Consider the following 129,587-nt stretch of genomic DNA (forward strand, 5'->3'; position numbering starts at 1 on the left):
AAAAGCAAATTTGACAGCCTGGTGCTGAAATGTTTTTGAGACCTAGTCTCAATGTACTGGTTAGAGCACTGCACTGAATTTTTTTCAGGCTTTCTTTTCCCACCTGCATTAAGTTAATGTGTCGGGGGGGATGGTCTTCTTTGAATTTTCTAAATCATATAGCCTTTCTTTGATATTTGTGGTAATAACCTACATAATTAATTTGGCACGCCATGACTAGCCTTTTGGCTAACTGCGTGCCGGGAAATTGTAATTAACTAATATTACCGTAATAAATTATCTTGTCTTATCTTTCAAACCCACCTTCAAATTATCTTTCAAGTGGATGTGAAACAGCATACCACCTGGAAGCTCCCATCTCATTTGCAATCCATAGGGGGTCTTAAGTTTCATACATGCCTCAATCTTAACTTTCAATGTCTTTGGAATCAACGAAATCAACTGCAGGACGTAGTTGTTCAAAACCTCCCCTTTGGTTGCCCCATCAAAGAATATATGAGACTCAATTTGACGCTTTGACTTTTCCCGTGCACAGTCAATATCGTGCAGGGAGTGGAGAAGTTGTTCCATCTCTTCTTCAATTTCGTGGTACATTGTAGTGCAGATGTAGATGCAGGAGTTATCAACAAGTTCCCTCTGATTGATCTGATAATCATCTGTGTTTTTATTACGTCGATTTAGAAGAAGGTACTGCTCTAAAAACACACCTGCAAACACATTTTTTTTAAAAAATACAGTCACATTTTTACCAGGGCTAGATAAACCGAACCCATTCTCACCAAGAGGGGTAGGGAGACACAAATGGGGCAAATTGTTATTACCCCCAAGACCTTTACAGGTAAAGCCATCTGATCCATAAGAAGTCCAGCAGTCCAAAACACTCCTACTCATTTTTAAATAGTATGTAGGCAAATTGAAAAACTTTGATGTGAGCATTCCAAACTATCCTTTGAATTTTTTTGTGGTTGTTTAGATTTTTATAAGTATTTTAGACTTATAAGTCATTAACAAGATATGCATTTACCTACCATTATACGTTGGCATCCAAAACAAACTTGATTCTTTGCCCATTATGAAGCCTGGCTCCTTAAACACATAATAACCAACAGAGAGCAGCTGTGCCAGCCAAAATAAAAAACCAATGCCAGCAACATATACAATGGTGGTATTTGAATCATTGCTGTCAAAGGGAAGAATATTCTGCACTGTATTATGAATCTCAGCCAAGACTAAAGAGATGGGTGTGGCAATAAACATAGGAAGGGCGAATGCTAGTCGTTGCATGCACATAGCACAGGCCAATATTCCCAACAGGTGTCCAATTAAGCTTGTGAATATCTGTGCCATGAAATGAGGAAATGCAGGATTACGAGTTGTGAAATCCTCAAATCCTTGTGATAACTTATTTAAATTAGCCGTCTCATAAAGATAAGCAAACAGTGCACACATGAATGGAATCAAAGTAAGTTTCCATAAACTGTTGATGATAGCAGCTTTTCCACGTGCAGATTTCACATTAACAGCTGCATCAAGTATCGTGCTCCCTGCAGGAAGAGGCACAGGCACCCCACCCAATTCCACCGTGGTGGATGTACTTGCACTGTTCTCAAGGCCAGGAGCTGGTTGGTCTGTAGCTGGTTCCATGACATACTTGAACACCTTTGGGCACCAGGCAATTGAAACAAATACAAGAGCTACTGGAACGACCCAAACAACTCTTTGTTCTGAAATACCTTCATGTACCTTCAAATTGAAAAAAAAAAACACATGCACACAAAAACAAATAAACAAGATGTTGTACCCAAAATATATTGGTGCCACGTATCACCTTTATCTCACAATAATGGCTACCTGTCGCTCTTTACAGTGGCTTTTTACCTCTCTTCAGAATGTGACCATTGTGGAGATGTTCGACTGTATAATGCTATCACTAAGAAATTTTGATATATTTTTGGGTATTAGTGATGGCGATAATTTTTGCACTCCCTTTTATTTCACTCTGCTTGTTGATCTTTGCAGATCACAATTAATTTGCATTGGCAGTTTTGCCTATAATTTGTCACTGTTAATACTTCAGGCCCAAGTTATTATTGCAGATTGCTTTTCCCTCTTCTCCCACTCAGCTGTTAAGTATGGGGTTACCGGCAGGTATTGAATTCCACTGATTTTTCAGAGTGATTGTATCAGGTGGTTGCGACCCTTACAGTTGGTTGCCATGAATACCTTGCTATTACTGCTGCAAACTGTGCATTTACCATCTTCCAAGGCACCTTATCATTTACTGATGAGCTTGATACGTGGTTACCTTGAAGTTACACTGTGGTATTTAGCATTATATGCATTATACTACTACATGAGAAATTTCTGCAATTTGATTAGCTTAGAGCAGTGGTATTTCAGCTTAATTTTACAGTCAAACCAGGTGAAACGTTCCCGTTGCTAACGAACTAATAAATTCATTAACGGAAAAACGATTTCGTTTATTGATTTAATAATCCATTCATTCATTCATAATATGAACAATCCAATATTCATATTTAGCCTCGATTCCATAATCGAATGTTGATTCGATTACTGTTTTTTGAAAAACTACACTTTTTTTCTTCTTTTTTTCTAAGAGTCAAGTTCGGGCGAGTTCTGAAGTTCAAACCCAAACAAACTGTTACATGTACGTCATTTTGCTTCCAGTAATCACTGCCACGGACCTGACCTCTTAGAAAACACGATAGTGAAACTAAGGTCAAGAGTGTATGTGCTGTGATTGGTGGATTTCGATCCCCGGCCTTCGTCAGTTTCTTTGCGTTTGCGGTCTGTCTTTTCTAGCTGTTATTTTGATTAAAGGCAATTACAAACGCAATCGTAAACGGCAGAAAAAGGGAAGCAAATACGATTGAACTCAACAGACAAGAATAAAGAAAAGGTAGATTTTGTTCATAAACCAAATCAACATTTAATTATTGAATGGAGGTCCAATTGGACTGTTGGATTATTCCATTTTATGAATGGATTATTAAATCAACAAACGAAATCATTTTTCCATTAATGAATTCATTAGTTTGCTAGTGACGGGAACGCTTGACCTGGTTTGACTGTAAATACGTACCTACATGTGAAAATTACAAGCCTTTCATGGGTAGCAGTATAAACAAATAATAGCATGATTTGTATGTGATATTTGGAATAAATACCACTTGTGATGTTTCAAAATTGTCTCAAATTTCACCCGCCTTACGTATAACAATTTCGAAATATCACTCATGGTATTTATGCCAAGTATCACTACAAATCATGCTATTACCTATACTAATAAAACAACTGCAACTTGCATTAACTGGCTGGAATAAATTTAAATGGATAAGACAAAAAAACAAAAAACAAAACTAACATTCAATTCATTCAAGTGCATAAAATTATATTCTTACCTGATACATAAGGACGCAAACCCCTGCTATTTCTAAAACAAGGGCAACAACAGATGTGATCAGCCGCTTGCGGGAGGACTGTTCTAGCCCTGGCCTATTTTTGCAAACTTGCCACAGCACTGGAAAAATAAACACTCCATTCATCATGAGAATGCGTAAGCCAGGTGAAAAGTGTGGGTGAAATAGGATGACAACAGCAAAGTAGCAAAGGCCAAACACTTCCAGCACACCAACTAGTAAGCCCTGTATAAAGAAAGCAATGAAACAAAGAATAACCCTAGCTAAGAGACTATAATTATCAGTAAATAAAAAAGTACTTTACAACCTTTAGGAATAACAAAAAATTGAAATCAGGCTCTACAAGTATTTTGCTCAGGTGGAGATGTATAACAGGAACAAGGAGGTGCAAAGTCATTTTGGGTTAAAATTTGAGATGCTGAGAACTTCTTTAATTGGCTTAGATCGTGTCACTTTTGAGTAAAAGACTTTTGTGCACAATTTTTTCTAGGGTTGGGCACAAAATGCATTATCCAAGGATCCCATTTTGACATAAAAAAAGATCAGCTTCTCTGGGGTCACGTTCTGAAACATTGCATGTTTTTTTGGACGAATTAAATTGCCCTAAATTACAATCAGTAAGATTTCTCAATCTTGACATCATCTCTTCAAGTGAGACTTTAATGGGCAGAGTGGTCTCATTTGAATGGCTTATAAAAGTTCAGGCATCCATCATAAAGACTGTATAACCACAAAGGAAAACAGCTTGAGCTTCTCCTTTGTAAGCAGTATTTTGCAGTGTCCACTCAAGTATGTTCCCACAAAATATTATGGCTCGTATGTTAGCCCATATTGGTTGGGTACAATGTATATGGTGGTTGATTATGTTGCTAACTACAAATAATTAACAATTATTGGACGAAGTTAAGCAAAATATCGTGATTTGTCTGTGGCAAGCAGATCAATTATTTGCCGAAGCCAACAGCTGAGGCAAATAATTGATCTGTGAGACACTGACAAATCACGATATTTTGCCATAACCGAGTTCAATAATTCTTTTATCATTCGATCACCGAGTTTGTTTTTTTAATGAATATCCTGGGGAAGCGAAGCGATCTGCCATTTTCACGCAAGAGCGATCACAAGAAGGAGAGAAGCACGGTTTCCTTTATGCATGTGCGGAATATTATTTCCAGCCAAACACAGTTGGACGGCATTGCGCATGAGCAGACCATTATTTGAAGGCAGCTATTTGCAGGTCACGTGGTGGGCTCTCGGCCAATGAAAAGAAAGAAAAATTTGCTTTGAATGATAATCTGTCTTAGTGACACTTAAGGAAAGGGACTCCAAAACAGGTACTCAATCCAGAGGTCCAAACTATAGTTTTGAATTGAATGGAATTTTCCCCAGTTTTTCCAGTTTTTCAAAGCTCCAACTAAACCAAATGTGTGGCACCAAAAATTATCCATATCTCCCCCATGGAAGGGATTTTTCCTTGCCCCCACCCCCCACCACCACACTGGAAATTCCAGTCATGCTTCATACATTTACTTAAATTTATGGGCCTTTGAGACCCCCCACCCCCCAGGAATTTCCAATCCCTTCTGTGGGGGGAATATGGGTATTTTCTGGAACTATACAATAATCATTACAAAAAAACCTGTCAAACACCCCCAAACATCACACTTCTCTCAACAGGAACAGTTTTCCTGGACCCAAACAGGAACTACAGTATTAGGGGCAAGATAAGGTACTAATGTAGTGGTCAAATTAAATCTTCGATATCTCCCCCCCACCCCCCCCCCCACCCCCCGCAAACCCTGCGCATTTGACACTGGGTCCAACATGGAAAGTTTAGATAATTTAAAAGGGAATTGGAGGATCAGCTGAGAGGCAAAGGATTACACAAGCTTTACCCTGTCTGCAGACTCAGCTTCAAGAGTATTAGGCCCTGATAATAACCAATATTTCATACATTCCTTGCAAGACTTGGCAAACCATTACATGACAAAGAAAAAGTTCGCTCAGCTCGAAGGGTGACCCCCCCCCCCTTTAGCCAGGTCACCTTTTTGGGATGGTAAGGTAACCATTCCTAGCTGGGCCACATTGGTTGTCTTTACACTAGGCTGCTGCTAAGTTTTACTTAACCAAAAAATACGTGTGAAGGCCTAAGTAAAATCTCAAGTAACTTTACTTTGCATCTCATTAAAGTCGGAAAGTTGAAACAATTCAAGAAAGTTTCAAGTGACTTGAAATACCATCCTTAAAACCGACTTAGTGAACTTGCGGTTTCTAAGCTTTGAGAAAGGCGAAGCGTATCAATCAATCTTAATTATGTTGTGTGGGAAAATAGGCTTAAGTAAACCTGAAGTAAAAAAGATAGGTTGTGTGTGAAGCTTTCTTTACTTGAAGAATATAAAATTTACTTGTCTTGAAATATTTCTTAGCTTACTTAGGCTCTAGTGTAAAGACTACCATTTTCTCCAAATGAATTCTTCGGCTTGCCCAGCCAGGTCAACTTGGTTTAATAAGGTGAGACATTATTATCAGAGTGCCATTTCAGACTATGCAGAGCAGATAAACTCTTGCTTAAGTTGAATTGGCTGGGAGGGTGACCCTTCTTCTCAGGAGAGGTTTTCTCCATATCCCCTGAAAGCCACAATAATAGTTAGTATGCCCCCTTTTTAATTTCCTAGGGGTGGGGGCATTTGATCACTCAAAATGCCCGGGTTGTTGCCCTGGGAGGGGGTGTTGAAGATGGAATTGGACCGATACATAATGCCTCGTCTAGAACCCAAATTCTACATATCTAACGTTAGTCTGACTACGGCCCTATCAAAGAGAAGAAACTTCAAAAAATTCGTACCACACAACAAAAACAAGATATGGAACAAATAGGTGCTTACCACCAAGATAGCTCTTGTCCGAGGCCATTTGTGACCTGAGCGAAAAAGACTCGTCCAACAAGCTTTAAAGAATGAAACAGCCTCGGGGATCATCAAGGTCAATACAATCATAATAAAAGAAGTTTCTCGATTCTCTTTCCTGTAATACGCGATCGACAACAAAGACACTTTGCTGGCGACGAGGCAGGTTAGCACGGCAAAAAAGAGGAAAATCCCGACCAACCATTTCACAACTGACAAAAATATCGGTGGCCTTCGATCCTTCTCCTTTTCACGATGGACCTTTGCAGTTTGTCGGACTGTGTATTCAATCTTGTGAGAGGTGCCTGCATTCTGTATTCTTTCCGCAGAGCTCATTGCGTCGTTACTTTGAGGAATTGACGTTGCAGATTGCAAAATCCGAGCTCTTCTTTGCAGGGAAATTTCTCTTGTTTCTCCGAAATGTAGGAAGTGAGCCCGCAGACGTCTAAATGACAGACGTGAAATTTGATGCGCTTCCGTATTCCGCAATGCGACGAGTTTATGCACGTCGTCTTCTGCGAAATTTTGCGCACAGGCAACCCAGACTCCGTACCTACTGTTGGGGAGGGGGCAAGAAATAACAAATACCAAGAGCTATTTGACATTCAAGGTTGTGGGTCCAGCGTGTCAAAACATTGCAGGAAACCATCACGTTGGCTGACAAAAGAAAATCGCTTTTAGTTATTCAGATCCAGGAGGCACTTTGGAGAAAATTAAACAACCTAAAACCATTATTTAGCTTCAACAAAGAGCGATAAGTTTGCATCAGGGGGCCAATCCTGGCGACCAGAAACAAAACCCACAGAAAATCAATACGCGTGTCATGACCTCTCAGTGTGAAACAAGCGGCAAAAATCACATTTGTTAAATCAAAACTTAGTACCCTCCAGAGCATATACCCGCCAGAAGGAAAAAAACTTTCATTTTTAAGCATTTTAGTAAATTCTTTGACTTTCGTCTGAAGTCTTCTTCTCCCGGCTTTCTCACGAAGAAACAGAATTTGAGTCTTCTTTGGACAAATCATCGCTTATCCGACGCTTACGAGTAGGAACGCTAACTTCAATTTCTTGAACTGAAATGCGCTCATCAGGCTCATCTAAAATATTGATGCCGAAATCTAGACGCCTGTTAAACTCACTCGAAAAGGTCATGTTCAATATTCAACAGTTGATTAGACTGCAAAACAGTCCGTATTTTTGCGTATCCAAGTAAGCGCGAGCAGTCAAACAAAAGGTCTGGAACGAGGCTGAAAAGGGAGACTGAGACTGGGGAGAGACGCTTTTTTTTCCTCTCGACGCCACGCTTTATCGATTTCTTTACTGATTTTGAGAAAAAAACCGACTGTTTTGCAGTCTAACAGTTGATCGCCATTATAATATTCTGTATTGTTTGCTTTGAGGCAGTAGCGCGTGGACTTGATGACGTTTCAAACCAGAGGAGGATCGAATAGTATCCCATGATGCATTTTTCCAGAAGCATCACGCAATATCGCAGTCATAGCAGATTCCATCTTGAAATAAGGTCGTTTTCTCGTCGGCTTTTTTCTCACTCGATTTCCAGTAAAAGTAAAAAATTACATTATTTCGTTATTTGACATGATTTCTCCGATTTGCAATGGCTTAAGAGCGAAGTTTCCACTTAGAAACATTTATTTTCACGGTTTCAATTAGTCTTCCCATCACAAAGTGTCCAGTGACCCACAACCAGGTCATGAATATTCAAGATTTTTGGAATATAAGTTGAAATCTTCCAAATGTGGACCTCACGCCAGCAAAATGAAGTCCTGAATATTGTACAGGCCAAGAAGTACCCAGAAGTACCCACATTTTGAAGACTCTTTTGTCGACCAAAGATGGCTGAAATTTCGAATCTTTTATCACATTTCAACGCCATGTGTCATAATATATGTTTAAAGCCTGATGAAGGCTACAATCTGTTGGGCGCTTTTGAGAGCGCTTTATGCCGAAGCAATCACTTTGTATTTTCAAAGAGGTTATTTTTAAAAGGAATTTGACTATAATTATTTTAATTCGAAGAAGGAGCGGTGTATAATGGTGCGCTTCAGTGTGAAAAGAACCCAAAGGAAGGTACCACGCAGCATGCAAGCCGGCACAACGTAAACTGAAGCCTGCTCAGAATTTGAAAAAAAAAATCAGAAACTTTATTTATTCAAAAGAACAGATCAGTATTCTGGCCAGGAAATTTCCTTGAAGATTACTTGAGTCAGTACCGGGTAGACTGTGCTTTAGAGAATTGTTTGTCGCATCGATAGGTTAAATTTTATTTGTAACTGCCATTGTAAACTTCAGCTCCTTTGAGCGCGATGCTGTAATAAATTCTCCTTTGGTAATTAGCTTCACAGCGTAGCGGATGTTTTGTTGGAACCACTTTATAGGTCAGTCATAGTTTTGGTTCTCCTCTGGCCTGGGTTCTCCTAGTGAACCTAGCGAAGCTTATCAATTGCGAGTCTTATAATTTGTGTTTACAGTGCGACCGAGCGCGGCACAAGTAGTTCTCGACAGATCAGTGAAATATATGTAAAACCCTTCTCAGTCAAAGCAACGCTGAAATTCTCCTTTAAAGCACAGTGAATATAATCCAACTCGATAATCTCAAAAGCAGAAGCTGCTGAACCGAAACATGTTTGGAAACCATCCACATCGAGCACTGCGATAGATGTTCACTTCGCGCGTGCTGAAGATTACTGATCATGATGTGTCACGTACGCAGTGATAATATAACATGAATCGAGGTGCATCATGGGATACTATTCGATCGTCGTCTGGTTTCAAACGATCAGTTAAAATGTGCGGACGTCCCAGGAATTAGACATCCGTTTAATTACAACCTCTAAAAATAACTTTAGTGAAATTCACCAGGAGCCCAGAATTCACATATTCCGGCCAACGCCCCAAGATTCCCTCTCTGTCCCATTATAGCTAGCTCTTGCATATATCTACCTATTACTCATACAATAGTTAACACGGTAGACACCTGACAAATAATAGCATTTACTCTTAAACCGGTTTTCCTTCCCTTTTTCTTCTCTTTTTCTTTTTCTTTTTTTTTTCAAGAAGCAATTAAACATCCACCTTGCTCAGCAAAGTTATGGATTTCAGCCTCTCCGTTGGGGGGATTTATTTATAGCAGGAGCTTAATAGCCATAAATATTTCGTTAAGTGACACTGGACACTCTCATACAAAGAACGCTTAAATCGCAAACTTTAATGCCCTCTTTTCATATTTGCTTCGGTAACAGTGGCGAAAATAAAACCCCGCGAAATATTGTCTTGCCAAAATTGCGAAATTAAGGGACCGCGGACGATATTTGTCCTCCATTTGTACAACTGTCTTTACAAATTGGACAGATCCTTTCTCCAGGTTTCCAGGAATACAGTAAATAAAACCCCCTGTGTAAGAACTTACATTTTTTGAAGTCTGGAATAGACCTTTCCCACATTACACTCCAGTGAGCAAACATAAAGAAATGAGGACGAGGCCCGGCAAATCGCGAGCATAAACAGGCCCTTTAAACGGTCTCAATTATTTACTCATGAATTTAAGAGAGCATATAAAGAAGGCACAGAATGAAAAATGGATTATTATAAAAAAAATAGAAAACAAAAAGTAAGAACTATGTAGCTCAAAAAAAAAAGACCCGACTTTCGACTAAGAAAGAAGGGATTTTTTAAATATTTTGCCAATCAAACCGATATACTTTCGCGCGCTGTTTTGAGTTTCACGACTAGGGTGAGTTGCAAAACTTTATAGTCTTTGGGACCGAATTGACAATTTTCGAATATCAGCTCGACAAGCAATAAAATGAAAAAAGATTGGAATTTCTTGTATTATGCGAAAGTATTCGGCTTGCAAGAGTAAACATATCACGAAAATAATTAGAAAGTTAACCTCTTTTAAAAAGATACATTTACCTATTTGGTATAAATGTCAGAGAATTTTAAAATCTCCTGTTATCCAGAAAAAAAAATCATCATGAGAATCTAACGACACTTGGGATATTATTCTGATTATCTTCTTTTGCAGGATAATGATACGTCTTAGTCGTCTTAGATGACATGTCGATCCCCACACTGAAGCACATAAAAGGGTAAAATAGACTGTTTAAGAGGAAGGCAAAAACTTGACTTGCAAAGATCTGTAAATAATGCATATAGATTTAGATATTTTTCTAGAAACGCTAAGAATGTGAGGCTTCCATGACAAATGTTTATCGAGGATAACACCTAAAATACTGTTTCTTGTAAACATTCAATATTATTGTTGTCAATTTTCATAGATAGATCTAGTGTTTGCCTCCTTTGGAGTGGTCTGGAAACCATATAATTCGCTTTTGTTAAGTTAATCATGGATAATATTATCCATGAGTTAATGGACAGTTTAATACCTCGACATCACTGTGCCAATTTTAACATTTCAGAATTTAAGGTTTCAGAAAGTAAATTAGAATCTTTGTGTGAATAATATGTTTGTGTCATCAACAAAAAGAATTAAGTCAACGACCTTTGACACATTGCAGAGATTTTATATAGAGAGCAGAAAGAGCAGGGAGCCTAGTATAGAACCCTGAGGCACCCTCACTTTGCTAAAGTCCACTATAAAGGGTGCAAGACTCCGAACGAATACTATTATTGTTGTCTAATGCTTAGATAGCTTTCGAACCATCTAAGTGCAGTACCTCGAACACCATAATGTTCTAATTTTGAAATTAAAAAAGAATGGTCGACGAGTGTCAAAGGCTTTAGACAAGTCTATAGAAATACCAACTGTATAGGCGAATCTTCATCGTTTACATTTTTCCTTATTAGTACGCCTTAACTCATAGAAGCTGTGGAAAAATATGCGATCTGAGTTCAAAAGTTGAAAGAGCAATTTTTGCGGTCTTCAGCTCTTTGCAAGCAATATTAAAGGAAATATCAGCCATCAAAAACTGCGAAATTGCTGGGTGGCAAAAAAAAGTTAGAGTCATACATTCTTTGTAAAATTTCGAATTATTAAAAGAGAATTTCTCCGAAACCCTTTGGTATATCGGGCTCAAATTTTCAGACATAACTGACATTGATATATTCTTTCAATATTCATAGATTCTATTTTATTAGCTCCATCAGATAATGATAAGCATATGTTAATGAGGGCAAAAATGTAAACAGACTCTACTATATTCCTTATTTTCAATAACAGAAGAGATCTTGTCATGTATGCCTGAAACATGCTAGAGGACAAGCAGTGGAGTGATGTTTACAAGACAACACTATATATATGCTATACAATACATTATAATCATTTAGAGACCTTTAAAGACGATTGCACATTACTCTCCCTAGAATTGTGGAGAATGCTAGTAAAACAGACATAAGTCTGTAATTTGAAAATATATCCTGCTCGACAGATTTAAATAAAGGAACAAATCGAGCAATTTTTAATTATTTTGGTGGTAGAATACCAGAATTGATGGATAAGTTCATTATACATGTAAGAGGAAAAATCATTATATCTTCGTTTTCATATTAGCGCGTTGTAGAGTGGTGGCTATCTTCTGGAGTAATCGCCTTCAGTCCTATCTTCAGCTGTTCCTATCTGGAATTTTTTCTCCCCGCCAATGTCTTCGCATACTTTCCCTTACTAACAACACCCTTCCTTCGGCCTTCGCGCCATGCAGGTTTTCTCAATCGGTCGTCACTCGTGGGACAGAAACCTCACCATCCAACTCCACTTCGATCTCCCAAATCTTTATTAATTAAACAGCGACACGTTAGCTTAGGCAACAGCAAAAGCCTTGTCGGATAGCCTTCCTGGTATTCTCGTAGCAATTCAACGCGGTGGCGAAGTTGCACCTTTGCAGGAGATGGTGACTCCCAGTGTAAGTTCGGCGGACAACTCTTTGCCGTTAACACAACCTTCTGTGAGTCGGGCCTCTTGTTTAGGTTAAATCAGCATTCCCTCTTCCATGTCTACCTTTTGTACCCTTTCCAATCCATCTTTTGATCTTCCGTCTCTGTCATTGCCCACGATTCCCCAGTCATTTCGAGCCGGCAGTACCGTTGTTTCTTCAACTCCCTTTATTCCCATCGCATCAGGTTATTCACCCATTTCCCTTAGGCTGGTTAGCAAGATAACAAGCGGTCAATTCGTGGAAATTGCAGATCTTCCCCATGATAATCTGAAGATCAATGAACATGAAACTCAAACATCTTTTGGAGGGAAATTTAGTGGTCGCCCCGCGTGAAAGCAAACGGTTAAAATTCAGCCATTTTAACTTGGGTCCAAGCTTTCACTATATAGTCCATCGTCTTATGTGCATGTTCCAGCCGACAAGATGGGGGAATCTGGGTCACTACAAGTCCCAAACAAACTGCAAAAAAAAAAAAAGAGAAGAGCTTGGTAGAATTAACACCGTTTTCGCAAGGACGTAGCCGCCACAGGTCTCAGCTATAGGTCGAAAATGAACCCCGACTTGTATAACTTCCACGCTCTGGTTCCTGCCTCCTCTTTACCAACATGTGGTTCATCTCAGTAATTCAAGGCCGTGACACCCGAACCGTTCCAGAGTGGATTTTGTTGTCACGGATCATCGTCAGGCTTATCGTGCCAAGGCTTTAACTCGTTGTCCGTTACACTTTTCTCGCAGAATGTCCTAGGTAACTGTTAGCAATACTGTAGCCTACAATTATTGACACATATTTAATAATTTAGTTGAAGAGAGGTAACATAGCAGGCCTCTTTTCATCTCCACCTCTCCCAAACCTCACATCAGTCGCTTCGGCCTAATTCCAATGAAAGATTTACCAGGCAAACGGCGCTTGATCTTTGATCTGTCAAGCACGAAAAAGGGCCGGTGTCAAAGACGGCTTTAACAGGGAACTCTGCTCAGTTCAGTACATGTCGGTGGACGACGACGTCATTGAATGAATAATGGCTCGTAAGACGGTGCCGTATTGTTCCAGTAAAGCCCGACGATCACTATCTCCTGTATATGCAGTGGCAAGACAAGTTTACGTTGATTTAGCCCCTCACTTTCGGGCTACAGTTGGCGCCTTTCACATATACAGCCTTTGCAGATTTGGTTGAGTAGATCCCAGTAAACAACTATAGCACTGACGTTCTTCGTTATTACTTGGATGACTTCCATACCCTACGAACTCCACCGCACTTTCGTGGCTTCAGAAGGGAAGACCGCCCGATTCGTCTTAACAAAGTCTTTCGTTAATAAAGATGATAATCTGACCTGATGGCGAGAGTTCCTCCGCTCGCGGGACGGTTATAGCTTGTTCCTCTCTCGTTAGTGGGCACCGTTGTCTGATTTTCAAGAATCATTTGGTACGAAAGGCACTCTCGGCTACGGTGCTACCCACGTGGCAGGAAGGTTAAACCCCATAGCTGACGCCCTCGACCTTTTTCATTTTCAGAGGTTTCATCTTTTGGCGCCACATGCAGCTCCTACAGCACGACCCATCCCCCGATCTCTCGGACCGGCTTCCACTTCTATCATTCAGAAATGCCTGTTTTATCTAGTGTATGTGCTGGCATCTTTAACCAGGCGTGTCTACAGTTTTGCACAAAAACAATTCATTGAATTCTTTCTGCAGGAGATACTTTGAATCAGAAAAGCTACATTGTCTCGGCCTACATTGTCTCCGTGTCTAATCCGTCTTGCCTTAAATAGAAGTCCACATTTAAGCCTCTAAAACATACCCTTTTAGGTAGGCTGTTTTTTCTATCTAGGTCGTGAAACCACTTCCAACGGTCTGATAACCTGCATCAGCGCATACCTTCATCTGCGTGTCTCAGCCCCGTGTCCCCTCTTCACATTTGTCAACGATCAGCCACTGACACGAGCAGAGCTGTCAAACATTATACAGTCTAACCTGTCGGCGGCTGAAGTAACAGGATCCTTTTCAGGCCACAGTTTCCGGATAAGGGCAGCGACCACATCTTCCCAGCAAGGACTGCCAGACCATTTGATTACAATAATGGGCTGCTGGTCCAGCGATGCCTAGCAGGTATACACCATGACAACGTGCAATCTGTCCTTGATGTATCCGGGCGATTACTTAAGTTGGTATGGCTCTTAAATATAGCGACAGTGCCTCGGGATTTGACGTTTTCGTTTTCAGGCTCTCTGTCCACCAGCCATGATGCCCTTTAACTCCGGGTGTCTTTTGCCCACCTGGAGGTCCCTCGGCTTGGTGTGAAGCTCATGGCTTAGTTGCAGGGATTGCCAGCCATTAGAGCGGTTCCTCTGTCTAGGGGCCGGCTGATGACCGTGGAGGCCCTCAGACAATTCAACCCAGGCACCCATCCTTCAGTTGATAAATTCAATTTAACTGAGTTGACATCAAAGGGGAGCCAACGTGCTCATGGCAGTCAGCGGTAGCAGAGATCGGCGAATGCTCCAAGGACTCTCGGTCATAGCGTGAAAGCACATTTCAGCGTGCTAAAGCGTAACGTCTTTTTTCTGTGGAGTGCTTTCTTCGTCTTCATTTTTTTTTTCACCTTCCTTCCCAACCCATATTTTCCACTGTGCCCAAACGATTCGGTGCGTGGTGGGGACTCATGGCAGGGTTGCGGGGATTACCAGCCTAGGGAACAGTTCTCTGTCTAGGGACCGGCTGGCCACAGTAGAGGCCCCCCCAGGTCGTCCATACATTGCGTTGCAGTTGTCAAGGTACAGTATGTGATCCTATGTGCATGGTTTGTAAGAAGTTCGCAGCGATGGTGAAAAAGATTAGAAGGGAAAACGTTTAATGAACAAAACACTTAAGTGTCTTTTTTTTTTAATAAAGGCACAGGTATAGCCCAAGCTCACTATGAGAGCCCTGAACAACATCATCCTACTTAGCTAATTAATTATTCATACAGCAAGAAAATTATAAGACGTTGTATGGAGAAATGTTCTTTGCTCACTAAATTACCAAAATGTACATTGAATATCGCTTTGAAGCTTACCTTTAGCGTCTTCTTGTTTTCCTTTGTATTCTGACTGCATTTCAGACCTCCTAGGCACTGTTTAAGGTCTTTTTTTGGAGCGACAGTTTTTCACCCAGATGACAGTAGAGAGAAGAGAAGAGAAGGTTGGCAAACCTCTCTTGACCGGCTCCGCTCTCGGCGGCGATAAATTCCGTGACATTTGCGACATGGAGACAATTCCACCAGAAACAGATGTCCTGATAAATAACGCACATTTTCCATCATTCACATCGCCAAAATTCCCATTTCGAAGGTCCTAAATCGCCAACGAAGTGGGCAATACACGGCTGAGGTGAGGCGTGTCGAGAGCAGACCCGCAACGGACTCCAACCGTCACGTCGACAATTCAAACCGACGCAGGCTGGCAGGGTCAAATTGTTCAACTGTCCAAGGACAATTGGAGCATTTAGCCTACTGGGCACAGTAACTGATTTTTCACTTCTCACATTGCACTTCGGGGTCGCGGAAGTCAAGCATCGCGTGTGATAGTGACATGTAATATCAAAACATGTCGCGTTGTTAATGTTTTGATCCGACAGTTTTGCCGGCTAGTCTAGTTCAAATCAACTAAAAGAGTGAAACGGTTTCAACGGCTTCACTTACTGCAAAGAGCTACGAATACGATTATTCTTTATGATGCTTTCCAAGCTAAAGCGCTTAAATGAAAATTCGGTGGACGATTGTTTTGTGTCTAAAAAGAAATGTGGCCTTGGCTATTCTCTTGATGCAAAGTTCTGGTAAGAAAAAATAATACCCTGGATTCGCCTTGATTTATCTTCAATTCTTAAAGTTGACTACGTAATACTTTTCTTGTTAGGGTCTGTCGTAATTTTGAAATTCACGAGGGCAGCTTCACTTCTAGTGATGAAATAATAGAGAAGTGGAAAAGCGATATAGAAAAGGAAAATTTTTCTGAGGCCGGTTTGTCACGCACTTCCATAGGGCGAATTGTCCATGACCTGTGGGGAGGAAAAAGTGTTCGTTTTAAAAGAGTTGGCAAACGGGGGGAGAAACCTACGTAGGGTTATATAAATATGAGGAAATCAGTGGGCACCACTTCTACTACCGGATCCATAAATGCGGATGGGAAAAAGTATTCTATCGACTCTATACAAGCAGAAGTTGTTTTAGAAAACTGGAGGAAATCAGTGGGCACCACTTCTACTAACTAGCCGGCAAAACTGTCGGATCAAAACATTAACAACGCGACATGTTTTGATATTACATGTCACTATCACACGCGATGCTTGACTTCCGCGACCCCGAAGTGCAATGTGAGAAGTGAAAAATCAGTTACTGTGCCCAGTAGGCTAAATGCTCCAATTGTCCTTTGACGGTTGAACAATTTGACCCTGCCAGCCCGCGTCGGTTTGAATTGTCGACGTGACGGTTGGAGTCCGTTGCGGGTCTGCTCTCGACACGCCTCACCTCAGCCGTGTATTGCCCACTTCGTTGGCGATTTAGGACCTTCGAAATGGGAATTTTGGCGATGTGAATGATGGAAAATGTGCGTTATTTATCAGGACATCTGTTTCTGGCGGAATTGTCTCCATGTCGCAAATGTCACGGAATTTATCGCCGCCGAGAGCGGAGCAAACCTTCTCTTCTCTTCTCTCTACTGTCATCTGGGTGAAAAACTGTCGCTCCAAAAAAGACCTTTAACAGTGCCTAGGAGGTCTGAAATGCAGTCAGAATACAAAGGAAAACAAGAAGACGCTAAAGGTAAGCTTCAAAGCGATATTCAATGTACATTTTGGTAATTTAGTGAGCAAAGAACATTTCTCCATACAACGTCTTATAATGTTCTTGCTGTATGAATAATTACTTAGCTAAGTAAGATAATGTCGTTCAGGGCACTCATAGTGAGCTTGGGATACCTGTGATAAAGGGTGACGACCGACAGTCCTCACGAGAACCTTGATATGATGTGGGCAAAGGATCGTGACAGCTGTCGATCATCATTTAACACCGACACAAAAATAATTATGATCTAGAGATTTCTGTGCATCATGTATGAACCCTTCAACCTTTATTTGCATAACTATAATTACACTATTGCAAAGGATAGTTAAAGTGAAAACGAAAAGCCGGACTTGTACAAGAGTCAAGTCAGTTTGTCACGCATTCTTGCTATAAGTAAGGGTGCTTTTGTATAACTCCTATCAAAGTTGAATGATAAGCATCTTAGATAGTTAAGTGATACACACAGTAGAGACCGGTTACTCCGTTTTTTCAGGATTCCTATGACAACAAGAATAAACCAATGAAGACTTCTTAGGTTTTAGTCAACCAATCAAAAACCAAGACATGTATCCACCTAAAAGTAACTAAACAAACTGTCAAACCGGTTAAACCACCTAAAAATAGTACACGACCTTATGTTAATGAGATTTCACCGCATTTGATTCAGGAGATAAAGACAAAAGGTTATGACGCCATCGGTGTTTATGTTCTCCACTTCAAACTAATGAAATTCAACTTAAAAAAGGAGTAACCGGTCCCCACTATACTACTTCAGTGTCTAGTATCGTGGGATATGCTAATCATCTCTTGCATTTTGACACGCCTTAAGGACTCGCCAAAATACAGTTGGACTGACACGATATCCCACGACAAGGATAACACTCTGGCACGATTTGACGTTAGCTCAAGCATAGCATGGCGTGAAAAACGTCATTATTTAAATATCCATCTCGGTTCTACTGGCTGCGCATAATAATCTGATACAAACAAGGTTCCTCTGCAAACTGCTACAATGGCTGACAGATGATCGTCGTTGACTTTGTCGCTGTACTCTAGTAGGACTTGCCGTAACGATGGGGCGTAAGACATGGATCGATGCGGTAACTGGTCCCCCAGGGATTTCGCTGTTTCCTAGGGAAAGAAAATGGTAATCAATTAACTAATACTACAAAGAGTGCTATGTTAAAGGAAGGAAAGTGCTCTTAGGAGAAAGAAGGGAGTCTTTTGGGATTTTCAATGGCTTGGTGCGTATATTATTAAACAGGCTTTGAGTTTTTGTCTTTCTAATTGCCGCAAAAAAAATTGGCAAAAGAGTACGATTGTACTGGAGGGGACATCCCTGATTCCAGGACTTTTTTCACACATTTGAAAATATATCATAGGTGGGCTTTGAACAGATGCTCCATGCACTTAATCAATCCTACTTTATAGTTGTTTTCACCAACAGTACCTGTCTACCATGCAGAATTGACTGGCCTGTTCCAAACTCGAAGATAGGCTACATGCAGCGATTGCGCCCATCTTGTCCAGTTCGTTTGACCTTATTTACCGTGGGGGCACTGCGTCCCTATCTAGGAGCCTTGAACAGGCTGAAATTTGACCGCCTTCGGACCCAAACTTCTAACCATATAGTTACAAATATAGTTACAAAAGCGGTCCCAAATCTTGAACGAAGTTTGCTAGATTACCGTAACTTGAAAACTGGGGTGGGGCGAGAGAGGGATGAAACTGTTGGCAGTGGCTTCTCTTGAGGTTCATCCTGGGCTTAAAAACGACTGAGCAAGGACATCGATAACTACAGTATGAGCTTACCGTGTCGCAGAATTTTAGAGCCAGTTTTCCTTCGCTAACATTCCTCAGAGGTCGTCTATTGGATCTACAAAGTTCTTCGAGCAGAAACCACTGCCCTAAATCTCCTATAATAGCCAAAAACGGTTGGGAAGTGATTCGCTTTAAACCACATAACACAGCCTTGTTCAGCTTTGTGCAGCATTGTAAAAGAGCAATGACACCTACGTCCGACAGACTGGAATTCCAGCTTACATCTATTTCCTTAAGCAATGGCATGTTTTCAGCCATGCTACCAAGCGCAACATCTGTTAACCCATCAATTCCAGCAATATTTAGATACGACATGTGACGACTATTAGCTGCCAGCGCATCCAGAGTGAAAGTTGAAGCCGAGCATTGACGCAGACTAAGATGCTGGAGGAAGGGACAGCCATTTGCTATGATCGACATTCCACTATCTGTGAGGTCTTCGCACCATGATAAATCTAAAACTTTTAACTGGGTAGAAAAGGATAGAGAAACTTGCTGAAGGCTGGTTTTCACTAGCGATGGAGTCGAAGTCAGCATTGTTAGCGGAGTCGTACAGCATGTAAGAGCGCTTATGACCTTCTGAAAATCAAAAATCAGAGTTCCAAGCAAAGTCATAAGGGCAACGGAATCGGAGTCGGAAGAAACAGAACGCTTCCACTTTCTTCCAACGCCGCCACGACTCCGTCTTTTAGGATCTATGTGAAAACCAGATTGTCGGAGTCGGAAGTAGAAGCGGAAGGGTAAACCAATCACATACAATGCACGTTCCCACGCTTTGTGATTGGTTTAGTTATTCTGCTTCTGCTTACGACTTCGACAACACAGTTTTCACTAGATCGTTAACGACGGAGACGTAAGCGGAATCAGAACGCCCCTTTCACTAGATCCTTAAGTCCTACACTTCTGATTACGACTCCGGATCTGACTCTGTCGCTAGCAAAAACATTGTTTTTTCACTTGACATGTTACTGCTTTGGCTTGATCACATTCACAACAATACAATTTCACTTTTAAAAATCTTGCATTATGGTGGTCACTAATTATATTAGACATGCTTTAGAAAGAAAGTCGTTGACTGCATAAGTTAATTCTGCCACATCGAATAAATCATTAAAAGGACGAACAGGCATAGGCCCGTTTCTAGCGCGACTTAATTGTGGGACGTAAAGGAGCACCAGGAACTAAATAGCCCGTGTAGCAGGTGCTTTTTTAAGAGGAAGGGGAGAAATTTGAAGGAAGCTCATGCGTTACAAAAAATAACCAAATATAATAACTGGATACACAGACTAGAGACAAAAAACAATCTTTGGCAATGGCCACTCCTGGGCTCCACTCCTCATCAGTAGTCAACTAATGGCATTAGGAAGGGAGGGGAGGGGACCCTGAATAGAACCACCTATGAGTCCTAATAATGCCCATTCCTATAGGGCAAGACTGCGCCCAGTAAGGATAATAAATCTACATCAAATGGTCGCATAGTACCTTTTCTCCACAACCTTTAGCAATACTCTGTAATGTTGAATCAGTGATAGTAGCTTCAGCCAAACTAAGTGTCTCTAGATTTTTTGTTCTTGTTAATGGCATGACTCCATGATCAGTCACATAACACATTCCCTTGAGGTCAAAACTGGTGAGCTTAGGGCAATGAACAGGAATAGTACTCACTGAGATGCTGCTGAGGTTTTCACAGTCAACCTAAAATCAAGTACATGACAAGTTGCAGTAAAATTGGTCTTTCGCAGCTAGTAATTAACGTGGTACAAAACCGCCAAGATGGAGAGCAAGAGAGAGACAAGCCAAACAAAGAGCTCATATCAATTAACCAACTGCCTTGGTTAAGTGGAAGGTGGGAGCCTGGGATACCCAGGGGCTTCCACTGTGGCCAGCCAGCCCCTAGATAGAACACTGCCCCCATAGCTGGCAAATTCCCACAACCCAGCCATGAGCCCCCATTCCAGGCACCCGTCACACTGACGAAACAGTGGAAGGAAGAAAAATAAGGGATGGGAGGTGGGGGGAAGACTCTAAAGCAACCACTCCACAGAGCACTGCAAAAGAACTCAGAGATCATGGCAGCGTACAAAGCAACCACGTACCATGTGAGCCTGCACTTAGGGGATTGAGTGCTGGATGCCCGCTAAGTACGTGAATTGCTTGACCGCTAAGCTTGTGAGCTGCTTGACTGTTAAGCTCATGAACTGCTTGACAACTAAGCTCGTGGACCACTTGACCGCTAAGCTCGTGGTGGTTAACTTACTTAAATTACATTTAACCAATTAATTAAAATGGTATTTTTTTTGTGTTTGTCTTCTCACAGGGCATCTCTTGCTCTCTAGCATGGGGGTTTTGTACCCATGAATATCTAGCTGCAAAGGGCCTATTTACCGGGCATTGTCTGGCCATTAATGTAACAGGGATAAAAATTTCTACAGGAAGTAATTTGAAAAAGATTTTTGTAAGAGTAGGTATTGAAAAGGCATAGATCAGGAGACTGCCAATAGTCTTCAGAGTAATGGAGTGGAGATGTAGACATAACAAATGAATCACACCAGCAGGTAAGCACATGGCCATTTTCTCCCATGCATTTCACTCATAAGCTCATAAGAAATATACACAACTAGTTTTCTTGGAAAAAAGCTGAAAATCACATATCATTTCCAAACGTTTTCAGGATCTTTAAATTGAGGGGGTAGGAGTTTGGTCCATAGAACAGAACAGAAGTACAGAAAGAGGAGGGCATATAACCCTGTGGAAAATTTTGCCTTGTGCTGTGTAATTGTCTTAAGATTGTAAATCATACCAAGCATAATGTTTCCAGTTCCTTCTCATTCTTTAAAAGATAGGTCAGCATCTCATCATCTAGTCCAGTCCATGAAACTGCAAAATTCTTCAAACGATTGCAGGCTCCAGAGAAAACCTTCAAACACACGACACCTAAGGGTTTGTTCTGATAGCATATACCACTGATGTCCAGACTTGTGATTTGCGGCTGATAGATCTGGGCTTGGAGCAAATCGCTAACTTGAAGGACTTTCCTATGGGATGGCAAAAAGTTGGAACTTCTAAAGTTACTTTGTTCCATCTCAGAACGTGGCCTGTGTAATTTGTTTTCTGTTACATTCTCACATGGAACAACTGGTGTTAAAAATCCTGTGTCTTCCCAACAAGGTTTGATGGCATGCCCTAAACCACTGTTCTTCTCATCAACCCATAGCTTTGAAGAGCTAGACAAATTTTGGCACAACTCATGAACAAGGTGTCTAGATCCATTATCTGTTTTGTTCACATCAAGCTTGAGAGGACAATCTGATTCTGCTCCTTGTAATATGTGTAATTTTCCACAAAAATTGCACCCAACTCTGTCGTCCACTACATGTAATTCCTTCATGTCTTTATGATCCATTTCTGTGCAAGGCATGATGCAAAAATCTGATTTCACATCTGTTATTTTCTCAAGTACAGTTTGGCATTGAAGATCAGTGGAATCTGCCCTTTCAGTGCTGTTGCAAGATTCAACACATTTCACCTCCTCTTGTTTTGATTTCTCACAAAATGTCACACCAGGTTTGTCTTCATTTACAGCAGTCATACAAGAAAGTTTTGCATCACTAAAACAGGTATTACAATAACTCCTCCCTAAACTGCTTTTTTCAACTACAGATTGATGGAAGCATGCATCATATTTCTTGCCCGCTTTCTCTTTGGAAGAATTTGAGATATAACTCTCCTCACCGAAGCAATCTTCAAAAATTTCTTCATCACCTCCACCTTCATGAAAATGTTTGCAAGAAAGATCTGCAGGATCTCTTGCCTCAACATCTTTGATGCTCCCTTGACAGCCCTGGGAACAACACAGCACAGTATCAGAGTTGGATACATGAGCCTCTTTACAGGAAGATTCATTGAATTCCAACAAGTTAGATGTTGAAGAATTTCCAGCTGGAGTATTCCAAAAAGATTCGCAATCCCTGGTTTCCACTGACAATGCACCATCAGCACCATTTTCATGCTCAGTGCAACATCTACTTTCAGCTTCTAGAGTTTCCTTACAACGAAAATTAATTTCTCCTGGAGGTGGAGGAAAACAGGTTATGAGATCAAACTCTTCAGAAGCTGTTTTGTAACTGTCATCACTCTCTCCATCAGATTCTGTTACACTGAAGTTCTCTAGACGTTTCTCTGATGCTGTACAAATTGAACACTTGGGACTACTTGGAATAGCATCCTTCAATGTTGACAGCTCAATTTCATTCAACAAAGTTTCATCACAGCCATGACAATCCATGACAGTTTCTGAAATAATGCTATCATTTGAAGTTGCACCTTGAAGGTCTTCTGACAGGATACTTGTAGGTTCATGATGCATTGTAAGTTCATTCTCTTTACTAAAAGCCATCTGTTCTACATTTTGCAGGTGTGTTAAATGTAGGTCGTTGCCTTTTGTACTTTGCTTATGCATGACAGAGGATCCACCATCAGTTGTTGATGTCAACAGTTGACCACTGCAGTTATCAGAAGAAATATAACTTCCCACTGCAGTGGAATTGACCAATGAATGATCAGCATCATGCAAAATTCTTCCTACCTCCTCCATATTTAATCCTGCAAGGTACAGCAATGCTGTGCAATTAACTCCTGTGCAGGCAAGATTAATGCTTCTCAGGTTAGCACCACACATGCTTGCAAGATATTTCACAGCTGTAGTTGACAGAGACTGGCACCCTGATATATCCACACTTGTTAGCTTACTTCCAGGAAGAATTACATTTTTGGATGCTAGTGAATTTGTAGTTAAGGTTGAGTTTGACTCACTCTTCATTTCAGGCCTGGACAACTCAAATGCAGCATCAGTTATGTGTCTGCAGCTGGAAAGATTGAGGTGTTTTAACTGAGGACAGCAGATCAATGCCACCTATGAAAATATTCATAATAAATTAACAAAAATAACTTGTAATAAGTATTGTGGTTTACTTATGTGTTTAATTAAGTTTTTTACAGTTGAAACTCTATAAAGAGGCCACACTTGGGTATTGGCAAGTGGCTGCTCAATGGAGATTGGCCGCTCAATAAAGGTTCATCATAAGTTAGAATAATCTTTAGCAAAAACATCACGTAAATTTTTTTTTGGAAAAAAAAAACACAACAGGAGTAGCATTACTACTTCGTTATCGGTTGTCACCTTCCATCTATGACTGTATCATCCTTCATTATAAAGCCAAACTAAGAGTATCAAGAGCTTAATGGTCGCTTAATAGAGATGAGAACAGTCAAAATGGTAGAACTCTTGTTGGGACAGCCAAAAAGTGGCCCTAGCCACTTAACAGAGGTTTAATTTCCCATTCTTTTCTACAGTTTATTTGGGGACTTTGATACCTGCCTTTTAAAGGGGCTGTGTCAGTCCAGTTCATTTTGTTTAATTTTGCCAATTACTCACCCTCAATCACTATGGAACTTAAAGTAAGCAAAGAAATTACATGTAAATGACAAAATCAGAGATCCAAGACAAACAAATATGTCTCCTGAGCATTATTTTTGAAGTTGCAAGCAACAGGGATCAAGTTTTCAAAAATCCTAATTTCAATCCATTTCAGTCTTTTTCAGTTTTGACCAACCGTGGCATCTGTTGTTTCTGTTATGTTATTTTAACGTTCCTTTAAAATTTTAAGTGGTTATTTTTATGTTTCTCTTAATTTAATAGGCATTTTGTAATTTCCTAATTTGGCTGAATTTCATGATATAGAAGGTGGCGACTTAATAAGGGTTCATTTGTAATTTCAAACCAGTTTTATTTTTCACTTCTTTTGTCTGAGTCTGAGACTTAATATCCATTAATTTAAACCATCTAGAACATTGTAACAGAAACTAAAATTCCACCAACCCTAAGTTTCAGGCTAAAAAAGGACAAGTAAACCACACAATCAGGACAGGTGAGCAAGCCAAAAAACTACACCAAATGGGCTTTTTCCATGTAACACAATAACATGCCAGAAATATTTCTGGTGTGCATGGTGTTCTGGTTTAACATAACAAAAATAATAATAATACCTCAAAATAGATATTAAGTACAACTAAGAAATGCTTGGAAAAAATCCAAGCCCTCAGCGGGAAGCGAACCCACGATCTTCCAGATATCGGTAGGAATCATAGTGAGTTGCCCATAGCTCAGTGGTTAGAGCGTCCCACCAGAATCTGGAAGGTCATGGGTTTGATTCCCACTGGGGGCTCAGATTCTTTTCTGGCAGTTTTTAGTTGTACTTAATATCTATTTCTAATTTCACTACACTTGGGTGGTTAATATTTTGACTAGTTGCACAAATTGTTTTTTATAAATAATTTATCCGCACTGGAAACTATTTACACTGTCTTGTACTCTTAACAAGCCATCACATCTGTCAAAACATCGCTTGGCTTAGTGACAACTGAACAGTTGCTTAACAAGAAAAGCACAGAAAATTGACATTTTTCAAAATAAACAGCTTTTTGCTAGTGTGGACAAGCACTAACTTGCTCTAAAAAGACTATGTCATTTTAGTTGGTCTCTTCTGACCAGGGATGTAGCTTAAGATTAGAGCTACAGGTAGGCAGGCTTTTTTTTTCTGAGCTGCACCTTCAAAATTATCCCATGTCTTTGATTTCCAGAGCAATTTGAGCTGATGGTGAGCTCTTTTTCAGCTGCTGAAATTGAAGAGTCGTGGATGAGAGGACAACAGACCTGCCCTCTTACGATACATTTTAACATGTGAACAGTAAGCTCGGACGTCAGCATACAAAGGGGCCACTGGCAGCTGCTCTCAGTCCATTTGTGAGCTTACTGTACCCACCCAACCCATGATGTGAATGATGTGGTGAGTGACGGTTGACCACAACACTGGGGTCTACGTCCCCTACTCTTTTCAAACAGTAGTGTGGGTTCTTTTACGTCCCACAAGAACCAGATAAGTGTAAGTGCTGTGAGAAGGGACCTACGGTTTTTCATCCTTATCCCAGAAGACTAGAAAGTCTAGCCGTTTGCAGATGTCACTGCAAAAGTTATTTAAAGACCCCGAGTGTTGATCCAGCCGGGGTTTGAACCTGTGACCTCCCGCTCAGCAGACCGGCGCTCTCCCAACTGAGCTAACCAGGTGGCGGTTAGCCTGTAACATCCCTGCTCTTCATTCTGGGGGTGAGAAGTTGTACACATGGTCTATATGGGCATTTAATTGCCACTTACAGTAGCTGGGTATGCTTTTTTCCCAGTTCTGAAAACAAAATTGCCTGAAATTCATTTTGGTCCTCTTTGGAACAGGTCCAGTGTCTGGTAAACCAGTGGTGCCAAGCCAAAGAAAATTTAGGCCAGTACACCCAAGTTTCCTACCTGAACAATGTCATCAGAAACAACTTCTGAGTTTTCCAAAGACAAGGACACCAGGTTTACTGCCTTGTCCTTGAGACAACAGAAAACAGTTGGGTGAAGGAGGTGAATGCATTCACTGAAGTCAAGTGCTTGAAGCTGATGACATCTGTAAGAAACATTCCAATGATCATGAAATGAGACTAGCACTTACGCAAAAATAACGCATTATTTTGATTAAATTCTGCGGCATTTATTAAATTTTTAGCAATTTCAATGCAGCGTTTATTGCTAATTTTGCTTCCATCTGCGGTGTTTATTCGAGGGCAGCATTTAATTGAGTAAATACGGTATACCAGTCACCCCCGGCATGCCTTGGGAACATTAAAGATGCCACAAAGTCAGATCATTATTTTGTCCTGATTAAGTCTTATTTATGGCGTATTTAGAGCATTTGAAGGAAGCTTACTGTTTACTAAACCATAACTCAAGTCTGCCTCTCTCCACTCTACCAGTATTTGTATTTGATTGGTCACTAGAGACCTTTAGATTCAAGGACAAGGACGACTACAAGTTCGAGATTTGACTTAAAATTTTTTTCAGGTATTCTCAAATTAAAGACACCCCACAAAGCTTCATTTTTCCATTTCTCACTAGAAAAGTTAGCACTGCTACCTTTAGTGAAGGAGGTTACATCCTTTCCTGATCGCAAAATGATAAAACTTCTAACATTTGATAACTTGTTTTTGCTACTTCGATATTTTCGCTAAAAGTTGTGGTAAAATGATGACGGCTACTACCTTTTCCCACTAAAATGACGCTGGTTCACATGCAAGTACTACTTAGTATTGAGAAAATCTCCTATTCATTGTCGTACTCGTCTTAGAATCTAAAGGTCTCTACTGTGGAAACGTGAGGAATAATAAACAATTATTCCTCGAGCCCGAATGAGCTCTGAGTCAGTTGCCCATGAGGCCGCAGGCCGAATGAGCTATTGACTCGGAGGCCATGAAGGCAAGAGGAATAATTGTTTTAGTAAAATCCAACTCGTTAGTCAAACATATCAAGACAAAACAACTTTAGCTAGCAAAACGCAATTCAGTCGCCATTGTTTTGGTTTTCAAAGCCGGCACTTTTCGCTACTAGTAGGCTATAACATATAGCCTAGTAGTAGCTCAGCCAATCAGAACGCAGCATTGATAATAGACCACTAGTTGGATTTTAGTAGAAGGGGATACTATGGGCACTTTTATAATTGCAACTACTAGTATTTTATCCCTCCTGTTGAATATCGGTCGCACGCCTGCTGTCAATTTCCCATATCAGGGTGCCGTAGCCTTCGATCATTCCCTCTTCGAATGATTTCAGTGATTATTTTCCACATGCCAAAACAAACAAACAAACAAACAAACGCGCCTTTATCTCAGGTTGGGAGCATCAACTTACTTAGCGATGGCTTGTCGAAGTCCACTGTAGGACAGCCGGCTGCACCTCGTGAGTTTCAAATGTCGCAGATGTGGAGGTGACAAAACAAGTAACAATTCATCTGTGAGCTCACCAGGAAAGTCTTTAATGATCTGCGATAAAATCTCGTCACCGAAAATACCTTGACCAAAACTTTCAAAATACTCAAGCATCACCAGATAATCTCGAGAAATATCACTACTACAGACTAAGTACTTCAAGATAGTGCGGTTTACGATAAAACGTAAATCTGGCGGCTGCATAATTTTGAAGTAAACCTTAACTACAAAATGACCAAAATGTAAACATGTTCAAAACGCTCTCGCGCGCCATGTTGAGCCTCGTTATGAGGGTGGATGAAAACGAGTCAGGATTTTTCTTATTGATCAACGCATGCGTAATACGGGTCTAACCGCCGTCGCATTTGCGCGTCTTTTCCAAAGCAACAAGCGTGTCTGTTGTCCTGTATGGACCACAATAACAACAGCCAAAGAAATTATTAAGAAAGATTTTGATATAATCAAATCATAACCTGCAAGGTATTGGAAAAATGAGTCTGTCGTTAAAGACGCCCGATTTTAGCAAGGGAAGAGGATCTAAGGGCAAACGGCGCGAACTTGGCGAAGAGCAAAAGCAAGAAATCAAAGAAGCATTTGACTTGTTCGATACAGATAAAGACAGAGCAATAGACTATCATGAACTTAAGGTAACGTTCCTTTTTATTTTATGCGTTTGCATTTGTCTTCTCTGCTGTGATGATGTCTTTAGTGAACGTTAGGGGTAACGTAGGGGCAAGATCGAGGCTAGCATTGTAGGTTGGCGCGTAAGGGATTTTGGAAATTGCTGTCCTTTGTTCGCTAATGATTGTGTGACCTGCCTTTGAGTTCGACTTTTCACTAATTGACCTTTTACCAAGTAATTATTCTTTGGGCCTTGAAAAAACACAAAGGGATGAAATTAAACCATTCTTCAAGGGCACAATGGCTGGGTAACATAAAATGAAAACGTACGTTTTGCGGTCTGTCTTTTCTCATCTTGTGACAAGACGGCATTGTACGTTTATAAATATTTTTTTTAAATTGGGGTTTTATAAGATTCGTGCGCTCCTTTTTTTGTTGCCCCTTTTGTCTTTTTCATAACTTAATGTCTTGGAAAGAAAGATATTCTTGGCTTCCATCGGGCTAGCTGATCGAAGTTTCAGAAATATTTGCATACTTCTCTCGGTATCAAATTTCCTGTTCTTTGTGATAAATAGTTGAAGAAATTAGCATGTTAACTTACATTAATTGAACTAGGCGAAGATCATCTGAAGCCACCCTTTTTCGTGTTTAGTGTATTTGATACTTATAATGTAGTATTCTTAGAAGTCTCTAGTTCAGAATGTTGAGCTTGCTTTCAATAATTGCCAACTATCTGTAATAGAAAATCTGACTTGGTTTAATACAACTGAACTTGTACATGTACATGTACTTGTCTAATCTGGAGATAGCAGAGAATTAATTTTGCACCACATTTCCATGATGGATTGTTTTTGTGAGTCATATTCTCTTTGGTTTGAGAGATTGTTCAACAAAAGTACAGTAAACTCGTAAGTGATTATTATTCCTTTTTTTAATCATACTTTATTCAACTTGTCAGGAATGTAATTCATAGTCATGACAACTTAAGTGCCTTGTCAATTATAAGTTTATGCCATTAGTGTGTCGTTGATTACTTGTGCAGCCGTACCACTGAAATTATGTCTTCCTCAATTACTTTTACTTTACTCTTTTGTATATATGTTACAGATCAACTTAGGTTAAATCAAAATTAACCTAAGGTCAAATTTGACCTGTAACATATGTATTATTGCGTAGTCTAAAATAAATGTTTCCTGCTACTTGCTAACAGATTTACTTGTTTTTTTAGAATGTAATGCGTGAGTTTGAACAATCTCAAGTAACTCTCTCAAGTTTGACCTTTTTCTGTTGCATGGGTAAATTAATTATTATAGGAATTTTTTTTTTGGAAATACCTTACATTTGAAGATATCAAGGAATCACATATAATATATCTTGCCATCATCAAATAGTTTATTGTGTCTTGTGAATGTGTTATCCTGGTCAAAGTCTTTCAAGGATCATTTAAGCTTGAAGATCTGCATTACAATCCTAGTGCATATCTTTGGGGATCTTTATAAAAATCTCAAAGATCTTCAAAATTCTTACCAAGTACATCAAGGTTCTCACAAAGATCTTGGAGGATATTTGAAGGTCTTTACATTGTTTCTTGAAGATCTTTGTGGGAATCGTAAAGATCTTTGTAAAATCCTCAAATATGTTCTTGATCTTGTGTGCAGTAAGTGTGACCTAAATAGGAGCAATTTATTAATGTACATGTACTGTATGAGACCTGCTGAGATTTTGATTTCTTATTATACCAGGTAATGCTACAGTAAATTTACAGCTGCATATTAACATTTGTTATCTTTATTAATTTATATGTTGTAGGTGGCAATGAGGGCTCTTGGGTTTGATGTGAAGAAAGCAGATGTTTTAAAAATCATGAAGGATTATGACAGGGAGGCATCAGGGAAAATCACATTTGATGACTTCAATGAAGTCAGTAAGTACAAGAAATTAAAAATATTAATGTCATTTGTGGCAAAGTAAGCCTCCAGCCAGAAAAAGTTATGTTGACTCAAGGCTGCTGCCTAAGAAATTTTTTTGGGAGCCCTTCAAAGTTAGGAGCCCGTGCCACATTTTTAGGAGCCCAATTAAAAAAAATCAGTAACTTTTATTAAACATGTCAAACTTCTGGCACACGATAACTGGTGCACTAATTGGTTGATCGATTTATCATTTATCCAACTCTAGGGTACAAATAGTAGCATTATAGTAAAAGGTCAATTCAAGGGCCAGTCTCCTTTTTTTGATCTAGAGGTTTCTCACTTCGTGGTATTTCAAGAAGAGAACCCTGTATCTGAACTTAGTTTTAATTAGTTCACCAGAATGACTCTACTGATAGTGTCTGTATCTTAAGTTGACTGTCTCGACCAGATCCTTGAAACTTGATTCATGCTTCTCGGAACCTAAGTCTCCCTTTTGACCCGTCACACAATGCTAAGGAGCATTACGTGACTAGCCTGTACACAGATGTTTTTATACTTTTCTTTTCTGCCACCCCTACCCCCTTGCATTGGTGGTCAGTAAATCCCCCACAGGTTTTTGTTTTTTATCACGCATGCTTGATGGACTCTTAAGAGAAAATAGAGGGTCTGTGAACAGGCTATTGCATGATGAGACAAAACTAGAAGAATACTTAGAGTCGAACGAATCAAGTTTTGAAATGCGAAAACCTTGAGTTTTGAGAAACCAGCAATTTTATATTCACCAAGTTCGAAAGAATTTCGAGAAACGATTTACACGGTATCTCTCGAAAAACATAACAATAATCATTTGCACATACAGCGAACGCACCAACCAAAAGTACTTGTGTGTACAATTTAAGCTAAGTTAAGTTCAAGTTTTTAGGTGATAAAAAGGACCAATGGAAGGTTTTTTATCTTGAAGTTCGGAAAATTGACCCAGTATTTTTGTATCAAGTCCATCTTTTGAACTAACTGTTTTTATATTTGTGAAGGTTTGTATTTATGTGCATTGCGTGCGACAGCATAAATCATTTTTAAAAAATGGAATGTTTTTGCAGCAAGATAGAAAATGTTACAAACTTGCAAAAGTATTGTAAAACTTGCATGCCATATGTCACATGTAATTTGAAACCTCTTGCTTTTCTACGGATCATGACTTTTTATCAGTTTTTACTTCATGCAATAGCAACCTAACATTTCTAATGCCACTGAAAAGTCATGATTTTATTATGGAAGGTTTTTCAAAGACTATAAATTCATTCGAAGCCATTTTCAGACGAGAAACTTCAACTGCACTGCAGCGGTAGTCCGATGACCAAATGTTTTCCGTTTTCATTTCAATAGTGCAGAATGAGTAGGGAGTTTTGTTGTTTGTTCACCAAAATTTATCCTGAGAATTATAAGTTTGAGGTGCCCTTTTCGGGCTTCCTGTTTGAAATTTTGGTCGCCCGAGGGTAAATCGTAGGTACCTCTGTCGATCGGGTTCCCGTTAGACAGCAGCCTTGACTACTTCAACGTCTCTTCATTATTGAAATAAACTTCTGGGCTGAGCCGTACAAAATTGGGTTTAGATCACCCAGGGTTAGTGAGAAATTTGAGGTTCAGAATGAGGGTGATGTGAAAACTTAGAAAGCAAATTCAGTTTACTTCTTTTTGTCCTCAATTTGTTCGTTGGATGCTGTACAAAGAATTATAGAAAGTTATTCGAGAAAAGGCATTTGAATAGCCAGGGACCAAGCTCTGTAGTAGGGGAAAAAATAGGGTGAAGCAAATTTTCTACAATACTTGATTGCCAACAGGGTTTTCAACTGTTTTGTAAAGTAGCGGACATACTTCTGAAAGCACCGGACGTGAATTTTTTCTTGGGGCCGTAAGGCGCGTCGCGAGCGCCGAAGGCGCAAGCACCTAGGGGGGTCTGGGGGCATGCTCCCCCAGGAAATTTTTTAAAATAGAATACTCAGAAACGCCATTTCCAGCGTTTCTGGAACCAAGGAAACAGTTTCCTAGGCAATGCTGGCGCTCACTAAAATTCTCTTTAAAAAGTAAATTACTGAATGAAAATGGTCAGTTGGTAGGGGGAGGGGGAGGGAGAATGGCAACAACAGAATTTTGTTTTACCTGGGGATTTCCCTCAAGACTTGGCCGAGCAGGAATGAGAACGAAATAGTCACTTCAATTCCGTTTAAATGAAGAGGGGAAACCAATAAAATATCCCGCCGCTCAATAAGCAAAGAAAAAAGAGTTATATGGCCGTTTTGAAGAATGTAATTGATTATTCTGTTATCCTCTAGTCAGTATGTTCATGAGATGCCTTAGTAAGGAAAATATATAATACAGTAGTAAAAAAAAATCGCCAATATTGATCTCAAAGTACCGGACGTGGAATGGCAAACGACCGGACGAAACGTCCGGCCTCCGGCCTCAAATGAAAACCCTGTGCCAAGCTGCCTACTTTTACATCCTAGCTGTCTACTTTAAAACTTAATGAGAGCTCTGAAGTTTAATCCTGGATTAGCAATAATCAGCCTTCAAACAACTGGCCCTTGTGACTTGACTGTAAATGATCAGGAGGGACAAGGAAGAAATTTGCAAAAGGCGGCTTAGATGTGAAACATTATTTTTGTAATTTTATAGCTTTTATTAATTGTTTCACACTTAAAGGGTGAATACAACACAAAAACACTGCAAAAAATTAACAATTGAAATTACTTTAAAAATACTACAAAACCCTATCCAAACAAATTTCACTGTACGCTATTAGTGTATGCTTAGATGTGAAACATGCTTAGAATGTAATTACACCATGAATCTCAGGAACTTGATCCTTGTAACCTGCAGATTATGAGCCACTATTAAAACTGCTGGCCAGTATTGCTTCCAGCTAACTTCGCCTAAATTACGTTTAAGCCACATTTTTTTTTATTGAATTCAATTTTTTTTCAGAATGATGTCATTTCAGTGCCAAGAAAGTACATGTAGATTGCATACTGAAAGTACATGTAGAATACATACTGATGCGAGAATTTTGAACCAGTCTCGCAACCCTACATCCTTAATTAACTGTTCCACAAACTACATGCAACACCATAATTCACGAAAAAGGTTTTCTACTCATTATGTTTTAGTGACAGACTGGATGTTAGACAGAGATCCTCAAGAGGAAGTATTTAAAGCATTCAGACTATTTGATGATGATGACAGTGGCAAGATTAGTCTCAGAAATCTAAGACGAGTAGCTAGAGAGCTGGGTGAAAACATGACAGACGAAGAGTTGCGTGCCATGATTGATGAGTTTGATAAAGATGGAGATGGTGAAAGTGAGTCTTTTAAAATTTGTAGATTTTTTTGCTTAAATATTATATAGGCAGGAAAATTATTTAGAAAAACAACCTGTATTGCTACACAGTAATACCGTTGTGATTTTTAATACTAGTTTCTCCTTTGACAGTACAGTTGTGACTAAAGAAAACTTACACTTGAAAAACAATTCAATACTGACAACAATGAGTGTGTCGAACGAGAATGAAAGTTAATCTTTAATGAATTTGTTAAATGCGCAATGACTTACATGTAACTGGAATACGACTTAAAAAACTTTCTTACCTGGAAAAAAAGGCTCTTAATCCGCACTGTTTTTGTTTTGATTGACGTTAAAACTGAACGTTCAACACGATCGTGCATTGCACAAAAAGTACTTTTTTCGTTTGTAACATATATTTGCATGTGTCAGCGTGTTTATTACAAAACAGAAGAGTCTGGGATGGAGTAAAACATCGAAACGAAAAAGAACTCGTAGAATCCATTGGGAGAAAAGACCGATTAAGCATACACCGTCTTTCTAGTTCGAGTTCGTAAGTATAGTAGGAAGTAAGTCAGTCGCACTGTGCTTTGGGTTTTACGGCGCACAGGTGCGAGTACATATGAATTTTTAGGCACACAAACAAAAATCCAGTCGCATATGCGACCAGTTAGTCGCTAACTTTGAGCCCTGAGTATGGAAGAATAGTTTCTGTATCCATGGCATGCTTGAAGAATTCCTTTTTGTGTCTTTTCTCTTCTTTTAATTTTTGTCTTATTGCCCTCGCTCTTGACAAATGCCGTAAACTTCTTATGAACAACTAGACCATTCTCTGATTCATTTAGAGGAAAACCTAGTAAGATACTGCTCTGCCCTGCAAACAGCTAGACCTTCAAGTGGCTCGGATGACCACATAAAATGGAAGTCCCTTCTCCAGTAGAAGATGTAAAAATAGTGTCCTCAATTTTGTACTTTCATGCTCAAATAAAGTGAATTTTATGTACATGTATTATTATTATTATTATTATTATTATTATTATTATTATTATTATTGTGGTCATCATCATCATTAAGAAGCCTCCCCCGAGTAAGTTCCCATTAGCAGAGAAATGCCTTCACCCTGCCTCAGACTCCCAGCATGCATAGAAAGTTGTGTCTGATAGCCCTGTGTGTCTGCGCATTTGAATATATTCATATAGATATTTGCGCCGAATAAGTAATAAATTATTAAATTATTATGTGCTAGTGGAATTAATTTTACAATCAGGCTAGTAAATTCTGAAGGAGTGAGGAGAGACAGGCTATTCACAAGCTACACTTGCCCAACAAGCAAGTGCTTTGACTGGGAAAAGTTTGTTTTTTGGATGGGTGGTTGCTAATGGGAGGTGGTCAGTCAAGAGAGATAATTGCACAAGCACTGTAGCCTGTTCCAGGTGTTCAGGTAGCCCCCCAACCCCACCCTCTTGCGGTTTTTTTCTGCTCACATCTTTTTGTGTTAAGCCCACAATCTGAACGCTTGGAACAGGCTAAGTTACACATGGAGGGTTGAGTGTATGTACATTGGAACTGCTACCGGTAGGTCAAGTAACCATTGCCTGCTAAGTAGTATAATATCATGTTGCCCTGTTACAGAGAACCATACTGGCAAAAAAAAGAAAAAAATATTGTGCACAGAGGCATGCCTCTACTCTTTCAACAAACGCTTTTGCCATAATCTGGGACTGAAGTGTTATGAACTCCTCTAATTTTGCTATTCATCATTCAAATGACTTTCATATGTTTATTCATTATTCATTCATTTGGTTATTTATTATTTTCTCCTGTAGTTAATGAAGAGGAGTTCCTGGCTATAATGACTGGTGATACATGAAGAAATGTATACTAAGAAAGCTAGTACATTTTGTTCACACATCTTAGGACATATATTTTTTTGTAAAAAGAAAAAGACAAAAATATGCAAACAAATGCTGTACATTAGATTTTTTTGTGGTTGTACCTATTTTATAAAGCCAGGGCAGATGATGTTTGACATGGGTTTTTTAAGGACTACTGAATAAATGGTTAATAATTCAGGCCAATGTAAGCACAGCCTTTCAATGATTAAATTATTTGATTTTACCGAATGAACACTGTTAACCCGACATTAATACAGAATATACTGTTATTGTTTATTGTATGATGTATTTATTAACCAGGCAACATTGTAGAGAATATTATTACCTTTTAAATTAAAAGAATGTAAAATTCAGTGCACTGAAAGCCTTATTGTGAGTGTTCATGAGCAATAGGTTGTACATGCATTGCATGCATTCTTTGAACTACCTGAATGGCTAAAAACTGTAGACAATTAGGGTTTAGTTAAGTTCGGTTCTCCTGGTTGACAAGCATATAGAACTATAAGCCATTTTTTTGAGCACAGTTAAACTCTCTACAATGGCCACCTTGGGGACAGAAGAAAGTGGCCATTGTATATTTTTAGGTAGCCGTTGTAGAGAGGTTTTAAACAAGAGTCAATGTATGGATTTTTTTTCTGCCAGAACGAAAAAGTGGCCGTTGTAGAGAGGTGGTCGTTAGCGGAGGTTCGGCTGTAAAATGGGGAGCACGGAGCCCTAGAAGAAAATAAATAAAGTAGTTTCTCATTCACCCACCTCCACCTCCTCCTTACGCTTGCGGTCAACAAATCCTTCGCGGTATTTATTAGGGAGCTTTAGCATCGACGACGGCGACGGCAGCGAAAACGTCACTATTAAAACGAATTCCCGTTTTTTCTTTTCTTTTCGCGTTTATTCCAAATAGCCTGTGAACAGGCCTTTGGTCGTGCGGGGTGGGAATAGCACGTCAATGGCCAACGTTCGATATATTTAAATTCTAACACGACTCCGAGGCTTACTAGCCATTTTTCTATATTTGGTTTGGTTTTCTTTGAGCTCAGACCTCTTCTGGGAATTGCGAGTCAATGGAGTGGTGAAAAATTTGCAATTTTAACCCAAACGCCTCGAAGTCATGTCAGAATTTTAATATATCAAACGTGGGCAATTTTTATCGTAATGACATTCCACCACATTGTATCCATGAGACAAACTGCTATGACATAAAGAGCGTTAATGTATTCCGGCGCAAGTTAATGAATGCTTGCGCCAAAAAATGAGTAACTGGTCCCTACTATACTACTACCGAAGCCAACTACTGAAAACATTCTTCAAAAGGGGGCGAGAACGGCAGTTGAGGCTTCGTCCTTATTCCAAAACGATGGGGCCGTAAAGAGATTTACGGTTTGACACATTGTGAGATGAATGAAATTTCGTCACTCTATTTTAAATTGACCATCACAAGTCGCCACTGCCAATGGAATCTAGGGGCTTGGTTACATGGAGTTGGCGGAACCCAGGTAGGTGAGGTAACCCGCTTAGTTGGGGTAACCCACCTGTCTATATAATCTCTAATTTTAATTTGATCACGTTTACATGATAGGTGGGGGGACCCGCCACATGTTACCTCACCTATCCGGGGTCCCCCACCTTCATCTAAACAGGCCCTAAAACTAATTAAATTAAAACGAACAACAAACCAACCACAGTTTACTTCAGAAAAAAACTTTAATTCTTTTACTAAAAATTGTTTTTATTCTCTTCAGCTCTGTATCACTTAAAACTCTCTGTAAGCGTACATGCCCGTCCAATATGTTGGTAATGTTCAGATTTTCATTTAAGTAGCATTGTTTTGTATAAAATACTTTGTTTACTAAGTACTATTATCCACAGTGTTCGCGTGTAGTTCATTATCTAATGTCTTTCCTAGTAAAAATTTAGATGGGTTGTGGTCTTTTTAGTATGCTTTCTCCGCAATTAGTGACCCAAACTTAACAGTCGTTCGAAGAATGAACACTCAATTTTTGCTAATTGAAAATAAAATATTACCAAGTAACTAAATTTAGGGCTCAAACCACGGGCTGGCACTCAGCTAAATATGCTGCTAAATTCATCGTTTTTTCAACTTCTTGTCAACTGCATTTTAATAATACGAGACCTTGGCATTGAACTTAACAAAACCAACCAATATTGATTGCCTTTTTATAGAAAACATGAAAGGAAACAGAGACCCTTACTATACACAGAAACCAAACAACTCAAGAAAGGCTGATTTGGGCCTTCTTAGTTGCTCCTTATTCTTTATAAATTTTAGCTATTTGTTGACATCCTCTTTGGTAACAATTATTGCCTAAATTCAAGCTGCCGGCTAGCGACTGCACACTTTCCTGGAACTTCAATAACTGCTTCGACGTAGTCTCCGACTACATTCTACTTCAGACATGTTTGCATTAATCGTCTTCTTCAGCCCTGTATTTGGCCTGTCTTATTTGACTCAGTTTACTCCTTGCAGCCGCCAGCTCTTTCTCGATACGCAGGATTTTTTCTTGAGCCTCCAGCTCTTGTGCCATTGCCCCAACAAAACGCTGATTAATGATGACTGTGGTCTCTTGTTCTTCAAAAATGGCGGCGTTTTTCGCTGCGGTAACCAAATTATCTGCCGCTCTTTTCACAGCGTTGCCAGCGGTCTGCAGACAAACAAGATAGTCATCAAAAACAACCTTTCTCGGCAAAAGACGGTTACTAGCTTCTCTGAAATTGTGCCGACTAAAGCTAAACCTGAAATATGCCAAGCTCTACTCGATTCCATGACCGCGAATTAATTTGACTAGATTTCGCAGCTCGTTAAATTTATATATGTTCTCAAAATTTCTACAGTTCCGTTGATTGCGTGTGTATTGTGAGAGGTGGGTCAGGCGCGGATCTAGGATAAATACTGAGTGATTTCCTAAACGAGCGCCGAAGGCGCAAGCTTCTAGGGGGTCCAGTGGCAGGCTCCCCAAGGGGAGTTTTTGGATTTTTAACTCCTTTAAGTCCTCTTTCCTGCATCGGTTTCCGAGTCATTTGGATGCGATATTGGCCAGAGTTCAATTTGGAAAGTGTTTTATTTAATTTTTGTTGAAAATATATTTATTATGAAAAATCTGACCGATTTCCGTAAAACGCTGGAAGCCGGTGTGGATCTGCGCCTGTGGGTTCTGACAGAGTTGTCATGTATATCGCCTATTCAAACAATCTCTAAACTCTCAACCCTCCGCAAGTTCATGAGACACCTTTTTACGTCTTTTGTGGTCCAATTGGCCAAATGAGGTAAATGAAAACTTAGGGCGCTTTTTGTATTTATCGGAACTGACCGGCCAGACCATTCCCATCATAACGAGAATTTCACTTCTAATCAAAACTATCCAGCTAGATCAGTCAAATACTAAATAGTATGCACGAAGGAGATGGTTTTTCAGCAAAAACCCTTGGAAAAAGCTGATTTCATTCGCTAACTGACTGGTCCGGTAATGCTCCGGTCGGCCAGTTCTGACAAATGCAAAGCGTCCTTAGCATCAAACAAGCGAAATCTAAACTGAGGGCAAATGCGCTAGACACCGTCCTTAAGAGTAGTAAAAAGGGGCCCACCGTAAAATTCCGAAAATAAGCCCCGGGGCTTTTATTTTTCAAAGGCCCTTTTAGAGGGGCTTATATTTGGAGGGGCTTACCTACGGAGGGTAATTTGCGTTTCAAAATCGATTGGGCTAGCCTTATAGTTGGAAGTAAATTTACCGTTTTTGCTTTGTTTTACTTTGTACTTGAAGGCAATTTCCAGGTACAAGCCCCAAGGGGGTTTATATTTGGAGGGGGGATTTAACGGAGGGTTTTTTGCGTTACGAGTTCGGGGGGCTTATATTTGGAGGAGCTTATACATGGAGGGACTTATTTTCGGAATTTTACGGTACTTCGAACGCTCTTGTCTATCACTTTTAAGAGTCTTGGAGCAATTAACCGAAAATAGCTTATAGTGCATACCTGAAGTCTCCTCTGTGCCTCACTGTTGGAATCGGCCTTCACTCTACAAGCCAGCAGCAATTGCGCGGTAGAATTAGATACTTGTTTAGCACCAGCGATCAACCTCTCTTCACTTGCGTTGCCTTGGACAGCAGCATTTGCAGCGTCACACAATGTCGTGGTGGCTGCTGCTACCATCCGCGCCTGCAATACAACACACGTGACCATGTTTCGGTTAACACTGGAAACAACTTGCCTTCTCTACCCTAACTGCAAACTCTGGTGCTTTACAAAATCATATGACAACAAATACATCTAACAACTACTTAATGCGTCAGCGTGCAATGTCGAGATATTGAGCACGCGGGAAGTTTGGAGAGCACGAAAGAGACGTAAGAGGTGCTCGAAGCGCAGCCGAGAGCAACTCTATCCTCTTGAGGGCGCAGTAAACAAGTGAGATTTCTGATACAAAAACAACGAGTGCGTTGATACCGTACAAAGCACTATTTAATGTGATATGCAAATTTAAGACAGAGCGTTTAGGTGAGTATTCCTCTGTACAGTATGTATAAAAAATGTGCATTATTTGTATCTGCGACTTAGGTTTAAAGACCTTTCTCAATTCATACTTTATTGCTGTGAGATATTACAGAGCTTAATGCTACTCTAACGCGTTTATTTAGTCTCGCTCGATTTGTAAAATGTAGGCGAATTTTTCGGGAGATGAATGATCGAGGACTGTACTTGAACAAGTTCTAATTCGTCCTCGTTGTGTGTAAAGCCAAACAAAAGGCAGACGGTAGTTGTCACTTACCGCAGAGACCAGTCCTTGAGACCACTGCCCATCTTCATTGGGGTCAGTGGACGCAGAACACACCTAAAATACAGTGATCAAAAGTTCAGGGATTTTAATTAACTATAGACTAAGTTACCACATTGCCAAGGCATAATTTATACTATTTATCATGATAAATGTTATTAGTATATACACACTCAGTGATCTTGGTGATTTAAGCAATCTGATTGGTTCGCTATCTCGGACTATTCAACAATATTCACCTCCTAGCGAGTGGATAATGTGTGAGCTCGGTGTTTTTCACATTTTTTTAGAGAACGATCTTTTAAAAGTGGACAAAATCCTAGGGCTGACTTTTTTTAAGGCAAGTACAGTCTTGGAAGGATTCAATACGCGATATTGTACGGCGTTTTTCAATTTACTGGAGCTGAGTTTTGTGCTCGATGGATTGTTTACAACTCCCGTGCATTCGCGTATAAGAAGCCGTTTCGTGAACTCAGCATTTTCTAACAAGAAAATTTGGGCTCAAAAATCGAAGTTCATTTATGACAAACAAATTTAAAAGGAAACGTTTGCAGAAATTCTACGTTTCAAGTAAACAGGAAAAAGAATGATACAGGAAGACGACGTCTTACCTCGAGCAACCGAGCCACCATTTTTGTCAGCACTTCACGCGAAGAACGACACAACAAACCCTTTTGGTTATAAACTTGGCGTGTCAACAGAAAACAACAAAGCTCTACTTTTCTTCTCAGGTAAGGAAACAGTTCAAACTTTTAGCGTTTCCATTTAAGCCATTAAGCTGTTGTTTGCGAAATGATAAACTTGTGAATTGCCATGTTTGAAAATTCTGCAAAGATCTATTCTTAACCTTACGCGTGATTTGATCTGTCAATCAAATTGTACTTTTAAATGGTTTCCTCTCTGATTTTGTTGAGATCACTTCGTGTGTATATACTAAAACAATTATTCTTTTCAATCTCGGTGAATAGTGGCTTTAAGAATATTTACCGAGCCGCGAATATTTTGCCACTATTCACCTTGATTTTAAAGAATAATTGTTAAATATAACATCATGAAAAGAAATCATCAACTGCAAGGTAGCCGCAAGGAAATTTTAAGTACCGTGAATTCTCTATCATATCCCGTCCCCCTTCCCACATATCACTCTTCACGACGAAATAAATCAAGGATAGCTGTATTATTTAACCGCAAATGTAACACTTCACGTGGACTGATCCGGTATGGTTTAATGACACGCTAGAAGTCCGGATTTGTTTTTGATTTTCGACTAGATAAGCTTCAACTTCATGTACTTGAGCTTTTCAAATTTGAGTTTTAGTTTTTTTTATGGAAAACTGATACCATCACCTTCGCTAAACCAAATAAGCCCGATCTCTTAAATAATCCCCCCGCCCTAAACGTGCTTAAAATAAATAGGTACCTAGCCTGCGAACGCAGACGTATTTCCGGTCGTCGCTTCACTCGACGAAGCGATGACCGGAAATACGTCTGCCTTCGCAGGCTAATAGGTCACTGGAGAGGGCTTTATAGAGGATTTTGGGTATAAAAGTAACTTACTCTTCCAGTTGCCACTAATTCCTTTTGTGCGACTGATGCAGACTTGACTAGTGCCACAGTTGCGGCCGTGATAGCTTTGGCGGCTTCTAAAATCTGCTCTTCGAAGTTGAGAGACTCGTCTGCCTCCTTACCAAGATAAAATGAAAACAAAATAAGCAAGTTTAACTAATCATTGTGAGGACAATATAAAGATATTAGGCTTACTATAAAGGCATTAGGCTTTGTTTGGTTTCAATTCGACAACACAGCTAGTTAAAGGGCTTCAGTAATGACAAGCCAACTAAATTTGCTGCGTATTCCAATCAGTGATAAATTTAATTGAATTCACTTAGTAATGCATTCCAAAAAAATTCTCTTTAAAGAATTTAAATTCTGGGAACAGAACACTTGCTTTGATAAATAGACTATTAGAACTTTTAAACAGTGACATACCTAACCAAACCAATATTGTGAGCATTCAAAGAAAGAGGAAGGGTCCTTAACATTGTAAAAGAAAATAAGGAGAGACTGTTGTACCTTGGGTCTGGGTTTTGGTTTTAGCTCGGCCAGTTTTCTGGCAGCTGCCTCAATGGCAGCAGCTGCACCAAGAAGTTCATTCTCAGCAATAACATTAGGATCTTCAGGATTGACCCAGTCGGCACCTGAAAGCAAGTACATCATACTGTGATGAGCATTTAAGGAGGCAAGGATAACTTGGGGAAAGAAATAACAATGAAGAAGTAAAAGGGCGGTAGAGGAGAGATAAACTAATGAACCTTCATCGGGTGAATACAAATTAGTGTTAAAACAGTAGTTTACACCATGGCCCAAAAAGAAAACCCCATAAAAAAATACTGAAATACTTAAAATATACAGTGGCATAGGCTTTGACATACTGTCTAATATGGTGTTCGCTAAGAGTTTACTAAAATTTCTCTTATGTGCAATTATAATAGAGCATTGTCACATGAACTGTTCCAAAGATGAGTTCCACTTACATGAAAAGTTTGAAGACCAGAGATTGAGCGGAATTTGGGTACTTCCAATACATTCTCAACTGAGGATCGTGTATTATAGTTAAGACTGTTGTCACAAGACGAAAAGATTGCGCAGTCTAGCGAGGGGTGGGGGGTGGGGTGTGGGTTGCGGGGGGTTTGCTCAGGTAGAGACGAGAATCACGGCCGACGTCATTCGAAGTTATAGCTTAACACTGAGAAGGTCCCGAACCTCGTTTTTTTCTCTTACAAACTTATTATTGCATGAATTATGTATCCTCTGACATTGCAACGACATTTTAAATGTGAAAGATTATGTCAGTTTTTCTCTGACATCCATTATCAAGGCTACTAGAATGGTTTTGTACCTTTTAAGGCCTCAGCAGAATGCACGAGTTTAGCAACATGGTCAGCCACAAGCTTGGATTGCGGTGTTAGCTTTAGTTTCTTTTCCTGGGTCGGTTTCTGTACAATCTGTTGATGAACCCAACAAATCAAGATCAACTCGTCAAGTAAAACAAAAACATATTACAACATTTTTTAGGAGGCACAAGGACGTCAAGGTGATGGTTTCTAAGATACCCGTTAACACCTTTTTTTCCTAATACCGTCTTTTTGTAGCCAAGAATCTACAAGCCTTACATTATGAACAAGATCCAACATTTCTCCAAACGCAGCGCCACACTCCATTCCACTCCTAAGGGCCTGGGTCCTAGCTTCATTATTGTCTGCCTTGTGGGCGGCAGCCTAATAAACAAACAATCAAAATGATATCGGTCAATCTCGTAACCTTCACGTTACGCAACAATGCCGCATTTATTACAACACGACATTTATGTCGGGTAACACCATGCGCATACAACAAGGTAGTCACATGCAAAACCATGGTTACTTGTGAACACTACAATCCTGGACAAAAGTCCTTGGGACAGTACTACTGCAATATTCATATTTTTCGGTCATTTCTCGGTTCCCTCTTAAAACAGTGCAGCCTTTTCGAAAATTTCTTGCAGTTCTGCCTCACCCCACCCTATACAAAGTTGAAACTCGGAAAAAATTATAAATATACGCGTCTAACATTGTTTGTGGGGTGAGGGGAGGGGATGGACCTGTGTGAATTGGAAAACGCGCCAGAAATACAAGTGTCCCAAGACTTTTGTCCATGAATGTAGTTTTAAGCCACGTTACAATCCAAAAAAACTTTATTACATTGTAGTTTTGAATTACCTTGCAGATGATCAGCATCTCAGTAACTGCTTTGCGGCCCATGTTTGCAGCTGTGATGATGTCGTCTTGTTGACAAGAATTCCCAGCAGCTACTGCTTTAGCCGTTGCCAAGGTTACATCTTTGGTGCTCCTTATAAGCTCTTCAGGTGTGGCATCACGAACAGGCATGGAGGGATTTTGGACAACCTAAAAACGGAGCCAGGAGAAAAGGCTTAACTTCATTTCTTAAACCAGTTCTGGAACGTGAAACTATTGATTCTGTTCCGTAGCCATTGCAACGGCAGCCAAAAATTAGACGGATTTGCCTGGGGAAAAAAAACTTTTACCACCCAGTCACAGCTAAGAGGTTTTCCATACAAATCCTTGTAAATTTTGAAATTTTCAAACTGTCGTAAAATATTTCTCCTAGGTATTACGGGGTTCAAATTTTCTTTTGTTCAAAACAGACAATTTGAGCCCTGAACTGCGTAAGGGAAAGATTTTACGACAGTTTCAATATTTTAAAATTTACAAGGCATTGTTTGGAAAACTACTCAGTCGCGACGAGAGTTATTTTACCCAAACAAATTCTTCTAATTTTTGGCGGCCGTAGTCATCGCTCATTTTTATATACAGCTGAAAATTTACAGTTCTTTCAGTTCCTGCTTATATCATTTTTTGAAAGCGAATTGATGTCGTGTTTACAGGTGGCTGATCGCGTGACCAACTATTACAAAACGCCCATTCTACTGCCACTAACCTTACAAAACTGAAACAAGCAAAAAATTATACGTTGTTCAAACTATCCAACTTACAAGAACAGCCTGTTTGACGGCATCTATAGTAGACTCTAACGCCCTGGTGCCACGTAGGGCTTTATCCTCCACGCTTTTCACAGTTTTGAGAAGGGAAGACACGCTTGCGACCATAGTCTGAAAAATAAACCCACGGCATACAGAAACATGACATGACATATCATAACAGGGCATGACAACACCACATGACTAACAGATCACAAAACGCATCGTAACTATCGATAACAAGATAAATTATCTTTCACCTTTCCAGTTGTCTTGAGCACCTCTGTGGCTGGATCATTGGTGGGCTTACCAGAAGCATTCTTGGTGGCGTTAATCAACGCACCTAAGGCAGATGCTACGTCTTTAGCAGCGTTCAATAACATTTGCTGTTAAAAAAAAAATGAAAAAGAAAAAGAAAAGAAAAGAAAAAACAAACAAACAAATTAGTGAAGGAATTGTGGGGGCCTACTCAATTCGGCACTTTACAGGCCAGGTATAAGCATTTAGCAGTGTTTTCGGGAATTTCTTGGAGTTGCGAAAACTATTACTGGTTCGCTTTTGTTTTGTAGTGTGGGCATTGTTGTGTTTTCAAACGTTTGTTACACGTCAACTGGTGATTCCATCTGTCCGTAACACTAACAATACTACTACTGTTTTCAACGCAGAAAGGAATTCCACAACAGGCCCGCTTCTTCAAACGCTGGATAGCGCTATCCACCGGATAAATCGCTACCCAGCATAAGTGTTGGGTAAACCAGTTGCACTATCCACTGGATAGAGATTTATTAAGTGAATAACGTTAAGGTGGATTTTCACTATCGCGAAATTTTTCCGTGCGAATGCACGTAAATTTTACACGAGTACAAAAATAAACGCAAAGTATGGTAGGTCACGCGTAAACGTAAAAGTTGAACCTCGCTCAACTTTTACGTTTACGCGTAGCCTTCCATACATTGCCTCTACTTCACTGACACACGTACATTTTACGTGCGGTCGCACGGAAAAATTACGCGACAGTGGAAATCAACCCCTATCCACCTTTTGAATAACTCTGGCCAAATTGTTACATAAACAAACCTATGTACTAGAGTATTTTGACACTGACAATGAGATTTATACCTGAGCATCACTATCATCGGACCCAAGAGCAATGGCTCCTAACTTGACATTGTCAGCTAAATTAGAAACTGAACCAACTGCAGACTGGGCAGCCGAAGCCAGCACATCTTGGGATGCCTGTGCTGCTGAGACAAGGTTCTTGGTGTCTTCTACCAGAGTCTTAGCTGTTCGAAGGATAGCCTCTCTACAGGGATCACAAATAATGCCAGATAAGTAAAATATTGTTTGTTGCAGTTTTGTTAGTTTTTGCTTTAGTCAGTGGGATGGAATGCAGTTTTAAGGTTACCGGATTTCAGGGGTGTCTCACTTGGAAGTGTTGTAGCCCGTTCCGGTTAAACTGCCCGCAATACCTCAAAGCCTACTCAACTATATCAAATTAAAGCTTTTTGAACTGGCTATCTTACGCAATGTCGATTTTTAAAATTATTTTTTTAAATGCGAGCGTTCGAATCAGTTTTCGAAAGCAAAATCGCGCTGCATCACTGGTAGCCTCCCACGCAGGCGAGTAACCGGCGTAGCAGGCTCCGGTTTAGTTAGAACGAATACAAAATATTCGAGGACGCACGTGGGGAGAACCTCACGTGGCATGTAAAAAAATAACCGGTGTAGCAGGCCAAGGGCTTTGTCAGGCGTTTCTGCACCTGAACGTATCCGGTACCCTTAACGGAGTCTCGTGCCCGAAGTCCAAGCTACCCAGCAGCATCCCCCGCGGGGACTAAGAATAAAGAGAAGAATCAAATAACCGGGTTAACGCAATGAATCTATTTTATGCTATTTTATGGAAAACTACAGTATACGATGAACCGTCTATACATAACTGTTTTTACAAGAAACTCTCAGCTATGCTCACGGAGATATTAAGCAGTTACGTTAACCATAACCATGAATAAACAAAGGTAATGCTTTTTCACCAAATGTGCTTCACAGTGCTTTACTAACAACGAAATTGAGACAGGAGGTCAGTTTGGGTCAGCGTTTGTAACTTGGTGACACTGTAACACAAAAAAAATACTCAAATCATTCTATGTTGAATCACGACCCATCACTGAGGACCATGACCCACGTTCACAAATGCATTTCTAGGGCCCTTAAGATCCGAAGACGCTAAAGGCAGCGAAACCGTCGCTAAAAATCTTTCAATCTTCATCACGATTATTACAGCTCGCTTACTGAATATATTTCGTCGTCGCTTGTTTACGTCCTCCAGAATACGTGAAATTAGGCATTTTCACCTCGAGGTCGTGCAGTGAGGGCAAAGAAATGTACACAAAAACTGTACACGCAGAAATAATGTTTTGGGTATTAATGTTATCGTTTCTATATCCCCGTTGTGGTAGCCGTCGTCGGATAGGGAGCTTCCGCAGCAACTACGGCGACGGCAAAAAAGCCATAGGTTTAGATTGGCAAAACAACAACTCTGCACGTGAATCACGCTTTTCTGTACGTTTCTTTGCCGTTGTCGCACGACTATCACGTGAAACTTTCTAATTTCACGTTTTCTTAGGACGTGAACACGCGAAAACGACTTACGTTTTCTTTTTCGGAATTTAGATACAAACTTTTAGAATTCTACTTCTCGCCAAAATTTGACAAATTGAACGAGATGGAATAAGAGCGAAGTAGTTTGAAGCAGCGCGAATTCACTTTTTGCGTGACGTTTTCGCTACCGTCGCCGCCGCAGATGCTAAAGATCCGTGTCAAGGTCCCAAATAAGGGTAGTGGGAACTGAAGCAAACCTGTGATCTCCAAATGTGTCGCCTTCTGTCTCTGGATGCAGCGTACCAGTTGCTGCAAACATCACAGTAGTGTCCAGGTCCCCTACTATTCCTTGTACCGCGCTCGCTGCATTGATGCAGGCCTGGGTTCCACGTGAGCCTTGTTGGAGAGCCGCGAGGAGATGAGAAACCTGAGAAGCAAAGTGATAAAATATGAAATAAAATAGCTATAAACTTGATGTATCAATGGTCCCTCGTCTTCACAAGTCACCCGAAGTTGCATGGAAGTTGTTGACCAAAGAGACCAGCACTCAATATGCCTCTTAAAGGAGCTGTGTCACGAAATTCAGCCAAATTAGGAAATTACAAAATGCCTGTTACATTAAGAGATACATAAAAATAACCGCTTAAAACTTTAAAGGAAGGTTAAAATAACATAACAGAAACAACAGATGTCACGGATGGGCAAAACTGAAGAAGATTGAAACGGATTGAAATTAGGATTTTTGAAAACTGTTCAGCCTAACAGTTTTTCAAAGTTGATCCCTGCTGCTTGCAACTTCAAAAATAATGCTCAGGAGACATATTTGTTTGTCTAGGATCTCTGATTTTGTCATTTACATGAAATTTCTTTGCTTACTTTAAGTTCCATAGCGATTGAGGGCGAGTAGTTGGCAAAATTAAACAAAATGAACTGGACTGCCGTAACACAGCCCCTTTAAAATTCGTGCTGGCATTTGTATTTCGCGTTGTACAAAAACAGAGTGACATTCTTGTGACCTCTTGTAGTGAGCGAGTTTTGATTAAGTGTCGCCATCAAGTTTCTTGGGTTCTGTGTTACAACGAGAAACTGACTCTCTTGCACTTTTTGCCTTTCAGTCAATCGAAACAAAAAAACCAAATGATACTTATATATTTCCGAGCACAATATGACGAACAACCGTCAACATGATCATTCACTTTCGCGGAGGTTTGTCTTAAATAAAACTCCACAACAAGGAACGCAACAATGCACGCTTCTCCTTTCAAAGTAAAGAGTTTTGCACAGCAAAATAATTCGACGTTGTATGCTCATATTTATCTCAGTCATGTGATACACAGCCTTAATATACATGTTGTATAAGGAGCTTCACAATGGTCACGTGATGAGCGATCACGTAACCGATAAGCTCGATCACACAATTGAGGAAGAAGTTTGCTCCGTAAAACTCTTCGCTGAACCCTTTTTTTGTCATTAACAACTGTGACAAGTTACCTTTTCTGCCATATGTCGGCAGTTTTCAGCGAGTTCTCGTTTAGAGAAGGGATCCTTGGGACTGCTCTGCACAGCTCCTCCACTCTGAATCAAGCTGATGCACGCCTCGCCCAAACCCTGTACACCAGTGCGAATACGATGCGCAATCTGAAACAACATAATTCCCCACCACGTTACCCACCATTCATTTCAGAGAAGATGGAAAACCCGTGAGTAGCTTATTATTAGAAACCCCACGCAAATCATAGAAAAAAAACTTCTTCCACGCACGATATCGGGTATAGGTATTTAATACGTTCACCTTGTCCGTCTACAGGTCTCAAGGCGGTACCTTAGCACAAGCCGGTCTGTTTGTAAACGCCGCTATGCACATTTAAACATTACAGCTACGGTACACTAATAATAAACAATTATTGGATGAGATTTTTGTGATATCCGGAATAATCAAGGTCGAGGGAAGTGTTATCAGCCGAGCCGAAGGCCGAGGCTGATAACACTTACGGAGACCTCACATCACAAAAACCGAATCTAATAATTGTTATATTATACATTGCTTTGAAGAAAATAACGACAAACACATCGGCGCAAGGAACCTGAATTGATACTGTTATTGGAAATCATGCACTGCGCGCGCAACCTACAGATTACTCAGAAATTAGCTGTAGGCTTTTAGCCAATGAAAAGAAAGATAGTGAGTACAACGTATAATAAACACAATTGTCGTTACGTTTGTTAACGGATTCGCGTTGATTCACGACTAGTTACGTCCTGTGGGTTTGTAATAAGTGCTACTATACAGCGCATACCTCTGGGTTGCCAACTGTCTTGACAGCACCTTTAGTGTCCTTTGCAATATCATTGTAAAGTTTACTGATGTCTTTTCCCAGCGGACCAAGTTTGGTTGGATCAGTTGTTGATTTACCGACCTAAAACACAAACCCAGTAAACATAATGTCAGCACACAAGCCTTATGTCACGGCTCCCCCACATCATCCGCTGTAGATTGTGCTTGACAGTTCTTAAAGCTTACGAGGGATTATTTATTTCCCTACAACAATGTATTCAGCCAGCCTAAAGGCATAACCTGCTAAACCTACGGGTTTTTCATATTGGTTTCTTCAGCCATAACGTATTTCTGGTTACAGCCCAGCGACTTTTAATGTATTTTTTTGCGCAAAATGAATAAATGACGACGTTTCGACGTCGATGTCGCGCCATGATAACGAGCAAACTTTCGTAAAAGAACAACTGAGGGAAAACTTCGGCTAAATCTTTTTCGTGTAAACTGTGCGATATCTGATAACAAAATAAGTGTCACGTTGGTCAATGATTTCCCAGTTTACAATTCTCTGCCACTGAACTGTGGAAGGCTCTAAAGCTGGAAATATGCACAGTTGGACCAAATATAACAAGAAAACGAATTAAACAACATCTCTCGTGAGATAATGAAAAGTAGGCAGCAATACAGACTAAAGACTAAAACTATAATATTATTTCTCATTTTGATCAGAGAAATCTCACCATATCGTGTCCCCTCCTGGTTAGTTCCTTCATGGCCCGAGTCATTCTCTCTTGGTAATTCACAAACGGTTCATCAATAACATCAGCACTCTCCGCACGGTCATCACTCAGGGGCTGACTGATCTAAAAACAAAGCAAGACCTTTCACAAATCCCACAGAAAGATTCTGGTCAGACACTTGCCTATTCTATGATAAAGAGAAAGCAAGTTTTAACAAATTAAGTCCCAAGAGTGACCAACATCAATTTTCTCCTAACAACATCAGCAGATCATCAAGAGTAAAGGTTATGAGAATCAATAAAATGATCACCAAACGGAATATGCTTTGATCTTTTGTCAAATTCTCTCAACTAATTCTTTAAAGAAATGTATAAAGATCAGTTTGGAGAATTTGTATGTGGATATTGGGGATTAAAGGGTTAATGTAATTTCGAGGTAGTCCAACATGATTCAATGACATAACGCGAGAAAAAAAACCCTTAATTGGGGAGAGAGGATATTGTTCATCAGTTCCCAACACTGACAAAACACGCCAAAAGGAGAAAACTGACAGTGTTAACAGGGAAGATTAGGTTTTATTTGACTGTCCAAACTGTTCCGTTTAACGGTTTCTTTCTTTAGTCATCCATGCGCTTTCAATTAATAATGCTAGTAAAGGGAAGTCATAATCCTGGAAATGAAAATATAACTTAGACAGCTTTGTCTAGATCTGAATCACAACCCATAAATAACTATCGGGTTATCACTTAACTGCGAGGAGTCCCTTTTCAGTCTGTCAGTTGAAACTTGGTAGGACTCGAAAGAACAAACCATTCAAAAAGGGACTCGCGAGTATACCTCGCTCGCTCACTCGCTCGCTCGCTCGTAACATGCTCGCACACGCGATAATCCCGAGGGACTGCTAGCAGTCCGGTCAACTTCATCTCGTGATACATAAGTTAACCCACCTCAGCCACTGCTTTTCCAATACTGTCAATCAACCCGGACACCACGCCGGATTCACTGGCTGCCTCTTCTAACGTCTGTCCAAGATCCTTTACAGCTTCTTTCATTCCCTGGGCGGCCTCATCAATATCTGGATGACTGTGAACACTCTGTAACATCATTACAGGTGATTAATGCTAACTCAAATTATTTCATTTAACAATGAAGACTTATATCAACGCGCACATTCCTACAATGTTCTCCGTACATCTTATTTAGCACTTATGAAGACAATACCAGATGTGCTTTGGTTAAGGACTTGTACGAAAGAAGCAGACTGACCACTTAAGAACCTCGGACCGACACTGCACGATTAATGGTGCTGTTTGGCAAAAGTCGCTCAGAAACTATTAACTATGGTGTACTCACACAATCCTATTTAAAGTGAAGCGTATTCGCCTGACGAAGGGACGGCACTCGAAGAGTCAGCTTATGAATCATTGGTAAATTTACTTTGTCAACTTAGCTGATGAAACCAAATTCTTGTGTTTTACCCCACCAACCGACGCAGCACCATTGTTTATTTCTAAACTCACTCATTCATTCTTTTACACTCAAATAAAAGTTACTTAGCTCTAGAGGGGCTATTCTTAAAGGGGCTATGTCAAGGGGATATTGCTGTTTAAGGTCAACTCTGTGCTTAAATCATTACTTGATGCCTTTAACCATAAACAAAATGTTCCTGTAAAGTTATGACGAAGATACCAAGAAAATTTTACCAGGGAGCAATAACCACAATAATTTTTTTGGCGACTTTTGGCAGACACAGCATTCTCTATAGATGCGTGCACGCATTAACTCCGTTAACTTTAAGATTTACATAGTGTATTGTTTTCCAAAGCAAAGTGACGTATAAATTGTAACAGGCACGTTTTATCGCTTTAAACTGTAACCGTCACACTGACGATGACGGATGTACCGTCGAAACATGTTTGTTAAAATTAAAAAAAGTCGCATTATTTTTGAAAATTTCTACATTTTTGCTGCTGTCTCGACCACACAGCATTAATTGTGAAAAAGTTGGCCAAACCCTTTTCAAGTTTCAACAGAAGACTATTCTAATAGACTACAGGAAAGAGTTTTAGTGCCTAAATATATTCTTGAATAACAAAACTGGATCAATTGAGGAGAAAAAAGTTCCTGTTTATTTTTAAAAAGAGATCAAATAGCGTGACATAGCCTCTTTAATGAAATGCTTAGGTAGGGCGTGGACGTCAAGGTTTAAGAGGGAAAGACTACTACTGGCTGTTCGGGTGCTAGGTGTGTCACATTGCTATCTACAGGTATGAATTATCTGTCGCCGAATTAGCAATTTAGGAGCAATTTGCAAACATAATGAAGATTTTTCAATTCACCTTGGGGTTTCCGCCACCTTCTTTAGTAGCGTACATGAGCTGAGCGGCTGATTCAGCGACAGTCTTGGCCTGATCTAACAAGTCCACCTTACGCTGAACATCTGCCATGCGTGATGCGGCACCCACTGCTAGATCAGCTAGCGGAGCTAAGAAACTCGACACCTGTGCAACCTGTAATATATCGAAAGATAGAAAAGAAACGCACTTTATTTGAGTGTCAATGTATTCACTAAGGGTTGATTTCCAGTGTCGCGTAATTTTTGCGTACCTACGTGCGTAAAATTTACGTTCGCAAATAAATAGAGGCAATGCATGAAAGGTTACTCGTAAGCATAAAAGTCGAAACTCGCTCAACTTCTCGTTTACGCTCAGCACTTTTTACCATGCCTCTATTTTATTTACCCATGGTTAAAATTTATGTACGTAGTCAAAAACGCGTCAGTGGAAATCAACCTTAACAGGGGACGCTGTTTTCACGTTTCCTAATGGAGAGGAGACTGCCATTTTACGTGGTATCCGAGCCTCGCAAAGGTCTAGCGTTCGTTACTTTAAGACCCCGTGTATTGGTCCGGCCCCGGGAATCGAACCCGCAACATCTCGCTCTACAGTCAAGCGCTCTACCGACTGAGCTAATCCTTCCGCGGTCGCTTGATCATATGATTAGCTTAAAGGAATACGCCAAAAAGAGTTACAAATGAAGTTCCAGTAAAACTAGAAAAGAATGTTCGAGGAATTGCGCGCCGCAGAGTAAGGTATCGAAAGCTTAGACCTAAGACCTCGACAAAAGGGCGTCGAAACAGCATCTCATTACAACAACACAAGTATATTCACGTCTAAGTTTTTGTAATCCGTTGTCTACAGCTCTCACTGTTTTCGAGGTCTCAGGTCTTTGCTTACAGAGTAGGCTGATGACTAACCCATTTTAGATCTTCATTTATAGGTTCGACTCAATTGTGTTCTTTGTTTTGCCAGGCTCGTACAAAAAACATCATTCTCATACCTATAAATCGCTTAACATTGCACATTTATTCTGTAAAATAACTTTCGTTTAATTTACATACCCTGTGACCAATGTTCTCTGGTTCAGATTTAGCTGCTTGAGCTAACGGATCGATAACATCTGTCATTTGACTCAGATTCTGCATCATTTGCTCTTGGAATCCCTGATGATAAAACACATCCACAAAGTTAAACTTTCCCTCCCAAACCTTCGTCGCTCATTTCCGTCAAAAACGAACGTGTATTCCTGTTGGGCATCACACATGTTAAACGTCATTCTGAAGGGTAAGCAGCTTCCTTTTATCCTGAACAAGCGATTTGTTTTCTTTTTTTTTAACCAACGAACAAAGGGATTTGAATTAGTAATCTGTAATCTGATAGACCGCAAAACTGGTGTCATTTTTTCACGTTTTTTAGGCCAGCGAAGGGAAGCATTTCATGCTGCGAGCGGGGAGCCCAAGACACGCGTGAGACACGCGCGACGGGGGAAGGGATGCCCGCTTCGTGTTTTGCACGCCTGAAAAACGCGAAAAAAATACCAGCTATTCTGTAGGCTAGTAATCTGATGGGCGTTTTGCTTGGTTTTGCACACAAACAATTACATGCTTTTTCGCTAATTCCACAAATCAGCAGTAAAGCCAAATCAACCTCAATGTCAAGGCAGACTTTCAAGAAATATCACCTGTAGTGAATTCTCAGGTCTTGGTTCTAGCTGTTGACTGATGGCAGCAAGTGATGCTTGATCCAACTGATTTATTGTCTGGCTTATTTGTTGAAGAGCTTCATCGCATTCTCGTTGACCTGGCGCATTGTCTCTGCAAAAATAGACATAACATTTTAACACGCAGTCCCTCTCGTCATAAGAATGGTTTTTAAAAACTGATTTCACATGACGAAAGAGAGATCAACAAAACAAACAATTTCTTTCTAAAATCGTTTCATTTAAAGCTCTAAACCCTCCAAAATCTCGAACTCGTAGTCGCCTCGTCTTAGAATCTAAAGGTCTGTCTTATTTGCTACGGGACCACTTACTTAATAGCAGTAATAAGCCTTCTCATGGCATCTGACACAGCCTTGGCCTGTTGAGCAAGTTGCTGCCAACCAGACTGATCTTTAGAATTGACAGCAAGTGCTTTTGCGACATTGAAGTAGTTTGTACTGGAAGTAGCCATGGACTTGCCTGCCATAATCAGAGGGACTTGAGCTGAACGAGCCTGTACAAAGTAAAATAACTGTTTGCTACAGGACTGTAAACAGGGTTCGTAAAGATTTTAAGATTCAAAACTTAAGACTTTCACCGGACTTTTTCTAACACAGTACTTTCTTTTCCAGACAGGGCGTTACCAATAAAGTGGTAGAAAGAAACCAGGAAAAACAAAAGAATCAAGGTTTTCCCATGATGACATGCAAATGTAAAGTAACAAATTGCAATGCAGTTTTGAGAAAGAAAACAAACACTCCAAACTGTTAACCATTTTCCAGAGATTATCTTCATTTTCCAGACTTTTACCAGGCTGGAAAACTTGCTTACAAATTTTAAGCCTTTTTCAAGAATCCAAGACTCTGTACGAGCCCTGTGTAAATGACATTTGGGATCTAAAACGAAGATGTAAAATCCACGAATTGTGATACTGCTTTACCAGCTGCTTTTCTCGGGGATAGAGTTGTAATGGCCTCTCTTCAAGCATTACTCACATTACCATGCACAAATCCGTCCAATAACCGGGCGAAAATGTAATGTAATGTAATGTAGCTGCTTTTTCCACAAAATGTGACTTTTTAATGCTTGACAGTTCTTTTGTAATGTGTTTGCCAAATGCATAAAGTACAAAAACAAAACTTCACGGTTTTAAGCCTATTCAAATTGCGCATTACTTTACGGTGGCTTCAGAGTGCTTTCACCGGTATTGAACAGATACCAGCACCAACCTCTTCGCTTATTTTAGCCGGGAGAGGAGCAAACTCTGGTGACAGCGCATAAGCTGTTAGACTCTCCACGCTGTTTATGAGAGGCTTTGTGGCCTCAGCACATGCCTCACGATTAGCCTCAGTCATGTCACCTGCCAGAACCTGCAGTGATAAGAAATCAAAAGACAGTCAAACCTGCATTTTATAGCTGTCACCGTTAGGAAATGGCTAATTGACTGCTTAATACAGGCTGACCGTTTAATACAAGTTTTTCCGACTAAGATCGTTAGTTTTACTGAAGATAATCGCTTGTCACCCCAGTCCCTCTATTAAGACGTTTCAGTTTCAGTAAAAGCTTGGGAAGTTATAAACCGGTTCCAATCATTAAAAATTTAAAGTTGTACTCGAGTCGTACTCGACTGGAAACAGTCAAATCGAAAAGTAGCTACTGACAAGGGATACAGCATTCAAATTATTCAAGTTAAAATAGCATTCAGGCCCTGGTTGATCTGACGTTGGATAGAGCTATCCACTGACTAAATCCGTATCCAGCGGATAAGAATCAGGGAAACCAATTCCGCTACCACTGGATATAGATTTATCCAGTGGATAGCGCTATCCACCTTTTGAGCGACTAGGGCCAGAGTAAAGACATCAGTCTCTTCATGCTCAGCCAATCGATGAAATACAAACCTTGATGTTTTTGACTAAACTAGCAGTGTTATTAGCAACATCCTTGGCTGCTTGTACAAACTGTCTCTTTGCTGCAGGGTTACTTGTTTTAGCGGATGCTGCTTTACAGGCGTTGCAAAGAGCTGATGTGTGTTTAGCAACAGCAGTAGCTGCTCCTAGGACCTACCAAGAAAAGGAAGATTCCATTCTATCAGCACAAGTTGACAGTTAATCCAACCACAACCAAAAACGTTTAACACCAATATTGAACATCCCAAGAAAAATAGGAAAATCATCTTGTAAAAGAGCTTTTGATCCATTGTTCTCATCATAGCATAAAAAAAAATCACTTTTTTCTAACTTTTGTCTCCATGTTCGACTCTAAGAATGAAAGGGGCAATTCATACGGGAGCTACAAGGTTGTAATATATAAACCTCAGCAAACCTTACGAACTAACAGTAGTACACTATTACATCACGTACTCACACGTAGAAAGTGAAGTTTATTGTTTCTTGTTTGCTTTTTAACTCAAGTGTCCTGTGTCTGTGCAAGAAACGTCAGGACTCCGATGTCTGGAGTAGTTTACTAGCAAGGGTGGGGATATTGAGAAACTAAGAATACCACATTTTAGTGTAGAGGGTGACGCTCCATAATATTAAAATAAATTTATTGTGTTTTTCTATCGTCATGGAGTACCAATGCCGTTCGGCCATGATGTTTTATTACGCAATCGTTTGCTTCCCGGAAAATGGTTGAGAATCAGCTCAGAGTACTTCACATACATAGATGTGGGGTGCGGTTACTGTCAGTTTGATATAATTCAAAATTGTGTCAACATTATGTAGTATTTCAATATGAACTGAGCCTAAAAATTGACAGCACCATATCAACGTTTATACCGGCTGATCCTCCATCATCCTTCTTTTCGGTTTTGTTTAACGGCACTAGAGAATAAGTTTTTACATCTTCACTTAAATAAACATAAGATGAGGTTATTGGAAGTCCGAAAGGCACTTTGTCTTCACTCGTTTTATATGTATACTGTAGACGCATTAGCAAAATACACACTCTAACTCGATGATGCGTATTGCTGTGTTGTTTAAGCTGCTGTTATCAGGAGCCCCCACTCTGTTAGGCACTGCTTTTTGTGGATACTCCACGCGTGTTTTCATGTATACTGCCAATGATCCTATCTTTAACCCCTTCTAACAGTTTTAGTTATTTCTTCGTGAACAGTAGTTCATGAATCATGCCTAAATGTGGCTGCTGCAGTGAATCTCACCTGTTGCTGACTAGCTTCTGGGTTTAGCAGATTCTGGCAAGCATCCAGGATTTCGTCTTTTGAGTTTATGAACTGAGCCTGATCAATAAGACCTGGTCTACCTGCAACACTTGACGGATCGGCAACGGCTACCAGATATGCTGCCTGAAAAACGAAAGGCCATTTCAGAAAGAAAGGAATTTTATAAAACTATCCACGCCCCTACACCGAAACATGTAGCCTAAATACTACAATAATCTTACGTTTTCCCCACATTCCAAAATAGACACTAGTGGGTTCCCGTCCCTGTGTTTGCAGTGCAATTAAAACTTGCAATATCACCGACACAGGAAGGACGTTTGTTTTCTCAAGACACGTTTTGCCCTACGGTGAGGTACACTGAAACGGAGGGAAGAAATTGGCGCAAAAATGAAAATATTTGTGGTCAGAGAAAGAGAAGCAAAAATAGGATGAAGTTCATAGAAAAGCAGAGTTTTGGTATCGGTGACAACTCACCTGTGCAGCAGACTCAGTTAACGCACAGACTGCTACAGAAGCATCTTTTACTCCATTGTCAAACTCGCCAAAATCACCAGACTTGATACTGTTAGAAATCTTGGGCATGGCCTCTGTTAGATCCTACAATAAAGCAGATTTAATCAGGGTCTTGAACTAAGACTTCGCCTAAGGAGATATAATATCATGTCAACTACAGGCTTGGGAATCACAAACCTATGCTTTGTGATCTTTGGTCAGAACCTGCGACTCCTTGTTTGGTTGACAACAGCAGTACACCAGGTTTATTGAAAAAAATTAGCCTTCTTTGTTAAGCGAGCCTTTCATTGTGGACACTGGTCCAATATTTCATTACACTTTACTTTTTCTTACACGGACACCACTGGGACCGCTATTCAGTGTCCATCTCTGAGAGCGGTTTGCCTCATAGAGAGTCGAAGAACAGCCCTACAGAAAGGCAGGAACCATTTCTGTGTCCATCTACGAGAAGGGTGTGTTCACAGAGTTGAATGTTATACTCATCAAGTAACAAAACCCAAAGAACGTACAAACCTATCCACAAGTTAAATGGGTTTCCTACAAGAACTGGAAGCCCGCAAAATGTGCCACCTACTATCCAAGAAAATACCAGCTAATCTTTTCTGAAGAGACGATGTTGATCCGCAATAAATCCCACCCCCTAGCCCTCAGCCTACGAAAAACTTTAAGAAAACTGAATTGAGCACATCTGAGTAACAGTGTAACTAATTCATGCTTACTTGAGATCTGTGGGTCACTTTATCCAAGCAGTCAAAAAAGGTATCGCTGTTGACAGGTTCAACTGGATTGTCTAAAATGTTACTCACAGCCTACAAAAAAAAAGGATTAACCATTTCAGTCCCGAGAGTACTGAAGTATAATGAAGCTCAAACTCCAAAATGTGGTGTTGAAAAATACTCAACCACAAATGGTAAAATACAATAGTATTGCTACAAAAGTTTCATTTTATGATTTTTTCAAACACAGATTCTGAGCACACATGCCAGCCCCCACAATGCTTGATTTCTGGGAGTTTGGATTACGTCTGTCACAGTAACAAAAAAACAACAATAAAAACGCAAAAACATGATGAAAGAGAAAGCGATTAAATCATACTCAAAAAACAAGATTTTGTTTTAAAGTGCAGTATCAACAGAAGGCTAAAGGATCATCTATGGCAAACCTTACCTGTATATTTCTAAGAGCATTGTCACATTCCTTCTGCCCAGGTGCGGCTGACATACATGCATTAAGCAGCATATTGATACTGTCTGTCACAGCTCTGTAAGAAAAATATGGACCAGCTGTTATTCACTGTTCATAAACGGATTACTTGGAGGCTTTCAGTGATCTAGGAACAAGTATTTGCAGGTCTTTACATACAACGTGAAATGTGCTGAGGGATAAGCTATGGTTGGCAAAGAAACGTTGCTACCAATGCCTGAAGAATTTCTTACACTTCAGAGACCACAAGAGAAACATATAAGTATGATAGTACAATGACGTCCCTGGTATTCCTTAAAGTTGGAAAAAACTACTGACCGTGCAGCATTAGCCAAAGAGTTCTTTGCATTTGGTGCATTTGGATCGGACACTAAAGACTTGGCAGCCAGAAGAAGTTTACTTGATGCTGTGGATGTGTTTTTTAAGTTCCGCACAAGAGAATCTTTTGCTGTCTCATCCTAACAACATAGAACAAAAAAGTACAGGTTAATATCTCACTGATCTGTAAGGGTGGCCAGATATTTAGGTTTATGGGAAACTACCCTCCTACCCCTCCCCTAAGTCAACATTAATACCTACAGCTCACTTAAAGCAAAACGTTGGCTTAGTGGAGGGGTAGGTGGGCTGTTTCCCAGAAACCTAAATTGATCACGCCAAACCTTAACACTTTCATGATAAATCAACTTAAAATTGTTACCTTTGCTTGGCCGGCTAACTTCAGTCCACTATTCAAGAGATCTTGATAAGAAAGTGAAAACTTCTTTGTTGAAACAGCCAGTTGATTGGATGTTCCTCGTGAAGCTGTCACCATGTCACTGGCTGCAGCATTCAGGGCTGCTCCTGTCATGCTTAGCCTTTCTTGAACCACCTGGTACCCCTCTGATGTCGGGGGAAACTGCAAGACCCAAACAAAAAGTGTAAATTGCAATATATTTACCCACAAGGCACTTAAGAGCTCTTAAGAACTCGTTTAAATGTGTTCGTGCGTTCCAGATCAAATTGGAATTTGGAAGCATTGGTTTTTGAGGAGAGGGAAAAACCAGAGTACGCGGAAAAAAAACTCTCAGAGTAAGGGGGAGAACCAACAACAAACTCAACCCACATATGGCTTTGACACTGGGATTTGAACCCGGGCTACATTGTTAGTAGGGAGGTGCTCTCTCCAATGTGCCACCGTTGCTCCCTGATGAGTATGGTGCTGTTACAAAGACATTTTGTTGTGAATGTGGTGCAAGCTTACTTTTTTCTTGTCTAACTATGCATCTACCACTTTACTGCACTATATGGTGATAAATGTTATCCAATACGTTTTCTATTTTTTGAAGAAAAATTAGATTAGGCTGCCATGATGACATTTAAGCATCACGTTTCATTTTCGCTTACAGCTGATTCATCCCATAAAATGGAAAAACAAATACTACTATACAAAATTACTAATGAAAACGTGTCATTAACATGGTCACGCTGTCAGAGTTCATACATGGACTCAAAAGTTAGAACATAATCGAGTGCAAGAGAGGAGAAGTTCAAATGTTGTTGTTTTTAACTTACATCTTCAATAGCTAAACTCTGAGAGGAGGTTACAACAGCTTTTATGGCTTCATCAACATCCCTCTGACCAGGCAGGTAATTAACACAGTTGTTCAGTGCCTGAGATACATCTTTAGCTGCCTGTAAAACGAAAAAGATACGCCCACAGGCTGTTAATTGCATTTTTTCACCTTTGCTCGATGCTGAAAGCAGGATAAAATCAAGTGGTTTAAGTAAAGTTAAAAATCATGAGAAAAATGATCTAACTACCCATACACATTGGAACAAACGAAGCAAAGCACAAAAAGCCCTCATGTTTGTGCGTGCAGATGGTTTAAACTTGTCTAGGCCGTTTTCAGGGTGAAATAAGCAGTAACTTACTGGTGCTTGTCTTTGCGTCGCCAGTGATAACCAACTGAACCTTTTTCTTTTGAATGAGACACGTCTTGGATCGAACATATATATAACAGATATCATAAAGCATCCTTGAAAAAATTACTGGAATACAATACTTCTGACAAATATGAATTTAAAAAAGGAAAGACCAACAACTCAGTCACGTATCATGGAATATGAGCAGTCGAACTGACGCGTGCATTTGTCCTCGGCTGGACCCTTTTTTCCCTCGCTTTAAATGATTTGCTCACTCACTTGACCATCCCAAGGGGCTGCTCGCACAACAAGTTACATATGATGTGGTCACGATTCTGCGTTCGATCCTGGCCACAGGTAAGTCACGAGGAAAAAAGGCTAATATAGCAATACTATTTGTAAATCTGCCTGCTTGTTTAAATTAATCTTTAGTTTCAACAGGTAGCCAATCCCCTCTCTTGTTGTTAATACTATTCTAAATAGAGTATTCCAGTGGGTTTATTATCAAAGGAAATACAAAGGAACGTATCCTTACCTGCGCAAGCTTAGGCTGATTGTTGGGGTCACCAGGATTAGCCATCGCATTCTTTGCTTCCTGGATTAATTTTGCTGACTCAGTAACAACAGCCTGAGTTGCCTTTATCAGATTCATCTGCAATGCTTTGTCATCTGATGTTGCTGCAACTCCTCTCGCAGCTGCTGTCAGTACTCGCAGTGCACTGGCTGTGTCTCTCGCTGCTATACCTGTGTGGCTTTCGTTACCCTGCGTGTAAACATAAGAGTAATTCTGCCTTTTTAAAACAGCCATTCATTTTCGAGAAGGGCATGTTGTTTAGCTAATTAAGAAACGTTAGAACTTCTTCCATGAATATCTTTGAAAACAATGTTATTATGAATGAATTCATAGCTTAGGGAAGTTCTTTTTTAATCTGTCTGACAGTCCCATTTCTCTTGGTTTTGGTTTTACCACTCACAAAATAATGGTTATCTGCGCCCTGCTTATAATGCTCAAAACTTCTGGGAGACTACCTGTCTATCCCTCCCCTACCCCGCACAAGACCATTTTTGGGGGAATTCAAGTAGTACGAAAAAACTATCAGCATCTAAAAAGATACCAAATGGCGTACCACAGCCCCTTCAAAAAGATGTAGATCTCTCTTGACTGTAGTGCTCAACTATACGACCTCAGCTTTGGCACCTTGTTGATATTGGGGCTATCACCAATTATTGAGACACCTCACAATCAATGAGAATGACCAAGCGGTTAGCTTGGAACTGCAACCTCGCGGTGAGCCTGATCGTTGATAACAAATTGTCTGGGTTTAAGAAAACTAAGCTCAACGATGGGTACCAAGTCTTTTGACTTACCTGTGAAGCAGCTGTTAACAACTGTGCCATTGATGATCCAACAGACTTTGATGTAGCACCGAGCTCAAGACCACACGACTCCGCCTACAAAATGGGCAAAGACCAATGGCAGACAATTATTTTCGTGGTTCTCATACATTACAAATTACAGTAAAGCCAGGTCAAGCATACCCCCTAAGATTCCATTAATGAATTTACTATTTGCAAGTTGAATCTGTTAGTGGTTGTAGATTTCAGAGTCATTTCAGAATCCCTGCATTCATAATGAGACGTGAATTCACACACGACAAAGTTCTGATAATTCTGACAGCTCAGTTGTCTTGAATTCGATATAAATGTCTTCAAAGCAGTCTAATCCCTACAAAGATTTTTCCATTTTTAGCCAAAACTGCACTGTATATTACGCATGCAAGAAGGCAGATTTGAATTTGATACTGGTTGCGGAAATGACTAACAGATTCATTTTACAAACAATCGATTCATTGACCAACAACAATTTTCTGCTAACAATATCCATAAAATGTCAAAAGATAGTTATGAGAATTAATAAAATAATAACCATTGAGAAAATGACATGATTTTTTATCAAATTCTCTCAAATACTCCTTAAGGGAAATGTATGGAGATCAGTTTGGAGAATTTGTATGTGGGTATTGGGATTAAAGAGTTAATAGAATCTACCCTGATCTGGTGTGAATGTTATGTACAAGAAACTCATAATAATACAAGTGTTCTTGTGAGTGAAGTGTCTCTTAATAGAACTGGCTGTATTATAATAACGACAAAAAAAAACGTTCCCTATAGATACTTACAGTGTCTCCAGGCAATGGAAGTAAATTGCCTTCCTCTATACTCTTTTCATATGCTTCAAGATCACGGCCTAGAGCGCCAACAGTGTCTAGAGCACTGTCAATCTCCAGTGTTCCACATACCTCAGCAGCCTGACAAAATTTCCAAAACAAACGAAAAAGAAAACATGACTACCATGCTAACTTGAATTAGCGTGTACCAGTAAATATTCCATTTCAATAATAAATTTTGCTCTTGGAAAAATTGTTATAACCTGTAACTTTTTCAGAAAAAAAGAATATGAAAAAATTATTGATATGGGTTTTTACCCAAAATGACAGCATGTCTGGCTGTCTGACAAATTCACCACTTATCAGACCGACTGATTGACTGACTGACAGACAGACCGACTGACTGATTGACTGACTGACTGGCAGAGTGACTAACTAACCAACTGAGTGACTAACTGTGATACCTATAAACTGACTGGTTCCCTGACTGACTGGCTGATCAACTGATTGACTGAGTGACCAAGTGTCTAAATGGGACTGGCTGAGCGACTGACTAACGAACTGATTACCTGAATGACTGGATTGGTTGACTTACTTACTGGCTACCCGAGTGATTGATTAAGTGCCTGACTAGAATGAACTCACTAGTTAACTGAATGACAGGGTGGTACTCTTTTGAGCTCTTCAAATTCCATGACTTTCCATGACCTTTTTAAGTTTTCCAAGACCTCAGGTTAAACAGTTCAACAGACACAAACTCTGGTGTCTCCCAAAACCCGTGCCATTTGCGCTGTTTAATTACTCCTCTTTATCTTACATTGTCCTTTCCTTGTCATCTGCAGTAACTAATCAATCAAAAAAACTTTAATTGGAACACTTCTTCAATATGGTGCCAATAAAATGAAGGATTAATCTCATCATCACCTTATCTGCTGCTTCACGTAGCTCTCCTAGAGAAGTGGCAGTTGATTTGGCAAAGTTTGCCAGCTGTGTGGCAGTGATTGGATCACCGATTGTTGGAAGAGCTGCTTTGGAATTGGCAACCAGCTTAGTTGTTGGCTAAAAAAAAAATAGCATGACAAATATTACACCTAGACCTAGAAATACGCATCTCTCAAAGTGAAGGCTCCTACTTTTCTCTCCATTCTTCTTTTTTTTTCTGTATTATAGCATTTTATTTTGAAACGTGTATTGAAAAGCATATAAAATCATGACATGCTTTAAAAAGTACTAAATAACAACACTCTCACTTATTTGTCCGCAGTCTCACCAATTCTGTGAAATACTGTAACAATAAGGAACGTAACAAACAGTCCTTATAAAACTACACTCCAAATTTGTCCTACTACTTAAGACGGTTGGATTTCTGACATGAAATCCCACTTCTTAGCTTCTGAGAGGTGAAATGCTATTTTCTTTTGTAGCTACCTGAGGTTTGCACTAACTGTAACTGCCAAGTTACTTTGTAGCTACCTGAATAAACTCCTTTGATGCACTGATCAGCCCAAGCTGAGGTGCAGCCATATCAGGATTTCGTGTAGTTTCTCTTAGAGCTTCAACGAGATGGTTTACATTTTCCTCAACAGGCTGAAAAGAAGAAACCGTTAAGTAAGAAATACAGTCAAAGCCTTCCTAATGAACAAATTCCAAAGGCAATTTATCTGTTGTAAGCAAAGCTCATTATTGTGTTGTCCTAGCCAAAAGTTATCACTAGACTAAAAGGGTAAGGTGGTCAAAACGGCTAAGAATACTAAGATTTCAAGTTGTTTGTTATAATGCAATTAGCGGGCAGGAACTGAACAGCTAGGAAATCTGATGGATCTGTTTTCCTGTTGTTGGGTAGCAAGAGATGACGCCATGGTGAGAGCACTCGCCTCCCACCAATGTGGCCTAGGGTTCAAATACCGGCGTCAATGTCATATGTGGGTAGAGTTTGTTGTTGGTTCTCTCCTTTGCTCTGAGAGGTTTTCCTCTGTGTTCTCCGTTTTTTTCCCTCTCCTCAAAAACCAACATTTCCAAATGCCAATTTGTCGAGGAATCAGGTAGACGAAGAACTACTTTGTGGATTTGCTACCTCCAAATCATTATTTACTTTATTTTACCTTGTTTCTGAAAGGAAATCACCCCAGTCCTTAGCGATAGCCCTACAGTGATTGTAACAGAATTTCGCAGAATCACTTACTTTGCACTGATCGTTCAACTGCTGCTGAGAAGTTTGATTCCGATTAGAAGGACCTGCCATGCGAGCTGCGGCAACCAGCTGTGTAGCCTGGCCTGCGGCCTCCTTTGCGGCTGCCTAATATGAAAGAGAAGCACGATTAATATAACTCACTTTTTTGGAGTGATGAAAAATATTCGCGAATAAGTGAAATATTTTTCAATACAAGAAACAATTATTTTCCCTGAGCGGCCATGTAATGTTTTACTTATTATATACACACCAATGAAATACCATTTCACTTTAATATTTTTGGCAGCGAAAGCCACTATTTATGATGTAACCATAGCAACAGCGATCTTTTCACGTCTGCAAAAAACATGTTATTTGAATGTGTGAAGATATCATGTTTTCACGCAAAAGCGGTGTTTTCATAAAAATTTAAATATTCTTTACAGTGAAGAATACATTACTCTTGCCATTTGACAATGTTTTTAACATCCTGTTTGACATTGAGGACTCAGATAAGTTTCTCGTAACGTTTTTGCGCAAAAGGTCACCTGGTATTTTATTGGCAGGACATTTTTGTCACAGAGCTCGACTTGCTTGACAAACATTAAGCAAAAAAACAAAATGGATAATCAACAATCGGCAACAAAACTGTCGAGACATTCTACTCAAATACAGTAACTTCAGAGAACAAAAGAATCCACACCCCTCCCCAGTCCCCTCCATTCAAAGTTGGGATGTTTGTTGTTTTCTATAGGTAGCTCGAACAGAGGCACAAATTGCATGGAGGGGATAGGGGAGGAAAAGCTGTATTTTCCCCCTTTGAAGTCAGTAAAACGTAGAAAATCCAGTTTAGGGTGAAGTGTCTCAACTCATTTTGTTGCCAACTGAATAATTGCATGGTTCAAAACCTCAAGTCTTTTGACCAGCTTCTTCTTCAGTGCATCACTAGCTGCTGCATTAGTTGCTGATCTTAAATCTTCTGCAGCCTGCTTTAACTTTTGTTGTTGGTCAGCGGCATTCGGGTTTTTAGCAGCTCCCTGCAAAATAACAAGACACCAGTATATAGACTATTGCTATGAGGGTGCACTAGGGAAAGAACTTACAAATTAATTGGATTGTGACTTGTCTGTCATCTGTCATCATTACCATTACTCAGTGGTATTCCCAACTGGTTCTTCAAACAATTTCTGCTCAGCAGCTTAGGGCTAGTCTAAATGTGAGATGCAAGAATCAGAACACGAGCATACGCAGGGTCATCTAGGAATCAATCATTAGAGCCCTTTTATTAAGATTTCATGTTCGTATATTTTCCTTACTCTCATGCTTGCATAGTGCACGAAAACAAGCCATTGGCCCTCCTTATGGGTATAGACTGGGTTAGAAATAGATTGTAATGTAACATGATAATGAGAACCAAAGATTTCAGAGAAAAAACTGACCTGCATAAGTGGGTGATAATTTGAGTTTAAAGCAAGTTAAAACCTTACAAGAGGTATCTTCTCTGGATCATTACAACAAACTAAGAGGGCTGTGCTGTAGTAGTAGCCCCTGGCGCCTTACATTTGCTCTTGCATAGCTAGGAAACCTTACTGTTTTCATAAAAATCACATGCTGGGCACCCTGAATGTTACAATTATTTCAGAGCATCGCACTCCCTTCAATTTCTATTAACAGCACAGCCTTGACTAACCTTTGCTGCTTCGACAAGTTTTGCTGTAGCATCGGCCAACACCTTTGCAGCTGCAAGAAGACGCTTCTGTGAATCTGAATCATCCTGTGTTTCTGCTTCTGCTTTTATTCCTGTTACCAGTGAAGATGATGCCTGGTGTCCATAGAAAAGAACACACACTATAAGCAGCTAAGAGACACAGACTAACAGGGTACATGAAGATGAGAAAACTATTGTTAAATATTCTTTACAATGAAGATTGCATTACTGTTGCCATACAAAATGTTTTTCACGTCTTGTTTGGTGTGTTTTTTGCAGATGTTTGAGAACTCAGACGGGTTTCATAATCATGAAACAAAACCAATCAAAATGCACTGTGTTTTGATGGTGGACCCATGCAATTTCAAAAGAGCAGCAACAAAATATTTAAATCCACAATTCTGCCTTCAAAATACCAAATTTGTCAAAATTGGGCACAACAGGTCAAAAAGGTGTGATAAAAACATTGTCCAGTGGAAATGGTGGCATGATCTTTACTGTTAGAATACTGTATTTACTCAAATAAGCGTTACCCAAGCCTAAGCGGCATGTCCTCGAGTAAGTGCCGCATTTGAGATAAAAACGTTACTTGCACTGCCCCCTACACCTGTAATAAGTGCCACCCCCCACCCTCAATGCAACTAAAATCAAAAGACTGTTAGTTACTGAAAATCGATTCCTTAAAGTAACGATTCTTTGTCACATCTAACTTTCAACTAAATGCCACCCTCAAATAAGTGGCCCATTTGAGGCATAAAATCTTTAATAAGCGCTTATTCGTAAATACGGGCAAATCTTATACCTGAGCCAAGATCTTGGCCTGCTTGACCATCTCTCCTGCATTACCCATGCTGTTAAACAGTCTGTCAGTAGCTCCTAAAATATCATCACATGCTGCATCATATTGTCCAGCCTGCTGAGCATCCCTACCACCATCTCGCACTTTAACAAGCAGAGCATGCAGAGCATCTCGTACAGCTTGTGCCGCAGTCATCATCTCTGGGAGAAGGTCTGAGTCATCAGGTGCTGCTTCCTATGGTGGAAGAAGATACATACATGACATAACACAACGCCTGGCTAAGGTTGATCAAATGTTCCATAATGCAGTCACATTTTGGGGGCAAAACAGTTCTTGGTTTTCACCAAGACTTTGTTCAGTGGACAAGTCTAAAATAATAAAGTAGTATCAAGAAAGTGTTGGTTGTCATTGACGCCTTTTGGAATGATAGCAGCCAGAAAGCTTGTTTACAATGGTAGTACTGCTACCATAAATTATAGTTCTTAAGCTATGCCTGCAAAAATCACCAAAACGGACTGATCTCCAAACATTTCCTTAGAGAACTAAATGAGAGATTTCAATAAAAGACCAAAGAATTTTCCCTTAGGTGATCATTTGATCAATTCTCATAACCTTTTCTTTGGATCAACTATTGATAATGTTAGGAGAAGATATATGTTGGTCACACTTGCAAACTCACTCACCTTGCAGGCACTCTCAGTGTCATCAACAGCAGTAGCAACTAGTTTTGCGGCTTCCACAACTTGTTCCTGGCACATGTGACTAGTTATTGATGGAACCACAACCTTGACGCAGGCCACAAGCTGGGATGTGGTTCTGGCTGTCTCCTTGGCAGCAGTGATCATCTTACTTTGTGCCTTAGTATCAGGAGACTGACTAGCAATGTTCTTTGCCTTCAACACTAACGCTGCTGTTGCATTGGCAACACCTTGTGCAAGAGCTAAGAGCATCTCCTGTGGGGTTTACAAACATTCAGCAGTTGTCGATTTGAAGAATTTTCAATTTTTTATTTGCTTGTTTTATAGGTCACACAAACAATACTGAGAATTTTGGACCAACTTAAAATTTTTCCCACACCATACACAATACAGAGTTTAAAGGAGACGTTACTCAAGGGGATTCACAACCACAATTTTTAGCTCAACAAAGCATTGCTATTCGTTGTTCAAGTAGTTACAACATTGTTCAAACAATGCAACGCTTTGTTGCACCAAAAATTGTTGTTGCAAATCATCCCGTGTAACATGACCAGCCACCATGATGGCAGCTACAGCGAAAACCTCACTTTAAAAAGCAAATCATTTTAAGCTGTTTCAAACTTCATTGGTCTTATTCCATCTCATTCTATTCTAAAGGACTGTGAGTAAAGTCAGAGAAAGAAAAAGGAATATTGTTGTATTGTGTAAATAACCACCCTAAAAAGTGAAATTAGGAAGTTTCATGTCATAGTTGTGCGATGATGGCAAGGAAATGTACATTTAAGGCATAAGGCACATGCAAAGTTATTGTTTTTCCAATCTAAAACTATAAATTTTTCATTCTCCTTGCCGTCAATGTCATAGTTGCTTCAGCTCCCCACCAATGACATGTATACCAGAATTCTCTTGATTTTCATCAATGTATTGGGTGTATGCAATGTGGAAAACAGGTAATCTATGACCTAACATCACTGTCCAATGAATATATGTCAAGCTGCCATTATAGTTACCTAAGTTTATTGATCCAGTTATCTGTTACCTATGTATTGCGACAGTGTTGTAATTATATTGGTGCAGAGGTTAGTATAGCATAGTTACCTGAGTTAATTGACACAGTTATCTGTTACCCATGTATTGCGACAGTGTTGTAATTATATTGGTGCAGAGGTCAGTGTAGCATAGTTACCTGAGTTTATTGATCTAGTTATCTGTTACCCATGTTTTGCGACAGTGTTGTAATATTTTATTGGTGCAGAGGTTAGTATAGTATGGTTCTCTGAGTTTATTGATCCAGTTATCTGTTACCCATGTTTTGCGACAGTGTTGTCATTATATTGGTGCAGAGGTTAGTATAGCAGAGTTACATGAGTTTATTGATCCAGTTATCTGTTACCCATGTTTTGCGACAGTGTTGTAATATTGTATTGGTGCAGAGGTTAGTATAGTATAGTTACCTGAGTTTATTGATCCAGTTATCTGTTACCCATGTTTTGCGACAGTGTTGTCATTATATTGGTGCAGAGGTTAGTATAGCATAGTTACATGAGTTTGATGATCTGGTTATCTGCTACCCATGTAGTGTGACACTGTTGAAATTATATTGGTGCAGAGGTTAAAAGAGCATAGTTACCTGAGTTTGATGATCCACCTCTGGTTCACCCATATATTGTAACAATGTTGCTCCAGATGAACCTACATTCCCTGCTGCTGACAAGAGTTTGTCCCTGAACTAAGACACACACAAGAACTATTACTAAAAACTCCAATTGAAAAGCTCTATCATTCATTAAACCAGGATCTTTGCTATAACAGGGTTTTATACATTAAGGTTCTATACAAAAAAATAATATTAAGACACAGCCACTGTACAATAATTATTGACCAAGGATGAGATATTAAATGACTAGATATTTTTCAAGTTCAATGGGGGGGGGGGGGGGGTGGGGTGAGGAGGAAGAGGGGGGTTACTGACCAAGATGAAGAAAACAGTAAAAACTCCCAGAAAGAAAAACAAGAACAGTTAAAAAAGCACTTTATTTGAGTGTCAATGTATTTAACACGAAGGTGCTAATTGGGGACAATATTATTACGTCTCCTACTGGAGACGGGATTGCCAGTTTACATGGTCATCCAAGCCACACAAAGGTCTTGCTGCTTGCATTGCAAAGGGAGTATCTTCATTTCTCAGTTATCCTAAGACCCTGAGTAATGGTCCAGCTCCAGAAATCAAACCCACAACCTTCCAATCTACAGTGAAGGGCTCTACTGACTGAGCTAATCCTATGTCGGTTTTGTCTTGCCAACAAAGCTTAGAATGAAACAATCTGTTGTGCTGCATTTCTTGGATTCTCTATTAATTTTTTGAATCGCCCATGGTACACCCCATTTGCCCCTCCCCCTGCTCTTTGTAGGAGTGCATATTCCCAAAAGCATTTGAAAACAATAGCTCATGCAAAATTTATGGGGGTGGGGGGCGGAGGGGGTAAAAAAGGGTATTATAAGGGATTTACAAATAGCCCATGGGGGAAGCATGTACATGAGAAATTAGGAAATTCCGTCTTTCCTGCTGGGATAGCTAGCCAGCCAATCACATCATAAGAGTTGCTTCACCTTACCCATACTTGCTGTCAGCCTGACAAAACACTTACTTCAGGGTCTACTCCGCCTCCTTCCTGAGCAGCTTTGAGTAGATTTGTAAAGGCACCAGCAAGGTCTCGAGCAGCATCAAGAAGGTTTTTGCCATCATCTCCATCATCCAGCAAGCCAGCGATCATTTTGATTCCCTTGGACAAGTCTTGAAGGTTTGAGGAGCTTAAACGGATAATTGAATCAGGTTACTTAATCATTATGATAACAAAAGAAAAGGACAGTCATACTTTATAATACTAACTACAAGTCTGAAAAGGCACTGCACTGGTAGGTTGCATAGTACAGTGAAAAAACATACAGGAACTTGTCAAGTGAAAATGGTGGTAGGGTTACATTTTCCTCTTTTTCAGTTATTACATGGCTGTTTAATAATAATAATAATAATAATAATAATAATAATGATAATAATAATTTCACACAAATTAACTTTCCAAGGTTCTGCAGATGAAATCATTTTTTACAATTTTTCTTTTTTACCATTACACTAGAGATGAAGCAAACCTCCCTAATTTTTTATTTTGCTTTGTTTTGGAAAACAAGGGAGAGTCAAACAGCAAAAATTAAAATTAATGGTGTAATAAACAGAAGCCACATTAAGAATGGGTGTAAGAATTTCCTTCCATAGTCATATTCTAACAGTCTACAATCCACATTGTAGTGATTGCTTGGCAGCAGTTATTCTATGGGCCTGGATAATAAAGCTGTACTTACATAGTGTTCACAGCAGCACCAGCAGCAGTATAGTTTGTTTCTTCAGGCTCCCCTTAAAAAGGTGACCAAACATGAAACAACCTTAGAATTCACGATTCACTCTGTACAACTTTAACATACATTAGTGGTGTGCCAGTCATCAATTATAATCTATGATTGATCAAAAACCTTAAGCAAAGTGATAATCAATTATAGAAAAATGCACACTGTCTTGATTAATGCATTGATGACTATTATTGAAACATTGTGCGTGTTTTATTGTAGTTCAAAACACAACACCAACATGATTCTCAAAATAACAGTGGTCCACAGCTGAAAATTAAAAGTTTATAGTACTTTTACTTGCTCACAGATGAAAAATAAAAAATGGATTTCTTATACTGTCTTGTAAAGAAATTGATCTGAATATAATTGATGGTTGATCAGCTGAGTCAATCAGATTATTTCTGATGATCGCAAGATTATGAAATCTTAACCAACTCCCAACATTAACATACATAAATGACACAGAAATTTCAAAAATAAGTCGAAGAACGACACAGTGCAACACATGAATATGTAATACCTGAAGTGAGAGTAACAATAGAGGCACATGAGGCTGAGAGAGCAGCAAGTCTTGATGCAACATTTTGTCGAGAAAGGTCAAGTGTATTCTGCTTCCACTTTAGTGAAGCCTAGTAATAAGAGCCAGTTAGTATTGAGTCTAAGATGAATTGAAACACTGAACTGATAGAATGAAAGTATATTGTAGAACACTTCTTGGATCACTTGCAAGTAACAAAAGTGAGAGCAAAAATTTATTCCGAACAAAATAATTACACAACACAATATGCATTACTGTTGATAACTATGACAGATAATTTCATGCTCTCTCTCTGAAAATAATCAATAACAAGAAGGGGAATTTGACTCAAGCACTGAGTGCATGATATGAAAACATGGGTCGAACAAAATGCACTCTGTACTGCAATTTTTTTTTCAGAAATGCTTTAACAATATTTATTATGTAGACTGGAAAATATACTACTCGTAAAATTCCTAAAAACTACATACGAGACCCAAGTGGTTTATTTTCCATAATATCACATGTGAGTTTATCGATGATGTAATTTTGGTAATTTTCCTCTATTACTTTATCGATGTCATTTTGTCTATATAACAAAAAGAACATTACACGGCGGCTTGAAGATATAAATTTTATATTCTCGTGGCAAAAACAATATTTTACACACTCGCTGCATTCATTCATAAAATATTGTTTTGCTACTCGAAAATAAAATTCTTATCTTTGCTCCGCCATGTAATATCCTCTATATATATAACAATGTCAATCATGGATGCTACAGATTATCACCCAGTAGTAATCTCCTCCAGAGTAGATAGCAAGGACTTACTGGATCAGATCCGAGAGCTGGGATTTGAGCAGGAGTCCCCAGATCCTTCTCTGCAGATTCAATGGTGTCCAAGCCTTGACTCAAGCTACCCATGTAGGCCTTCTGTGCAGGAGTAAGACTATGCAGCTTAGCTTGAGAGCCCTGAGGAAAAACAAATAATGCAACATTCAGCAATTAATAATCTGCACAAAACTAATGTTATTTCATTACAAACCAGTGAATAAATAAAAAAGTATATAAATGCTAAATTATCCTCTTCCCTCAAAGGGCTTTTACGGGAAAATGAAACAAATAATTCAAATGAAACTCAACATAAAAGAATTGAAACTAGTACAGTACAAGTGTGGCTAAAGGATTTGAACTTGAGATGAGCCAAATCAAAACCACCAAGTAGTCAGGCCACAACTTGAACTCGCAGATTACAAGTCTAACCCTTGTTTACAAGACATTAAATAATTTGTTTATTTATGAACGGAAAGATTTGAATTCCTGTGAATACAATAGCACAGTATGAGTTGCATGAGACCACATTGTACAGCGATAAACATACAACCTACATAACCTAACCTTACTTCTAAGAATTATTTTAACAAGCATTAACAAGTTAATCACCTTCTACAAAACTGAAACCATGCAAATTCAATTAATCAATTACAAAATATAATAAAAATAAATAAATAAATAAATAATAATGATGTACACTTATGCACTCAGTGTCTCAAATTAACACTAACCATGGGTGGCCTGTGGGCAGAATGAGCTGATCCTGTGACTGTTCCATACTGTGCCGGCTCCATCTTACCCACACTGTATCTTGAAGCTCCTAAAAAACAAAAACATCAACAGACAGACAAAACAAATTACAGCAATTAGTATACCAAAGTGCAGACCTGTTCTTTTATTATTAACTAAAATAATATTAATACGGCTGTAAACTTACATCTATTTTTTTTTTTTTTTCGCGTTTAAAGCTTCTTTTTCTTTAGCTGGCCCATATTGTTGCATTAGGCTCATTTTTTTAAGTCCTCTGAGGAAATTTGACTCTTTATAAAGCCCCATGGTTTCTCTCAGGTTTCTTCACCATGTACTTTCTTTACTGATTTTCTTTATAAAAATTATTTGTACCTCTTTGCAAATAAATGTGTGTCTTGGCAAATAATTAACGAATAAACAAATGAGCAAAAAGTGGAAGGACAAGAGGACAGACAAACGGACTAAAGAATTAATAAGAGAAATTATTGAAAAACTGATCATAAAAGCCAAAAAATGATGTACCTGGACCTCCGGCTCGCATAACAGCTGGTAAAGCAACTGATCCAGTAGCAGCATGGCCAACCTTGTTAGTTTGACGTTCAAGATATGTACCCCTAGTATACACAGTCAAAAGTATTAAACAAACTATTAAGTTTCAAACAAACTCAGTTGATATTCCCGATATTGAGCGTCAGCTGAGCTAGGGGGGCCTGTATTTTGTTCATCTATCATATAATTATAAAAAAATAATGATTAAGAACTGACCCAACTCGACTAGCCTTTGTGAAATACTGTTTTCATGCAAAATAAAGTTGAAAGGTGATAGCGTTGACTGACAAACCCTGCATGTATACTTGAATCAAATCAAAATCATGAGTGACATAAGCTTACATAAACAGTAAACAAATTATTGATAAACAAAAATAAACAAAAAGCGAAAAAAGATATATGAGAACTACACATGTATGTAGAAAGTCAATCTCAGGCATCAGATGTTAACGATCTCCAATATGAAGAGCAGGGTTCTGCATTAACTTAAAAATAACATACAAAAATAATCATTATTATTGTTCTCTGGCCCTGTCATTATGCAGTCTGTGAAATGAGACTATGCTTACTTTGATGGGGTCACAGAATCTTCCACCATTGTTGACTCTTCATCAAAGTCTGGATCAAAACCTTCTTGACCTTTTCTCTGCAAGCAAAAAAAAGATAAACAAAATTTAATTGGTTTAAAATTGGTTTTACACAATGCATGAAGGATAATGCATGAAAGGCAATGAATTTTTTGTGTCCTGCTGTTGTGCCAGTATTTAACATGGCAAAATTGAATCAAGAACCTTCATGGATGTACAGTCAACTCTCTCTAAGACCGACACCTTTGGGACCAGCACTAAGCGCCCATCTTAGAGAGGTATCTGTCTTATAGAGAGTCAAATAAGGGGAGAAAAGAAAGGCAAGGACCAACTCTAGGTGTCCGTCTTATAGAGGTGTCCGTTAAGAGAGAGTCGACTGTACATTTATTATACCCAGCTGTGTTGTCCCACTGAAACAATTTTAAAATGATATATAAGTTGCATCTTGAACTGCAATAATCTTCTCTGCATATTTTTCTTCATTCTGTGGTTCCAATAATTACAGGATATATAAAATTCATATGGCCCCCAGAATGATGAAGATGAAAAAACGACTAAGGGATTTTTCTCGTGGGGAGACCTTTGGAATATTACAAACCAGTTTAACGACTTCTCCCAGTTACAACTGGCTTGCTAGCTAAATTGGCTAGAGCGCTGCATCAGTACTGCAGGGGCCAGGGATGGAATCCTGGCAAGTGTGAACTTATTCAGGCTTTCATTTGACAACTGCATAAGTTGCGTCTATGACTGCAATGAAACAATTTTATTTGTTCCGAACTTCACTTTCATGAAGACAAATGTAATCTGGCCTTAGTAATGACTAATACAATAAATAATGTATTGTGTTCTTTGATTGGATTGTGACAAATCACAGAGACAACTACCTTGAATACATTTTTTCTTAATAAACTAAGAGCAACAACTGATAAACTTTAATAACTGTGAAAATTAGTTCCAGAAGAAGGAAGCATTCGCGAGGCACATAGTATTACTTCTCACCTTTTTCAATATAATATCGATGTATCCAGCAATAAGCTGAGAGATCTTTTCTCCTTCATTGGTCTGTACTGAGTAATATGACTCCAAGTAATCACCAAAGTCCTGTTAAAAAATAATTTAAATAAACAATCATCACCGTGTTTCGGAGAACAAACAATTGTCAACATGTCTAGTCAGCTCAGCAATGTCAAAAGAAAGAAACTAGTCTGGAAAAAACCTACCAGAGTAAAACTGTTTGGAGATGCTGCCCAGCGTCGGACAGTTGTCAGTGGCCATGTCTTCATCACCTGAAGGTCAACACAACAAATCATTCCAACTGTAAATGGCAGTTCTAAAGAAATAACTGCACCGTTCCTTGCATAACTCAATATAAATACTGTGGAATCCAGATTTTTCTAACCTCCACAGCGTGCAAAGAAAGTACTGTCCGACAGCCCGGGGCTAGTGGATTTTGCTATCGGACTAGTGAATTCTGTTTTTAACTTGCCCGATGGGCTAATGATGTTTTATGAGGAATTTGAATAACAGAAGAACAAAACGTTTTTGGGGCTAGTTGAAATGACGTCTGGGCTAGTAAAAGCTAGCTTCAGCTTGCCCGAATGGCAAGCTGTAAAAATGATTTTCTTTGCACCCTGCTCCAAGGGAAATGGAAATTGGTTCGAAAAATCAGGAATTCGAAAAATCGAAGGTGGTAGTGAATCACACCTGTTTTACTACACATGGTACTGTCTTCAGTGTATGAGAAACAAGCAGGCTGCAGACAGGGTTGTCAAAAGTAGCCAGCTGCCGGCGAAAATCGCAGCCTACTTGATTAGTATTGCCCGGTTACTCTACTTGGCATTTCTTTACAGATGGTGTTTTTTAAATAAAATATCCCTGGACTAGCTGGCCCCTTACTTTGACAACTCAGCCGTCTACTTCAAAACTTTTCTTTCTTCACTCAGCCGAAATAACAGGTGATAAGCTCATCTTTTCAACGTGGAAACTCTTCTCTACAAAATCTTAAATGATTCTTGATTGTGCAACAACAGCGCTGTAGCTTCTTGGTGACTCTTTCAAAAATGACTAATTTGCACAGTAGTGCATGTGGCTAAACAGGTTTTTGTTGGTTCCTGAATTTTCAAACTTTTTGAGAAATCAAATGTAAATTTTTGAAAGGAAACAGAATTGGTTCAAAATATCTTGAAGTTTTGAAAAAATTGAGGGTTTGAAGAATCAGGGGTAAAATAACAGTGTCTGACCGAAGAAAATCAAAGAGAAACAACTTTTGGTTTAAAAAAAAAATCAGGAGTTTTGAAAAATCAAGTAGTCAAAAGGGATTCCACTGTATTTTCAAAGAACACTGTGCTTTCACCTTCATCAATACTGAAGCTCCCTATTAACCCATTAAGCCCTAATATCCACATACAAATTCTCCAAACTGATCTCCATACATTTCCTTAAAGAATTAGTTGAGAGAATTTGATAAAAGATCAAAGATTTTTCTCTTGGTGATCATTTTATTAATTCTCATAGACTTTGCACTTGACAATCTATGGATATCGTTAGGAGAAAATTGATTTTGGACGCTATTGGAGCACAAAGAGTTAACTAGACACTGACCTCCTTTGTTTTTTCATCCACTCTTAAAATGCTTTCTTTTGTCACGCCCAGCAGCCTGGGAACCAGTTTATTTTTGCCTTTCATTTTCTCCTGTCAGCAATAAAAACAACAACATCAAATTTATTACTTCATTTAATTAATTAAACTTATAAGGCGCAAATGTCTACATAAATATATTTAAATGCGCCAGTTTTATGGGACTTTCTACTAGTATTTTTTAATATCTCTCCTTGAAATAAGAGGTATAAAGGTGTGTAGACATGTGGTTACTCTTGTATTAGTGTTTATAGTGTAATATATCATAATGTAATGATAGGCAATGCCATGTAACGTTAGTATCATTACGCTGTTGAGTATTTAATAAAACTCTATTGAAGGAGGCAGCCTGGCCGAGGGATGAGTGCATTGAATCACAATCTGGCGGTTCCGGCTTCGAGCCCCGCTCTGGACACTTTCTGGATTTGTTCTCAGACGTCCCAAGTTCAAATCCTCGACCACCATTGCAAATAGCCAACTGGTTGCCTCCCACCAGTTGGGGTTTTAATCCTGTTATTTTGTATTTGAATTATTTGTTTCTAAAAATTTGAGTGGAATGCCAGTAAACTAGCTGGATCAAGCTAAGTTCACTTTCCCCTTTAAACAAGCCTTTAAACCTTCTAAAAAAAGAAAGAAAGAAAAGATCCACCAGAGGTCTCTTCCAAGAAGACATCCAGACACATCTAGTTTATGGAAGATAATTTCTTGCAAGCAATTTCTCAGTTACGATATATGTAGCATAGTACACACAGCGAACATAGAGCTCAGACCATGCCTTAAATAAGTGGTCGCTTGCAAGAGGTTTAAGAAAATAGAAAATTATAAAACTATCAGCCCTAAAAATGGTTCCAGTTGCTTACAGGAGGTGGTCATTTATGAGGAGTTCTAAGTGTAGGGCTTTGACCAGGAAAAGGTTGGTGTTTTTTTTTTAGTGGTTGCTTATGGGAGGAATTCGCTAGAGAGAAGTGGTCACACATGGAGGTTGAACTTTACACTAAGAAACCAATGAAAATACATAATACATGTGGAACTCAAAAACATAAATATATATATTCTATACAATAATACTGATTTGATAACTTGCCTTCACAAGAAAGAATGTCACTCCATACGTCTTCAACCCCCTACAAAGTTGAACATATCTGTACTTTGCCTGCAGCTCATCATGACCAGACACCTTCTTGTGTTCCTATGATAAAAAAACAAAACATACAAAGGTACATGTATCAAACATTTAGAAAAAAAATCTTATAGAAATTGTCAAAAAAGCAATAAAGCAAAAGTTCTTGTTGGTAGATTTACTGCCCACTGGCTTAATATGCTGAAACAATACTTAAACTTTGCAATGACATTTCTCTCCTGGCTGTCACTTTCAGAAGATAGGGCTTTCTAAAAAAAAGTCTTACCTCTTTAATTTTCTTGTCTATACTCTTAGATTTGACATATTCCTTTGGAAGAAATTCCTTTAAGCTTTAAAGACAAAAGTATAATAAAGGAGTTTTAAAAACTTAAAGGTGATATCAACTTTAAAATGAAATTGTTTTATTTTTTGATTTTGCTTCCTTTTACAATGGACTCTACTTAGCACTACTACAGTACAGAGGTCTTTCATGAATGTAACATCAGTGTATTTATGAAGATAAGTGGGGATGATGGAGTAAATTCATTGAGACAGCAACTGTCTCTCTCCGGTGTTGCTTAGAAGGCAAAACCTGGAAAACAAGGCTTGAGTTCATTATTGTGCATTGTTTCTCATTCTTAACTCCAAATGGGTCTTTTTCTCTGGGCTCAATCAATCAGTCAAAATCAATTAATCAAGGCTTAAATAACAGTATAACTTTAAAAAAAAATACTGTTTTTCCAGTGACCTGATAACTTTCCTTCATTTTAAATGTATGAATCAGTGGCGGATTCAGACCCTGAGATGGGGGGGGGAGAAGGCCTTTCATTTTTTTTTTCCTTTTGGTCTAAAAATAAGGGGGGTGGGCCCCCTGGCCCCTCCCCTGGACCCGCCACTCTGAACGTAGCTTGGCATCACATTCATAGCATCAAAAGGAAATCCTCAGTTCCTGGCCCTTATTAACAGCCCTAAGACTTATAAGAGTTGACAGGGATTTGTCTTATTTTTGAGTTTGCTACCAATGCCAACATATCCCCTACTGCTCCCTATAGCTTAAATGCCCTTTTAGAAGGGCTCACTGTTTTCCTCAATCTTCCAGAGAGAAAAATAGTTCTGAGTTCAATATGGATTGTCATCCAGCAAACTCGTGTTTGTCTCTAATGTTTGATATTTGATTTACTATTATTTTTAACTCATAACAAGTTTTAAATCAAAACACTTACTCAATGAACTTATACTTGGCGTCTTCAAAGTCACCAAATTGAACTTGAATCTGGATAGCTGCTAGCTGAGATAGAAAAATATGATGGGTATAGCAAAAGACGATAGCTTTTTTAAAAAAATGTGTTGATGAACAAAAAAATTAATGTAACTTGTGTCAGAAAGGTGAAGTTATGATGAGTTCTTAATCAAACTTTTCTCTGTATTAATGCCACGATCAGTTGGTTGAGAACTGGTATTTTTTGTGCCTTGATTTGAAGTTCATCCTGTCACCCTTTACTGTCAGAAGTAATACTAATTAGCATCCAAGAAGACGAAAAAGTCTAACAGCCAATCTCAGCAAAGGGGGCATTTTCTTCTTTGTTATGTAAATACCCTGAGTGTTGGTCTGGCCAGGAATCAAGCACAGGCCCACCATCCCACAGTCTGGTACCCTATTACTTGAGCTAACCATGCTGGAAATCATAATTATGATCATGAAACCAGATTATTGCCAACAAACAGTACTTATGATATACCTTTACTTTGAAGGGTTTTATGAATTTGGCCTTAGGGCTACAATAAAATTGCACCTTTCTTTAGTTACACTGTCCGTAGAATAAGCTATATCGACAGACTCCATGCAGAAACATTCCCTTGCCTCCTCAGTTCTTTTTTGCACAGATGTTTGGCATGGAGCTCCCTTGAAATAATCTTATTATAAAATTATGGTACCTGAATTGCTTCTTCTTGGGTGCAAGGATGAGTTCCATCTAAGATACCATCTCTACACTATAAATTAAAAAAAAACGCACCTTTTGATCACTCAATGCAATATTTGCCATTTCTCAGATTCCTTAACATAAAAGCAGAGTTATTTCCTGTCCTTTTAAAAAGTACATGAATTTAGAGTCAGGCAGTAAAAAGTAGTTGAAGGGAGAAAATGACTCATCATTTACAAGAATGCACACTGTAGCTAAGGAAAAGCTAAGCAGGGTTTTTTCTTAGTTAAGCCAGCTTCTTTTTTTAACTCAGCTGCTTCTTCAAATTACCCCATGTATTTGTTTTCCAGAAAATTTGATCTGGTGGTAAGCTCTTTTTCAGCTGGTGAAATTACTCTGCAGCTGGCTCTTAGCAACATCCCAGCATTTAATCATGATGGAAGAACATTATTCTAATACTTTACCTGAACAAAGAGCAGGCCAAGCTGGACTGGGTCCTTAATATCGACATTCTGATCTGAGTAAAAGTACTTCCGTCTAATAAATGAAAACAAAAAAAGGAAAAATTATAAAAAAATTTGAGTACTACTGTAGATATAGCTCCAGTTGGAATTTTGTAACCTTGTTACACGTACATATGTTGCATTTGAATTATTCAAATGCAACATACAGCTGTAAGTACATGTAACAAGGTTACAAAATTCCAAATGATGAGAAGCACACCAGTCAGTTATTTTACAAGCGTGTCCTAGCAGACCTCTGAATCACAAGTCCAGTGCTCTAACCACTCGGCCATGCCGCCTCCTCATTTCAGTAACAATGAATCTAAGTTACTACATGTTTTAAACTCATACAACAAGGATAGAAAATACTTATTGCTGATATATTCAAGGCTCGGGGGTTAAGTAACAGAAATCAAACTACAGTAAAGAAGAAGATAATGAACTGCCCACCTCAACAAAACTGTGCACAAATCATCAACTCCTTGTTCTCTAAGCGTCTTATCATGGTCAAGCCAGTGAACTAGAAAACAAACAAAAACAGATTATGAAAGTATGTAAACACATGAATTTTTCACAATACCTTATGTGCAGAAGTCTACTCACATGAGAGCAAACTGTGTATATTAATTTTCACTGGGTTAGTATTACAGTCTTCGGGACACCTCTATTCAAGGGACACCTCCATTCAGGGGACACAACATTTGGTCGTGGAAAAATGTTCACATAACCTCTATTGAAGGGACACCTCTACTCAGGGGAAAGGGACACTCTATCTGTCTGTCTGGATCCCAAAACCTGGGTTTAACCTCGATTCAGGTGACACCTTAGCAATCAAAAAGTGACTGACCACAAAAATTGTCAATAAGTTTAAGTGTTCACTTGTTACAATGGCGACAGCTTTCAAAAAAATGAATCAACTCACTTCAGACGATGTACTGCACTTGTGTGAATTCAACACACAACATCGCAGGGTTCAGTTGATTATGATTTCTATACATTATCTAGCTGCTGCAAATAATGACTGTAGCAGATTCTGTAGCATGCGAGAGCAGGTGCCTTTTTCAGCTCTATTTAAATTATATCATTTGTTGGTTAATTATTAACACACCCAGCCCAGCTTCCAGTCAGGGGACCCCTCTATTCTGGGAACACTTGCCTTGGTTCAAGGGTGTTCCCTGAATAGAGGTTCCACTATAATTACTGTTACAATTGATTTTAACTGTACTAAATTTTAACTCACTGATTGAATAATATTATAAATTAAAAAGCTGAAAAGACAGGTGCGTGAAGGGCAGTCATAGCTACTTTTTCATAGCACTTGCAAACAAAATCTTCACATTGCTTCCTGAGCTTTCAGTTTGCAATCTCTCGCTTTGGTTAAACATGTAAATCTCAAGAAAAAATAATTTTAATTTTGAAATAAACAGGTTTCCTTTTCAGCATGCCACGCAACTGAAACATGAAAGACCAATTTCCAATCTCAAAACAATAAATAAATATGAACACTCATTTGTAACTATTTTATAATATTGTAATTTGATCTTTATCCATATTTTTAATCTTTTTTTTTTATTTTTTTATTTTTTATTTTTTATAGGACCTGCACTGATAGCAGTTTTTTCTTAAAACTGATGCAGCAATCCTGTATAAATATGTTTTAATTATTATTATTATTATTATAACAAACTGTTTGCGCCCAGTACAAATGGAAAAAGCATAAATCAAACCTTCATCATCTGTGTGGAGTTTTTTCTTGAGCTGGTCCATTTTTTTCTTATCCCTCTCTTCCATCTTTTTTAGTGATACATCTTTAACAGACTTGTCATGCTTTATAAAAAATTAATTTTAATAATAATATGGGTTAGAGTGTTTTACCATATTTTTATAACATAAGGGATTTATTTTATGGTGCAATAAAGCAGCTTTCTACAGCTGTGTGCAACACTGTGGAACAATAAATTTGCGTGTTCTCCTTTCCTTATAATAAAATTATTTATTACTGTAAAATGGTGGAAAGCAGTTCCCAGTCACCCTCAGGCACCTAACTTTTGCCCCTATACCAAGTGCTAGAAAATCTTAGTTTTCTCATAGAAATCATAGTTATGTGCAGCTGGGCACTCTGGATTTCACAGGTTCAGAGCACTGGGCTTCTTTCAGTTTTTCTTAGCCTTTAAAAAGTAACTTGCTGTGAACACTTGGTTCTACACACTACCAAAACAGAGTGACCACAATTCAAAGATCAGAATGACAGTACTGTTGATTTTGATGCCAAAAGTTGACAGCTTAGGTCACATGGCTTTATCAACCAAAAGACGAACTCAAAAGGTCACACTCATGAGCTGTTCATAGGCTAAGTCAAAAAACAGCATTGTCTGTCAACTGAAAAGAATGAAACGTCCCCAGAAAGCCAATCAATGAAAGTTCTTTCAGTTGCATAACTCTAATGCACAAACAATGAACTCAGCAATGAGAAAGGGAAAGGAAAACCCATCTGGGTTCACCTTTTTGATTTGACAAACAAGGCCATGTGACCTAAAATAAGTTGGTAATGCCTGGTGCCACAATAAGATGTTGTACATATCTCTGAATTTGCGGTCCACCTGTTCCAGTAGCAATGTGTTTTGTTCCCACTCTACCAAGTAAGTTGTTAGTTACAACAGCTGTGCTGGTTCAGAAATATCTCATGACTTGTTCGTGTATACAAACCCGCTTGAGTGTTCCTGTTTTTTCTACTTCTTCTTTCTCTTCTTTTTGTCCTTCAACTAGCAATGAGAATTCTTCAACATTTGTAATACCTTTAGAAGAGAACAAAAATCACACACTGTAAGGACATCACAAAAGTCACACATTGTACACTTGTTATTCTTGATTTCAGTACCTCTGTGGTATATTTTAGTCTGTGTTTTATCCTATACAGTTGGGCAACTATTGCCTAAGCTAAGTGGAGTCTCACTCAACAGTACAAATTTTTAGTTGTCAAGGATGACCACTCAGCTGCATAATATGGATCCCTGATTACCAAAAACTCAAATAAAGGCTGTTTGGTAATCCTCGCAGGAAATATTATGCATACATACATACGTACATACATACATACATACATACATACATACATACATACATACAGGTTTTATTGCAATTGCCGGTTAAAGAGCGATTGCCGGTTAAAGGGTTAAACAGTGGAGTTTAACTAATGTAATTTGTCTCCTTGGCAGCAAAAACAGTAGACATACCCATTTTCATACAAACAGAGTCTAAAATCTGACCAACATTGTGACTGTCATCAATCTACATAAAAAAGAAAAAACAAACAAAATTAATTTATTATCATTAAGTCACTACTTCATTTTCACTGACTACAATGTTTAAGTTATACATGTACAAGACTTCACAATTAACTTGCCGATAGCCTGTGGTTAGTGGATTTTGCAAGCAGACTAGTGAATTCTGTTCTTGACTTGCCCAACAGGCAAGTGATCAGAAGTTCTTTGGGGAATTCAAATTACAGAAGAACTGTAATCAGTCAGAATCCTGCTCATCAAAAAATTTTTTCAGGCTTACCCGGTAGTTAAAATGACTTTTGGGCTAGTGCATGCTAGCTACAGCTTGCCCAAATGGCAAGTGTGAAACCAACTTTCTTTGCACACTGCCACTATCTGACCCAGATCAGGCTCTTGCAAGGCACTTTTCACCTTATGTCATTTTATTAATTCCCATGCAGAACTCACCATAACTATTTATAAAATAACTAAGATAGTAAGCGCACTCTGATTGGCCGAGAGGAGTGTTTGCATGAGAGTATGTAAACATGGTTGTGGCGTCAAGTTGTTTGGCTTTTCGTGCGCTAATCACGCAAGCACGAATTTGAAAAAGTTTTCGAGTTCAAAACTCGACAAGTTTACTTTATTTACCCATTCCTTCGTCGGCTTAAAACATGAAAAATCGTTACAAAGAAGGTGAGTCAATTTTTCTTTGCTTAAGCCGGCATTTTGAGCAAGAAAAATCCGTATTTTGCAAAGCATCTTTTTGCAAAACAAGAACTGATTACGCATGCAAGACTTCGTGGACAAGATTTTGCGACTGGTAAGAATTTCTCTTTTAATCAGTGCCATACATAAAGTTTTGCATTTTTTCTCGAGAAAGTTATTTTATAAAAGCAATAGAAAACTTTTTCCTGTGTTTGCATAGCCTGATATAAACACTCGAGGCATTGGGAGAATTCTGGACGGTTATGCAAACCCTCGACTTCGTCTCGGGTTTGCATAACTGTCTCGAATTCTCCCAACCCCTCTCGTGTTTATAGCAGGCTATGCAAACACAGAAAACGTTTTCTATTGCTTAATTGTGACAAAATCACTGATTGAGAGACAGACCTCCTAATTCAGCCATATGGCCTCTCTTGTGAAATTATTTTAACACAATTTACAGCTACAGAAATTAAACATGAAGATCTAATAGCTGTGTGTATACAATAGACACAACTTAATTACCTGCAATGTTTTCACAGACCCATCCATAAATTTTATTTTGAGATGTCTTACTTTGGTCTTGTATTCAAGCATGTCCTGAAAACAAAGAAAATCATTGCTCCTATCTGAACTTGTACAATAGAGACTTTAAGACTCAAGGACAAGAACAACTATGAGTATGAGATTTAGTTTATAGTATTTTCATATATTCAGTTGGCTTTGGAACCACGCTGACCTGGACACTAGTTTTGCCCCTTTAAAAAGTGTTTATCTCAACCCGAAATCAAAGGTACTTGTCAGATACATATACATCTAGAAATCCATTTTAATTAGTTTTGCATTCCATCTTCTATATTTTAAAGAAAACCTTCTTCCAGAGTATTCTTTTTCTCATCCTATGATATTACTTTATAATATTTGGTTAAAACAGTATGGATCGTGTATCTTATGATGTGCAAATCAGCTAAGAAATGGCATCTAATGCACGGGTGCATCATGCCAGCCAACTGTGTCCCTTTAATTAAAACAGCTTAACCAGTTTTAGTAGTAAACTATACAATGGTTTACTGTCAAAATCGGAAAATGACGAATACGTAAAATATTTCAGGAATATATTTATTGTGTTGTAACCAATAACATCAAAGTTCAGGACATGCAAGCAAGCAAAAAAACCATACACTATTACTGTTGCTTGTTGCAGTAAGATTTCTCTGGCCTGATTGGCTTTCTTTTTTCAGACACTAACATTGCAGAAATAACTATTAATTTTCTGGTGTTCAAAATAACTAAGAGTGGCTTTTCTGAAGGAAAAGACATGGTGGTTAGCATTTTGTTACAGTGTACTTACACCAGACTTAAGTGGATAAAAGTTGAGTGCTCTTGCAGGTTCTAACCATTTTCCTTTTGATGGGTCATCATCTTGCCAAAACAAGCCATATTCTGATACTACAAAATAATAATCACATGTACATATGATCTTAACTGCATCTACAGTATTCAGATGAACTTATTAAAAACAAGTTTGTGGATTAGCAAGGATGTCAATTCTGAGGTAGCCCAGTAGCAAGTATCATCTTACAGCTGTATAGCTGAGTGCAAAATCATGTCTGAGTTGATGGTTAATATTTTTAGAATATTTTAGTGCACATTTTTCTTTAATACTGTCAGAGTATTTTTATTTTAATGATGTACATGCTCAGTGTTCTTACCAGACCACGGCATTGCAGCATTATCGCACTTTTTCAGGAAATGCTGCACTATAAATACATGTAGCCAAGGGGTCTCAAGGGCGCAAAGAAGGAAAAATACTTATTACAAAACATACCTAAACATATGTACACATATGTACATTTCCTTATAATATACACCTTGATAACTGGAACTCGGATAACTCAAACTCCCTGCTAACTCAAACTAAGTCTAATTTCCTTGGAATTTCACCCCAACTTTCAATCATCTTTACTCAGTTGACTGGAACTCAGGAAGAAAACTCTAATTCCTTGCTAACTCTTCCTTGAAAAAAAATTCACTGAATTTACCACGATAACTCAAATTCTTTAACTCCCCTCGGATGCCATTTCATTAGCTCTTCTTGTTGTAAAACAGTAAAACCACTACGGCAGTTTGATCGTGCAACAAACAGATCCCGTTTTATCAAAAAAAGGATAATCATGCTACCATTTCTGACGAAATTTGTAAGTTAAATTAGCGATGTACCATACACTGAAGTGCTGAAAAATCAGTAACTATTAATTATCAAGATGGCAAATCTGACAACCTGTCGACCACAATAACTCGAACCCCCGCCGACTCAAACTGTTTTATGTTTTCCTTCAGAGTTTGAGTTAAAGGAGGTTCTATTGTAAGCCAAAATTAATTGGTTATGGCATCTTGAGAAAAGTCCCATCATTATCTAAGAAAGTACAAGGTATTCACTCTAATTCAGACCTGTGAAAACATTGAGTTAGCTGACTCTAAAAATTGTAACCTGCTTTTGTCCCTCATGACCCCCTTTTATATTTCCTATAGGTCCTGTGGACCCCAGCATAAAAAATCCTGGTAAGGACACTGCATTTTTGTTTGGTTATTGCAAAATCATTGTGCAACAGTCTCATCACAGAGCTTGAATGTACTGTATATGTACATGTAATCCTTTTCCTTTCACTTGTTTATAGAGATCAAAAGCAATGTGCTTTCTCTCACTGATCTGTACTTCTTCACTTATCTTACCAGGGCTCAAAATTAAAAAATCCTCAACTGGAGAAATATAGTGGCCAGATGCAACTTCTTAGTCACCAGTTTGTATAATGTAAAACGACACAGCTCATAGTATGGCACGATCCATCACACTTGATTGTTTGAAAATATTGTGAACAGAAGTCGGTATAAATTTGGAGGTAAACTGGCTTTGTTTATGCGATTTGGCAAATTTTTAAGACAAAAGCAAAGCAAGATAAGATGAAATATTTGTTTTAACTTTACTCTTTTAATTTCAATCTAAATCATAGACAAATCTGGTCACCAAAGTGGTGACTGAACCAGAAATATTGGTCGCCAAGGAGAAAATGTTAGTTGCATTGGCGACCATATCGGTCCCAATTTCGAGCCCTGCTTATCCATGTTTATAGGGCCATAAGGGAGGCTACAGTCTTTCACTGTAAATATGCACCCCATTGAAATAAAATTTCATTCATTCATTCAACCCTTTTCAAACTAAGACAAATACTGGTTTAACCTACGAATGAATTTTACACACAGCATATTATACATTGTACAGCTGTAGTGTAGAGATAAATGATTCTAGAAATTAATTTTGACCTCAAAAACACTTTAATGAATGCTGGTCTTGGACTTGTGAAGCAATAACCTGTACAGGGTTCGTACAGATTTTTGGATCCAACATTCAAGACTGTTTCCACACCTTTTCCCAAAAAAATTGATTTATTTTTCCAGACTCAAGTTTATCAAATAGTCGATCAATATAGACCTTTAAGCAAAGCAAAGCAAAGCTTTTTTCATGATACACTGCAAACATACGAGGCCAAGATTGAATAAGATTTGAACAAAACAAAAAAAAAATCATTCATAAAGCAATAAAATGTTGTAGCTTAGCAAAAAAACAAGACTTTTTACCATTTTTCTAGACTTTATCTCTCTTGGCAAATTTCAAGACTGTACTTAGTGAGAAAAAGGAAACAAAAAAATTGTATGTTTGTTTTTCTTACTTTTTCCAGGTGTAGCATCATGTACTCTTTCTCTTATGATCCTTAATGCCTCAGCAACAGTAGCCTCTGGGTTAAACTGGTAATCAATAGAAGGCAAATTCATTATTTCAGACAACAACTACATTTCCTTGCACTGACAGAACTGGAAACAATTCTTTTTTGGAACAACATACACCTCAACAAAAAACCATTTTAGTTACTGAACAAACAAAGTACATGTAGGTGCCTAGCTGGCGGCCTTGCATGGGGGCCAAGAGGCTCAGGGTGAGGTTGTGGGGATAGATGGCCTTCCATGGTTTTTTCAACTTTAACTGTGACCAGTCAGCGCAATTCTGTCAATTTCACTAAAAAGAATGCTTTGAAATTAAAGTTGCCAAGGTTAAAAGTCATTTGTTGAAAACTAATGAAGATAAAGCTCTGCAAAGATGTGGATGTTTGTATGGTGGCAGTGGGGGCGGGGGTGCGGGCTGGGGCAAGTTTGCGCCCCCAACTATACAAACATCTGTAAAATTTTACGACTTTGTGTCACAATAACTCCGCTCACGTTAGATGCATAATCTTCAAACTTGGTAAGTTTCCTACACTCATTCAAGCAGTGATGATAGATATTCCCTAACTGTTCTTTATAAAAACTTGAGAACAACCATGGAAGGGTTTATTACCAGCCATAGCAATGGTACTCAGTCTATGGGATTGCTGGGTGGCCACCAGTGGAAGACATGGACATCCCAGGCACTCCAATCTCCATTGAGCGATGCAGTTGTTAATCAGACACTGTCTTTATGACCGACTAATGTTATGTTGTATTTACAGCTGTGCGTAGACAAAACACTAAGTACTGGAAACCTTAAACCTGCAAATAGCTTTAAACTAATTAAGGTTTTTGAATAGTTGATTGAAACAAACAAAAAAGATGATGCATTTCAATAAACAAGTTGAAGTCAAAGTCAGAGAAATGCAGTGTACCTGTAATGTCTTGATAGCACTGTTCTTCACAATATTTATCTTCAGTGATAGTGCCATGATTTTAAGTCTGACTTGCAGTTTTTTTTATCTTTCTTTACCCTAACCAACACATACACAAAAAAGATAAAAATTATTATTAGTGAACAGTACTAGATCACTAATAATAGTAATGACAGTGGCAGCCACAGGGGGAAGGGGAGGGAGCTCCCCTGCAAGGTTGTCTTAGTTGGAGAGGTGCTAGCCTGCAAAGTGATGATGTCACAAGCTTGACGCCCTTAAAATACATATAAAGTGCAGGTCACAACTAAGGGAACAGCGCAGACGTGCAACTGATGCAATGAACGTGTCAGCTTGGACAAGAGTACATGCCAGCACTGACAAGCGTCTGCTTCAGCTCCGACGTATCAGGAAGGACATTTTCTTCTTTTGTAATTCACTCTGACAGCTTTGCTTTTTGTGGCATTGTTGTGAAAAAACAAAAAAAAAATTCCTAGTGTATGAAGAAGCTTGATAGTCGCTCATTCTAAGGAACTTTTCATGAGGGATTTTGACGGTGATTTATGCAGGGTTGTCAGGAAGCTTTGAAGTAGAAGCTAAGTTGTCAAAGTAAGTGGCTAGTCCAGGGATATTTTATGTAAAAAAATGCCATCCATAAAGAAATGCCAAGCAGAGTAGCGGGCCGATACTAACCAAGTAGGCAGCCAATTTCATCGGCATCCAGCTACTTTTGACAACCCTGTTTATGTCATCTTTTTATGATCTATCAGAAACATGCAGATATTGGTTTGTTTTCTGTCCCACCGTCCAGTGCAGTACCACTAAAAAACAATTATTGGATGAGATTTTTATGATATCTGGAATAATCAAGGTCAAGGTAAGTGTTATCAGCGGAGCTGAAGGCCAAGACTGATAACACTTACAATGTACCAAGACCTTGATTATTTTGGATATCACAAGCCAAATCTAATAATTGCTTTATTAAACATTGTTTTAAAGGAAATAATGACAAACACACCTTCGCAAGGAACGTGAACTGATATATAAAATTTATTGTCAAGGAAATCATACATTGTATGCACAACCTACATATTAGTCAGTTGTCTGCTAGCAGATAACTGACTAATCTGTAGGTTGCGCTGATTTCCAAACTTAGCTCTAGGCTCTCAGCCAATGAGAATAGAGATAATGAGTACAATGTACATGTATAATAACAACATAACTGGCCATTCATTGACTTGACCATGGGACAATACCTATTTCAGACTGGAGATTGTCCTCTGACCAGCCATTATTTCAAGCCCTTCAACTAATTTCAAGCACTGCCGTTACTAGTTTAACCATAGCCCCTGTGGTATACATGTACCATCAGCGCTTGAAATCAGAGGTTGCCTGGTTATCCAAGTAGACCAGAAAATTTTATTGTGCAAATGATTTTTGCTTCAAAAGGTTGTTTGGCGCTGAGGAAAATAACAATAGACAACCCAGCCAAAAAAGAACATAAATTAGTTATTAACAGAACCCAACTTATGTGACAATATTCTATTGTCAATATTCAAAGTAGTGTGAAGTTAATGATAATTTATTTATGTGGTCTAGGACATTTTCCAGTTTTTTCTTTTTTTTAATATCTTTAACTTTTACAAGACATCGTCAGGTAGGAGAATATAAGAGACAATATCACATGTACATGTAGCTAAGTGACGGCTGAGATCATTACAGATTCCATTTTGAAAATGCCAAAAACTTAAATACAAGACGCCGCAAAATCCAAAAGCACATATCTGCCTAAGAACTATAAATTCAAGCTTGAGCACAATGTGATTTCACTCTTACCATGGCATGTAAAATAATAAAGGTAGGAATGATTTGTTGTCCCATTCTAAATATTTCAGTTTTAGTTTTTTTGTCTTCAGTACAGAACATAAGTCAGGTCTTTCCCCACAGTAATAATGCAACATTTTTGGACAGACAAAAAGCCTGCCACCCCCTCAAAAGAAAGCTAAATAATGACCAAGAGATAGATGTACAGTACAAAACTTAAGAGCAAGAGCTGTAAGGTAGAAAATTGAATAATATTGAAAAACACTAAAAAGGTAAATATTGATCTTTTTGTGTAGTGACTAACAACAGGGCAATTAATAATAAAATTAAATTGAAATTATTACATGCAGGTGCTTTCTTAGACACAACGAAGGATTCATTAGGCAGCTTAATTCATTGATTTGTTTGCCTGGAATTTGGGAAACGGGCATTAAGTTTTAAGCCCCAATCTTTTTTCTCGCCAAAAGATATCCAAAAAAATTCTTTCATTTACTTAAAGACAGGAGGATGTTTATCAAAACAAAATATAAACCTGTACAAAATTAATGTGTAAATAAAATCCCTACTGAGTCCGCGACCCTGGCCTTATGAAAATTATTACAGAACACTATGCAATATCAAACGAAACAAAGTTAAGATGAACGCGAAACAAGCATATAAATCAAATGGCAAAAGAATTTTCCCTTAAATTTGCAGGGCAGTTTTATCAAGGTAACGAGTTTTCAGTTTTTACATGTAACATTCAGTGTAACAAGCTAATAACACAGACCTCAACCGTTTTGTTTACCATAAGATATCCATGTACTGATGATTGAAATACACACTTAAGAGGCATCAGCAGCCATGGCATAGTAAAACAAGTAGAGTTTTATGAATGAAAAACTCAACCCCATTAAGACACAAAGGTCTGTACACTGTATGTAGGAATAGAAATTCTTAAGACTTGACACTGATCCAAGTGAAATTGAGGGCTCGCTGTTGTTGAATATTTTGTACAGAATGTATTTCAGTTAAGAGGAACAAACATCAAATTTACTCCAGTTCATTGTTTCGGGGACAATACAGTAAGCTATAATGGTAAGCTTTCTTGTGATACGTGACAGACAAAGATTAGACAGCTAAAAACTAACGTCTCCATAAAGCTAATATATTCAGATACCGTTAAAGGATGCTTTAAGGGCCATTTAACATACGTTGTCCTTTCTAAAATGCTTTGTCTCATTAGCTACACATTACATATAAAATGGCAATTTCATAAACAGCTGGACCATTGGATCAACAACTCTGTCTGTATTCTAACAGAAGGCATTCACGAAGCGTAAAAATTCACGGTTTCGTGAGCACGACTGGCCCATTTGACTGAATATTAAGACCGTATGTCTAAAACAGCTGATATAGAACAATTACTCAAGCTAAAACATTACAATCGTTTTACACGTTATAGAACAACTACTGTAACTAAGCGTCGCCCTGGAAGTTTGTTGCGCTTACTGCTACCTGGGAATCAAACGAAGGAACAAACAAATAGAATTCCATAACACAATCTTTAGTGCAAGTCAGAACGAATGTTATTAACCTCAAAATCGCTTACCTCCAAATTTCAGCCCGGGCGCGAAAAATGTATGCAAAGCCTTCACCAGATATTCGACAACTCTCTTACCTACACCTCCCAAAAGAAGAATTTGACTCACGGAAACACGACATCCTCCGCAACAGAACAGATTAAAAATGGCGGCTTCGTGACCGGATCGAAAGGCGTTAACCAAAACGGTCCAAATATGGTATGAAACAAACTCCGGCAAGTGCTCGAGTGATCTTCGGAGGAATTTATTCTATATATTTCTTCTCAGTTGATGATAACCAGTTCATGCAATGTGGTTTAGCTTCTAGCTGTTCACGATTTCAAAAAAATTCACCTAAAAATATACCTGCTAAAACTCAGTTTATTGCGCAAACTTAAAATACCATATAATTATATTAGCTCAACAATATAAAAGGAATTGTACGGTTGATTTCTTCACGTTTTTTCAAGAGCTACTTTCCAGATTTCTTCCATTACTCTGTACCGTTGTCTCGTCTACCACAAATTACTTACAAAAAGAACTAGAGTAACCAGCGAAAAAATTCGTGCATACCCTCTCAACTTTTATGCACTTCTCGTGTAATCCCAGTTAAATCCGGAGCTATTTTTCTTCCATATTTCTTCAAAATCGCGAAATTACATGACATGCACGAGTTCAGGGCATTTTTCGCGCGAGGTGAATAAGAATCTGTAAGGCAGGCTAAGATCTCAATGGAAAAAGGGGCAAAATAGTAAATACAACTGTAAAAAAAAACAACAGCCATGTACGTATTGTAAGATGCGTCTGAAACCAGGAAAAAGCCAAAACTCCATTTTTTTTTGTTTGTTTTTGTTTGTTTGTTTGTTTTGCCATTCCACAAAGCTTAAAAATTTAAAAATCACTTTAAAGCTGAGAAAGAAAAGGAAGGGAGAGGAGAGAAGCAGAAGGAAACACTGCAGGCCGCCCAGACTCTGTTACCCTGCGAGCAGAGGCCCTTCGATCTTCCTAGGAAGAACGAAGGGCCTCTGCTCGCAGGGTAAGACTCTGTTGGAGTTCCTTAGTCTTTGAATACGTCCTAAATTCCATTTTTTGACAAAAATAAAAACGACTCAGCTTATGTTTTTGGTGTGTTATTTACTGTCTCTTTACTTCTAGAGCAATTTGAAACAGGGGCATCCACAACTGCTTTCTGTAAAGTATAGTTAGGATCGAAGTTAGGGGAAGCAATGATTACCTAGAATTCAGTCTATTACTTTAGTCACTTGAGGTTCATGCACAAATTTCGAAGCTTATCTAATAAATTCCCTAGGATTTTCTGAAGTTTAATTTTTTTACATTCCACTCCCTAGGTTAGGCCTTTTTTCGTAGAGGAAAGGAAACCTAAAATGTTCGGATTCAAAAATAAATATGATGGAGAGAGAAATCAGAAAAATTCTCACTTCAGTAACACCTTTTGCCCGTAAAATTTTCGGGAAGATAATAATGAAGCCCTTGCAATTTCGAAAAGACTCAAGTTCCCCTAGGATGACCGAACAGTTACAAATTTTATAGCGCCTCTTAGAATGCACTTCTAGAGATCTAAAAGTACTCTGGATATCCTAAAAAGTGTATTCAATGTATTTGGGAGGAAACCGTCGTTGGGTGCCCCGTTTGAAAGTCTTTAAATTTAATCGACGTCTGAGATTTTGAGTTGTACTGACAAAAAAATCTTAAACGTCGATAAAATGGCTTTCAAATGGCTCTAGAAGCAAAGACACAGTGAACACAAGGTGTCTTTTCTATTGCTATTTTTGTCAAAAAATGGAATTTAGGACGTATGTATTGTGTATTTTCATACAGTCTAACGAACTCCCACAGAGTCTGGTTGCCTGTGGTCGTCCAAGGATTTGACTGGTAGGCCTGGCTCGATTGTGCTCGGCAACTCTTGAGCAACTTTTTGCGTTTGGGGACACAGGAGCATGTTTTCCGGGGCACCCTACGAGAATATAGTTCAATACTACTTAAACATAGCGTTGTTAAACGTATTTTAGTATTTAATTGGTAGACATACGCATATTTTTATCCCCTAAAAATTTTTCATCTGTTCGGATTTCCTAGCTGAAAGTCTAGTGATCCGAAAATTATGGGGATCAAAACTTACCTTTTCGAAAATTTCAGCCAAAAAAAAGGCTCCCGAAAATTCTAGGTGGCCTTTTTAGGGCAAAAATCCGTTCAAAATGGACAATTATACCCTTTTTTAGATGTTCGAGAATCCTAGGAGAGGCGGCAAGCAAGAAATTTTACAACAAATGATCCGAAAATTCTAGATCTCAAATCGTCTTCCGAACAGAAATTTTCCGAAAATTGTCGTTGGGTGCCCCTGCTTGTTGCGGTTCTGGCAACCTTGAGCAACTTTTGCTTTTCTGAGCATTTTTTGGGCAAAATGTAGGTTTGAAGAACATATCAAGCACGAAAAGTTAACGATTTGGTAGAAAAGTTCAACACAACTTATTATTTGACCCAACTTTTTACATTCATTTGATTTGTGTGAAGAATGTGCAAGTTAAGTGCAAAAGTTGAGGAAAAAGCGAAAATATGAGGATATGTGTGTTGTTGGAGTTCCAGGAGGGGGGTAGACTCCTATACATGGGCTAGCCAGATAGGGTTTGCTTTTTAAGGGTCTCCATCCTTAAATAGTGTATCATTTTTGCCCTTGAGTTGGCATTGCGTTCCAGGTGTAATTGTTTTTTGATAGGGGGTCACTTGCAAGAGGTGACTCAAGAACAGAGGTTTTCATTTATTTCATATATTTTCTCAAAGAAGATGCTTACTAATTAAGCTGTATTTTTTTTCGTTCGCACCCTCTTCGTATTTTTCCCCCAGCCTTTATTGCCATAATGTTCACACTTATCTTTCACAGAAAATTATCAAATGATGACTATACACCCAGGGGGAGTACTGGTACTCCGAATGTCAAGTGACAGGGATGATGGAAGGATTTTTTTGTGTTTGAATTTTCGATTCCCAGATTTTTTGGGTAGGAAACTTTGGCAAGTATTGTTATGGGGGACTTGATATAAGAAGGGATTTTTTGGGGTTTTCAAAACAATCTGAAGACATAGGTAGTGCCTGCATATCCCAGCCGCAAACACAAACATTCAGTACCTAATTTATTTTTCGTGTTATTTCATTTAACGCTTCCTTGTAAACTTTAAGGCTCAGAAATTCAGCACAGGACTTTTGGGGGGGTTAATTTTTTGGTCCAAGGAATTTTTTAGGTTTTGATTTTTGCCCCATCGGATCATCTCTATCACTTGAAATCTGGAGTACCCTCCCTCCCCCCCCCCCCCCCCCAAGCTATACAATCAGGCTAACTTGGTTACATCCAACACAAATTAAGGTTAGGAAGATAAAAGAAATCATCACAACAATTCAAGTGTCCAGTAAAATAATCCTTATGCTTATGAAGGACAACAAAGAGTATTATGCAGCATTTTTGAAAAAGGCTTATAAAACAAAAATCTGTTCATCTAGAGTGAAAGTAATGGTTCTTTTGAAAACAATAATTAAATTTAATAAAATTAATAGTTTGGGATTTCAATTAAAGGGTGAAAAACCTAGTTTTCTCGTGACCATTTTCGTTTGCCTTGATATTGCCACAAATATTATTAATAGAGCCATGACAGAAAAAAGTAAAACAATGTTAAATGTAAACGTTTGGTTGGTGTCCACACTTTTTTATTACTGGTCATCACCCCATGAAATCATGTTCTTGAGGAATGGCTTGAAGACTATAGCAATATTTTTCAGCCAAGTCCCTCCGCAACACAACACCATGGCATAACCCTGCCTCTAGAACCTCATAAGTGGCCCGAGACCCACATCTATGTTTCCATAACAACAGCAAGTTATAGCATTTCTCAACAACTTGTCTGTTTTCTTCATCTACTGCCTCAATATCAGCTTCCCGTATTCCCAAAGCTCGCGCTAGGTTCTTCCATTTTGCTCCAAGTTCCGAAGACAAGTCGAGCAGTTCTTCCTCTGATGGTACACCAGTTTTTCTGTACATGACTTAGACTCTCCAAAACCCTGATTTCAACAGAATCATATTAATAAATCATGATTTTTACTACCAGGTATCAAGTATCAAGTGTTTGAATGCTTACAGCAAAAGAACCATTCCAGGTCACTTCATTCAAATTCTATACCAATCCTTTTCAGGGTTTGATCTCAGATTTATCATTTGGGGGAGAGGTCCCACGTGGCTGAAGGGCAGGAGTTTCCTAGGGGGTCTGCACGCAAACTCTCCCGAATAATCCGGGAGACTCCAGATTTTTGACCATTTCTCCTGGTCTCCACATAAGAGTGTGAAATCTCCCGGACAATCGCCATTTCTCGTAGACTAAACTTTCCAACAATAAAATTTCAAATATTTTGCATTGTGTAAGCTATTTTACTGTTAACATCAGATGTTTCCCCATAAACCCTGGTATGCCATTGTAATATAAGCAAAAATGTGAATGGTGGGAAGAAAACCAATCAGGTTAAATGATACAATGCCAACAACATCTTTCCACGTGTTTTGTGTCATCGCGAATTCGTGACAATCGCAGTCAACGAGTATCTTTTGCGCAAATGATGTCATGTTTTGTGCATTACAACGTCACCAGTTCTCAATATTTGAAGTCATGGGGGATAGACAGCCCTGGGATTGTGTCCTAAATTTATCCCAACATGCTAAAAATATTACCTTTTATTATATAAACACCAATGAAATACCAGGTGAGCTTTTGCGCGAAAACTTGATATCTTCACATGTGAAAATAACATGTTATCTTCACATGTGAAAATATCACCTTTGCCATGGCTACACAGTAAATCGTGCCTTTCACACCAAAAAACTATGAAAGTGAAATGGTTTGGTATTTCATTGGTGTTTATAATAAATAGAACATTACATGACCGCTTGGAGATACAAAATTTCTCTTCTCGTGTTGAAAAAACCTTTCACTCGTTCGCGGCGCTCACTCGTGAAATATTTTTCAACACTCGTGAGAAATTTCGTATCTCCGCGCGGCCATGTAATATCCTCTATTTATGTAGCTTCGCAAAAGCTCAAGGGTCGTCATAATCGTTAAAACGTTCGGGAGTCTTCGGAACATCGTGAGAAATCTTCCGAAATCGCTTGGACGATTTTGGACATCCCACACATTTAACGGGCACATATACTGAATAATTAGAAGCATAATACCTCCAGTAAAGCATTGTTTTGAGCACAATATCTTCAGTTGTACATTTGTTTCAAGGGTGACGCCGAAAAGCATGACACTCGATTGTACAGGCCTCAAAAACAACTGCTTTACAAGCACAATCCGTCAGACCGTAAGACCTACTTTCTTTGTGTTTCCCTTGCGCATAACAAAAGCTTAACTATACAGTAATAAAGTATTCTAGTACCTGGCTTAACTTGAGTCTGTAAGCGGAGAACATAACATGCCTTCACAACCAACCAGCCGTCTACATTAGGCTCATTTTCGGAGAAGCACAGCATGAAAATTTCTTGCATTTACACTATCACCATCTGTCGCCTGCTAAACCACAGGATTCCCAAGCTTAACCTGCCACCAGAGTGACTTCGATCTTTCTACGTACAGCTCAGGATCAGGACAGCCCGTGTGGCAGGTGTTAGCATGTACGAGGAGCCTGCATGTACACAGACGTTGTTTTATTTTTCTTTTGGATCTTTTCGAAAACATCGGTGAGCGCGAGAACGAGTGCGGAGCATCTATTTTTTTCTTCCCCCCACCCTATCACCCTGCACTGGCGGTCAATAAATCCCCCGCGGTTTTCATTTTTTATCACGCGCGCTCGACAGACTTTGAAGAGAAAGTAGAGGGTCTGTGAACAGGCTAGGCAGGTGTTAAGAGGGAAGACACGAAAAACTATTCGCTCTGGTGTGAACACCTATCCAATATGACTGACTCTCCACTTTAGATATCGTCGGGTCGCAGCTTAGACTATCTATCTATCTATCTATCTATCTATCTAGTCCCCATTTTTCCTCATAGTAGAGCAAGCGAAACGCGAGGGCGCGTGAAAGGCGGGACGAACGCGAGAAAGGCGGGACGCGACAGGAAGAGAAAAAAATCTTTTTTTTCACTCTCTCTACGCCGCGTCTCGCCTTTCTCGCGTGGCGTAATTTTCAAGCACGCTCGCGTTTCGCTCGCTCTACTATCCCTGAGGAAAAATGGGGACTACTCGTAGTCTAGTTGCAGCTTCGCTCCGTTACAGAAATCGCGCCGAAATTACGAAATGTCCGTTCTACAAGATCGTGGAATTAGGACAGAATAAACTAAGTAGCGAACTCGGCATGTTAGTAGCGAATATGTAGCGAACTCGAACGTAGCGAACTAGACAAGTAGCGAAACCGGCTGTTACCGTGTGTTATTACGTGTGAACAGAAGCCCTATCAAGTATGGTTTTCGGCTGTTACCGTGTGTTATTACGTGTGAACAGAAGCCCTATCAAGTATGGTTTTCGTGCTGGCGCAAAAGCTCTCCGGTATAGTGTAATATTTATGCAAAAATTCGCAACTGTATATCGACTGACTATCAAATAGATCTGTGAGCGATGCAAGTTCTGATATTTCTCACTGTTTTTTTTTTTTTTTCCTTCAACAAGATCGCACAACGGCCACCTTGGGAATACATAAAAGTGGCTGTTGTAGAGAGGTCAATAGACCGACTGCTGCCAAAAATGAGGCTGTTGTTAAGAGAGGTGGCCAGACAGACAGCCTTTATTTTAGCATGATGATATTAAAAGCTATGGAAGCTTATAGGGTCGTGTCGAGCGCGTGATAATCTTGACTTTCTCGCGTGTGGTGATTTTCACGCACGCTCGCGTTTCGCTCGTTCTACAATCCCTGAGGAAAACTGGGGACTACTCGTAGTCTAACAGACAATCGACAGCCTTATTATTCGTTTGGGGTGGTGTCTTTTTTAACAAAGGTGATGGCACTGTTAGATGTTTTGCTCCATTCTTTGTGCATACAAAGTGACGCTTTCATCAAATAAAACCAAACATATTTGCAGTGGAAGTCAAACTCTTCACTGTACACTAGCCAAATACCCAGAAATTAAAACAAACTATAATCAAGTCAGTCAAAGGTGATACGTTTTTAATGCTTTTATTGTTATCCTTTGCTGCCCTGATTATTACACCAATTGTACAGGGGGTACTCTGGGTTTCAAGTCACGGGGATGATCGAATGATTTTTTGGGGTTTGAAATTTTCGATTCCGGGATATTTTTTGGGCAGGCAAATTTGGCAAGTATATGATTTTTTTTTCAATCTGAAGATTCGTGGTAGTGACCGTTTAGGTCTGAGAATGAAGTACAACCAGACTTGTTAGGGCAGGGAAATTCGGCATGGGATCTTGGTCCAGGAATTTTTGGGTTTTGTTTTTTGTTTTTTAGTTTTTTTTAGGTTTTGATTTTTACCCCCATATTATTATCCCCGTCTCTTGAAATCCAGACTACACCCGGGACCAATTGTTCTGTTTAGTTTCATTCTCAACCATTTGTACTATGACTATTATAAAGATCCCGCTGTCACCCCGATCCCTTCTGTCAAAGCATCTCTAGCACACCACTTAATTGTCCTGCGTGTTTTATTCCACTGTATATCATTTTCTGCCATTACCCTGAAAATTATCCCGCGTTTTTTATTGCCCCTCTATCACTAAGCATAGTTAATATTCCAATCATCCCTAGTGCTTTCTTGTGATCCTTACTATCTTGTTATCCAGCGTCAACCTAAAGAGTAATAAATATTTATCGTATAAATAATATAAGTAATTAACAATTATTAGACGAAGTTGAGCAAACTATGCGATAATCGAGTTCAATGTTTTATCATGCATTCAATCACAGAGTTACTTTTCAAACGAGTAATGTCATGGATTGGAACTGAGCGATCTGATCCGATCCCAAGGATGACAACTACCATTTGATAGCATCGATCGAGGTAAGCATGTTTTAGCTTTTTTTTTTTTTAAGTATGAATTATTTTGAAAGAACAAGGCAACAATTATTAAATTCGGCTTACGTGTGATCTAAAAAATTATGTAGATCCCTGAGGGTGTTTGGCTTCAGCTGATAACTCATGCTCCTCGATTTGCATACTTCTTTAGATCATACTCGGTTTGAGCTCATCCAATAACTGCTAATTTCAAAATAACCAAATTTTGCCACACTCCAACTGGAGGTTACGTTTTCGTGTAGACAGAACCAGGTAGGGTGTGATCACGAAGAACTTTTAGTTATGGCGACCACCTCAGGTTTCTTTGACATTTTATTGCCCTAGTAGCCACTTTATGAACCGTGGCCTCGCCATGAAGAAGAGAGTCTATAGATCTCTGGGAACAAGATTGTCAAGAAAGTTTGTTTCACTTTCTCCACCTTAGGACCTGTTTCTGGAAAGTCCTGATAAATAACGATAAATGATAAATAATTTAGGGTCGAGTTTTTAATAGTTTGCAGGTAAATAATATAGTAACTATCGGTTAACAAAACAAAATGAACTGGGTTGTTAGCTAGGACCTCATTTAATTCTTTAAATTTTGATTTGAATATTTGATTTCTTTCCCGAATAGTTACCAGGACTTTCGAGAAAGGGGCCCCTGGGTGAGTTGTTCTAGTTGTTCGAAGACCGATAAGCGCAAACACGGGGTTAAGTTTAATCCGAATTTCTTTTTCTTTTGCTCAAAAGCATTTTCTCTGATTATTTTCTCTATTCTTTTTAGTCTTTTTAGAGCATCCAGTGACCGAGAAAGGAAACCTTGGAAATAAGGTTACTTGGCTTTGGTCCTTTACTTTTACCTATACCCTGAGCTCGAGTATCCCTTCAGACAAGGCAAGGATTAGGCGTTTAGTCGTTTGGGCTTGAAGTGTCTCGTTGCCTCTCTTTACTTTACCTTAGAAGGTGTTAAGCCAAATGAGACTGAAACGTCGGGTGAAACGACGTAATTATTTGAGATCGCTTCATGCTCTGGAACGCAAGTGCTCCGACAGTTTCAAAAATGGACTGCTCACAAGAACCGTCGGCTAGCGATCTCTCTTTAACCTCTTGAGCTCTTGCAATTGCTACTCCACAGCGTTGCCACAATTTGGTTACCAAATAAAAAGCAGACTTCGTAAAAGTCGCAGACGTCTTGAAGTTAAATATTTTAATATGTAATTTCTTGCTCTATCATGAAAGAGTACCAGTCTTCAAGTTACTTTAACTTACGTTTATGGATTGCCGCAAATTCCGCATGTTCTCCTACATTTTTGTGCAAAACTTTTGCTTCTTTCGCATTTTTGGACCTTTTTCTGGCACTTTTTCAGATTGTCCTTACAACCTGTAAAACATGTGTAAAAGAAAAAAGTTACCTGAAAATCTAAAAGTCAGGAGTCACATATCAATTAACTGTAATTGTTACTATAGTTTAGAAAAATAACAAATACCCTTACCAGGAATGGTCCATTTGCACGATGGCGTCTTTTTACTACTAAGGGCCTGTTTACATGGAGTGGGGGACCCCGGTCTAGTGGGGTAGGTTTCTTTTGTTTTGTGTCCCCCAGAGCGTGAAAACAAAAGAAACCAACCCCACTAGACCGGGGTCCCCCACTCCATGTAAACAGGCCCTAAGACCACAATTCATCTCGTTTTATCTTTCATATTTAAATTTGGTAGTCCCAGTGAGGTTTAATTAACAAAAGCCTTAATTTGCACAAGAAAGCAATACCTTGAATGATTCTGGTCGTAGTAGCTATCCACTGGATCAATCTCTATCCGGAGGAAAGCAAAATTGGTTTCTCTAACACTAATCCGCTGGATAGTGATTTATCCGGTGGATAGTGTTATCCAGCTCTTGAACAACTGGGGCCTGGACTCGTTTATTTTCCAAAGTTTGATAACTCATCAAAAATTCTTACAACCATCTGTCCTTCGTCAACTGACTTCAGAAATTTTCAATCATTGGCACCACTAGTCTGCGTGGCAGACGGTCTAAATCCCCGATTTTGACGCTATATCGAGTTCTCATCCGGGACGCGAGTGTCAAGTCCGGACAACGTGAATATTGCGTTTTTATTGATATTCAATTGTAAGTCGGCAGTTGTCTATTGTTTTCCAACAATGATGCGCTGAAAAATTTCCGCAACTCGAATTTTAAACGAAAAAAAGCCTCCTCCTGATATAAGCCCTACACAAAGTAGACTAATTCATTTCGAAATTATGAACCCTGACAGACACCCTGACATGCTGTCAACCTACGAAGCGAGAGAGACAACCTGGGGACTTGGTTGATATGCTGTATAGGAGACAAGTCCGAACGTGATGATCTAGGTTCACATGTCGGTTAGATTTCTATGAACTTCGGATCACAGAGAATCATGGAGTATCCAGTACAATGAGTGTATTAATAAAACTGAACCATAAACTACCAAAAGAGCTCGAAACCATTGTTAAATTTAAGAAATGTACAGTATTCAATTTTCAATAGAGTGGTTTTCGTTTGAGTGTCGTAAAACCAAAACCACAGTAATTACTCTGGCCAATCACATAGGACACAGACAAGACATTGAACCAATCAAAACTCGAAGTAATTACATGTGGCTGACGCAAAGCGCGGGAAAATGCATGCGAGCGCGTCACAATTGGCTTTGGTTTCACTTCTGATTGGATGAAAAGGTGGCGCGAATCTTTTAAGCCAATCGCATCGTGTAGAAAGTGCAAAACCAATTACTTTTCGACACTCAAATGAAAACCGCTCTATAGATCAAAAGAAAAACCAAACCAATCAACCAAACAACAAGAAAGAGAAAACGAATCCGATATTATTGCGTTAAACGGCTTTTAACTCCTTCTTTCTTGTCAGAAGCCATGCATTAGTTGATCGAACGCAATGGGAATTTCCAAATGATTATGGTAAGTTATCCATACTCCTTGTCGTGAGCTATCCTTTTTAAAAATGAATTGCTGACATAAAAATTTCATAACAATTTACAAACTCGACGAGGCAGCACGTTAACTACGAATCACTTAGTGTAGTACGTTTTCTATACTGAAATTTAAACGGCAAACATTACTTTGTTTTCATGTTTAACTGTTTATTGCGAGAGTCGTCGACGGCAAAGCCCAATGGTTCTCAATAACCTCGACCAACCAAATGAGGGGGATAATGCATTTCGGGGAGTTGGCTGAACGCACAGTGCTACTTACTTGTGCCGTCGCCGCCGCCGCCGCCGCCGCCGCCGCCGCCGCCGCCGTTGCCGCCGTCGCCGTCGCCGCCTTCTGAAATAGAATAAAAAGGCCATTAGAACACGATGATAAACGCTTTTGCTGATGTAAGTGTAAGGCATACTGGATAGGAAAATCCAACCTGCTTTGTTCTAAGGGTTTTTGCCTTGTAAAAAAAAATACCCTGAAAAAACCCTGACATTGGCTGGTCAAAAGTCCAATAGTGGATACCAAATTGCACTTTATTTTTGCGGGAGTTTAATTTTGCTGATCGGCGATTTCTTGCATCAAGATTTTTGCAATTGGTCCAGTCTTTGGTTAATTCAATAAAACGTTTACAAGTACAGCTATTGTGTTAGGTTCAGTTACTTACTAGGAAGACGTGGGGATGTAGTATATTTTATACAAATGAGGAGTGAAAGAGTTCATTCACAATTTGTCATTTGTTGAAAGACCCGTGAAAGTTTTCTTACGATAAATGGATAAAGAAAAAGAGCTGTCTTTGAGTTGCTGGATGAGGATCACTAAATAGAGAATCTTGAGCCAAATCCTGTTCAAATTTATTAGCAAATATTAAATGATTGTATTTAGACTTTTAAAGTCTGACTGGAACTGAGAGATGAATTTACTGTCCACAACCCTCCTCTCGTTACACAATTTAGGCCGGACGGCCCCGTAAAGTGAAGTCGTGGCAACACCAATAATCTGGTCATACGAAACGTTAAGTTTATCTTAAGCTATCTTAAGTGCATTTATTAGCATTGGTTGCTATTTTGAGTATACAGTCGACTCCCGATAACTCGAACCTTTTAGGGAAATCGAAAAAAGTTCGAGTTATCAAGAGTTTGAAGCAAATTAATCGGTAATAAGGACGGGGAGGGAATGGCAATTAAGCAACAAAGTATACAGGGATGGACATTGAATTTAAACTAGAGTGACGGAACAGTAAACAAAAAGAATTGACCCGATGGTTTTGAACTAAATTCAATGTCTCGGACTTCAGTACACGGTGTTTTATTTCCGACTTGTCACGCGCTTAAAACATGGTTGGAGTTATCGAGGGTAAAGTTATACAGAAATGATCTGAAGGGAAGCAAAAATTACTTCGAGTTAGGGGGAGGTTCGAGTTATGGAGGGTTCGAGTTACCGAGGGTAAAATTACCGTCAATGTATGAAGGAAATCCAGGGGAAATCGACTTTTGTTCGAGTAAGCACGAGGTTCGAGTTAGTGAGGGTCCGAGTTATCGGGAGTCGACCGTATTTCTTATTGGAAGCTTAGTAATCACTGACAATGAAGGATTGATGACTTGTGAAAGCATCAAAATGCAAACAACTTATGTCTTACCACGTCTGCCACAATCTTTATGGCCTTTTCCTGTAACACGTAAGAAAAAGAATGATCTCGTCAGGAAACCCTTACTTTAACTAATTCAATGATTATTGCCTCACTGTCCTCACACTCAACGTATTTTCGCTCGGGCGCCTATTTCAGATTTTGACTAAAAGGAATCTTTTTAAAATCTTTTAAAGAAAAACAAAAACTACAACATTTAATCCACGTAAACGTAAAGTTAATGTTATTTTGAAAACAGTAGTTGGTAATCAAGCATACCGTAGGGATGTCAGTAAAATGCGGGGTTGGGGTCTATCTTTTTTTTTTTTAAGGAATGCTGTTTTAGGGTTAGGGTTGGGATTCGGTGTGCATGTTTATATAAAATATCGATTATCTCATCATCATCATTATTGTCATCACCACCAAATGGCCATTATTTGATCAATAAAGTGGCAATAGTAACAGGTTTTCCTTGCATCCCGACTATCAGTAACAAAGTTAAATTTCGTCAAAACATGTGTGTGAAAAAAAAAATTAATTAATAAAACAACAACAATATAAATATTAAGAGTAAAATATGAAAATAATCTATCCCTAAACCTATCTATATATAGCCGATTTTTTGAAAACCAACCAAACGAAATTTGCAGTCATTTGAGTGAAAAGGCGTCAACAGGCAGGTTTCTTAAGCCCGACTGAGAAGCTCCAAAATCACAGTAACGAAGGAAAAGGAAATGAGAAAAAGACAGTAGACCTGCACCGTTCTAAACCTCTTGGTCCTCTTTAATCTGCACCTCCATTGTTTTTAGGGATAAGGGCATTGTTGTGTGACAATCCCTATTGTTTTCCCAGCTAATCCAAAACAATCTTTCTAATAGGTGCGGGATCGTCCGAAAAAGAAAGATCGAGGAGAAGGAAAGGAGAAAAAGAGAAAAAAGCAATGGTTGCACTCTTAGTTTTTATAATAGCTACTTTGGGGAAAAGTAAAAAAAGCCCATTTGACGATAACGTTATCAAAAATCCGGCTAGATTAATAATAATGTTTCCTTAATAATTTCTTTTCTAATTATATCTATCTACGAATAGTGTTGAGATAACATTAAAAAAGTGATCACTGCTAATATTAAAAAACGTGCTCATTCAAAAAACGTTTAAAAATTTAAAGGTTAGAATATCCTTGGCGCCTCTAATATAGAGGGTGGTCGTGTCCTGTAACTTTTTAATTTGACCTCCTCCAACACCAAGCATATAGCGGATAACAATGTTCTAAAATAGGGAAATATATATGTCTTATAATTATAGTGGACCATTAGGGTTACAGGAATTAACCTGCGGACCTCCTTAACACGTAAGCTTTGGTGTACGCCTTTTTAATCAAGGAGTAAAAAACCGAGAAATTAGTTCAATTTGTTAATAATTAGATGTCGGAGGCTAATCGGGTTCCTGGGACAGTGAACTTTCAAATTCAGCTGGCCATACAAGAAAATACGGCCCGCAAAATTAACCAGTCACAGCGTGCTTACTAAAAGATATCGAGTTATTGTTTTCTAACTTACAAAATTAAAAATTGATGGAAACCTCAAAATTTCACCTTGGTTTTACTTTCATACTACTACTTTACCTGGCTTTGGTAAAGTGTGTCCATGTCCACTTTTTTTCAGCTCCGTAAGAACCCAGTCATAAAAATGAGGGACGTTTGCATAGACGCCATAAAACTTTGGGCGCGCACATCCACTCCCCCAACTAGTAGCTCCTGCCAAATACCATGTGTTTGCTTCATTAAAGACCATTGGTCCCCCACTGTCACCCTGGCAGGCATCTACACCACCTTTTTCATAACCTGCGCACAGCATGGTTTCGTCTATATCGTTTTCACCATAGGATCTCTTGCACTCGGTCGTTTGTACTAGGGGTACTTGTGCTTCCCTAAGCTTCGGTGCTGAGGAACCCCCCTCGTTTGTCGTTCCCCATCCAGTAATCCAGCAGATTTTTCCTGGCTGCGGAGGCCCGCTTTTCAAGCAAACAAGGCCAACACCGTCTTCTTCAACGGGAGCAGCGGACTGAAGTTCGAGTAAGGCTATATCATGGGACGTAGTTTTATCGTTATAGTCGACATGCCGAATTGTTCGCTTGACTAGGATCTGTTTTCCTCCGCTGATACTGTGGCCTCCCACTCTGAGTTACATTGAATAAAATCATAATATTAATCCGTAATCACACTTTAAGTTCTGTAAAATTATGCGCTAAGAACAAGTTTGTTTTAAGATTAAAAATATAAAAAATCTTTAAAAAGGCCACTCGTTCCCCACAAACTTAGAGCTCTAACCATTAGTCACATCTGAAAGGCCAGGTCTGTCCATTAGTAAAGATAATTTCACTGTTAATCAGAAAAGTCCAGCCATATCTGACTATTCCTAAATACTTACGGCAGCGATATGTTTTCCGGCAGAGAGAACTCTGAAAAGAGGACATTTCGGTTGTTTACCATGTACATGGCAAACCGGTCAGTCGATAGTTTGGGCAAATGGTAAGCAAAATTCAGGACTGGTAAATTTTGCCTCAGAATCGTGGTTACCAATTGTACAAACCACAGGTAGCGCAAGCTCGAAATATGAGCATCGGCGAGCATCGGCATTGTTGCGTAACATTCAGAATATAAGGATTTGTATGGGAAAAAAAAACCTATCGTTTCCGTAACCTACGAAAATGAAAGGATTTCAATAAAAAACAGCTTACCTACATAGAGAGAAAATCGTTTACATAAAAACCCATAAAACGGCCATAAATCGGCCCGTGGACAACACAAGAGAGACGTAACACACATTTTAAGTAAGGTAAGCTGTTTTTTATTGAAATCCTTTCATTTTCGTAGGTTACGGAAACGATAGGTTTTTTTTTCCATACAAATTTTTATACAGTATTTCGAATGTTATGCAACAATGTCGATGGTCGCCGATGCTCATATTTCGAGCTTGGGCTACCTGTGTACAAACCAGTTCTATTTACTGAAAAACTGCATCAAAGACTAAAAACTGCTATCAAAGCTGGCTTTGAAGAAATGGAACACGAATTTCCGTTTGCAACATTCCGTCCGTACACACATACATACACAGTCCCACATACAATGACATTTATTGTTGCTCCACAAATTAAAAAGGGCTTTTCAGCACCAATTTTGCACGTAAAAAAAAAGAATGATAATGGTCAGCTAAACTAAATATAATTAATTAAAATTGAATATATATACTTACTTCTTAAATATTTTCTAAAAATACGTCGTTTAAATGTATCTAAACTACACTAGTTTTGATATAAGAATGTTGTTTTTCCCTGCCCTGGCTGAATATTCTTTTTTCTCTCAACCTCGTCCCCAGGGCTTTTCCATTTTTTAAGGGAAAAGCCCTGGGGACGATGTTGTTTTTTCTCTGTCAATTTTTTTTTTTCTCTGTCAATTTTGGGCTGAAAATATTCTTGAATTATTCTTAATTATAAATTACAGTTTATGGAATTTCCACTTTAGAATGTATTGGGGTTTCAATTGCCAGTGTTCTGTGTCTAGATCTGTCTTTTCATAATTTAATACGGTTAAAATAAAAAGATATGATACAACATACAAAAATGATTCCTTTTCAAACTCTCAGCCTCGGATTTATACATAAAATATTCTTAAAATTTCGCAAATTTTAGTCTCAATACTCTTAAGAAATATATTCTAATGGTTCCTTAATCCGTTCCAGATTTTAAGCCCTTTATAGGCAATGCGACGCTGTCCAGTTGCCAAGCGACAACAAGTAATGTTTAGGTTGTTTACAGATCGTGTTACAGCTAGGTAGTACATGTAACCTGCAGTGCAGGCGATTTTTGGGGGCGCGTGAATGTTTCGCCCACCACGAAAGCACCTCCCCAATCTTCCTCCGTCATAAAATCAAAGGTGGCGGCTACAACAATACGAACATAAACAAGCAGCTTTCGCGCGCCTAAAATACGCCTGCACCGCAGGATAGAACACACTCCGTCCGTTGCTCCCGGAAACCTTTCGCTGGAATGACTCAAAAAGTCTTGTTCCATTAGATTTTCCTGAAACGTTTTGTGAATTGTAAACAACCTTCATTTCCAAAATGACCGTTCCGGCCGGTCAGTCGTGACTTTTCAGGGTAAGCGCCCTTGCTTAAATTTCAGTTCCCGCCACTTCCTTATCTTTTAGGTTCCGTTGTTGCGCGCTAACCGCAGTTAATTAGACCAGTTTCTTTTTCCTTTTAATTTCGTTTTTTCTTTCTCTGATATGGTAATAAAACAAAGCCGAACTATGTCTTTTGAGTAAAAAGGGTTTTTCTCGTTTGGGAGGGTACTGTTGATATGTAGAAATACTCGTCAGAGACCACTGCGAAGTTGTTCTGATTTGGGCAAATAAACACTAAGAGGGAAAAATTTCGAAAGTTAATGTTTTTATACGTAGCTGTAATTAATTCTAATCAAGCAAGGGTGTTGTGCCAGAGGGTTATTGGAGGGTCAATCACACAACTGTGATTAAAACACAAGCAGTGTAAATCCATTAAGCGGCGAGCAATCAAGCTCCCGAAATGAATGTAGAAAAGATTTACACATTTAACCTCTATAAAGCGGCCACCCCCATAAAGCCACCGCGGCCACTTTTTTGCCACCCCGCGAGAGCTCCTCCATTTATGTCACCTCTATTAAGCGGCTATCAAGCGCTTTGGGACTTTTGTTGGCTTTGTATTAACAATGTTATGTTGGAAAATACAATCCGAAAGGAAAGGTGAAGACTGATTGTGGACCATTAATGCCGCTCCCATCGCGTATTTGCTTCAAAATAGTTTTTAAAAAGCACCTCTTTTTAAAAATTTGGGAAATGTGGTGCACGTTTCTCACGCGCTTGCCAAGGATTCTGGGATAGCAATGTGGTCCACGTTCCCAGTCAGAGTGCTCTGGCTGATTCTTAATCGACAATCGAGCCAGGACGTAAGGACGACATACAAAGGTAAGGCGTTAAACAGTCCTCTATGTGCAGATACAATAAGCGTGCGTGGCAGGTGTTCGAAGGGGAGAGGGAAAAGAAAAAATTTTAGCGCACCCGACTCCCCCACAGTTCCACATTCCCTTTCAGCGCCTACCACCCACGCACAGACGAACAATTACACTACATGTGCTTTTAAACATGCTGATACGTAAACCTCATGGGATACTTTCCTAATTGATCTCTTTGTAAACGCAAGTCATAGAGTCTTCTGTCTGATTTTCAATCTGTTAAATCTGGTTTAATTAAAAGCATGTTTTATCGATGCGAATGACTTTTATTTTACTGACGTAGGGGTACCAAATCAGAACTCGGTATAAAAAAACCTACTGACTGTTTATTTTCCCTGGTTTATAATTTTCATAAAAGATTATAAAGCGGGAAAAAGAAGCAGTCAGTAGTTCTCCTCTTATACCGTATGTAATCCACAGCTTGCAATCTACGCTTTTAATAGGCCAGTTTCGAATTTTGACTTGGCCCTTAGGCTGAGGAGTATAAAAAACACAAAATCGCAGTGAGATTCAGACGCCGACTTTACAGACAATCCCCGCTTTACTGACACCCTCTTAATACGGACACTTCATTATTACGGACAGTTTGCTTTGTCCCTGGAGAAAGAAATCCCTTACGTCTTCTCTTTAGTTGGGTCATGTTACATTACAAGGAGCTCTCCCAACCCCTAAGAGCCAATTGGTTCCAAACCCTAACCCTAATAATGGGAAATGATGATAAACAATGATGTGTTATTGTTTTCTGCGACCAATGAGGAAACACCTTACAAGCAGCTCCTACGTTACTACAACGCGTTTTGACTCAGTATTTCTATTGTTATATTAGCCTCAGCCTTGGAGCCAAGTATGAATTTTGGTCTGAAACTTTGGTGAAACTGGCCTATTCTATTACATTAAGCCAGTTCTATTGGGTTCCATCCAAGAGACACTTACAATGAAAATGCTGTAAATAAATACCTTAAAGCACCTTTTTATACTAGTCTGCAATCGGTTTATCTTACCTCCCTAATCCATCTACTCCATTTTTTTCAAACACAGTCCGAATTCCTTATTTTATACCTATTCCTTTTTTCAAATCAAGTCAGTAGACTTGGTCCTACTAGAGTCTTAGATCGTGTATTATTTCTATTTCTTTGTCTTTGGTCTGTAGACCATGTCTTATTTGACCGGAGTCACGTGAATGGTTTTTATTTGGGGTTGTGGGTTTACATACTGAAAAAAAAAAAGATAAAGTTCAACAAACCTGACACTTCCCCGGTCAGGGCAATGTGCTGCTGTTAAAACCCAATAAGGATGAATCAGTGAACCACCGCAGCCTCCCAGATTCACTTGCCACGGCCAACTGTGTGGTTTTGCTTCTTTTCCACCCACAATGCGATCTGTTAGTTATTTTCCAACAAATTATGGCGGTTAGGCCGTCGTGGTATGATAGAAAGTTAAGACCCTCCCGCTGGTATTTTTTATGGTTGCGTCGCGGCGCCGCGCTTTAAGGCATGCAGCTTGGCATTGCACACTCATGCATGCACTCTTAGTAGTCTGGTTCGGCTTATGAAACTGGCGACTTGCAGGTCACTTGCAGATGTAGGCCACGTGTACAAACGAAAATATCTCACCCTTCTCGTTTGAATTGACGAAATTTGAGCGAACAATCAACAATTACATGACAGCCATTTCCTTTCCATTTGAATTGATTTTGTCACAATTTGGTCTACTTTATTTGTAAAAAATGAGGATAAAGAAATAAATTTTGAGTAATCCTAGAGTGGAACCCCGATACAACGATCCTCGATACAACGATATCCCCGGTATAACGATAAATATGCTATGTCCCGGCAAAAGTTACAGTAAATTGTATGGGACAGAACCCCGATATAACGATCTTCGATATAACGATATTCCCGATGTAACGATGAGTTTTTAGCGCACCGAGCGTAAAATCTTCCCCGATATAACGATATTACAGTATCAGTACACAGATACAATTTAAACAAAACATTGAATTAGTTTAATACAATAACATTGCAGTAATCGAGTACAGTAATCTGTAACGTTTCTGTAAACAGCTTTCAGTTTACGATGCCTCTTTATCCTCCTTGTCATTGAATAGTTCTGTCAGTTTTAGTATTCTCTTTCAGCGATGAAGGATGCGTTTTCAAGATTGCAAATAAAACAAACGAGGCAAACCAAACTTGAAGAGTACTTTGATTAATGAACAAGTGTCTGTTAAAAAAGAAAAACAATGAACACGCAAACAGCGAAAAGAAAAGACGATTACAGTCGCAACTTCAAATGTTTAAGTTTTGTTTTGTTTCCCTTTTACGATTCATACCACAGACTTTGTTGTGTAACCTTCATAACGTCTAATGCTTTGCAAATTGTTTAAGGACATTGCTGCGTGCTTGAAACGCTACATTTGTGAGTCATTTGATACTCATTACAAGTTTAATCAAACCATATGTAGTTAAAAAAGTACATGTTAATTTTACCCCGATATAACGATATTTTCGGTTATTTTACGGCAATATCGTTATATCGGGAGTCTCGATATAACGATACCTCGATATAACGATCTAATTCCACTGCTCCCTTGGCATATCGTTATATCGGGGTTCCACTGTACTAAATTAAAACATTTACTTGTTTAAAATTATCCGTGTTGCCGCGACAACGATGAAAATCGTGATTTTTACTTGATAAAGTTGTATTTTGTCCATGGCAAAGTTGAGCTCTACACCAGCATCTAACCTGTGCTGAGCCACCGTAACATGTAGAGCGCGCGAGAAAGAATAACGTGATACGTATACCGTGTGGCAAGAAATTTTTGCGGGTTCTAATTTTTAGGATTTTTTTCAGCGATCCTCAAATGTAACATACCTTATTACATGAATCGTCCCTCCGTTCACACCTGCACAAAACCAGTTAATCCGGTCACCGAACCGCATTTTTTTGAAATCCGGCTCTCTAGAGCGGTTTAAGGCCCGTTCACACGAAGATCCTGTCAGTCATTTTACTGTAACTACGGACACCTCTCTAAGACGGACAACGGACACTTTGAAACCCCTCAACGGACATTTGAGAAGTACTTTATGCAGTGAGAAAATATCTCAAAACGAAAATGTAGGTGCTCTACTAGCTCATGACAGTAAATTGCCATTTTTTTTTGTTCATTTTGTAGTCTTGCTTCAGATCGCAGAGTATGTAATGTTACGCTTTTAGACCACGAAACCGTCAACGGTTGCTTTGTGAATTGCTAAAAATGAGCGTTAAAACATGGAAAAAAAGTCTTACTGTTAAGTAAGCCAACAAAGTGAAACATTGTTTCCTAACGAGTCCAAATATGGTGGCCTTGCAGGATTTGTTCAGTCACCGATCAAGATATATTCCGATCTCGTGATATGAAGTCTTTTTCATAGCTAGAATGAATATTAGTGAGATATCATTTATAGGCTATCCGGCTATCAAGGTTACCAGATATCTCCATGAGTGTTTCGCATCTAAACAATGTGGTGCGCTCAGAGTAAACTAAATTTAAGCCAGATACCTTAATCCATTCATAAAATAAAAGATACATGTGTAAGACAGCTGTTTGAATTAAATTTCAACAAATCAGTTCCCCATTTTTTTTAAAATGTAATTGTTCGAATCATCTTACACCTTTTCTCTTAATTTATTTGTTTTCTTGTGCGTTTCTGCACTCAAAGCAGTGACAAGACATGTGGCGTTTTTTGCACCAATCGATTGCGATGAAATGTTACAGAACATGTTAAAATAAGGGTTAAAAATGGTGGTGATCGTACAGAGATGGCTTTCAACATAAATGAGAGATAGAATTATTATGAGAAACAAAAATTCTTGGAAGACTGTTTGTTGCATTTCTTAAAACAAAGATACTCCCTTGAGGTCAAGCAAACAGATTCTCTTCGAGTTCTTTAAAGTGTCCCCTTCGAGGGTGCGAGAAAACACCGTACTCAGATTATATTCTTACACTGATGTACCATTTAAAGGTGATGTTAAACAGGACGATTCGCAACGACGATTTTTGCCGCAACACAGCATTGCAATGTTAGAACAATGTTGTAACCATTCAAAACAATGTCGCACCAATGTTGCAACGCTGTGTTGCGCTAAAAATCGTTGTTGCGAATCGTCCCGTGTAACATAACCTTAAAACAAAAAAAGGCCACTTAACGATCGGTTAACATTTTCATTCTTTTTCAGCAAATTCGTCTCCAAGTTAAAGGCCATATGTAGGCCTTTATTTGAAAAAACAACAACAAAACACAAAAATAGCAGCAAATTTTGGATCTCAAGGTACACGGTAAACGATCTGTCATTGGCATAATGAGGTGTATGCACACATCAAAATTCTTGTTACAGTCAACTCAAAGGAAACTTAGAAATTGTCAGTACACTAACCTTGAATACAAGGTCCCTTCTTTAACGAGAAGTCGTCAATTGCAATACCACATGTTTCACTGTTTCCTGGTGCTAGTAAGCCCTCTATTTCTACCTGTAAAACATATTATGTTACGGTAAAGGGCGGATCCAGAGAAGCTGTGCATGACTACCCAAAAAGCGCAACCTCGGGAAACATGAGATCTATGTCAAGCAACCTACGTCTTGTTGTATTTAGGGCTCACTGTCTGTCGCAGTTAAAACTTAATGTTAACGTATTTCACCATGCGTGATTGTATTGTCATTTCCTGGTCGTGTGTTCTTCTTCTTTTTTTTGTTTTCTACTGTTTACACCAAGAAAGATCAGCTCTGGTCGTGTGTTCTTCTTCTTTCTTTCTCTCCTACCGTTTGCACCTAGTGAATATTAGTGCAAAATAGGTTCCCAAGATCTATCTTTTAAACTTCCTCATTTCCTCAAAGTTTGTAAGATCGTCAGGCAAAACAGGTCTTAGATCTTGAGAGGATAAGAAAGTTCAAAAGATACTTTGCCAACACTGACACCCTTGTTGCGAAACACCATTCGTCATACTGCTGGTTGCAAACTTCTTATAAAAAGAAAAGGTCGCGGAATTTCCTCACCTCCCCTGTTCCACCCATGACAATCGGCGCAAACACGTCGACTCTACATGACCTGCCACCGGGTACGATATTGCTTTTCCGATGAAACTCACTCTGTGTACTTCAGTTACTTCTGAGGACGGGAGCCGATTACCCGCTTCTGCTCCCGAGAATTTATGACGCTATAGTAGGGTAAGTTTCGACTACCTAGGCTCGGTTCCTCGAAAGATGGTTAAGTTTAACCCAGGATTAACCCAAATTTCAAGCACAGTTTTCTAGTCATACAACTCAGGTTACAAAATATTGTTGAGCCTTTACTACGAGATACAGTAATGATAACACAAAATGTTACCCTAAGCAAAGCATAGGAATGTAAAATACAAAAACGGAACCATATTTTAATCCTGGATTAACGCTAATCGACCTTTCAGGAACCGGGCCCCGTAGTTTATCCTGATAGATTTAGATACTAGGACAAATTGATCGAATCATATCTTACCTCATACATTCCCGACAGATTGGTTATGTCCAGTCTCTTTGCATACCATGTGGTGCCTGACTTATCACGACTTCTAACGAACGTTGTTAAGTTGCTGATAGTGACCTTAAGGCTTCCAAATGAAGAGCAATTAATAAGGTAAAAGAATTTAAGGCACATGGGCTGGTCTTCAAATCTTAGTTCGGGACTCTTCAACTTGTGATCTTCACTTTGCACGGATGTTTCTTTATACATGTAGTATCCTGTTAAAACAAAAAGATAGAAAGCATTCCTATTCAAATAATTTGAAAAATCATTGCACCTTTCGAGGGATGATGCATTGAATAGAAGAAATATTCAGAGAGATGAGCATGGGAATTCGAAAGATAGTATAAAGCAGGTATGATTACATGTTTTAATTCTAAGGATGTCATCACAAACTAGGCCGTTGTCTTACATACGGAAAGACGTGTAAAGCTTGTCACAGGCCTAACCATTTCACAAGTGTAGCTAGGCTGAGAGCAAAGAGGTTCATCTAGCTGACAAGGAAGGTAGCAATGACGGAGAGAAATAATGCCCGGTGAATGAGAGCTACATAAATTTGAAAATTAAAGAAAAGAAGATACCATTGAAGATTGACGCTGGAGCTCAGTGTCATGTCATCCCAGAAAGCATTTGTAAGGACATGGGTATTGAGTGTGGCAGTAAAAGGGGGTCATTCAGGCTTTAGATTGAAACAATGGGCGAGACAGACATGGCAGATGAGTACAAATGTAGATATCATGTCATTGACTTTAAGGTGGGTGATGCATGTGTCATACCAGTATTAAGGCTGCAAACCGCCACCAAACTTCAGTTAATAAAGAAATTCATTTGCTGTAGAGGCCAGTTGTAATACTAAAAGAGAAATACTAAATACCTAGTACAGTATATCAGTTCAGAGGCATTGGACACTTCCAGGTGCATATAAGATGGAGATTAATGAAAGTGCAACTCCAGCAATACACCCACCAAGGCGGATTCCTTTCATGTTAGAAGACAAATTCAAGGCTGAACTGTGTGGGATGGAAAAGATGGGCTTCCTCACTAATCTTAGCAACCCACCAAGTGGATTAACCAAATTGTTTTTAATAAGTTCGAAAGCCAAAGTTAAAAAACGGTAGTCGCGAGTATGTCAGAAGCCAAGGTTATTCTGTTATTCTGACAAAAATTAATTTTTAACAACACCTGGCTTATATTAGCAGTGGTGATTACAAGTTTACATTGTCAAATTTTGCTAAGTTCACCTGCTCCGTTTTGAGTAGTGTGATCAGGTCCTGTATAGGAAGAGGTACTACTTCCTGTGCGGCGCCTAGTCCAACCACTGCCACTGAAACCGCAACTTGAGTCTTGGAAGCCGCAAAAAAAATCTATGATAAAATAATAAAGAAATAAACAAATCAAAAATATACATAGAAAGACAAAATACGTGACAGACAGATACTTTAAACAAACATAAATAAATAACTAATCTGCCTCATCCCGCGAAGACTTTCCCAGCTAAAACCTACAAATAATTATATATTACAAAGCTACTCAAATGCAACTTTACTAAAGATAACTTTAAAAAAGAGGACAAAACAAAACAAACAAAAAATCAAGAAGAGCAAACAAACAAAGAAACAGAACAACTCTCACACTCATGTGTGGGAAAACGCATCGACAGGTTTTCCTGAAAGGACGTCGCATCTTCGACCGCACAGCAGAAACAACCTCTGTCAAGTGCCCAACGTCCAACTTCTGTTATTGACCTCTTTCTCTTTTCCCATCTATCTTTCCCTCCAAGATGGGATAACTGGCAAACATTAATCCTCCTAACCACTTCCTCCAAAACCTTTTTTGAGTCTGCCAAGAAATCTGATGCTGACGAGATTTACTTAGGCTATTCGTGCCAAAACGAAAAGCTACTCGGTATAGCATGAACACCTATCCGATATGTGACTATGCTGTGGACATAGCCCTAGTCTATTTGTTAAAGAAATCAAGCTACAAAAAAAACTGCGAGTAGTCACAAGGACTATGTTAGAACCAAGGGCTACTCAAATTCAACACTAAAACCTCTGTCATTTCTATCCGCGTTTCCTTCATTCCTCTACATTCCTCGGAAACTAGAGAAGGCATTGGTACAATAAAATGCGCCCTAGTTTATTTAATTTATTTTTTTAAAATCTTTACTACCGGTTGGTCTGTGCACTTCTTTCTTTTTTAACACTCCATGATATGATTTATCCCACCTGACATGCAACTACAGTAGAACCCCGGTAACTCGAACTCTGAAGCGAAGAACGAAAATCCCAGTGTTCGAGATAGTGAAGGGTTCGAGTTATCAGGGTCAATTGATCGAATATTCAGTTTGCTATGTTAATAAATCATAGTTTACTGTTTTCAGCACAGTTCAGTTTATAATACAGTGCAAATTCAGAACTTATCTCATCAGAAAGTACAACACGATTATACAACAGGAAAATGACTGTGAAATACAGCGTGATCTGTTTCTTGCACTAGTAAAAACAAATTGCTGTAGTGTTATACGCGACAAGAAGAACTAATGGGATGGCATCTTTGGTTGAGGGTGCTAATGGGGGTACCCAATTCTCAGTTAACTGCTATTTTTCAGGCCAAATATCAGTTAACTATAGTATTGTTTTGGCCAGTTCTCAGTTAACTACCGCTATCGCTTTGAAACTTTCAGATATGATGGATAATGATATAGACTCAAAAAGGGTGTGAGGAATTTTCCGATTTCCCTTTGTAACTCATTTTATGTCAGTTTCTTTGCGTAAATCGCGCTCGAGATTCGACTTTTTAGTTGGAAATGCAATAATTCCGCTAATACGAAACATATGCAAATTTCCTCACACCCTTTTTTAGGTCTTTTATCTGTCAATCAGATGCAATAAAAAGGAAGTGAATATTTAACAACGCGAAAGGGCTGGAGCTTCAGCAGTAAACTTGATACCTCTGAGTTCGAGAGCAAAAAACTTAAGCGCCTTTTGAAATTCGATGAAATTAGTCTTTTAGCTTTAATTTGATATATAACTTGCCTTTGTAGCGAAAATACTCGCGCGACTAGAATTTTTTTCTGTGCGCACCTCATTTTCCTTTACCCAGACCTTAACTGTTAACCGCACTGCCACGGCACTGCACACCCTCTTGGTTAGTTGGAAGAACCAGAATTTGTGTTACCGAGGTAAATTTCGATCAAGGGAAACGAAATTTAGTTCGAGTTAGCTGGGAATTTGAGTTTACTTATCCGAGTTCGAGTTAACCGAGTAAAAATGACTGAACAAAGGCGGTCAAATCCAAGAGAAATTGTATTTAGTTAGCGGAGTAAGTGGGGAGTTTGCGTTATCCGAGTTCGACGGACTTGTTCGAGTAACCGGAGTTCCACTGTAATTCCACTCTTCACTTGATTCTATACGTACAGCTAGAGAGGCATATTTAATCTGTAAAGAAAGACCACGGAACCTACTGCATGACTCAAACAGACGTAAGGAGGTGAAATCTGAATTAGCTATCGTCTAGTATTGCTCAACCTAAATTGTTAATGGTTAATCCTCCACTCATAAAACTGCAAAATACACATTTCTATATCATGATGAAAGCTAGATTCTTCTGTTGAAATAGTACGAAAAATTGTCTATCAGTAGTTTTTGTCTTTCAGCGGTCACCGTGTAATTTTTAGTGTCAAGGATCCAAGATCTCCCCAGTAAATGGGGCTAAAACTGCTTGCATCATTGAATTCGGCCGCCGTCAATGACGAGAGAAACTCGGTCGCGGCAACAAAGGACATAAAGAATTTTTCATACCTTTTTCAGCAGAATCTGCTTGTGGTAACATCCACAGAAAACTGAGTAGCAAGAATATAATTATCTTCATGGCGAGACAGCAAGGAGCGATGTTAGAATGTCATCAGCTGTTATGTATAAGAGTGGAACCAATCGTACATCAAAAGGTAACTGAAAAGCAAGTGAGGCAGAGAAAATAACTGAAACATACAAATCATACAAGGTCAAGACCCGAGGGAGGGGCCATCAAGGGAAGGGGCCATCAAGGGAGGGTAGGGTTGAAGTGTGCTACCGAGGCCTTCAAACCAAAACTGTTGTTCATGTCGCTACCCTTTTTGAGACAAGAAGCCTTGCTTTATCACCCTGACTCGTATCATTTTGCAACCAGAATTATAAGTAATTTCTCAAACTAACATCACTGCAACAGATAAGATTTCTTGGAAAAAATTGTTGGTGTCACAAATGTAGACCGGTATTCGTCAACCTTCACACTCTGTTTCAAAGACACCCTCTTCAAGACCCCAACTAGTGAAATTTTATACCCTGTTCAAGAAACCATACTCTGTTAAGCGGCACATACCCGCTTAGGCCGAATAAGTTAGTGCCGCGCCCTCCCCCGGGCTTAAGAATCACAAAAACTTGGCTGGAACATTTCAACAAAAGTGACTGAGATTAACTGAAATCCAACTATCAATGAGGACAAGACCCTGAACTCGCTTAATCAATTAGGATTAATTACCCGTGAACCTATTTCCGCTTTTGCGTTATTTTCGAAAAAGTAGCTTCATTACCATATACCGCAAAATAGACTAGTTTATTACTTTTGTTTTCTTGTTCCCAGGATTTAAAAATTTCCCAAAATCTCTCTAGACAAACGGATACAGCTTGGGCAGCTGGCTGATTGTTGTGCCCAGGGTAGTTTCTTAGCGGTGTGGCTGCCACGCGTAGCGAGCGGCGAAGTCGCAAGAGATTTTCGCTAGCGGCGAATCCTACAAGGAATTCGACTTGCTCCCAAAAAATTTGAGTCAAGTTGACTTGCTCCCCTTGCAACGGAATTTTCACGCGGCTCCGCCGAAAAAACTACAGCACTCGCCCGTTAATCCCACCAGCCACGCAAGCTAAACGAATAGCGCTAAGAGGATTTGTGTAATTCCCTTGCCTTTTAGTTTTTTCGGAGTTATAAACTTGGTTTTGATATCCTTGTTAACCATGCGAATGGTTACAGACAATTTGAACGTCAGTCCAAATACTACAACTTTATTCTGCTTCAAGGCAACAAAAATCCGGAAAATGTATCTTTTAAGTCCCTATAATTATGTTTCTTTCAAGTTTGAAAATGTTATACAACGCTCACGATGTTTAGTCAGAACAAGACGAGATAAAATGGGACAGTTTTATCTTTATGTCATAAATTTAAGGGAAATACAAAAATGTTTACCCTTACTTGGCCTGTTTGTGTTCCTTGGTCTGTTCCGAATCCAACTGAATCCAAGACTCAGTCTTGGATTCAGTTGGATTCGGAACAGACCAAGGGCTCACTATAAACTGGGCTCACTATAAACGTTGCAGAAATATCACTGCAAAGATATGCATACAGTTTTAAAATTTATGTCAAAAATTCAGTTGAATTTGTTGCATGGGTAATTGTGATCCATCTATGGCAAACTTAATTTCCACGAAACAAGATGAGTTCACGGTATTTTACTTTAGGTGGCAAAATAATGGCTTCATTTCAGTTCAGCCTAAGGATGAACTTTTGTGAACCGTTTTTGTTATCATTTTTGGATAGATTCGTTAATTCATTGTGAATGTCTTTCTTAATATACCCTAACACCGGCCGAAGACTTTCTAAACTGATAGTTAATAATCAGTTTTCTTTTTAGTATCTGCAAAATAGCTACGTTCTTATCGCTAGCTCATAGGTTTTAACTTGATCAGAATGAAATTTGTGAGTTGAATTTGCAGAGTGACACTTAAAGATTCAATATTTTAGTAATTGCCAGCTATAATGCTATGTGTATAAAAGACAAAGACTAAGCTGTCAGTAGTGCGGGAGGCTTCGTTAGAGCTAAGATTAACTAAACTCTATTCAATAAAACAACCATTGACTAATTGCTAATTGCTGGTATGAACGTACGAACGAAATAGCGAAAATATTTCTCTAATCCCTTGACACTGAGGTTCCACTGTAAATAGCAGTTTTCACGATAATTGACTGGAAAAAAATAAACGACTGTTTTTTTTCTGTAAACAGAGGTACTGGAGCAAATAAGTATCTTACTGTATAGAAATGTACGCTTGTTATTTTTTTATGTCATTTCTTTTTTTTCACGGTGTGATTTTCAGTTAATACATGAAGTTCACAAACTGAATTAAATGACAAGAATAAAATTATCATGGAAGTTTTACCGAATTGGCACGATTTTTTTAATCTTTTTTGGTGAAAAAAAAAAACGAATTAAAATGTCTTGTTCCATTCTCGTACATTACTTGCAAAATAGTTCGTTCACAAACAGGGTCCGAAAATAAAAACATTCTTGTAGTAAAGTAGATCTTCGATGTGCCATTATTACAAATTCAAGGCCAATGATGCATGAAAGAGCAAGATTCAGGGTCAGCCAGGGGGGGTAGTGGTATACCAGTATACCTGAAAAAAATTCGCCAAAATACCCAAAATTCATCCAAATATACCCAAAATTATACCCAGGTATACTTTATACCTGAAATTCAAAGAAAGTGATATACCGAATACCCGTAGTTAAGCTGCAATATACCTTATACCCGATTTAAAAAGCCCCTGTATACCGTATACCCAAAAACCCTGGCCGACCCTGAAGATTCGTATCAGGCTCTGCTCAAATATTGGTCTTTGTTCTTTATATCACTAGAAACGAACATGTTTGTTTCTTTTACCAAACGGAAAAAACATAGAAAATTTTCTTTTTCAAGTTGAGACACTGCTCATGATTACAGACATTAAAATTTGATTGAATTTGTGCTTTTCTTTCTTTTCCGTGTATCTGCTATCTTGTTTCAGAGTTTCCAAGCGTTTAGGCAATGGCGCAAACGAAGAGAGAATAATTATTTCTCTTTTGCGAAAAATGGATAGCGCTGGGGGAGAGTTAAAAAAAAAAACTGAAACGAACCAAAAGAAGGAAAGAAAGAAAGAAAAGAGGGAAAGAGAGAAGGGAAAGAACCTGGAATAATGATTTCTTTCGTCCGGAATAAATAGATTATAATTTGTTGGGACTGAAATAATGGAAAACGAAAATATTTAAGCAGGAGCAGTTAATAAATGTTAGTAAGCTTTCCTCTTCACCCCGTGAATTATTACTTCTCGAAAATCAGTATTCCGGCACCCTCAAGAGGGTCATTATTCTGTTAAGCCAAATCGAAAATTTTTCCTCATTTCCCATTATTTTACCTCCCCTTCACAAAGAGCATTATTCCATAATTCAAACTCGAAAATTTCCGTATTATCCTTATTCCATTATTCCCCTTCATTGCCCGAGTATATTATGTAACCAAAAGGGTGGAGATTCAATCCGAGTATCTTAAAAAAAGACAAAGTAGTAAATACCACGAATAATATAACCTTGATAAACCTTGATGTTTTTTGACTAAAGTGATGAGTTAAAAGGGAAGTGGTTCTTCTAAATCTTCCTGATGTCGAACGGATCACGTAAGAGTAATATTTTCCGTTCTTAATATATGGAGTCAACTTGTACGTTGAATATCAAAACCTCTCAAGGCCTTTTTTTGCAAATTGAAGCGCACCAAATGAATGCCTATGCTTGTCCAATGAGTTCAGGCGATTTAAGATTGAAGTAGGAACTGAAAAATGGCCTTCTAAAAATATCAGGGTGCTCTCATACTCTCCTTAAATTCATATTTAGCAAGAATCTAAGTAAGTTCACGGAGCCACAAACGTTACGGTGAATTACTTTGTCTGGCTGTGGGCACATTGTAAATTCACGGCATTCATGATCAACCTGTGCTCGCAAGAAACATTTTCCTCCCCATGGGAAAAGCCCCCTTGAGAGACCGATCCGCACGGGCCGTTTATTTTACGAAGTCTAACTAAGTCTGTGGTTTAGGCCAGTCTCAGTTCGCCTCCAAATGTTTTGTTAGGAATTTGTTTATCTTGGCTGCAAGGTTTCTTGACGCTGTTGACGGCAAATAATGCTCAGATGTGATTGATGCATGGCCAAATTCAAAATGGTTGAATGCGGTTTGGATTTTTTTTTTTAACGGCGTTAAACTCTGTAATCATTAACCTGTCCTATGAGTTTTGTAGTTATTGTAAGAAAGGGGTACTACAGTAAAGGAGTAAGAACTGTTTTCTATAGAATTAACAAAGTAAGTTTTAAAATAGATTAATAGAAATGAAATGATATAAATGCTGCAAAGTAAAGAATTCACTTACATAGCTTGTTTCCACTTGTTTCTTTGCTCGGCCAATTTAAGCAACTCAAACGTTAACGAAATCAGTATAACGACATAAGTAACTTATCCAATTTATGCCAAATGTTTCACTTGATCGAATTAGTTCTATGGTGATCTTTCTTGCCTCAAAATCTAATGAATCCGATTGTTCAAGGTGGTAAAAGGTGCCACAGTAAAATCAACAGTAGCATTTAAGACTTTCTTTTACACACTCAATAATGCACTTAAAAATTACTTACACGTTAAAGGTTTTTTGTTTTTCATACTGGCCGGCCTTAAGACTGATTTTATGCAGTGGATCCCAGGTATAACGAAATGTGGGAAAGCTGGGAAAAGTGTACATTTTTAATTTCGGAGGATATTGGAGGTCTCACTTTCATAAGTTTTATTGCGCATAACTAAGGAAAAAAATGTAATATGCGGAGTATTGCCCAGGAGTGAGGTCAAGATAACTAGATATTGACCTAATTCTATACATTTTACGTCGATATCAATTAAAGCTCAAAAGCATGGTGCAAGCCTGGTCAATAAAGGATTTATCGTATGGTAAAGAGAAGTTTTTTTCTTGCGGGACTAAAGAAGGGAATCCCGAGAGGGGAAGATTTAAGACCATGCTGAACATTTTGAACATGACGTGAATGTAACGTTGAAGCGCACAGATTCGAAGCATCAATAATTGCTGCCTAAGGAGGAGTAATTATGCCAATTGTTCAGAAGTGTTAAGCAGCGTGGGAAATTTCTGTTTGCGCTATACTCTTGAACTTCCTCCAATGTACAACTTTTAAAAGGGGGAATTCTCTGGTCAAGGTCTTGTCACAGTTTTTCGTTTCAGTTTCTGCCCTTTTCCTTCCAAATCGAACCAAGATTCCACACAATTGGTTCCATGATTGTGTGAAGAGTTTTCGATGGTTTTCCGAATATTTTTAATGAATAAAGAGTGGGGGCATGTTTAAAATTATAGAAAACTGGAAAAATATTGGATTTTGGGGTTGTGGAAAATTAAAAAATAAAAGGAATTATTAGTAGACAAATACCAGATAGTTCACCACCAAAACAAGGTGACTTTGAGCTCATTAGTGAGCTAACCGGTTAAAATGGTTTCTTTGTATTTTATTTATCTCTATGGTGATCTTACCTACTCCGAAACCTTGAAGACTTCTATTAGTTCACAATTTAGGCGTTAAACTAATGACTATACTTGATTCAGGTTTTTGTTTTAGTTCTTCAGTCGATGCGTAGCCAAATCGTTGTGGGTAATTCCCATTAATTAAGCCAAAATGTTCGGAAATATTGGTGGAAAAATGAAGATGTTTCTTCTTCTTTTCTCACTTACTGTACACCCTACCCACCCTAAAATAGAAAAGCGTGAACAACTTTGTATGTTACGGCAATCGTTGACGCGGACTCTGAGCCTGCGAGCAAGCTCTCCACATGCTCCATTTGGTGGATATCGATCTTGAATTGTCAAGTGCGAGGGGCTTGCGAAAGGAGACGAGAGAGCAAAGGGGATTTTCTCACGGCTCGCTTCTCTGGTCATTCAAATTGGAGAGCTTTGATCGCCGGTCTCCTCTCCCTACCAATCCTTCTCTCTCCCCCTAACCCTCCCCTAACCCAAGGTTAATACTAACTTCTCAATCAGTGCAAAATGTTGGGTTAGTGAACCGGCCTGTCCCAGGCTTTCAGATATGAAGGACAGCGCAAGGAAAAAGCTCCATTTCGTCCTCCAGTTCCCCAATGAACTCTTGGAACAGGTTATGCTCTAGCGCCAGCAATAAGGCGAACGGATCGTACGTAATGCCCTTTTTGAGCGCGCCGGAATAATGGAATAACGAAAAGTTTCTAGAAGAAATAATTCGATGGGTGAAAAGGGATAATAGGGTCTTCATAAATTTTTTTCGACAATTTTCTTTATTTCGTTCCAAAATTAAGCTTATTCCATCATGGAGCTAGGAAAATGAAATTGGGATCCTTTTTTATCCATTTGTCAAGGCAATCGTTGATGTTATAGTGTTATGTGATTGATTCCTGGGGTAAGAAACCAGGTAAACAGCTGACACATAAGACACCCAATACTAAGGTAGGGCCAGCCTATCTCATTCGGTAGAGCGCTGGACTGCAGGGAGGGGGAAGGTACAGAAGGGTAAATCTCCCTCCCTCCCTATTATGTTCCTCCCACCCCTGCAGGGCAAAGGACTCGGGGCCAGACTCAAACACACAATTGAAAGTATTTCCTCAGCCCTGTAAACGGCTGGATTGCAAAACATCCCTTTTCCTTTCTTCTTCTCAAAATCGGTTTTTAAGGGGCGAGAGTAACGCGCACCTCATGAGAATCGCGGGCGTATCAACACCCAAGGCTGGAGGTCGAGCCTATTTTCACCTTCGTTCTTCATGACCGCTTGCGCATTCTTGGTCGGAGCAAAAATACGGGCTTTTTTGCAGTCTAGCAAACGGCTAGACCTTTGCGTTCCTCGATAGCATATTGAAAAGGAGTAACCGTCTGCAGCAGAAAACGCAAAAAACAGTGTCCTCAATTTATACTTTCATATTTCTCATGCGGGCCGTTATTTAAAGCAACTGGTAGTCCATAAAGTCGTTAAAAAAGGTTTTAATTTTAATATATTCATATAGGTGGTGGAAATATTTCTGTGACCGTACAAAGTTTTATTTTATTTTAATACTATACATATTCTCAGATTTTTATATGATATCTTTTTTGTGGCAATACATGGAAAATAGCGATACTTACAATACTGTAATGGGCTAAGTGGATTAGACCACCTAAAATAAAGTTAACACTAGCTACTATTACTGCTATTGCAGATAAAGTGGTTTTATCCCTGAGAGAGTCTGCTTTAAACGGGTCAGAAATTACTCTTTTCCGTTTAAACACCTCTGAGTCACCTCTGAGTGACGTCTTACAGGAAGCCCATATTAGCTTGGCAAGATTGATTTAAAGTGTCGGATCAGTGAAAGCCGTGGTAAGTTTATGAAGTCGCCTCATAACAAATCAGCTATCACAGGCAGCCCACACTCAGTAAGCACATCATACAGACATCCCACATTTAGATAAGACCGCTGAGAAAGGAACGCCAATGCAGCGTCACATGGGTTTAGTGTTCTTCTGTCAAGAAAACGAATCTCGTTTGGGGATAATCCCAGTTTTTCAGCAACGTCCTTCCATTGATCTCCACCTGCCAATATTTAAAAAAATAACGATAATTTCTTACATAGAAATAGATGAATGGGCAACGCTTCACCGATCCAAAGCAGTTCGGTGATTGGCAAAAACAATCAAATTGCTTTCTTAAGAATACGAAACGAATTATTTTTTCAACTTACCAGTATTTTATAAACGTCTGATAAAAAGAATTTTTTCGCAAAGTTTTTCACAAGTCTTCAAGGTCAAATCGACGACCCACAATAACACTTGTAAAAACAATCGAGCTTAGCAAAGACGACTGGTAGTCGCAGAAACGTTGTGTTGGTAGCATTTATCCTTCTTACAAAATGCTTAGATGTAATCGTATATCGTCTCAAGACTATGGGAATTGTCAAAAACACCTCACAAGGAATGCTCACTTTTTGTGTAATCGAGTTTTACGCTGCAATTGTCTACATACTTAGCCAAAATGAAATGTTAAACAGCTCGACTAGCTGGCCATTCAGTATTGATTATGATGGAAAAAAAAATGGAGGTGGCAACAGTATACACCTGTTCCGGGCCGAAAATGACAAGTCACAGACAGGCCAAGCTCTCATTTTGAAGAGGTATGGTATAAAGGTTAAGAAGTACCCTGATTCATAGCCTGGGCTTCCTGTGAGTACTCTACTAACCGCTCAAATCAATGGTGATTTCTCTCATCTGACCAACAGGGATATTCCGAATATCGACGTGATCGGACATCAGAGGACCTAGAAATATAAAAAAAATCAACGTGATCGGAAACAGCGACTACAAAAGGCAAAAACATTGCGACGATGTAATTAATAAACTAGCAGCTACGAGTTCAAAATCAACCATTCAAAACGTGGCCTTCCCCAGACAAGAAACTTCACTGCATATTGTCTTGACACCCGACAAAGAGTTAGTCTGGATGAATTAACATTACATCCAGGCGCAGTAACAAGCAATACTTCTAGTTCCCTAACATCACAGACACCAGCCTACATAGAGTGTACATTTCCTTCCATGACAAGAGCAACATGTAATTCTAGCTACACTTTTGAAAACGTAGCTGCCCAATATTGCAGCCATTTGACCGGAGTAAGGCTGAAATGCAAGTTTTGGGGTCCGATATTCTCGAAAATCGCAAGAAAGAGAAAATACAGATAGCTAGAAGAAGGGAATAAGGAGAAAAGAAAAAACGAAAAGATTACTACTTTCGACTTGAGCACCAAAACGTCGAGCTACAATTATAATTGTAATTTGTTTTGAGAAATTTCTATTAAGTGTGTGCTTCTAGATTGGAAATGCAAGAGTTGTTGTCC

The 129,587-nt window shown here is 39.0% G+C and overlaps 6 protein-coding genes across 6 annotated transcripts in view; 1 reads left to right on the forward strand and 5 right to left on the reverse strand.

Moving 5' to 3' along the window:
* Positions 1-6,829, reverse strand: part of LOC140935351 (uncharacterized) — a 31,089-nt gene extending 24,260 nt beyond the window's left edge. Inside the window, exons 1-4 of the mRNA XM_073384904.1 lie at positions 6,326-6,829; positions 3,423-3,665; positions 1,029-1,743; positions 304-707 (exon numbers count right to left, since the gene is read on the reverse strand). Coding sequence (XP_073241005.1) covers positions 304-707; positions 1,029-1,743; positions 3,423-3,665; positions 6,326-6,682 — 1,719 coding nt within the window. The 5' untranslated portion in view covers positions 6,683-6,829. The remainder of the gene's footprint in view (positions 1-303; positions 708-1,028; positions 1,744-3,422; positions 3,666-6,325) is intronic.
* A 10,519-nt stretch (positions 6,830-17,348) lies between these two features.
* Positions 17,349-27,954, reverse strand: LOC140935354 (uncharacterized). The gene is made up of 6 exons (XM_073384907.1): positions 27,672-27,954; positions 26,250-26,394; positions 21,696-23,807; positions 20,378-20,590; positions 18,887-19,363; positions 17,349-18,205 (listed from the first exon to the last, which is right to left on the reverse strand). The coding sequence occupies exons 1-6, from the start codon at positions 27,950-27,952 to the stop codon at positions 18,008-18,010; spliced, it is 3,426 nt and encodes a 1,141-aa protein (XP_073241008.1). The 5' UTR covers positions 27,953-27,954; the 3' UTR covers positions 17,349-18,007.
* A 154-nt stretch (positions 27,955-28,108) lies between these two features.
* LOC140935347 (centrin-3-like) lies at positions 28,109-35,780 on the forward strand. Its single transcript, XM_073384900.1, has 4 exons — positions 28,109-28,395; positions 30,179-30,293; positions 33,444-33,635; positions 35,443-35,780. The coding sequence occupies exons 1-4, from the start codon at positions 28,240-28,242 to the stop codon at positions 35,484-35,486; spliced, it is 507 nt and encodes a 168-aa protein (XP_073241001.1). The 5' UTR covers positions 28,109-28,239; the 3' UTR covers positions 35,487-35,780.
* Positions 35,781-37,211: 1,431 nt separating this feature from the next.
* Positions 37,212-90,410, reverse strand: LOC140935305 (talin-like). The gene is made up of 63 exons (XM_073384850.1): positions 90,312-90,410; positions 89,346-89,421; positions 86,969-87,066; positions 86,143-86,217; positions 84,886-84,940; positions 84,359-84,447; positions 83,380-83,479; positions 82,103-82,172; positions 81,614-81,686; positions 81,163-81,219; positions 80,451-80,515; positions 79,514-79,577; positions 79,192-79,296; positions 78,072-78,161; positions 76,691-76,756; positions 76,470-76,571; positions 75,453-75,529; positions 74,857-74,948; positions 74,316-74,404; positions 73,582-73,722; positions 72,753-72,861; positions 72,188-72,239; positions 71,476-71,638; positions 70,458-70,556; positions 68,813-69,082; positions 68,133-68,363; positions 67,313-67,444; positions 66,531-66,659; positions 65,635-65,748; positions 64,926-65,039; positions 64,377-64,511; positions 63,465-63,593; positions 62,653-62,736; positions 61,820-62,047; positions 60,934-61,053; positions 60,080-60,277; positions 59,701-59,840; positions 59,347-59,440; positions 58,899-58,988; positions 58,141-58,263; positions 57,646-57,789; positions 56,384-56,545; positions 55,712-55,852; positions 54,815-54,996; positions 54,465-54,597; positions 53,845-53,946; positions 52,784-52,954; positions 51,392-51,538; positions 50,445-50,567; positions 49,730-49,849; positions 48,924-49,070; positions 47,690-47,859; positions 45,954-46,137; positions 45,095-45,220; positions 44,850-44,966; positions 44,056-44,241; positions 43,471-43,575; positions 43,197-43,302; positions 42,371-42,495; positions 41,855-41,980; positions 40,292-40,354; positions 39,499-39,681; positions 37,212-38,171 (listed from the first exon to the last, which is right to left on the reverse strand). Exons 1-63 carry the CDS (start codon positions 90,366-90,368, stop codon positions 37,935-37,937), a joined length of 7,695 nt encoding a protein of 2,564 aa, XP_073240951.1. The 5' UTR covers positions 90,369-90,410; the 3' UTR covers positions 37,212-37,934.
* A 12,553-nt stretch (positions 90,411-102,963) lies between these two features.
* On the reverse strand, positions 102,964-120,744 carry LOC140934044 (trypsin-like). Its single transcript, XM_073383728.1, has 5 exons — positions 120,675-120,744; positions 112,579-112,714; positions 107,911-108,464; positions 104,939-105,010; positions 102,964-103,073 (listed from the first exon to the last, which is right to left on the reverse strand). Exons 1-5 carry the CDS (start codon positions 120,742-120,744, stop codon positions 102,964-102,966), a joined length of 942 nt encoding a protein of 313 aa, XP_073239829.1.
* A 6,945-nt stretch (positions 120,745-127,689) lies between these two features.
* The window catches only part of LOC140935309 (uncharacterized), a gene marked incomplete in the record, with an annotated part of 8,185 nt that continues 6,287 nt past the window's right edge, over positions 127,690-129,587 (reverse strand). Inside the window, 2 exon segments of the mRNA XM_073384860.1 lie at positions 127,690-128,290; positions 128,934-129,011. Of these exon segments, the coding sequence (XP_073240961.1) occupies positions 128,097-128,290; positions 128,934-129,011 (272 nt within the window).

This window comes from Porites lutea, chromosome 4, assembly GCF_958299795.1.
Source record: "Porites lutea chromosome 4, jaPorLute2.1, whole genome shotgun sequence".
In the NCBI taxonomy this organism is placed as follows: Eukaryota; Metazoa; Cnidaria; class Anthozoa; order Scleractinia; family Poritidae; genus Porites; species Porites lutea.

Bases quoted from the DNA above. Each gene is read 5' to 3' on its own strand.
- LOC140935354 (XM_073384907.1), bottom strand. From the start codon at position 27,952: ATGCAGCCGCCAGATTTACGTTTTATCGTAAACCGCACTATCTTGAAG. The intron at 26,395-27,671 runs GTAAGTTGATGC...TGTTTCTTACAG, and splicing joins CTTCGACAAGCCATCGCTAA to ATGTCATCAGCTTCAAGCAC. The intron at 18,206-18,886 runs GTAAGCTCATAC...TTCTTTCCCTAG, and splicing joins CTCTAAAATTCTGCGACACG to GAAACAGCGAAATCCCTGGG.
- LOC140935305 (XM_073384850.1), bottom strand. From the start codon at position 90,368: ATGGCACTATCACTGAAGATAAATATTGTGAAGAACAGTGCTATCAAG. The intron at 89,422-90,311 runs GTACACTGCATT...ATTGATTACCAG, and splicing joins GTGCTATCAAGACATTACAG to TTTAACCCAGAGGCTACTGT. The intron at 81,687-82,102 runs GTGGGCAGTTCA...TTCATTTATTAG, and splicing joins TTGTGCACAGTTTTGTTGAG to ACGGAAGTACTTTTACTCAG.
- LOC140935347 (XM_073384900.1), top strand. From the start codon at position 28,240: ATGAGTCTGTCGTTAAAGACGCCCGATTTTAGCAAGGGAAGAGGATCT. The intron at 30,294-33,443 runs GTAAGTACAAGA...ATTATGTTTTAG, and splicing joins TGATGACTTCAATGAAGTCA to TGACAGACTGGATGTTAGAC. The intron at 33,636-35,442 runs GTGAGTCTTTTA...TTTCTCCTGTAG, and splicing joins TAAAGATGGAGATGGTGAAA to TTAATGAAGAGGAGTTCCTG.
- LOC140934044 (XM_073383728.1), bottom strand. From the start codon at position 120,744: ATGAAGATAATTATATTCTTGCTACTCAGTTTTCTGTGGATGTTACCA. The intron at 112,715-120,674 runs GTATGAAAAATT...AATAACTAACAG, and splicing joins AGCAGATTCTGCTGAAAAAG to ATCGCATTGTGGGTGGAAAA. The intron at 108,465-112,578 runs GTTTGTTGAACT...AATGTAACTCAG, and splicing joins CCTGACCGGGGAAGTGTCAG to AGTGGGAGGCCACAGTATCA.